Source organism: Fringilla coelebs, assembly GCF_963513975.1.
Source record: "Fringilla coelebs genome assembly, chromosome: 17".
Classification (NCBI taxonomy): domain Eukaryota; kingdom Metazoa; phylum Chordata; class Aves; order Passeriformes; family Fringillidae; genus Fringilla; species Fringilla coelebs.
In genome coordinates, this window is record NC_140043.1 from 4,691,778 (window position 1) to 4,834,595 (window position 142,818).

General features: G+C 45.0%; 4 protein-coding genes across 7 annotated transcripts; 1 reads left to right on the plus strand and 3 right to left on the minus strand.

Moving 5' to 3' along the window:
• The first annotated feature begins 4,036 nt into the window (after positions 1–4,036).
• Positions 4,037–60,684, plus strand: SPPL3 (signal peptide peptidase like 3). The gene is made up of 11 exons (XM_084217160.1): positions 4,037–4,329; positions 36,662–36,739; positions 42,328–42,416; positions 45,202–45,321; positions 48,446–48,524; positions 49,242–49,354; positions 54,612–54,718; positions 55,691–55,854; positions 57,043–57,242; positions 58,290–58,399; positions 59,118–60,684. The coding sequence occupies exons 1-11, from the start codon at positions 4,307–4,309 to the stop codon at positions 59,187–59,189; spliced, it is 1,155 nt and encodes a 384-aa protein (XP_084073286.1). The 5' UTR covers positions 4,037–4,306; the 3' UTR covers positions 59,190–60,684.
• Positions 60,685–63,435: 2,751 nt separating this feature from the next.
• On the minus strand, positions 63,436–77,536 carry ACADS (acyl-CoA dehydrogenase short chain). Of its 2 annotated transcripts, XM_084217581.1 has the most exons (13): positions 77,315–77,536; positions 76,708–76,821; positions 76,083–76,194; positions 75,706–75,878; positions 70,300–70,460; positions 68,692–68,841; positions 68,432–68,543; positions 67,924–68,075; positions 67,481–67,651; positions 66,170–66,307; positions 65,818–65,913; positions 65,427–65,483; positions 63,436–64,773 (listed from the first exon to the last, which is right to left on the minus strand). In XM_084217581.1, the coding sequence occupies exons 1-13, from the start codon at positions 77,520–77,522 to the stop codon at positions 64,621–64,623; spliced, it is 1,797 nt and encodes a 598-aa protein (XP_084073707.1). In that variant the 5' UTR covers positions 77,523–77,536; the 3' UTR covers positions 63,436–64,620. The 2 variants fall into 2 exon arrangements, with proteins under 2 accessions (XP_084073707.1, XP_084073706.1); XM_084217580.1 differs by lacking the exons at positions 75,706–75,878; positions 76,083–76,194; positions 76,708–76,821; positions 77,315–77,536 and adding an exon at positions 70,768–70,878 and having other exon boundaries at positions 63,438–64,773.
• A 2,477-nt stretch (positions 77,537–80,013) lies between these two features.
• On the minus strand, positions 80,014–91,339 carry MLEC (malectin). 2 transcript variants are annotated; one of them, XM_084216994.1, is made up of 5 exons: positions 91,136–91,339; positions 87,657–87,835; positions 86,143–86,319; positions 85,929–85,986; positions 84,420–84,753 (listed from the first exon to the last, which is right to left on the minus strand). In XM_084216994.1, the coding sequence occupies exons 1-5, from the start codon at positions 91,323–91,325 to the stop codon at positions 84,524–84,526; spliced, it is 834 nt and encodes a 277-aa protein (XP_084073120.1). In that variant the 5' UTR covers positions 91,326–91,339; the 3' UTR covers positions 84,420–84,523. The 2 variants fall into 2 exon arrangements, with proteins under 2 accessions (XP_084073121.1, XP_084073120.1); XM_084216995.1 differs by lacking the exons at positions 85,929–85,986; positions 86,143–86,319 and having other exon boundaries at positions 80,014–84,753.
• Positions 91,340–96,674: 5,335 nt separating this feature from the next.
• CABP1 (calcium binding protein 1) lies at positions 96,675–109,005 on the minus strand (the record flags this gene model as incomplete). 2 transcript variants are annotated; one of them, XM_084217436.1, is made up of 7 exons in its annotated part: positions 96,675–96,700; positions 98,404–98,551; positions 98,960–99,069; positions 100,339–100,482; positions 101,147–101,177; positions 104,740–104,916; positions 108,961–109,005. In XM_084217436.1, 7 exons carry the CDS (start codon positions 109,003–109,005, stop codon positions 96,675–96,677), a joined length of 681 nt encoding a protein of 226 aa, XP_084073562.1. The 2 variants fall into 2 exon arrangements, with proteins under 2 accessions (XP_084073562.1, XP_084073563.1); XM_084217437.1 differs by lacking the exon at positions 104,740–104,916.
• Between the last annotated feature and the right edge of the window lie 33,813 nt (positions 109,006–142,818).

Sequence of the window (142,818 nt, forward strand, 5' to 3'; positions counted from 1 at the left end):
TTATTGGGGGGAAAAAAACTACATGAGTACCAAAACTGATTATTATTTGTGCTTTGGGAGCTTAGTCCCAAAAGGCACACAGGAGTGTGAAAAATCTGAGATAATTGTCATTTATACTTTGTTTTCCCAGGGTTGGATTTCAGCTATTTGTGCAAACCCCAAGTATCTCAGTGGGGAAGGACTTGCTTGAGTACATGTTTTAATGATTCCAATATATACCCATTTAGGTTCTAATGTAGTAGTCTTTGGTGTAAATATGTGATTATAATTGGAAAATGTGATTTTACTGAGAAGGAAGCTGGGTTTTTTCATCAGTGGGCTGGGCTGGATGCAGAGCTTGGAGTTGTGGTAAATCCATGGGGTAAATTGGTTTAAATCACAAACTTTCTCTACACATTGCTCTGCCTGGATGTGGAAACAGGACCGTGCCCTCCTTCCCAGTCATCTTCATTTTCTCCCCCCACTTATTCCCTGTTTCTACCACCAGGCTGAGGGTGAGGGTGGAGTCAGGAGCAGCTCTGGAGTTGGGTCATGAAGGAGTTTCCCACTAGGTGGTAGTGAAGAGAATCGTGTCACACATGGTCACTGCACGTTGTAATTAGGTTTGTGAAGGGGAATCCCTCAAGGATCTTACAAGCAAATAGCCTAGTTTAGCTCCCAGCTGTACGGTCAGAAGTGGATCTCTTGATTTTTGGTTTTTTCCTTCCTTTTCTACTCCTGTCCATGCTATTTGTTCCTTCCTGAACAAAGCAAGGTTGACAACTCTACCTGTCATGTCCTTTCCTGAAGGGTGAAGTGTCTACATGAGGCTCCTCTGGTTCTTTCCACCTCCATTACAGCAGAATCAAGACATGGTTAGCTAAATGTCATCTGCTGACATTTAAACAACTTGGAGGTGAGGACTCTTTGTAGCCAGTACTTTCATCTGATTTTTCTCTACCAAGTTTGCCTCTGGGAGCTGCCCTTCCAAATATAGAAATAATTTTTAAAATGGTTTTGTTTGCTGCTAGTTCTGAAATACCTTGACAGGTCTAAGTAAAGCATCAGTCTGCATCAAAGGTTCCAGGCAGAACAGGTACTTTGGGAGGACTTTGTAATGTCAGAGTAAACTGTCACTGAAATTCAGACTAAAGCTCTCTTGTAGGTCCAAAGAGAGAGTGTACAAAAGATACACCGAGAAAATTATCTGAGGAATGCAAGCAGTGCTCCAGTTTGCAGCTGAGAGTAGATGCTGGGTCTGCAGGGAGGAATAAATTTCTCCTGTGAATTCATCCCACTGCTATCCTGTAATGATAGAGCAAGCTTGCAAAATCATTTAATAGTCTAGTCACAAAGCCTGAGACGCTGGAAAGAAATTATACTTTAATTGCTCATCAGCTATAAATCATTTGTGCCAAATTAATGTCCTGGAAATTTTGCAAGACTGAGAAACTGGAAGCTATTTCAATATGAACACAAAGCAGGGATATTGTTTCATAGATACCAATATCAGTTTTACATCCTTCTTCTCAGCAAAAAGAAAATTAGGAAAGGCTCTTTAGTACCAAGACAAGGCTGAAGACTGATTTATCTTTCCCTGCATTGATTTAAAAGGACTGAGAAGTTATTTTTTTCTTCTTACATTTACTCTGTTATCATCAATGAAAAGGGTAGCACCAACAGGCATTGCAGGCATTCAGGTTTGCACCACAGTAGAGTGAGGATTCAAAATTATTTATTTATTATCTAAGCATTTCTGCAGGTCTTTCTGCTGTGCTGAGGAGAACAAAAGCAAGGAGCTTATCCATTGTGCAAATCTTACCCAAAGCCTGAGATTTTTGGTTTTTTAGACAGGGGATATGTGTATGTGGGAACACCAGCTCCCCCCAGACTCACAGGATGGGCTGTGACCCCTCTGTTCCAGCCCTGAGCACGACTCCTCCCTTCTCCTCTCCTGTCCCCCAAAGCTCACCGATCTACCAAGATGGGCACCAGCACTGCACGAGCCGAGGGCAGAGAGCAAACAGGGCAGGAAGCTTCTCCAGCTAGGCCAGCCTGAACTGGATGGAAGTTCAGCATTCCTCACTCTCTGATCCTTGCAGCACCCCCAGCTGCCAGGCTGAGCCCAGCAGGGATCTGTGACCCAGTCAGGCACGGCACTTGGAGCGTTTCCACCTCACAGCTGACAAATCCGATTCTCCAGCAGATTTAGGAAGTGGGTAAAGTGCTGATTATGTTGGGAGCTCTAAGGTCATTCCTGTCCACAAGGCCAAAGGGCTGTGAAAAACATTGAGGATTTGGATGCTGAAGTGACACAACCTACATCACTTGTTTTGAAAGCATAAAGATACAGGGGGAGAAACCCTCAGAGTCCAGCAGCATCTTAATAAAAGCCTTGTTTAACTGGAGCACAGGAGTCCCAGGCCCTCCTCCACCAAAACCAAGTAAACCTGTATTGCAGGTGCATCATCTTCCTGCTGCAGCTCCCCAAAACTTCAGGTGGCTGCAACACTTTGCAGTTTCCTCTGTATTGACTGATGAGCCGAGCCAGCAGGGATGAAGTGATTACACAGCAACTGGTGACACAACTAAGATGAACAGAGACATTCCTTACTTTTAATCCTCTGTCATGACCACACACCAACTAAGGTTTTCCCACTTGAGAGAAAAAATGAGATGGACAACATGAAAATATTTTATTCAATCTACTAACAGAAACAAACTAAAATGAGCTCCAAATTTCAGAGGCATCTGGCATCTCTGTAGATGCAATGAAAATGTCCCAATGTCCCATTATTTTTTGGAAGATTTTAACAAAATTCTATCGAGGCATAGAATTTCTTTGTACTTGTTTTTAAAACAAATACCCATTTTTAGCAGTCCCTGGCATTTGTTCTTCTATTTATATTTGATGCAGTTACATCACCCCTAGCTGTATGTTCAAACTGGCTGTTCTCCCTCCCACACTGAAAGGGACAATGAGCAGGAATACACGGCTGGACTGGAACAACTGATCCGAGCTCTGCAAAGCCCCACTTGCACAAAATTGTTGCAAGTGAACTCCCAGGAGGTGAGGATTACTCACGTGAGCAAAAAACACTGGTCCTGCATTTGGCAGGAACACGATGAAGGGCTGAGGATTCTGGCAGCAGAAACCAGACCAGTATCAACGCAGCAGTTTCTCTGCCTGAGGCTCGCACAGGTTTAATATCAGGCTGGTGGTAAAATGAAGCACATGATTTTTCTTTGGTCAAAGTATCTGGAATGCTATTTTCCTTCCCTAAAAAAAAAATCCCAAACCAACATTTGAGCACTTAATCCTATTGATATTACTTGGTTTCAAAGACTCAAAAATGCAGCACTCTGTAGGAACACCTGTGCATGGGATGAATTAACAGGGCAGTCAGGAGTTATTGTACCCGAACGGTGCCTTCCCCGCGCCACAGCGACCTCCGGGGCGGGCAGGGGCTGCTGCGGGATGGGGCGGCAGCGCCGTGCCGGGGCAGGGGGAGCGGCCCCGGGGTCACCGCCCGGCCCGCAGCGCCCGCCCGGCCCGGCAGCTCGCACGCCGGGGGAGCTGCCCCGCTGCGGGAAAGGAAGCGCCGGCTCGGGATTCCCCTCGGGAACCGCGGCTGCTCGCCGGAAGCCCCCAGCCCCAAAACCCAGCCGCAGCTGGCGCTGCTTTTCTGCCGGAGGAAGCTCCATCCGTCCCCTCTCTCCCGGCCCCCCGAGCGGCGAGGCTCACACGGGGTGCCCGCGGCGAACTCGCCCGCCCGGGGGCCGACCCCGAGCAGCGGCGCGGCCGGGCCCGACAACCAGCACCGCCCGCCGCCTCCCCGCGCCCCACAGCGCCTGCGCGCGGCCGGCGGCGGCGGCACGTGAAGGTGTTGTGGGCACGTGACCCCGCGCGCCGCTCGGGCCCCGCCCCTCGGCGCGGCTCCGCCCCCGCCGTGCGCGAGCGCGGGCACGCGGCGCGGCCTGGCCCGGCCGCCCGGTGCCGCCGCCTCCCGCCCCCGCCCCGCGCCGCCGTCGCCGCCGCCGCCGCCGCCCCGCCGGCCATGAGGCCCCGCCGGCGCCCTAGCGCGGCCCCGCGTCGCGGCTGCTGAGCCTCCGCCCGCCCCGCCGCCACCATCGGCCTTCCCGCCCGCGCGGGGACCCCCCTTCGGCTCCCCTCCCTCCTCACAGCCGCCGCCATGTTGGGCCGGGAGCCGCAGCGGGGCCGCCACTGAGCCCCGGAGCCTGCGAGGAGGAGGCGGAGGAGGAGGCGGAGGAGGAGCCCGGGCCCGGCCGCTCCGCAGAGCCCAGCGCCGGCCGCCCAGCCGCAGCCATGGCGGAGCAGACCTACTCCTGGTGAGCCGCGGGGCCGAGGCCGCGGGGGGTTCCGAGCCCGCCGGGCCGCGCCGGGCGCAGCCCCACGCGGGGACGGTGTCCCGGGCGGGGGGGGACCGGCGGGGGGGCTGCGGCGGGGGCCGGGGCGTGAAGGAGCACGCTGGTGGAGGGGCTGCGGGCTGGGGGTTCGGCGCTGCTGAGGAGGAGGGATTAGGGGGAAAGGAGGAGGGACGGGGCGGCCGGGCTGCGCGGATCCCCCCCGCCGGCAGCCCGGCAGCAGGAGAGGATCGCCGGGAGCATTGGCGTGGCTGTCAGCCCCTGTCCCGGAGGGCTCCCCGTGAGCTGATCTCTGCACGGCCGGCGCTGCGATCCGCCGGGCCTGGAGAGGGACGGGAGCTCGTTCACGGCTGCGAGGCTGCAGGTCACCTCTGCCTGAAGGGAGATTTGTGCCAGCACAGGCTGGTAAGTCGGTGGCATGTGTGTGTGTTTTCACCTAGCGACAATAGGCTTGGTCCGTGTACAGGAAATAGAACGACGAGGAAGAGACCAGTTCCTGTGGAAAGACATAAAGTATAGCAAATGAGAGGGCATTTTTTTCTGTGTCCTGACACTGTCTCGGGCCTAGCTGGCAGTGGATAAAGGAGACCAGGTGCAGTTTCTTCCTATAAATTTAGGGGTTTTGTTCTGTTGTGGATCACAGCCAAAATACCTCAGATAATTTACCTGCGCATCATCTCTATTGACCTGACCACTGCAGCAATTTACTGTGATATTCTCACTGCATTTAAAATCCAGTGATGTCATCCAGAGTGGTTTCTTAGATTTTTTTTAAAAAAAGTTACTTCTTTTGAAATAAGTTCCTTATTAAAAAACAAATTAAATCTTAGTTTTTGACCTTGGTGTGTGCTGAATGTGGAGAAGGGCTTGAGCATGAAACAAACATCCCTGTTCTGCATGGTCCTATTACTTTTCAAAACTTGGAACCCAGTGGGGATTTCTGTTCTGCCACATGTTGAGACTTTGGCAGCCCCTTCTTCCCTCTCCTGTCTCTTGTCTGTCAAGAACCAACATTTGTATCGGTCTTCTGCTTTTTAGATGTTATTTTGTTTCACAAGCTCAGTTCAGGCAGTGGTCTGGTCTGCTTTAAAACAGTAGAAAAAAGACAACTCTTTTGACTTAAAAGATCATTTACAAATGAGTATTGGTACAGATTTAGGCAGTTTAATGTAGTTCAGTTAAATGTGTCTTAGTGTGTTTTAATTTCAGATTGAAATGATAAATTCATAAACTCTTGGATTTCTCAGCTTTCTGGAAGGGAGTAAATGAAACAAAATGTCAGTTATACATTATTTTAATCTAAGCTCATTTGCAGTTTTGAATGAGTGTTTTTGCCATAGTAATAGTCTAAAGGGAGGATTTTTAACAGAGGCTGAGAGAAGGATTTGCTCTTCTGTAGGTTGTGTATTTTAGGGAAATGAAATTTTCATTTAAGGTCTTCACTGTGCCAGGTGGATCTGAAGAATGGAAGTTCTTTCTTACAGTACTGAGGTTGTAGCAGAATGAGGCCATGATGTGTCTTAAAACCCTATAATTTTAGGTCTGTGTTCTCTATGGTGTCCTCATGGGCCTGAGGTTTTTGTCACTTTGCATTTTTACCTGTGCTCAGCCTTGCCTGGGAGCTATGGGAGCAGTGGACAGAGCAAAAATCCAATTTCAGTCATGCTCTCTTCTCTGTGGGCATCTCATTACTTACACTTCTAACAACAGTCTTACCTTGGTTTATTTACAGTTGTGATGATGCAGCTCAGAGTTGGCCAGTGCTTTAGCACTTGTGGGAAAATGGTGCATTTTGTCACCTGGGGAGGCTGGTGCTGGTGTGCAGCTGAGCTGTGCCCAGGAGCTGGTGCAGGAGCTCTCTCTGGAAGTTGGCTGATCCCATCCTGTCCATTTGCCAGACCTGGGCCTTTCTCTGTGTTGCAAAGGCAGCTTTCCAAGAACAGGTGTGTTGTGTGGTGCAGTGTCCAGCTGCCGTGCACATACCTTATTTCACACCTGAAAATGCCTCGTCTGGCATTCAGAACAATCCTTTTGTGCCCCTGTCTCTGTAAATTGGTTCCCAGCTGCAGTAGCACTTCCCTTTTGTCCAGGTGCACAAGGCTTGGTTTCATCTTTTTGTCCCTACCTGTTTGCATGCGTTGTTGAGCCTCTGTAGCTTCATAAGGTATGATAAAAGCTTATTGTGGGTTTGATTTTTTGAAGAAAAAAAAAAAAAGTCTCAGTTGGGTTAAAAATCCTTGGAAAAAAGGTACTTGCCAGCTGTGATTAGTGGACATGAGCATTGGCAAACATGAAAAACAGGGCTTATTTTAGTGACTGACAGTCCTGTTAATGATGTTATTTTCAAGAGATGAGAACTAATTCTCGTATTGCTTTATTTATTGGTTTGTAAATAGGAATCTGAGATTTTAAGGTAGGTTTATATATTTATTTTAAATTCCATGTGAACTGAATGCAATTACTTTCTTTTATTAAGATACTATAAGAACGAGGCACTTACACTTTTTCCCCATCTCTTTTATAGTTTTAAATACATGAGTTATCTTTGACACTGTTCCTGTAAGGCATTTCTTCTGACAACTTATTTATTTCTTCAGTAGTGCCCACATCTATAACCATATGTACTTTTATTTAACTTTTTTGGTATCTTAAGTCATCTTGCTGAGCCAGTATTTCAGATAGAGGTGTCTTATCCTGAAAGGAGGCTCTGCTGAGAATTTTGCTGGTGAAGAAGAATACTGTCATCCTGGAAAAACTAATTTTCATGTGAAATGTGGGATAAGTCCCAGATGGAAATACTCTTTCAAAGAATATGGACTTTTTAAAAAGAAAGGGTATTCAAATCAAATGCTTGTCAGCAGTGAGTAGAGAAACTTTTTTTTTGTCAAATTCCTGCAATAATAAAAGGAAAGGAGAGCTGTGTACAGTACTGCTGCCTGGCAAGGTTGCTCATGATTTTGTAGATTAAATAAGAGCTAAAATTAGTTTTCTGCAAGTGGAATAGAATGGGAGAGGAAAGAGGTTGTTGAATACCCATTTTCCCCTTGCTTCCTGTCTGTGCTCCAGCAAGGAAATGGAACAGGGTAGTGACAAAAGTTTCTGCTGCAGCAGAGGAGGGAATAAGCATGGGCAGAGCAGTATATATATATGTGTATATATGTATGTATGTGTGTGTGTGTGTAAGAGATTGGTAAATACTAGGAAATGTATCTTCTGGCACCAAGCTGTTGGAAGTGTGACAGCAGATGAGTATGGAAGCAGCAGGACCTAGATGGTTGCTTTGTGAAATACTTGGTCTGTCCTTAATTTCTAGCATTTTGTGGTGATTTTTTTGTGCTGGAGCCTATTGAGAAGGCACAGCACCATTCCTATCTTGTTTATCTTCAGTTAGTAGGTGTTTAGTGTTTTTCAAGGCCTGATGTAACACCCCCTCCCTTTTTACTGCTGCCCAGTCTGGCAATAGAGATTGCTTTGTTCTTTTTTTTTTTTTTTTCCTTTCAATGCACAAAAGATTTTCACAGCTTCCTTCATTGGTGAAGAGCAAAAATGGGGATTTCTACACCAAAATCGAATGTGTTTTTAGTATTTCCTTTCCAAGATTGTTGTATAAGGGTAATGTGGATTGCCATGTGTGTGTGCCCTCTCAGGGTGGTGAGCAGGAGACAGACTGGGAGGGCAAGCTAAGAACAAAAAAAGAAGCCACTGTATTGAGTCACTAATCTTAAGAACAACTGAACTCCCTCTTAAATGTTATAATCAGTGGGATGATTCTTGTATTAGCCATCAAATGTTTCATGAGTGAAATGGTGATATATTTAGAAGCTTCTCTTCATAATGCAAAGGGTGTGGAAATTAAATCTAATGATGTGTCAGAGTAATCAATAAAACTACTGGGTTTTGGAATAAGTGTAAATGTACAGTGCTGTCTTTGCTCCTGGGAGAATTCAAATTGGTTGGTGTTAGAAGTCTTTCTGGATTCAGAGGTCTGAGAATTTGCTTTGATTGCAATTAAGCATTTAGCATGCTGCTGCCATGAATTAAAATGCAGTTTCTTCCAAGAAGACTCAGGTGGTGCTTTCAAGTCTTAGTTGGCTGGATTAGACGTGTATGTGGGAGGGCAGGGAGTAAGAGGAGCTGCAGCTTGTTGACAGAACTTGTCAAATACTAGTAAAATAATTTTTTGCATTCAAGATCTTTTCCTTGTTTGCTCAGTTTAGGTTGGGAGACCTTAACTGACTAATTAAGGCGTTTTGAGGATGGGAGTCAGTTAACAACAGAAACCAAATAATTCACCTGAATTTTTAAAATACTACACTTGATAGGCAACAGATTGCAAAGCACATAGATGAAATTCTGTTGTGCTGCTGTCAAAAATCTGTCATGAAATCCTGGCATGCAAATGTGGAGTTTGGCCCTTAATCCTGCATTTTTCAGGAACTGAAATGACCGGCCACATTCCATGTTAAGGATTGTTAGGAGCCTCCTGAGAACAAGGATGTCATTGTATGAATGGGCATGAGTATCTAGCATGAGAAAAGTGACTTAAACCTCAGTAAATTTGAGAATATCAGGTTTAGAGTTCATATGTTTGTCTTTCAGGACTAGTCTCCCTTCACTTGTTTGTTACCCTCCCTGGAGCTTTTGCTATCTCGGGCTGTGTATCATGTAGACAGGGCACTGTCTGCAGCACTGGGCTGAAAGACAAATAAAGCAAGGAGCATGGGATAAGTAGAAGTTTACAGTAACTTGAATGTACATGTGTATAGTGACTGATAAGCACAAGGAGAAAAATTCTCCTGTCAGTGTTTCCTAATTGTAAGGCTATATTTACTAATATATTAATAATTCTTGAAGAAAAAAATTGAAGTGAAGAACAGAAATCAATAGTCTCTTGGTGCTGGTGTGCAGTACCTCTTTTAATTAAGATTTCTGTCACCTATTTTAATTAAGATTTCTATCAGTTCTGCATTTAACCTTTTCAGGGTACTGTGGTAATAAAAGTTAATGGTTCCTTTAGTTTTACCCAGTGACTGGAGATCTGGGCTAGGATGCAGGAGATCAGTTCCATCCCCCAGGGTTTCTGGCCTTGCTTCTCTCACCTTCTAGGAGAGCGTTCTCATCACCAAACTATGTGTTATTGGAGGTTGAGCTTTGTGTGTCCACTTAAATCTCTTTCACTTCATATAAAATACTGTAAATATTTGCTGGGCCAAGAGGCAGGCATGCCTTTCTGTCTGGGATTGGCAGAGACCTGGATTCCCTACCTGGAAAAAAACCTGCTTTGGAGGACTGAAGGGTCTGTAGTTCGTGGGGATAGTTCAGGCTGCTTTTCTAGGGATGAAAGGTTGAATTTCCATGAACAGATGACGACCTGAATATGATCTCTTATCACAGGTAAATGAGTGCTTAGGTGTGTGGATCCACCAATATCAATACTTATTGTGTGGTTTGTGTGAGGTTTGATAGACCCAAGAACATATCTCTCTTCTGCTGAAATGTAGGAGCCAATAAATTGCTTATTTGGTGCACTTTGGGATTTTGGTATGAGTTAAGCAACCTGATGCTGTTGGAATTTGAGGAATTTTATGGTGACCACCAGACAAATTAATTGAGGATATTGAGTTGAGATAAGTTGTGTTTTGGTGAATACCACCATTTTTAATACTAGATTCAGTTGCTGACAACTCAGTCATTTGTCACTGAAACACAGTGCCAAAAAATGGGTATTTAGGAAAATTTCCTACAAAAGTGCTTTGAAAAATGTGACATGCTTTTTAAAATACAGTGATTTTTAGTTCCTGAAATTTGAAAGGAGAGCAGACTCTGGTCTTTTTCAATAACTCAGCTATTTCATATCATTATTTTGTTAATGTGATGTGTCAACATCTGTGGTATAGGTGCCATTGTCTTTATTGTCCTTTGACATTTTATGATGACTGTAAGCATTGTACTATACTCTAAAAGCAAATAATTGGCACAAATTGTTTAGTCAAAACAATCTAATTTGTTTCTGATGGCATATGAGGGAAGTTTCCACGAAGAACCAAATGTGTAGAAGCAAGTTGTGCGCATTTTCTTTGTGCTGCTCCATGGCTGCAGTGGCAGTGATGAGGATTGAAGTGTGCAGCGAGTCAGGCAGTGCTGGGCGCTGTGTGGAGGGAAGCAGGAGCTGCTGCGCAGCTGGACGGGATCCAGGCAGTCAGAGCTACTCTGCAAGGTGATGATTTAATAAGATTAATGGAGCATATGTGTCATTGCAACACTTGCTGATTCCCTTTCTCTTTAATTCTTCCAAGGGTGCTTGTGTTGATGATCTCTTCTTTTAAATCTTTTGGTGTCTGTGCCTGAAATACTCAGATCTGCCAGACCAGGTTCTCCCTCCCCTCATGTGCCTCCCGAGAGCAGCTCAGCTCTCATGATACATTAAGTGTCTCCCTGTCTGCTAGAACCACCATGATGACATTATCCCAGAGCTCATTAATTGTGTAGTTGTGTTGCTGTCATCTTCATTATTAGATTCTGTTGAATATTTCTTTTTAGGGCCAGACCCATGCCTCAGGTCTCAGATTCCCTTGGATAGCCTCCATATCTGTGTGTCACATTAAGTGGTGCAGTATAGACGGCGCTGTCAGAAAGTCAGAATGTTCTGCTGGCTCTTTGGAGGGATACTTTGTAACTGATAGCTAACCGAGTAAACATTGTTAATATCCTACAACAAGGATTCAAAATAATGTATGAATAAAGGCTGAAGTGACTTTTTTTTTTCAGAATGTCAGAAAGGAGGTACTTTAAAACCATCACAGCCAGTGTCATAAAGTAGAGAGAATGCACTAAGGAGATGATTCTCTGCTGTACAGTGTTATGTTTAAGATTCCATTACTGAAGTTGACAGTGTAGAAGTTGAAGAGATAAAATAATCTCTCATAGTTTTATATGGTAGCATTTTCCCTGAACAGTGGGATTGAAAGGAAAATTACACTGACTCTCAATTTTTCCTAGTGTGACTCCAGGTTTGGATGTTCTTCCTTTACTTCCTGTAGCTCGTTCATAGACTTTTGACCCAAAAAGTGATTTTCCCATGCAGGTGGGTATGTAGCCAAAGACTGGGAAAAAATTCTCTTCCATTTTAATGCCATAACCTTGTTCCTGCAGGCACTTCCACAGTGAAGGTTGTGTGGGGGAAGCAGGAGGAGACCCAGGGGGTTCCACCCTCTGTTTATACACAGTCTTTAACTTTAGCCAGGAGTTGGCAAGCTTACCTTACTTACTCAAGAAATAGGCTTGATTTCAGTTCATCTAAAAGGAAAAAATAGTTCTGTGCAGTGTTAACTACTGACTGTTAAAGGTAAGCATCCTGCAGTCCTCTTAGCTGTACTCAGTGCTTCTCTGCTTGCTCAATTTGGAAGTCCAAATTTCCTTCTTCATTCCTATGTACTCCGCTCTTTTTTGGAAAGAAGTATCTTTAAAAAAAGTCCTTTTGTTCATCTGATAACTAGCCAGCAGGTGACTTCTCGTAAATTTGTAATGATACATAATTTTAAGTATATTTCAAACTATTTCAGAAGTTTAGAGATCAACAGAAATGTTAAGAATTGATAGTGTTTGACTGAATCACAGAAGTCTGGGAGCTCTGCTTGCACCATTTTCTCATGACAGTAGTACTGCAAATAGCAGCTTCATGTTAGAATGGCAAAAACTTGTACGTGTGGATTCATGGTGCAGTGTGGTTTCAGGTGGTAGAAAAAATCAAGTGATCTCAATATGTTAATTTGGTGCACGTTTCTCTACGGCACAGACGGTTTTGCAGAGGGGTTCTCTACATGGGTTAAGCTAGTAGCAAGTGTATATCCTCAGGATTTATTTTAATTTCAGTCATTACTGGAATAATAAGCCCGGCTGACTCCAGTTGAGATAGCACAGCTTGGACAAGAACCAGCATTACAAAATGTTTGAGCTCTGCAGTAGCGCAATTAGCAGGACAGAGGTGAACGCAGCAGCTGAATTATGGCTCCACTCACTTCTGGTGTCTGTGGCTCCTGGCCATCTGACATTCCTTCTGGTCAGATAGACAACCCAGGCTTAAAACTTGATTTAAATTTATCTGGAAACTTTAGTAGTGAGTAGAAATGCAACAGTGAATTCTGAGTAATTATTGTAGTTCGTATCAGCCAGCTGTTGATACAGATCTATTGGCTGTATAAGACCAAAGCTCAATGGTGAGTTGTTACACATGCTGGATGTGTAAGACAGAAGCTCAGTGGTGAGTTGTTACACAAAGTGATTTTACTACTGCCACTTTCAGGTTACAGTTGTGATTTATCTCACCATCATCTCTGTCAGACCCATTTGGCAAGATAAAACAGGTGTAGTGTGACTTAGACTTATTTAGTCAATGGGAAGTCCCTTCTCTAGGTCACTGTTAGCTAAAGGTGAGGTAGGTGAAGTAGCAGGAGGCAGAGGAGCAAACAGAGCTGGCTTGTATGGATTTCTGTAGCTTGTGCTGCAGGCTGTGAGGTGAGGTGCGTCTGTCTTGCTTTCTAGGTTTGATGGTGCAAGGTCATTCTGGTCCTTTTCAGAAGTTCAGATTGATGGCTGTGTGCTGGAGGGGAGATTATCTGCTCACTGAACTCTCCTTGAGGTGGCTGATCCTACACCTTCACTTGAATAGCTGCTTGGAACAGTTACCACAAAGGGCTAAAAGCTCTCATGGGGAACATTATGATCTCTGCAGGGTTTTGAAGATGAAGAGTAGAATCTAATTAAGCTTTATGGTGAAAATAGTTTAAAGAGTGCTTTTTTCCTCAAGAAAAGGAAACTTTAAAGCTAAATAGTGAAGAGCTGAACTTTTTTTTCTTTAATTTTCTGCTAAGTTGACTACTTCTAAAGCAGATGCAGCTGTAAGCAGTTACAGATGGTACAGAACAGAAAGACAGTCTTTATCATACTTAAGTGCCTTAGAAGAACCCCAGTGTTAGTATTCCAACTAGTTATCTTTCTCTTTATTTTTTATATTTTTGCAGATAAAAAAAGCATGCTACCTTAGAGCTGAATCAAAAGATGAAAAGAGTCTGTCTTAAACCAAAAATATTTCTCTGCAGGGGGCTTTACTGGAAAAAGTTTCATAAGATTTCCAAAACACCTCTTTTAAGAATGTTCCTACTTTTTGTTGTCACAAAGCTTCTTAGCTATTTGGGCAAGAATTTGTTGAAAAGAGTCTCTGTCTATTCTGCTACCTGTTTTTTGCAGCTGGAACTGACTCAGCTGCCATAACCCTGGCACTTGGGTGTGTGAATGTTCTGTGCTTCTGCACACAGTTTGTGAGGCAGCAATCAGCCCGTGGCCAGTTGAGCTCAGGACAACTCAGGACCCTTTTTTTTTTTTTTTTTTTTGAGTTTTCCTCTCAGTAGAAGGTGGCAAAAGCAGGGTGCCTGTTTTGATGGTCAGTATTCTGTATTTTCATGCCAGCTGAATCCCCTTGTGACTTGGTGCAGTTGTGAATAGTCAAGTTCATTTCAGAAACTCACCAGCCATCATCTGACAACATGAATTTGTCTTAATACAGGGCCAGCATGATTAAAGCTGCTTAAATCTGGCTAGACAGACTGGTTACTCTACAGCTTTGACTGACACAGGAGTGTACTTTTACCACTGCCACTGAAGAGTCATGGTTGGGTGCTGATGATGTTAACTCATTCTTTTATGGAATGCTGATAAAATAATGTTTCATTCTACCCAGGCAGTGATAAAGTATGTAATCCTGTCCTGTGTGAGTAAAGCAACTCGTCAGTAGCATTCAGAGCTGCTCTTTCTGACAAGGTCATATTGGTCAATTTGACTTTGGCTTCTTGATTGTAAGACATGACTGTTAAATGCTTTGATTAAACTATTAGTTGCTAGTTTTATTTTTTTATCTGACTTCTGAATACATTGCTAAAAAGACTTTGGATTTCTAAGCACACAATCAATAAATACCAGTCTCAGTGTCAGAGGTATGAGGTGTGGTTTTGGATTGGCTTTTTAAGTCAACAGTTGAGTCAATGTAAGTGAGAAAACATCATGTTTTCTGATTTCTGTGATAAAAACAACCAACCTTTTTCATACTAGAAAGCCCAGTACATCTTGATAGCTTAAAAAAGATTAGTATCATGGTATTCTGCATATTTTAAACTTAAGTACAGGAATTGCTGTGGAAATGAAACCTCCAAATAAGACTTTTTAATATATATTGGGATGGAAGGATGGGTTTTGTCTAGGAAGAAATGTAGTGTTCAGATCAATGTCCTCCCTGCCTGAGGGGACTCTGTTATGTCTTTGTACACTAAGTTTTGGGTGAATGTTCTTCCATCAGTTAGGCCAGCTGCTTTTTTTAACCTGTGTAATCTACCAAGTGATGATTCCTAGTTTGGGGAAAAGGTAGAGACCCTGGAGTCTTTGCTATGGCATCTTCTGTTCTAGGTGTTAACCCAGTAGTGCCTGCATATATGTATGTATGTGTTAACCTTTTGTCACATTGATTGCCAAAACCACCTGTATCTCACAGATAAACCAGCTGTGTGGTTCTAGTACAAGTTTTCCTGCTCTTTCTTGCTCTGAACCACTGTTTTTCTTCAGCTGTTGCATTTGCTTTATGAGGAGGCAGTGACTTAGCAAGGAGATGGGATTTGCAGCGCATTCTGCTGTCAGAGTTCTGCTCTGCATGACCAACTCTGTCACTTACAAAAGAAATGTTATGAATGTGAATAAACCCTTCTTCTATTAGTCCTTCACTGCAGTGACTATTGTACTCCAGGTGGTTAGAACAAAGTTAGATGGAAGAATTTCTCTACTGCTGGTATGTTGAGAGTGACCAAGTCCAGAATTGGGCATGGCCTTTGTGGTGGCCTGGGACAGGTTGATCTCCTGCAGTGCAGCTCTGATTAGAACCCTGGGATGCCTGTGCAAGATGAGGAGCAGGGCTGCAGTTAAGAGCCTGGGGATAAGGGATGGAGCTGGTAAAGGTAAAGAAGTCAAGCAGGAATTTGCACAGACTGTCTTTAGGTAATACTTTGAGAGCAAGTTAGGCCACTCAAGTATCATCTGTGTGGCTTGGGTGAAACTGTACACATCAGAATGGACCAACTTCATCCTCTGGTTTTGGCTTCTGGATAAGTGCAAGTGATCAGTTAAGGTGTCAAGTGGGTGTATTCCTCTGTGTGCTTGTTAGGAAACCTGCTGTACTTTTTGTGTGTGTTCTTTCTGTGTTGCTTCAGATGGAGATACATCCTTTGGTCTGAACTTTTTTGGTTTAGTCTGTTACCCACCTCTCTGCATCCCATAAGAAGTAAAGTTACAGATTTAGTAAAATTTTTGTCATAAATACTTAAGTAGTCCTTTTGCACAGTGTGTTGTTCCCTGTCCAAGCAAAGCTGCCAAAACTATTGCACATTTGTCTTACAGAGCATTACAAAAAGATTTTCAAGGTGAAGTTGTTCATGAGGTTCTCAGAGGTGACACAGCCTGTCCTGTCTGTGCTGGGTTATTTGTGCTGCTCAGCTGGGGCAGTGGCAGCTCTTGGATGGAGCAGTGAGCTCAGCTCACACCTTGGCAGGTGTCAGACTGAGTGTGCAGAGTCTGTGCTGCTCTGCCTGGGCTCAGGGACAGTCTGAGCACAGCATTGCTGTGGGGCTCTTGGCAGAGCAGTGCAGGCCAACAAGAATTGCCCTGTATATCCTGAGAGTCCTCCCTTTCTGCCACATAATAATCTGTTTTCTTTCGTATTTTTTGACTGCTTGCTGGCACCGTGACAACCATAACATTCTGTGTATGATGGAACATTGTCAATAAATATGCCCGGGATGATGCGCCTGCCTCAGCTGCACTTTACATGAACTTAGCCCTGGATCTGCAGCACGTTCTGACTCTTGGGTAATGTGGCTGTTAGAGGAACAAGGGAAGGGTGGAGTTGGGCAATTAATTGTGTAGAGTTTTTAGGTTGAACAACCTTATTCAGAAAAATGGCACTTCTGGACTTGGATGGCTGACAATGTCTGGGATGAGGCTGAATTGCATTAACGGAAGACAGGCTATGTTTTCTTATGTTAAAGACTCAATTATCTGGAACCTGCTTCAAATAACTTACTGCTCCAGTTCTGGAAGACACTAATACAGTTCCCTTTCATTAGGGTTACAGTGTGAAAATTTGTTATCCCTTGTTGCTAATAGAAGCCCTTATTTTGCTTATTGTAGTTCAGCTATTGGAAGTTTCTGTCATGGAGTTTTTCAGTGCTGTTAGGCAACTGGCTGCTGAATGTTCTGTATCTTGGTACTGCATAGGAAATGGATAGCTCTGGAGGAGCAGGATTCTAGAACTCCATGACAATCTATTTATAGTGTCTATATGACTAATTTGGAAAGGCTGCAGTGCTATAGTCTTACCAAATTTGTTGAAGTGAGATCACAGAACCTCCTGACCCCTCTGGACCCTGAATAATGCCCCAAATCATCCAGAGAGATCCAACTTCTCCTTCATTTCTGTGGCTGTTAATTCTTTTGATGACAGTTTGTAAAGAGAGAGGAACAAAGGAAATAATTTAAAAATAGTTGTAGGAATGATGTGAATTCATGGATCTCAGCTAGTGTGGCCCCTTATCAGGGGAGTGATGTCCTTTATTTTTTCTGTGCAAGCACTGTAGAAATGAAGCAAGTATTTAGATTTTCTTGTAGTTGTAGACACCTGAGGATAGCAACTCTGCAGAATGTCCAACAAATAGAATTCATAGTACTCTTGTTTTGGAAACAAAAGTTGCTTTGAGTAGTAGATGTTTTGTAACTAAAAGTGTCTTGGGTATATACACATTGAGGTATTTTTAGTAATCAATGCTGAGTGGATGTTTTCTTGATGATAGCATGTTGTAACTAGGCCTTTTCTTTAAAAAAAAATCTTACTAAACTTAAGGATATGCTACCCATCCATTTCTGATACAAGGCAGGTGGGCTAAGACCAAATGGTGATAAAAATCCTGCACAACTCTAATGCCATTTGCAATTTTCTTCACAAAAGTAATCATCTTTCTAGTTGCTTTGTAAGATTTAAATGTATCAGAAATTGCTTTTGATTTTGCAACTTGGGAATTTACCAAATTGAATTGGGCTCCATTCTTTCCAAGGGGCCAGCTCCCATGAATATGAAGGTGTGCTGGGTAAGGCTGAAGGAAGGTGGTGTGTTTTGGTTGCTGTGTGGTTGTGGTGTGGTTCTGAGTTCCTCCTGAAGTGTTGCTCTGGTTGAGATCAGTGACAGACCCTCCTTGCTGCCAGCCAAACTGTGCTTTTCCTGCTGGAAAGGTAGGAAAACTCTGAAGCAGAAAATGTAAAGAGAATGGCTGAGAAACCCTTTCTGTCACTGTGTTGAGTGGATTTAAGATCTGTGTTGTTTTCATGACAGTAAGAGAGAATTGGAAGTGCATGCTATCAGCAGAGTTTAGTGACTGGGTAATCAGTTACCTGCTTTGCTTATTAACAAGTGTTGGGTTCTGTACCAGGTGGAATTTCCACACTGAGGCACATTCCATGCAGTCACGCTGGAAATGAGGAGCTGGTGTTCGGTTGGTTGGTTGGTGGAATGGTTTCTGTACTTCAGGGCATTTGTTTGGGCTGGGGGATTTTTGTTGTGTTTCCTTCTTTCTTTTAGTGATTGATAATTGTTTAACCCCTTAAAAGAAAACAATTGCTACTGAATGGCTTATGCTATGGCATCAGAAGCCTGTAATCAACTGCTACAGACACTGCTGTTTCGCCACAATTTGCCTGTGACAATTGTCTGAACATTGTTAGGAGCTAGCTCAGTTGTGCTTGGACTTTTCCAGGCTTAGTTATATTTCTCATAGCTCACCATGAGAAGCATCACAGCATTCATGTACCTGTATTGTATTTTGAAAAGAAATTTTTCACTTGTGCCATAGTCTGGCTTTGGATGGGGTAGAGATGCTTATCTTTTTATTTGCATTTTCCTAATAATGTCTCAGGAGGTGCATCTCCAGCCAATGTCTTGTTTGAACTTTCAGGGAAATTATCATTCTGTGCTTTGAAAATCTCCCTATTACCATGGCAAATAATTCATGCTGCTAATTAAGACACTGCTAGAATTGCACAGAAAGATGGGCAGGGAAGGAATACAGCTTACTTATGCTCACAATTTATCTGTCTTATAAGTTTATAGGACAGCTACTGCCAAGGTGGCTCAGGGTTTACCAATAAGGCCTGATTCATGGTATTTCTCCTGAAGGGAGGACCAAAGAGCCAGACATGTTTTGTCTGGTGCATATGGAGGCACGGGGTTAGGAGCAGCACGGTGCCCCAGCTAGATTTGTGTTCCACAAGAGAGGAACACATTGAGAGAGACCCTTCTGCTCAGAACTGGGGCCTTAAAGCTGGGAAGGCCATGAGCTCCCTGTAGAACTGATGACTGGCAGTTTCATGCTGAGCAGAGTTTCTTACACAGGTCTTGCAAACCCCAAGGAGACTCTTTTGTAACTGTGAAATGAATGGGAAGCCATTGCACAATCTGGCAAAGGAGTAATAAATCCAGCAGACTATTTTGGTGTTGGCTGGAGTTAGAAAGAGAAATTAGACCTGATTAAGGTATGTGTTAAACACCAGGGAAGTATCAATGCTGAAGAAAGCTGATGGCAGTGTCTTTGTTGTCCATGTGTAATAGTGGAGACTCTAAAACTAATAATTCTGTGCTATGTTGTGACTGTGTACCTTAAGCCAGATACTATTTTTGCTTTTTTTTCTTTTCCTGTTGTTGTCAGTAAGATGAGTTAAATTTCAACTTGTCTGAAATTTGGTGGGTAATTTGTATACTTTCTCCTCTCTTTGGAAACAGTTATTACTAAATCTTGTTTGATAGAAAAATAGGAAAATCATCAGCTTTACCAGTGGCATTGGGGTAGTTCATACTGCACCTTGTCTGGAACTGAGTTGCACTGCCATTGCACGCTTACTGCAGAAAATCAAATGCCTAATATTGAAAAAGAATGTTTTTCTAGTCTTCTCAATAAAAGATAATGTTTTCCTTTGTAAGGGCCTATGTGATTAGATGTTTATCCTCTTTCTCAGGAGAGCAGACATTGTGGTTCATATTTTCTGTTTTGTGAAACAAGATTTCATATAGCTGACTACATCTCTGGAATCTATGTCATTCTCCCCCTAAAATGAACTGAAAGCAAATTGGCTTTCTAAAACATGAAAGAAGCCTAGAGCAAACTCTTTGTCATCACATTCCTGGTCAAATCCAGCATTTGCCTTCCACTGAGTTTCTAATATTTAGTAATGTCTGTGGTTTCCCATGGGGTTGCTTAGGTGAACATAATAAGTGAGAGCTGTTGAAAGAGAGAAGAATGAAGACTTCATCATGAGCTGAATTGAGCAAAAGCTCTTGGGGATTGCATGCATGTTTTGCATGTAGTTCTTTCAAATCATGCTACTTTTAATCCAGTGTTTCATTCCTTCCCAATTATTGATCAGGGACAGAAAATACCACCTATTATACAAAACCTATGTAGACTAATTGAAGTCTTGCTGGTATATACCAGAAACATATCAGAAATTATGGGGTGATTATTCACATCAACTAAATTTTAAACTTCAGCTCCGGGACTGCATAAATACCTGAAGGGAAAGGGGAGAGCAGAGGACACTTGTCAGCCCTGGGCAGAAATGTGTCCTTCACTGACTGCATGAGGAGCTGGTCTTGGAAGTGAAGGGCTTCAGGTGCCCCCAGAAGAGGGACTTGAATAACCTGTGTCCATTTGACTGAACATGACACATTTATGGCTAGCATGGCATTTCCAAAAAAAGGGAACTGTTCCCATCTACCTGCTGAGGTGCCAGCAGATGCTGGCTGCTGACTGAGAACTGCAATCTCAACATGTCCTGCAGCATTACTAATAAATGTGAGCCCTTGCCTTAAGAGGTGCATGGTTCTGTATGTGCTTGGTATTTTTGGAACTGGTTTGGGGTTGAAAATGTGTTTTCCAAGAGTTATACTGTTACATTTAAAAGAAATTTTGGGAGATATTAGAGAAAAATCTGGACAAACCAGTTTTCAGTCTTGAGTAAAAAAAGTTCACTTTGAAGTAAGTTCTCTTCATTTTTTCATCTACAAATCGTATCTGTCACCTTTTTGTCACATTTTTCTCTCTTTCTGGTCTTAAAATGTTGCCCAACTTTGTTAATTTTGCATAATTATATGTCTTTCCTTGCATTTTAAATACTTTTATTTAGAACTGTCTTAAAATATAGACAACAAAACAAGTGGGGAAAATGTCTGAAACTTTGAGCTGTTGTGATTTTTGTTGTTCTGCTTAATCCTGTGCAGCACAAATTGCAGTTGCTCATGCATAAAATCTTAACTTAAAAGGTCTCCCCAGTGCAAACAGTGATGAGAGAGTATTTTAAAAACAGCTTAAAATTTGTGTTAGCTACATCGTCACGGTGCTTTACTTCTTAGACAAAAGTAGTTTTCAAATAAAACATAAAGGATGATTAAGGGATATTTTAAAATTTTTCGTTTTACTTTGTTCACTCTGTACAATCAAATCTGAATGATGTTATGAAAGTGAAATAGCATTTTAATATTATTTTGGTCTCAAAATAGCATATTGTTTTTAGGTGCAGGAATCAATGCATGTGGCAAACTCACTGTGAATTGTGTCTAAATTTAGTAGGCATCTTCAACAATCCACCAAAAATTCTAATGTTCAAGTCAGCTTTGTCATCTTGCTACTACATTTTCCTTAGTTTAGCTTTTATTGGAGTGAGTCTGTGTTCTAGTTCTGATGTGACTGCTTTTGCCTAAAGGGTGCTCTGCAATTGTGCTGTTTCAAGGGTGAACTTGATTATTTTTAGGAAGGTTAAACATCTGGATGTTCACTACAGAATCTTTCCCAAAAAAGCATTTTGTTTCTGAGCAAGAAATATCAGCAGAAATATAGATACAGCACAACAGAGTGTAATCTCTGCCTTCCCAGGGCACTTGGGTATTTTCAGACTAGTCTGTTGCTTAAAGTACCTCTGGGATTACAGAAGGATATTGGGAGGATTTAGCTCTGTAGTATTTTTGTAGGTGGCTTGGAGACTTTGGAATCCAGAGCTGGGATGAAACCAAGCAGAGGTGCCAAATTAGGAATGGTTATGGGGGACACAAGGATTATATTTGAAATGTTTCTAAGACTCCAGGTGTTTGCATTCTGGCTGGAAAAAAAAAGATTGAGATCAGTTGATTGGAGAAAATTGTTCCCTATGAGTATTCAACAGTTTTCTGAATTCAGAAATTTGAAAAATGGTACAGGCACCATATAGGATTTGGAGTAGAAAATTGAAGTAGTATGTAATGATTTTAAGTCTTTCCCATATATGTTGTATGTGTATGGGAAAAAACCCTTGAGGTAAATTGTGCAAGTTAAATGAATTAAAACTGAAATGACTTCAAAAAGAGGCTGACTTCTCTTTTATGAGCTGTCTTACACCCTTGATTATGCACAATACTGCTTTTAGAATGGATCCTGCCTGCCTAGTTTGAATGGCTAGATCAAAAGTCTTATGAAAATATGCTGATGTGTTATGAAAATATTGATTGCTGAAACATTGCATTTCCAGCTCAGGGTAATTTTTCTCCCATGGCAGTTTCCAGGTGCTGCTTAAGAGAACTGTGACAACCCCTTTCTATTTTCTCAGTACATTTTGAATGTCCTTAGCTCTATACCCTTTATTTCCTTAAGCAGGAAAACTTCAGATTTGCAAATGTTGGTTGCTATTCTAGTAAATGGTAAAGCTGCTTCTGGTGGGAGGCAATTTTTAAAACTAATGATACATAGGTGTTTTATGTACCCTTTGAGGATATCAAAGCTCTGGTGTGTACATGCTGAAAGGTTTCTGTCTCTCCAGCTGTGTATTTGCTGGTGTGATAAGAGATTGCTCCTCCCCACAAATACAGTTTGATTTCACTTATTTGAATGTTGAAAGTGGGAGACTGTTGCCAAGCTGAAAAGACTGTTTTGTTTATTTGAAGTGTTTAAATCTGGTCACTCACTTTGATTTGTGTTTTGTTACTCGCTCCATACATTACATGAAAATGTGAATTGAAACAGATGGTGAAGGATCAGCATTTAGGCTTCCAGCATGTAAAATTTCCTGGAAAGCTGAGTCTTCTACTATGGCATCAGCAGCCTGTGTTCAAAACCACATCATGTTTGTTTTATAGCTCCTGGATGCCAGGCATATATTAAGTTGTTCTGAGCCTGCTGCTGTATGGACATCCCCATTGAGCCCAGCAGTTCTGTGTTTTTCCTAAAAGAATTGAGCTGTTAATTCCCTAATCCTTGGGGAAATGATTTTAAGTTAATGTCAAAATTGGAGGCCATTGCTTTTGGGGGTTTAGAATTTGTACTAAAGTGTCTGTTCACTCTTTTCAAAGCAATCCTGTTAAAGATGGAAAGAATAGAAGGTAACCTGGCTTGCCTTTCTGTGTTTTCCTTTCTATCCATGTGGTTGGAAGTGTCATGATTTTTACCAACTCCTGAAAAATCTGATGTGGCTGCTCCTGTCGGGGCTGGACTGGCGTTTTGTCTGGGTTCAGTTTATGCTGGTAAAGATGTAATCTGATTCTGCTGTGACATTTAATGAATACTGAGGGAAAAACTTCATTTTACAAGTGGATCTCTGCTCTGCTGTGTTGCAGTTTCTCTAGCCTAAAACACCCATTAAAGGAGTACAGTTTGAATTAATGAAATGTGTATTTAGAATGACTGCTGCAAATTAGTGGATGACCTGAAACAGGAGAGAACTCACTTTCCTGTGTAGTGTTACCTCAATGCCTTTACCTAGAAATTAGCTTTTAAAAGGCAAACATTTTGTCCAGTAAAAACAGGATTTTGGTTTTGTTTGGAATTTCTGGTAGTTTTTCAAGCGTGGCTATCCCTGGGTTTGCAGAATATTACAGACTCACCCTGTGTGCTGTCTGATGCTGCATCTGGGGTGTGCATTTCAGTTCTGTGTTTGTAGAAGGGGAATGATACATGATGAAATGACAATATCTCTCTGATGAAACGAGTTCAGTTTTCAAGTGGCTGTAATTTGATGTGGTCAAATGGAGATTTCATTTTGTCCTGTACATGAAGACTCCTGTACTTCAGTTTGTCCAAAAGGTTTTTGTGGTGCAATATTGAAGACATGACAGCTGCTGTTGAGAAAATTTGCTGTTAATAAGCATTTCAGCATTTGGAAGTCGAGCTCAGCATGTGAGATGCCTCTAATAATCTCTGAACATTATCATTTAATTAAACCTCTACTGTTGAGAATAAGCGAGTACAAAAGAGCAGTAGGACATGTTCTCCTTCTTTTTCTTGTTTCTCAAGACTGAAAAGAACATACTGGGTAATACATTTGGAACTGGTCCACTTGGTTTTTGTGTTCTTTGGGTTTTGGTGTCCCCTCCCCCAAAAAAGCACAGTGGGTGAAACTTGGAAGAACTGCCACTTCTTGTGTTGTCACTAGTGTTCCTGTGACTATGGAGATGTTAATTGGAAAAAGAAATTGGATTTGAGGGGGAAATTGGATCAGTTTGCAGTTTGGTGTTGGGAAAGAGTGTAGGTTCCCCTGTTGTGAGTAACACAATTTTAAGTCGTTTTAATCTCATAGTTCTTCCACTTAGTGTTTCCTTTTGGCTGTGGGTTTCTCCCCTTACTGTGTATTTTTCTAGACTAAATAAACTCAGTTCCTATCTCTCCTAGTCATCTTAGAAACTCTTCTCTGCACTCATCCCAGTGACAGGCTAATAATTCTGCTCACACTGAAACTAAATTCATACCCGAGCCTGCCTTCCCCCTCACTGTGCCGGATGGATTGTGTGCTCTTACACCACATGACTCAAAAAAATGAAAATTGAGAGAACACCTCAGGAAAAAAAAAATACTGGCATTAATAGGTTCACTAGTATGGGGAAATCATAATGCTCATAATATAAAACCCTAACTGAATTCTCTAGTAAATCATATGCAGTTTTATCAAGGTGATTGCATTAGAGTCTGTTTATGAGTGTTTAGTGCCATGCTAACGATTGAAGCTAAAGTTCTGTTTCCTGCTTCATGATACCCTGAGTCACCCAGCCTTTGGCACAGATACCTGCATTGCTTGACTGTATTTGTGTGTAGTCTCATCTTGGTGCTTTATGCTCAGAAATTTTCTTCCTCGAATAAACACATTTGCTTGTTTGGGTTGTCCTTCTGTGCTAAGCAAAATAGTAATTTCTTCCCATTGATTAAGAGACTGTGGAGTGTGTCCTGTGCTTGAAGGTGTGAGTTGCATCAGAACAGGAGGAAATTCCCAGTTTTAAACTTAATTTTCCCCTTCGTACTGCCTCGGTTGTAACTGAACTAAGCATGGCAATTGTGGTGTGTTCAAATAGGCCTTTGTGCATTCTCTCTGGGTGGGATCCATTCAGTAGTGAAAAGCTGCTCTTTGACATATTGGTAGTGTAGGCCCTAATTTATTTCCTGTTTAAAGGAGTTTAGTATTTGTAAAGAAGTTGCCTTGCATTTGCTATTCAAAAAGCAAATTATATTGCTTTTTAAATTTAGAATTTTATTTCTGGTTTTGTGAATAGCAGTGCGTTATTCTTAAGAAATGAAGTACTGGAACTATGAAGTATTATCATTACAATATTACAGGTGTGAGATTTTATTTCAGTCTTTTTGTTCTAGCTCCGTGGAAGTTTTGGTTTTTTTGCTTTTGTTGTTGTTTTGTTTGTTTTTCTTTTTAACTCCTTGGCTTTTCACTTACATAGCAAAGTAGTGGGCATGTTTCAGTCAGTGCTGCTGCTTCAAGGAGGAAAGGAAACATACCTTACATCTTCTGGATTCATTGCTGGTAGTTTCTTCACCCACTTGAAGCTCATTTTTGCCCCATCAGCACTTTTTTATCATGTTTGTATGTTTGGAAGATGGACTTGTTCAACTTAGTTTGACTTCTGTGCCTGTGTCTGCCAAAGTAACCTGATACTCTTACAGAGCTTTGGGTCTATTACAGGCCCAAGTTGCTTCTTGGAGTTCTTGACATGAGCAAGTGTATAGCTGAAGTCTTACTATCCCTCTTTTCTAAATTTAGAAAAAGTTAAAGTCCAAGTGTCATGGTTGGAAAATACTCAAAAGTAAGGCTAAGTACAGTTTTATGAGCTTGTTTTGATGTGCTCTGACTATTTGAGAGAGGTTAGATTTGGTTCTGTTTGTTTATTTTTCCTTAAGTGAAAATGTAATGTATTGTGCCTGTAGACAGTGTTACAGAACACACTGTCAGAGGTGGTACGTTAACTGTTTGGCAATAACTTGCAAAGTAAATATGAATCTCTTAATTGTGAGGCAGATAGGAGATATTTGCTCACCCCTGTCTTCCAGGTCCAGATGGAGCAGCACTGAGGACTGGGACAAATATTTAATTCCAAATTACAGAAACTCCCATGTTTTATCAGCTTACAGCCCAGGGTCCTCTGAGATCTGCTGGCTGAGTGTAGAATTGTGGTGTGGCAGCTGTGTTAACAGCGTTGAGTCATGAGAGAAATTGCTTGTCAGCATTGGCACTGCAGAGCCAGCGCCCCTGAGCCCGGCTGGGAGAGCTGTGCCCGAGCTGGGGCTGGCAGCAGCACCTCCTGGGGCACTTCAGGGGCTGGGTGAGAGAGGCTGGGACTCCTTCTGCAAGGGAAATGTGTTTTATTGTAAACTGGATGTAGGGAGCACCCTCCTATATTATATGATTACAGTCATTCTAATGCACTTTTCTGTTAAGTGTAAAAATTACAGAGATCAAAACATAGATAGGAGCCTCGGGTAAAGATTTGAGGGAAGTTTTTATTTTTTTCCTGTAATTAGAATAAGTGCCATAAAATGAAACCCAGCACTGAGCAATGTTCTGTGTAATGCAGAGCTTTACCACCAAGTGATTGAAAACTCCAGGTTGCATATATGACTGGGATGTAAATTGATACCTTTATAATCCAAAGAGGTCTTAGCCATCAAAATTGCAGCAAACTTTCCTGTGCCAAGGATAACCACTGATGTTTCCAAATGGCCCTTTCTGAAGCACGATGTTATTTGGATCATGATTAGGCTGTCGAGCATAAAACTGTAGACAGCTTGCACAGTGGTACTTTGTAGACTTTAATTACAGTAACCACACCCTTGATTTGCCTTTTTTCCTAATGTAAAAAGGGCTATTTTTTGAAAAGTCATACAGTTGAAGGTGGTAATTTAGATAAAAGAGCTGTTTCAGCAAATCTTCAGAGTAGGCTAAATATTGGACTGACCTTTGCAGAGTTCATTGGTGTGTTGGAATCTGAAAATTTACATAAAGAAATATACTTGTGGCTCTGGCAAGAGAGGATTGTGTGTAACAGATCTTGATTTGACCTCCTCTCTTCCGCCTCCTTAAATCCTCCTCTTAATTATTTGTGGAGGTGGAAACAGTTTTCTCCGTGAGGAAATTCTCCTCCCTGTGTGGTCAGTTCTTTCTTGCAGCTAAGCTGCAGCTCTCGTGCTTTGTCAGATGTCTGATACATATATTTATGTGCATTGTCATAGTTATATATTTACATCTTGTTCTGATATTTGCTGATTTTAATTCTTCCACAGAAACATTGTATTCATACTACTGTTTGGCAATTTTTATGGTACTACAGCACAGTTTGAATCTACCCTCTGCATTGAACTGAAGTCTTTTGTAAAGCGATAAACTATGAAGATAGTTAAGGACAATACAGTTTCTTTAATTAGTTTAGCAAATTGGTTTGCTTTTTTTTTCCTCATCCTCAAACATCTTTTAAACAAGCTGATAGTTTGTCCCTTGCAAGTGCAGTATGGCTACTTCTTGCACCTCACTGAATAATACCCTGTCTGTTGTTGATGCTGGGGTTTATTGTCAGTGAATGGTGCCTCGAGGTGTTGTACTGTGCTGGAGCTGTGCTGCTGGAGCAAAGTTGGCTGCAGTTTACTAGTGAAAACCAAATCTGAAAGGACTGAAATAGCACACAATATTACAAAATGTTATATGTTGCAGCAACTACAGTACTAAAGGTCTGTTTTGAAAATTAACTTAATTAAAGCAGTGCTTACCTTCTGCGTGGAGGGATGGTTACAGGAAGATAGGAAGGTTAGTTTTGTTTAATTTATGTTAGCTCCAGCAAAGCTTGGATTACAGGTGTGTGTATTACAATGTGCTAAGTAAGATCTAACTGTAAGCTGTTCCCAAAAGGATTTTAGTCCCACCTTGTTCATGGCCACATCTTGTCTTCTTTTCTCTTTGTGTCACACCTGCTGATTGAGCAGCTGCTGGCCTGAATCAAAACTTGCTTCACAAAAACAGGGCTTCGATGGTTTTTTCTACTTCTTTCTGATTCTGCTGTCCATGAATAAGTTTTAGTATCAAAACCCAAGCTAATTGCAGTGGCAAGTATTTGAAAAAGCAGGTTTTGTTTGGAAAACTCTTAATGCCACTGAATCAGAGGCGAGCAAACTGAAGTTGATACAATTTGCTGTGGAGCCTGTTAGGCTTTCCTTGCCTCAAGCTTTCGATTTTCAAACACACGTGGGTAAATCCTATCATAAACTGGAGTCCTTGAGATTTAATTGTCAGGAAGGTATAAAAGTAACAATAGTGTCAGGAAACAGACCCAGGGCTGTGCCTTGGCTCAGCAGTTTGCTGGGGCTGGTGTGCAGTAGGGTGCCAGTGTTGTAGACGAAGTTGCCTGATCTGGTACAGCTCAATTAAAACAAACGTGACACAATTAAAATATAAAATCAGGTAAAACATTTGCTACTAACAAGCTCTGTATCTTGATATCAAATGTGTTTTTTCACATATTCTTGTTCAGTTTAACTTGTTGAAATTATACTCCTTCTTCAGTGGTGGTCCCCTATTGCAGACATCATTGTATAGATGTATTTTTCACATTTTCAAAATCCTGGTGATACAATTTCAAAATCTTGCTCCTGGAGAGGATTCCTTGGCTGGTGGTCACATATATTTGGCAGCAAAAGCATGCTCTGCTTTTCATGACTGCTTGTTTTTTCTTTCTTTGAGAAAAAAAGGAGGGAAGGTTCCCAGATCCTTTTGCATTTATCAAGTTTAGGGCAAAGCTCTCAACCCAGTCTAAATCAACCAACCAGTCCTCCTCAGTAACATAAGGAATGTCAAAAAAGTATTTTATGTGTGTATTTAGGTAAGAGATAAAAATTAGGTATCCAGGCTGCCATTCCAGTGTGGAATAAAAAAGGCAGTGTTTTCTGTGACAGCTGTGTCAAAGACAATCCATATGATTTTTGGATCTATATTTTAGTTCAGGCTACTTCATACTCAGATATGTGTGTCCAGTACAACTTATTTGAAGCTGTACTGGTTAATTTTTCTCCATTTATCACTGACTGCAAATTTTGCTCCCAAATATGCTGTTGACTCTGTTTCCACTGGAGCTCTGGGGACATCAGGAGCTGAAAATATTTTTGAGGTAGGTGGGTACTATCCTGTGTTGGTTTGGAATAATGCTCCTTTGGACGACTGTGGTATTGTTATGCTTCCATGCAGGGACTGGAAGTTGTGCTCCCATTCTTGCAAGGAAATGAGTGCTCCAAGCTGAATGTGAAATCTGGAAATCTTCCAGTGGCTGTAATTCCAAAAAACTGTGAAACATGTTATTCTTTGTTCTGTTGGCAAACAGTCGGGTGAGCCAAAGGAGTAGCTCGGAGAATGTTTTTAACAGAAAATATTTTTTTTCAAGACTGTGTCTCCTGATGCTTTATTGGATACTTCAATTTCCTCTCAAAGTGAGCTCAGAGGAGTGTTTGCTCTTAGCAATTTAGTTGGGAGCTTAGAATTTGGTTTTGCAGAGATAATTTAGGAAAACAGCTTTTTGGAAAGAATAGAAGAGGTGCTTGGGGTTTAAAATTGTATGGGTAGAAAAAAAAAATATGTATGGTATTCAATAGGGTGAAAATGTTGTTCTGGGACCTCTGCCTGGTAAACAGCAGAATTGTTCTCTGGTTACAGTTTGGAATGCCTGTCTGAGCCCTAACAGAGTCTGTGTAGGAAAGTCTGGTTTTAGTGGGACATTTCATATTTCTCTTTTCTCTTTGTTTTGTTTTGTTTCACTTTAGACTTGTTTTATTTTCTGACATAACCCTTGTTTCCATTAATTACTCATACTTAGCATGACAATCAGATCTGCATGTGACAATGGGATGAAATTGTAAACTTACTTTAGAAAACAAGCTATTCCTTTAACAGAAGCAAATCCATAGCAATTTGCTTGCTTTTCCTATGAATCACACTAAAGAGTGGAAGAGTGTTGAGATATGTTTACAGCTGTGGGTGCCATGACTTCACACTTAAAATTATACCTTTAACTGTTACACTCAGATTTAACTTTGGTTTGGCAGCAAGCCTAATGGAGGCTCTCAAATATGTATATATCTTACACACATAAGGCAGCTGAAAGAGGCTCTTTAGTCATACCCTTGACCTAGAATCCAGCAAAGGAAAAAAGCAGTATTGCTTTTACCTATGGAGTGAGTCCACCCCCCAGCCAAAATGAGTACTTGTGCAATTAACTGTAATTGATCTTCATGTCCATGGCAGTGCTCCTCTTTCATGTGCCCTAGGTCTGTGCTCTGGAGTCCTTGAGTTTGATTTGTGCTCTTAATAAATAATTCTACAGTGGCAGCTCACAAATGCCAGGTACATGAGCATCAGAAATGAATTGCTCTTTGCAATAAATTGCCCTAATCACTGAGTTTCCACACACTCTTTTTGAGGAATAAAATAGTAGAATGTTTTAAAAGCTTACAAAGCAGGTAGATTCAGGAAAGTCTTTTCCTCCTGAGTGGCACATTCTTGCATGATCTAAAAAAGCCACAGTCACCGGGTCATTGCAGCAGTGTGAGGGTCAGTGTTGTTTTCTGTGTGGAGTTAATAGCTGTAAAAACCTGGTGTGGGGCACAGGAAGTGCAGAAATACTCTTCAACTTCCTTCAAGTTTACCAACTGCTATTTCTTGGCTTTCTGTTTTTCTGTTGCTAAGACAATCAGTGATGGAATAAACACACTAAAAATGCTTTGAAATACATGAAACCCTTAGGGGGAGGGGAGTGGAAATTTTCTCCATCCTTGATTTTGACATTGAACACCCGATTTCAAGCAGAAGCTGATTGTTCTGATTTGGTTTAGTGGGTTTTTTTTTGTTATATTGAGGGTTTTTCTGTTTCCCTGTGAAAGAGTTGCCCATCAGCTGAGATGGGACCCTCACACAGATTGTGTGCCCTCAGCAAGTTCTGGGAATGAGTGATGGGTACAGAGCAGGGAGGGAGAGGCACAGGGAGGTGCCCTATCATCACTCTTCCAGTGCTGGTACCTACCTATGAGGAATTTCCTTTTGAAGAGAGTTGGGCTGCATGTGTGTTGGGTGTGGATTAGTGTCACTTACCTTGTGAGGAGACAGTGGACATTTGGTTTTAAGGGTGGTATTTGAAATGCAAATGAAGAGTACCATATTGATTGGGTAAATAATCATGGATTTAATGTGGGCTGAGAAATATTTGAAGTTTTGTGTGGTCACTTCTCAAGCAGCCACATCCTTCAGAAACTGAAATATGCGAGTGGAAATATCCATTCATGTTTGGATCCACTTCTCCCCAGATGTGGCCAGTATGAAAAGATCTCCATGAGTTTTGTAAAGGACTTTTCAAAGGAGAAAAATTGTGGACAAAAATTGTAGTCAGAAGGACTTGCATTACATGTCAAGGAAGTCCCTTAATTTTTCACCAATTAGTTTTTTAACAACAGATGAGGTAAGCACCTGTCATGACTGTCTCTCCCCAGAGTAAGATCAGTGAATTAAATTATCTCCTTCGTTCCCAGTGTGAATTTGTGATTCTGTGATGTCTGCAAGTTGTAAATTTGGTCCCATTAAACACAGAAAAACTTTTCTATTTTAATCCATTTGTGCTCAAACCTATCTAGCATGCTCACCATCCTTTTAATAGTCTTGTTTTCCACAGTCTTGTGAACTCTTGGATGTTTTGATCACTGATTAAAAAATAAAACCACGATGAAATGCAGTCTCTCTTCATGTGAGCTTTAGTGAACTTAGTTCATCTGCTGCACTTTCCAAGTCATTGTGATTTATTTGTTGCTCTACTATTTGCATTCTTGTATAGGTACAGTAAGTATGCAGGGAAGGTTTGTCTTGCTGCTGTTACAGCAGCTTTTGTATGAGAATGATTCATGTCCAAGGCCTTTAGTGTGCATTGCTATGGAAACCTCAGGGCACGGGCCTCTCACTGCCCCCTTGGCAGAATTCTTCACAGTAATTTCTCTTGTACCTGGGAGTCAGGAGTGATATTTACTCATCAGTGGGCTGAATTTTTATAATTATACATTTAGTAGGCATCTTGTGCAAACAGAAAGGGGTTTTTATTCCAAATACATAAAATTTCTCTAATATCTTGAGCAGTAATTTTGGGGTACTTAATCTAATGCTGCCACTGAAAAGTCTTTTCTCTTTGATTTTATGTCCAGAGATGGGCCAGATCAGGAGTCTGAATCACTTGACAAACTTTCCCATTTGTTCTTCATTATTATTCAGGGAGACAGGTTCCTCAGTCTGGTTTTGTGTGTGATTTTGCAGATGGTTATGCAGAGATGAGATGAAGAACAGGGTGATTGGAAAAGGTGAGAAGTTGCTTTTGTGATGGCTGTGTTGGCTTGTGGTCAGGTGGGTTTTGTAGAGGGGAGCGCTCTGCGCTGTCATCTGGAGACACCTTTGGTTCCTAGTTTGGGCCTTCATTGAACAAAAGGAGTTGCAGATTCTTACTGCTCAATACAGAGGGCAGAAAGAATCACCAGACTCTGCTTGAGGTTTCCTTCTGGAGGTTTGGAAGGACTGTTATCCAGAAACTGCCTGTCTTCTGGTCGTAAGGAAGAGCTAAAACATGAAAACCAGTGCTTATATTGACTGGGTGATTTTCTTGAGTGGAAGTACAAAAGAAAAACCCCAGAAGGTACAATAGGAAAACAGTAGGCACATGGCAGAGATTTTGTGGGATGAATGTCCACAGATAAGTGAGCTTGGACCTAGAGGGACAGGGGCAAAGAGCTTGACCTGCAGCTGCTGCTTCAAAGAAAAGAGCTTCCAAGTGTCTTCAGTGGGGTGCCATTACTGTTGTTGTGACAACTTTGATTAGCTGGTTACCATCTTCCCTGGCTGGGAATGAAGTGGGTCTCTGTTCCCTTGGGAATACAGAAGTTATTCATGTTTTCCCAGAAGAGGGGAGAGTGCTGCTTGGAACGCCAGCTCTCAGTGCTGTGGTATTTTGCATGGATACTGCTTGGGAGTGGTGCTGTGTCCCAGTGGCTGGGCATCCCTGGAATTGTTCTGTAGGTAAAGGTCTATGGAGCAGTCTGTGCCAGGCTGGACAGCTCTGCTGGGATTGTTGTCTGGACAATGCTCTCACTGTGAGCTCTGGGGCGGACACACAGAATATGTTATGGAACAGTGCTTGCTGTGTCTCTGCCTTGGCTGGCCTTAGCAGGCTCTGTGTTGTGAGCATTTGCCCATGAAGCTGCCAGAAATAGATGCCTAATGGCAGAGAATTTGTGAAAATTGATCTCAGCCATGTAAAAATGGAGGTTCAGAGTGAGAGCTCAGGTTATAGAGGAAGCAATTGGGAAGTCACCTCTCAGTAGCTAGCTGAGAAAATGGTCTTAAGGCACTTGAGTGCTTGGTTTTATTAAGTACTAGGGTGTAATAATTAGTTACTTGTTACTTAACTAAGCAAGAATCTGATAGCTTTGTTAATAGTAATTCTTAAACCAGCTTCCTTATATGGATGTTGAATTTCAGGTGTGGTAGTGCGTGAATCCTGAAAAATGTATTTCCTTGGGAAAACCCGTGTTGTCTTTGTATTTTGAGCAGTGCTCTGCACATATGCTAGAGTTTGGAAATGAGCTGGGAGTTGTTCTTGTAACATGAGACACAGGTGAACTGCACTGAAGTCAGTCTTCAAAAGAGCCTTTAACATGGCCTTAGCCAGTATTAATTTTCAGATTGAGAATGAAGAATATTTTCTTTGTACATTGTCACATTGTAAGTACTGAGAATTGCATTTAAAATCTGTACTTAAGTCAAAGGATAACTGTGCACAGGTTTGTTACAGGCATTTTCTGTGCATAAGTTTCCATTGCTTGTTCCAAGATTGAAGAGTTTTGCAGAAATACCTTGTTAGAAGGAAGCTGGTTGCATTCTTATATGTGCAGTGGAAGGCTGCTTAAATGTGACTGCAGCTTCTGAAAACTGTCATTGGTGTGGGTTCTGGCTTTGGCTGATGCTGTTTGAGAGGAACATGGCACTGATGCTCTTTGGCTGTGAGAGCATATGAACTTGCATACTTGAAATATGCCTATAGGGGAATTCTGGTATGTGCATTTGGAATCTGTTGGGCTTGTAGAAGGTTATTTAAATTTCAGTTAAAATTACAAATTGGTTTGCAAGACACTGGAATTTTGAATAATATTAAAAACTTGGAAGTAATCTTACTTTTTGATTCTTTCATTTGATAGTCATTTGTTTATTACCTCTAACCTAGATTAATGTGTTAGGAAGTATTTTTTTGGGATCAAGGATTTTTAGTCTCTTAACAAACTGTCCATCCAGTCAGTGGTTAGGATTTTAGGAAGCAGTTCTCGTTTCAGCTCTTGTGCAATACCTTAAATAATGTAGGGAAATTTAATGTTGAAAAGATGTGAGGTTTTATTACAATGAGATTCACTTTGGCATTGTAAAATTATCCTTCAAGTTTGCTTGTGGGTTACTTGTGTTGGAAACTTTGGATGGAATCTGGACGTGCCAGAGCTGCTCTCTTGGTTCAGCCTGTCACACTCTGTGTGTTTTGCCTTGTTTTTTTCCAGCTGCCTGAGGAAGAAGGAAAGTGTGACTGTATCTCCCTGGCCCTGTTTGCTGGAATATCGGTGAATCTGAATTTCCTCAGACCCTTATCCTGGTAGCAACACTGAGCTTTTGGGTTGTCCTGTTAAAAGATCTCTACAGGGGGTGGTCAGGAAACATCCCTGGTCTGTGATGAGTTTCTGATTACTCTGTTGCACTTCACTTGTGCAGCATGGAAGGACTTCAGTTCTCATTTCTGCCTTGCCCAGAATCAACAGGTTGCAGTCCTGAGCACCAGTGCAGCCTGTCAGCAGGGCTGGCTTGTGTTGGATCATTGTTTTACATGGGTTTGCATTTCTTCAGTTTCTTCATCAAACTAGAGGCCTCTCAGTTTTAATACAAAGCTGATGGGTTATGCACAGGGCTGATCCATGGTCCATGTATCATCTCTATTTTATCTGTTTTATGAATCTTTTTAGCATTTACAGTGTTGTGACTAACATTTAAAATGATGACAAAATGGCATTTTAATTATCATAGCCTCCAGTGTTGTTACTGGATGAAGAATTTTGTAGAAAACACTGTTCGTCTCAAAAGTATTTGCTGATTTGTGAAGATAAAAATTTATGAACATAAGTTAATACAATTTAGTGCATAATAACCCTGGCCATGTTTAATCCATTCTGAAATTCCATTAATTTTGTTTTTCTCATAAATGTGGAGTTTCTGAGTATTCTTTTAATAGAGGAGTTCCACTATTTATTCTCAAATCCAAACAATGCAAAGCTTTCCTTTCCGTTTGTGCCAGGCTGGATGAGGGGATGCTTCCCTCTGAAATCAGAGCTAGAAACAGGACATAAACCCAGTGTGATTGTCCTCAGGCTGTCTCCTTTGGTGTGAGTTGAGCTGTGACCATGGCATGAAAATAATGTGCTGTGAACTGCATTGTGTATAAGCAGAACATTTCTGTGTGCACTGGTTCTAAGTGCTGAGTTATTATGTTGCATGTATTTGCAATTCACTATATTGATCTTGGTGGATGCTTTTTAGGGCTCTGTTTCACAGCCTGGTAACCAAAGGTCATGCATACAAAGAAAATATAGTACTTAAAGCTTAAGATTGTCTTTATGTGTTGGCCAACATTATGAGCAAATAAGATACCTGTTTTTCACTTTTAGTGTGGAGATATGTGGAAGTTATTAATGGTAATTAAGCAAAGCAGTTTCTAATTTCTTAAAAGCTTATTGCACAAGTATATAATTCCATTTAGAAGAGGCAGTCTGTCAGTGATGTTTAATATTGAGTTTCTGTAGTAGCAGATTCACATTTGTGTTTATATATTAAACAAAAGTATTTTAAATTGTGGTTCTAGTGGTTTGGTAATTATCCCTAAATTGCTTTTGAATTGGGAATGGGATGAGTGTTTCTTTAACTGTCTCGTATCTTCAGTTTTTATTTGCTCAGTGGTACTTAATTTGGAGCAATCATGTAATTCAATTATCTTTGTTCCATATCCATAGTCTTGCTGAAATTAGGCTTTTTGGTTGGTTTCAGAAATATTCAGTTATGTCTTTTGTAGGATAAGACTAATGCAATTAATATAGAGTATTATTCTTGTTGTTTTTCATTACTTTAGTACAAGTTATGGAAAACCTGTTGGGAGTTGCAGAGGGACTCCCAGAGCCTCTCCTTGCCTGCTGTGCTCCTGTCAGCACAGTGGCCTCTGCTGCATTAATGTTCATATTTCCATGCTTTAAACACAGTGTGTTACATTAGGAAGTCAGTCAGGTAAAGCTGGGTTTGAAACGTCCATCAGTAATCCTGCACCGAGTGATCTGCAAGGTGGAATAGAGAGGTGATTGTGTGTGGTTTGATAAATGCATGTTGCTGCTTGTTGGGAGGTTTGGGGGGGTTTCTTTTATTTGTTTGGGGATTTTCCTCCAGCTAAGTGAGCCTTAACTGCCATATTGCCACTCTGAAGATGTAAGAAGTGTTATGGAAAACAGGTTACTGTTATTGATGTGCAGGTTTTGCAGTAGCCGCAATTGAAGTAATTTTAATGAGTTTGAGGAAAAACCCCTGAATCTATTGAATTCAGAATAAATTACCACAAAGCTTTTGAGTTGTCCTTTGGTGGCTGTGCAGGTTTTTCATGCTGCAGCCTTGAATATAATGAGTTAATTCACAAGCTACAGGTTTTGTGTTCTGCATGGGACAAGAACTTCAGTGGGAGCTGCCATGATTTGTCATCCAGTTCTGTATTTGTATTAAAATAAGAAAAAGAGTTAGCAAATGGACACTCAAAATGACAAACCTGCCTTCTTTTTCCTAATTCCAGGGCATATTCCCTTGTGGATTCCAGTCAAGTGTCTACCTTCCTGATTTCTATTCTCCTCATAGTCTACGGCAGTTTCAGGTAAGATTTTCTTTTTAAGGTTCTGCAGAGTTTTTATTTTTCAAATAAAATAGTACAAGTGACTGAATACATTTTATGCGTTTTTGTTTCATTGTATCTTTGTCAGACGTAGCCAACATAAAAATTATTTGCTTCTGAGAAGGAAATGGAAAAGGAAGAAACAATAGCAAGCTGGGGTTTCTGGAAGATGTAATTGTCATGGTACAAGCATATATAACTTAAAAGTCAGTCCTTGAGGACAGCTCTGTAAAATCATATTTTAGAGAGTAGAAAATGATTGTTGAGACAGATAGAAGGTAATGTTCTGGATGGCAGAGTTTTCTATCCATTAGCCAGTGGTGGTAGATTGTGAATGCTCTCCTGGGATTCCCAACCTGTCCTGTGGAACAGCAATTCCTGGGTCCCACTGCTGTGTGCTCAAGTGTCAGTAACAGCTTCATGGAAAAGTGGGAAACACTGCCAGTGTTGAATTCCAGCAAAGCATCTGAGAACTGCTGCAGGATGAGTTTGAGTCTTCAAAAATCAAATTTGCCTCATTTTAGGAGACTTGAGTATAGTTTAGAGAAAACTCAATTATCCTTTTAGACTTGCATGCTGTATTATACAGTTTGTGTTACTGTAATGGCACCTAAGGAAGGAGGCTCATACTGACATATTGAAACAATATAGTCACAATATGAAAGTTGTTTTTTTTTTAACTGAAATACAGCCTGGTTTTCTTTCTGCTTCTTGAAGAACATTGCTTCATTTCACAGCTCTGTGCTAAAAGGCCTTATACTCACTACAGAGTCTCTGAACTGCTATGAGTATTCCTGAAATAGATGATAGCTGTGCTCATCCATATGATGTAAGCTGCAGCTGTTTTAGGATAAGAGGTTTTATATCACTACTGTAAGTTAATAAAGTCATATAATGAAAGAGCCAATTTTTTTGCAAGAGCTGTCTGTTGTTGTTAGCAAGTGTTAGGTAACAGCACTGCTGGTGAAATTAAAATAGAAGGCTTTAGGAAAACAAAATCCAGAGATGATCAGAATAAAAAAGTAATCAAAGGTTGGATTTGTTTAGTTTTTTCTTCAAGTTTTGAGTCAGATTAGCATATAGTTGAGGAGCTAATTAAATTTTTAACTATTTGAATTTATGCTTTTGTGTAAAAAGGAACTATGCATCTGGCTGCAAGAAGCAATAGCATTTATTAAAATTCATTTATGAAAACAGTGCAATATAAAACAGCAGGGGTGTGTGAACTTCAATTGCTTGTCTTTCTTGGACCTCCTTGCCCTTCAAAACTTTCCCCTGCTGTTTGCCAACCTCTTCCTGTTGGTACCTACACATGCTCTTAGCATTTTGTCCTATCCTTTACATTTAAAACTACTCCCCTAGCAAGGACTGTGGACTCCAGAGCAGTCTGACTCACTGATGGAGCAGTGGGAGGGTGATGGATACAAACCCTTGAGGAAATGTCCTGTTTCAGTCTTTTGCCTTCGCGTGTGTCCTGAAGACACCACGATGTGAGTTAGAGACCAAAGCAGGGTCCCAGAGTTTTAAAATTACATTCCTGCTTCATCTCCTCTATGTGGTTTCTTTAGCAGGTGTCTGAGCTGAAACCCAGTTACACTGGGGACTTGGACAAACTCTGATTCTCTTTGATCAGTGAGTGAGGTCAAAAGCAGTTTTTTACAGGAAATTGTGCAGTGTTGTTAACAAACAGGTCTGAAATACAATTAAGTTATTTAAGAAATTGAACGTGGTAGTAAGTTTCAAAGTTATATTCATCTGGAAATTCTTAAAGTAGTAAAATGAAAACTTCTCATAAAGTGGATGAATTTTCTTAGAAAACTGATGTGCTGGAAAGATAAAAGTTACAGCTTAGGGTGCTCATTCTCATCTGTCAGCAGTGGTGTGTTCATCTGGATTTGAGTGCTCGTTTCCTGCAGAGCTGTTGTAAGACAAAAAGAAAATAGCACTCCTCAGTTAACCTTTGTGCTGCAGAAGGTGGGTTTGCTTTCTGATTTTCCACTGAAAAGAAGCAGGTTGTAATATTCCTGGCAAGTGGCTGAAACAGAAGTGCAGTAATAGGATCAGAAAGAATTGGGTGGGTGAGTCATTAGGATAAAATCCATGTGTGTGGTGGATCTAATCTAAGGCAGGCAGTGTCAGGGGAACAAAGGAAAGCCTTGGTCCACTGTCCTTATTAATAGAAGCATTTGTCCAAAACAAATGAAAAAATCCCAAACCTCCAGTATACTCAGAAGAATGTCTAATAAATTGTGGGTAAAGCCCAGAACAGAACAAAGTGCAGCAGTAGAGCTGGGTTCCCCTTCTCTGACTGTGCATGAACGAGCATTTCCTGCCTACATTTGTGTTGGGTCAGGAGTTTTTGCCTCCAGCCTTCTGAATGTCTCTCTCATGTACATTCTGACTGCTCTCAGTGCTTGAACTTGACATACTTTTATTACTGGCTGCCAAAGGGGCAAGTTTAATCCTTTAAACCGTTACAAGCTGTAAACTGGAGCATGCAGGTAGATGTGTTAGTTGTGGATTTTCAAAGAGGTGAGCTCAGCTTGAGACAGGTTGTCTCTGAGGACAAGACAGCCACCTTCTTGGCCAAATGCTTCTCTGTGACTTTGATGTTGGAGTTACTTTGCAAGTAGAAGCTAAATCTTTTTCTATCCTATCACATCCCCAGACAGGGGCTCTCAGCTTATGTAAAGCCAGATTTAACCCAGAATGTACCTGTTCAAGTACCTGCTTTTGAGCCAAACTGAGAAGCATGGGGTGACCCTGGGGCCTTCTGTCTCCAGGCTTTGAGTATCCCAAGTGTGGGTGTGAATAGAAAGCAGCTCACATGGTGAACCCAGAGTGTCATGTGAAGGTGCTGTGCTGAGGGGTGGCTTTCCAGCGTGGCTTTCCCATGCTCCCAGAGCTCTCAGGTGGGTGGCTGTCCTCACTGGTAGAGCAAGAAGGCACTTCTCAATAAGTTGCATCTGCAGGTGCCCCTACAGATAAATCCTTGCATTCCTATTTTCACCATTGTTTGATAAGAATATCTCCTGCAGGGCTTCCCTGAGGCATTTCTGCAGTGGAGTGATCCATGGTTGAATCTGAACTTTGCAGGCAGTGCTGTGCCAGCAGCTTACTCATTCCTTTGGCCTCAGTGTAACCCTCCCCAGGGGCTCCCTGTGAGAGGGTGACTGCTTGCTTTGAAACCCTGTGCTGGAAATGCAACCAGCTGGAGCTCTGAGGACCCACAGAAGAAACAATGGAGCAGCTCAGTGCCCCAGGGGAGATGCTGACTCAACATTCCCTTGGGAGCCCAGGAGAAACTTGAACAAAACAGCTGATGTTTCCCAGCTTGCCATTTCTCTACAGCCCAGTAGTTCTGAGTTTACCTTGTTTTACAGTATGATTTTTAACTTTCTTGGAAGGTGTTTTAGTGATTGCTTCTTAGGTTTTTTTTGTTATGTTAGTGATAATTTGTAGCAGAGGGAAGAGCCAAATCATAAAACACGTGGAGATTATTCAGAGGTTGGCTTGGAAGAGCAGCTGTGTTGTTAAGTGAAAGTAATTTCCTAATTTATGCTTATTTTGGAGGCAGGGATATTTATAGGTAATAATAATTGCTGACACAATGGCAATGAAAAGAGAGGGGCTGAGGTTGTTTATGAGCAGTAGGTCTGATAGGTTTTATTTCCAGTTTTGTCTGCTGATAGAAATCCCTTAAGTTATGAGCTGCCCAATGCCACAGGGAGAATGATGGTGTGAGGTTCTTGCTAAACTGTGCTAATTCAGAGGGGAAGAAAACACTGCACTGAGAAAAGAATTCTCTTGTTTGTCTGAATCTTGGACCAAGTCCTGGAGGGCTGTCAGCCTCCTCCCAGATTTTTATAGCTTGAGAGGAAAACTATAAAGCTACAATGCATAATGGGGAAAAGGAGTGCAAGTGAATGATGGAGGCACTCCAAACAAAGGGCAGAGCAAAGAGATCTTTAAAAGAACAAGCTAAGAACAACAGATTAATTTGTTAGAATTTTAGTGTTCTCCATTGGCTCTTTGTATTTTCCATAACTCTTTAGCTGATGATCCATGATCTCTGTAGAAGCACTGTGGGTCTGAGGTGGAAGCTTCCTCATGTTTTGCCTGAGACCAAAAGCTGCTTTAATCTCATAACACTGTTGGGGAGCATTTGCTTAATAGAAGCAAAGGAAACAAACCAGTTCTGTGCTAGAAGAGCCTTTTTCTTGTTTTGCTTTATGGAGTGAAGCTGCTCAACCCCTCTGTCTTTAATACACCACATGTGTCTTGATCCTGTAGACCTGGTTGTGCCTAATTCCAGATTCTGGGACTGCAGCACAGACTTGCTCACCTGTGCATTGCAGCACATGATCAATGCACTGCAATAAAATATCTGTGACACCTCTAGAGTAGTTTAGAAGACCATGGTATTTGTTACTGCTCTGAATAAATGCATAGAATTTGTTTACTTTGTGTAACTCAGTTAAGCTAAACTTGAAAAGCAGTTTAATTTCTGTTGACCTGGAAGTTCTGTTGAAATACTTGGATGCTGCTGTAAGCTTCAGACAGGAGCTGTACAGTGGGAGATGCACAGTGCTTCTGGTGGGTCTCTGTAGCTTGTTTGAATAAATCAATATGCAGCTAAATTGTGGATACCACACATACATCAATGAGAAACTGTCATGATAAACTTGATTGCTGGTATTTTTTGTTAAAAAGCACATCAAATTTAACAATAGAATTTATTGCTGGTCAAAACAGACTTTAAGTGAAATTCCCCCTTTTCAGAAAGTTATGCCAAATGTGTTAGAACATAACTTGGAAGTTGTATCAAAGTGAATGACTGTGGCAAAAGGGGTAGAATACTGCTCTAAATTGAAACTTTTAATAAGTGTTTATATCAACAGGAAAAGATGAATCAATAGCAGCTGAGCTGGCTGCTCAGGGGAGTGTTGTCAGCTCCTATGGATTAATAAAAGTGTATTAATTTGTACTATTTATTCAGACCTTCCTCTAATCATCTATTCTGTGTGCATGTAAAATATATATCTGATTTTTTTGTAGGCTTTGCTGAAATTTTTTCAGTGAAGGAAGTCTGTACATTAAGCAGACACTTAAAAGCTAGTTTGGGTCATTCATGAGAACATTTCAAGGAAGGAAATATTATTGTCTTAAAAATGAAACCTGATAGTCAAATTTGAAAGAAAAGGAACAAAAATAAGAACTTGGAAAGAGTTCAAATTCACAAGAGAATTGAAATGTTTATTGCACTTCCATCATGTTCTACACTTCCCAGAAGTCAGGTAACAACAAACAGCAGCAGAGATTTTCAGTGCTCCCCAGTGTAGACACCGGTGCCTGATCTCACTGTCAGAATCTGGGATGTGGGGCCTCATTTGGAACTGAGAACTTCAGTTATTTTAATTTCCCACTGTGTCTGGTGTTGTTTCTAATAACCAGCATGACAGGGCTTTTCCAGGGGCAGGGTGCTGTGGCAGTGGGAATGAGACTGCAGCTGATGAGTCTAAAAGCAGGAGTTTAGAACTCATCTGTCCCATTTGCTTTGTTCCCTGCAGGTCTCTGAACATGGACTTTGAGAATCAAGACAAAGAGAAAGACAACAGCAGCGCCGCTGGGTCCTTTAATGGCAACAGCACCAATAACAGTAAGGGTCAGCTTTACTCCTTACCCTTGGGCTTCACCTCAGTGCTGCACCTCCTGCTTCACCTGTGGGTGTGTCTGAGCTGCTGCATTGCAGATTCACCAGGTCCCAGGTGCTGTCTGGGCACTCCCCACCTCGCTGTGCTCTGACACTGCTGTCCACGGCTGGGTCATGCCCGTGGAAGCTGAAGTTGAAACATCAACATAATCCATAATGCATAAAAACTGCATGTGGCACAATTTGTCAGGTTTGACTGGAAATGGAAAAGCTTTACTTTGAAAAAAGCCACCCCACAGTCAGGAGAAGGGAGTATAATTCCTTTTTGGCTGGAGCTCGTTGCATGGCATGCTGGCCAGTCTGTGAACAGGGAGGGATTGCAGGGTGCACTGACAAATCCCTAAGGAGGATTCACCTTCTCAGTAGAGAAACTGAAGTATAGAGTTCACATGGCTCTGGACAACTCATTTATAATGGACAACAAAGTATGTGTCTGCACACTGTCTATTCAGAGTGGGATTAACATGTCAGCTCCTGCATGGTGACTGTCCCTTCTGTGATCTATAAATAGATTGCAGGCAGCTTGGCCATCTGACATGCACAGTTTTGCAGGTAAAAATATGGAGCTGATCAGTTAGAGTGGAACACAGTGTGCACAGTGTGTTGTAAATTCATACTTGAGTTTAACTGAAGGCAATTTATGTTGCCATATTTTGAGAAAAGGCAATGTTCACTCTACAGTCAAATAGTTTCCCAGAGTGTAGAAGGCAGGAGTGAGAAGCCCTGTGCATGAAACCCTCAATGCTAAGCTTGTTTTGTTTAAAGCAAGAAGCATAGCTTTAAAATGATGAATGAAATAATATATGTTGTATGTGTCTCTTGCTGGTTTGGTCTTTTCTAATGCAGACTCTTGGAATTTAAATAGTTGTCACAGCAATGCTTCTGTTGGCAGCACAGAGCAAAGAGGTTGCTGTGCTTGGTGATACAGCAATGAGCAGTTGAGGCTTTTGGCATCTGGGAAGGAAGAGAAGACAGTCTGGGACTAGGGAATAAGCACATTTAAGGGGATTAGCTGTCAAAATGATCAGAAATTAAATGAAGAACTCTGACATTTAATGCTGCAGGCACTAATTCCCAGATGCCAAGGTGGTGAGTAGTGTCATTTCTGGGTTTTTGTTTTGTTTGTTTTTTCCCTTGGGAAGTGGAAGGACGTGAATAAATGTGCTTTCTCAGAGCAGGAGGAATCAGATCTAAGTCACAGATTAGAATTTTTGTGTCTTCACACTGTCATCACTGGACTATCTGCATTGCACTTTACCTTAATGTGCGACATCTCAGCAATGTAGAAATCCCAAGTGACTGAGTTCTTCTGCTTTTTATTTTTAAAATTTATTGTGCTACTTATGTTTAAGAGTAACAGATCATGACATGAACTAATAAATGACATGACCATGTGCAATTGTCATGACTTCCATGCTTTTGGTTCAGCTTTTCTTTTATGAAAATGGTTGAATATTTATAACAGATTATAGTGAATGTATTTCATGTGTGTTTGAGGTTTTTCCATGTACTCAGCTACATTGGTAACTGAGTTGTACAGGTGACCTGTTATTTATATGACTTGCCACTCTTGACAGGAAAAAATAAAATAAGATACATTCTTACACAGAAACACAGACATACAGTCTGTGTATATATTTACTTGACTGTGTATGTTTCACAACCCTAAAGGCTTACCTAAGATTGGTAAAACCCCCTTCATACAATAGTGTTTAATTATTTTAGGATAACACAGTTGATGTCAAGCTGGTTTTGCATCTCCTCTAGGTCTTGTATTATTTTCTGTTGGTCACTTACCAAGTGATTCCTTCAGATGTTCCCTGTTGTTACTTTAGTGCTGTACAAGTAGAAGTGTGTCTTGTATTTTTAATTGGGTTGCTGCTTATGGCTTCTTTCCTGCCCAGGAATCAAATGTAAAAATAGCTACAGAGACTGGTTAAGTCTTGGAATTTGTGGGGGTTAGGTGAACTTCTCAGTTTTGCTGGTAATTCTGAAAACTCAGAAATACAGTAAAAGTTGTCCTTTCCCATGATTAACATCCCTGGTAGTCGCACTGCACTGGGTGAGGTGAGGGAAATATTAAGAAGAAAATAATTCAGTATCTCTGCCCTGTTTAAAATTACTGCCGGCTATGAAATGTGAGCCTGAATTTGTGTTGGTTTTCAGCAAAAAGGCAATTACAGTGCACTTCACTGGTCGGGTGGTTTCATAAACAGCTAAATGACTTGGGTGTTTTTTGAAAACTGCCCATTATTGTTAGGCTTGATATTATCTCATGGTTGCACCTGTCATGGAATTTAAGAGCTTGGTGGCCTTCACCCAAGTGGAATTTGAAGCTGTGGCACCGTTTGCATGAGCTGGGTCAGCCTAACACTGGTCAGGCTTTTCACCTTGTGCTCAGAGATTAAGTAAACCTCACATATGCTCTGTTCAACACATTTATGTGTCTCAGTGCAAAGTGATTCTAATCCCTAAATAATGTTAATTTTCATAGCTTGTCATTCATTCTGCCTGTGGCAGGAGATCAGACTGAGCTCTCAGTTCCCGGGTTCTGCAGCGCGGGGCTGTTGCAGTGCACGCTCAGCTGGAGCCTCCTGCACAGGCAGCTGTGCTGGGCTCAGAGAGCACCAAGCCAGTGCAGGAGCTGCTGTCAGAGCCCTGCCCTGTGCTGGCCAGGGCTGTGTCCCTGTGTGGCACCAAACACGAGCTCAGTGCCCCCTCTCTCCTGCAGGTATTCAAACCATCGATTCCACCCAGGCGCTCTTCCTGCCCATCGGAGCCTCCGTGTCTCTCCTCGTTATGTTCTTCTTCTTCGACTCAGTTCAAGTTGTCTTCACAATATGCACAGCAGGTGACTAAGTTTTCTTCTCTTTATAAGACTTGGAATAGAACAGAAAGTATTGATATAATTAAATATTGTTGGTAAGAATTATAATACACGTCACAGTACATTAAAAAAAAAGAATCATCGGGTTTCACAGTTGTATTTTCATGTCTGTGTAGCTATAAATAGGCAAGTATTATTTGAGAAGTATTTTCCACTTAGAGATGTGCTAAACCTACTGAACTATAAATTGCCAGAGATCTAAACAGGCCCAGATGTTATTTTGCATGAAGTTCACTTGTTTATAAATTGGTGCTCAGAACTGTACATGGTACTTCATAATTGAAGTACTTCATGGGAAATAACTTTGAGGATCCTGTCCAGAGACTTCTTTCCTACTTTAATTTGGTTTTGCTTTAATGCAATTTTTCTCTTTCTGGTCTCACTAACATTTGAATATTAGTCTTTTGCACTGTTTGAATTTAGAACAAAATTGAAATTTACCTGCAAATAAGTTGCAGATCCTCCAGTCCTGTTTAGCATTTACATTTTTGTGTTTTAAATAAATGCCAGGGCATTCCTTTTTGGAAAATTTTGGCCTATTGATCTTCTTGCAATTCTTCAAGAGACCAGCTGCTGTTGAGAGTAGCAAGATTCTTCCTACTGCTCCAGATACACAGCAGCTTCTAAAAATTGCACTCAGTGCACTTACTGAGTCTGTGAAGATTTTTAAACTCCTAAATACCTCTCATCCTCTCCTGCTTCACTGCAGGTTTTGCCCTTATGGTTTAACTCCTGAGCTGTGCCAGCCTCTTAAACAGGGCTGATGTGGATGGGTGAAATTTAAATCTCTAGTCTTGGGGCTCCTGTCTAATTCTGCCTCCTGTAGAGGCCTGTTGAATTCTGCTTTTATAACTTTGACCTATGACACATATGTTCTTTCCTATTAAAAAAATACTTCAGATAGATTCTACTCTATGCTAGATATGAGGGAAATATATACAAACAAATATATAAGATGTTACAAGTAAAGATTTATGTCAAAAGAGGAATTAATTTGTTGGGGTTATCGGTCGATTTATTTTTAAAATGACTTTGGGATTTGTAACTTTGTTTGTAACACTTCTGTGTGTAAGTAGAGGATCTTGTGTCCCTTGGGGCTTGTTGTAGGTCTCAGGGGACTGGGAGTCACTGCTCTTGGGTATCTTTATTCTCAAACCTGCTTTTATGGTATGTTCATGCTCTTCCTTGGGCTTTAGAGGCTCTCATGAAGACCAGAACCTCTGAAATGCAAAGCTTCCTCAGAGGCTGTGCTGCAGGATGGGAGGGACCCTGCTGGGGTTGTGAACCTGGGGCTGTGGAACTTGGTCCCTCTGTCCCTTGAGAGGGGACAGACCAAGCTCAGGTTGCTATTTTGCATCCTCTGTAGCTAGTAGGGGCTGATGTCTGGATTCTCTCAAATCTCCTCTCACAGAGATTTGCCTTTCAGGGCAGAGTCAGGAGCGAGCGTAGGTGCAGCGAGCAGCCAAGGCCAGGAGCCAGTGCTGGCAGAGGGCAGAGCCCAGGCTGGCATTGCCTGCGGGCAGGAGTTAAGCCAAGGGACTCCGAGTGAAGGTCGGGCTTGAGGCTGGAGGGGACGGAGCCTTGGGGCTGGAGGTGGAAGCCTGGGCAGTCAGAGCACCTGGGAGTGGCTCCTCCTCCTGGTGGCAGTTGAACTCCCCTCTGAAGGAGCCCAGCGTGGGGACACTTGAGCAGGAGCTGCAGGGCTGCCTGCTGGGCAGAGCTGGGGATGGGGAAAGGGGAGGGGAGATTCCAAGGGCAGAGAGGATTGAGCCTGTGCTGGGGAGGGCAGAGCAGGACTCAGGGCAGCAGGGGCACAGGGGTTCCTGGGCAGTGTTCTCTGGCAGGCACCTCCAAAGAGGTTCTTAGTTCAGTTTGGGCAGGGATGCCACGCTGTTCGTTCTTTCCCTGCTGCTTCTGGTTTTCTCCCCCCCTCTGAAATACTGAGGGAACTGTGAGTTTTCATAGTGCTGTTTGTATGCAGACACTTTTGAAATTCTATTTTTAGATTATTCGAGTTCTCCTTTTTTTGTTTTGTTTCGTTTCAAATCTTCCTCCCACCAGAAGGGAAAAATGTGGTTTGACCAAGTTGACCAAACGAATTTTTCTCTGGTTGGCTTCCACTGTGTAGAGAATGGCTTAAACTGTAAGACAATGTTTGATTCTTTCCCATCATTTTCATTTGAGAAGAGAACAAAAATCCCTTTTAAAAACCAGCAACAAAAATTTTTAAAGGAATAAATAGAGGACAGCACAAAGATCTCAATTGCAGCATGGAAAAAGTTCCAAGACTGTGATTTTCATGGCAGTCTATTCTTGCTGCACAGTTTTGTATGTGTGCTGCTGACATGTCTGTGTCTCCACGCCCTCATGCTCCATCCTTTTAAACAGTCCTTAAAAAAAAAAGGAAGGGAAAATGATTATAAATACCAGCAGTTACTAAATGTTTTTACAAATGTGTGGGTGGGATAAGTATGCTGCTTGAAAAAGAAAATGTTTATGGAAATAGTGTGTTTGGATATTTATGTATTTTTATAATTCTCTTTTCAAAAACCTAAAGCACTTTGTATTTTAAAAAAGTGAGGTTGCCAGCTACTGGCTGGAAGTTACTTAGAGCTGTACTGTGTTTTAGTGATGAATAAATAGTTTTGAGTGAGATGGAGGAAAGAATTACTATCCAAGTTAAAAAGTGGAAAAAAAATCCCTCTATTCTGCTGAGTTAGTCTGTGTCATATGTTGAAAAATTGTAAGGAAATCTCACAACCAGTTTGTAGTAGATTTTTTTTTTTAAACTCAGAATATGTGAAAACTGTTTTTCTTGCTGACATGATAATGAATAAATTTAAGAGTTTTTTTCCTAGGGTTTGGGGATGGGGCATAGCATTCCTTTGAGAGCTTTTGTTTTATTTCAGTCTGAAGGCTCACTGTTGTGCAGAAAACCTCAGAGCTTTGAGCTGCTCATGCTGGAATAATGCTGAGCATATGATAATAGGACATTGTTGCAAGAGCTTTTTCAAATTGGAGAAGCATGTTTGTGTACTGTAGAAATTAGGTCTGAATGTCCTAATATTACCTTTTCTTCTTTCCATAGTCCTTGCAACAATAGCTTTTGCTTTCCTTCTGCTCCCGATGTGCCAGTACTTAACACGGCCTTGCTCACCTCAAAACAAGTAAGGACTTGAGCAATCCTTTGCTCCTCTTCTTGTGTGTTGTATTTCTTTCTTTTAATGAGAATTCTTTAATAAGCATTAACCTCAGGGCTGATGTTTGTGCCTGTTTCTTTGTGCCAACATCATGTTTCCACTTTGAAAGTAGGAAGCACAATTTCTGCAAGTCACTCACACTTGCCAGCCTGGGAAATGCAATACCATTACAGGGGACTAGATTTTCCAACAGTGATTTTTAATAAGTTTGGCTTCTTTTGGCTGAGATTTTAGAGTTTGGGATTTGGCATTGGATTTTAATGTTAACATTGGACTCTGGATTTTAATGCTGGCTCTTTTGAAGACTGTAATTAAACCAGTGGAAATTACAGTTGGTAATTCCATGTTTTGAAACCAATTTCATTTTTTAACCTTGTGATTGGAGTTCATGTTGCTAAAAACACTATCTTAGGTGGTGCTAGGAATGTTGGTGATTTCAAGAGAGGTGCCAAGATTTACAGGATTTTTTCCATCTCTGCAGTTCGTGCTTTACACATAGTATTTGAATGTGGGGAAAGCTTTTATTTTGTTGCTGTTTTGGTACCTATTTGTGGCAAAGGAACTTCCCTTCAGTTGTTCTTGGCATCTTTCATCAGCAGTTGAGCCATGTTCCAACAGTGTCCATTTTCTGTTCTTTAAATGGAAACATGAAGTCTTCCAGCTGATGTTTGTGTGTTGTTCTAGGATTTCCTTTGGCTGCTGTGGGCGTTTCACTGCTGCTGAGTTGCTCTCGTTTTCTCTGTCTGTGATGCTTGTCCTTATCTGGGTCCTAACTGGCCACTGGCTCCTAATGGATGGTGAGTATGTGAATTAAGGGGTTTTACTACTGGTTTGTGCCTCTTCTGACACACCATTTGCCTGGTGATGATGGGTGAAATTTGCTAATATTAATGGCTTGGCAGCTGAGCTGTGTGGCAGACTCCCTGAAGAGCCACTGCCAGGAACATGCCAGGGGAGTGCTTGGAACACCTGTTTTTCTGGTTTGTGAAAGCTTCCAGGGAAGTGCCAGAACACTCATGAAAGATACTCTGTACCTGTGTGGTGTAGGGTGAATGGCCAGATTGAGTTAAAGATGTGTGGAGACAGTGGTTGTTAATGATTCATAGCTTGATTCTAAAAATCTGGTTAATTTTTGGTGTGCATCTTGTTGTTTATTGGTTCTGATGCTGAAATAATTTGTTTTGAGGCAGCTCACAGTAGCTGGTTGGCTTTGATCTCTGCAATGCTTGCCTTGTGTGGTGAGATGGGTGAAACTGGCAGTCAGCCAGCTGGCTTGAGGGTGTGATTTATTCGGTTTTTTTCATGGTGGTTGACCTGAATTCACAGCTTACTGTTCCAAAAAGGAGCCTTCATCCTTCCCTCCTGCCTTCCAGATCTCTTGTGCTAGCTCTGGCACTTAGTTAATCACATGGTAAACTGATCCAGCTCACTAGAATGGCAGCAGACTTGGGTTTTACCAGCCTATTTTGCTGCTGCTGCAGTGAGATGAATTGAATTATTGTGTAGTCAGGTATGTGCTAAATTTGGCAGAAGGTAAGTGGCAGCATGATGGGATCTGAGGGGATGGAGTGGATATAATAGCAAAGACATGAAGGAGTAGCCAGGAGCAGGACCTCTGCTTCTCAGCAGTGTCAGGCAGCTAAATTGGCTTAGGACATGGTGTAATGGCATGCTGAGGTCGTGCTTGCTTGAGGAAAAATTGCTGCAACAACATTACCTGCCCTTGAAATTGTTTGTTACGATAGAAAACCTTCATCCCATCAGCTTCCAGCTCCTCCTAAATGAGGTAGCAGCAGCACATCCTTAACACTGAAACCTCTCATGGCACCATCATTCTTTCTTTTATTGTGGGCACTATGCTTCATTCATGGTTTGAACTGCTTTAAAAGTCCCACCTGTTGTATGAAAGGGAAATAGCTTTTAAAATACCAGATGGTAAATGAAAAAATGCAGACAAAGCCTGTTTTGTGATAAGCAGAGTAGCCCACCATGAAATCAAGGGTGACACTTGATCTGCAGTAGCTGCAAAGCTAAAAGGAATGTCAAGTGTGGATTTTGGCAGAATCTGAAGAGTTGTCTACACCGAGATATCAACAGAAGCATTTAGTTAAAAATAGTTATTTTTGTGAGTGCTTCAGTCTGACATGGTGGACTTTGCAGTAATTCATCTACAGAGCTCTGAGCTGCTGGTGCGGAGTGGTGTCTGGCTTCTATTTCTCTTAGAGGCTTTTTATGATTTACTGAATTGTGTTGCTGCTGTCTCGCTTTGAATTATTTTATGCGGTTTATTAAGGGAACTTGAGCTGTATAGGTGATCCTCCTGTCATTTGTTCAAATCCAATTAAATCAGTGTTTGCCAGTGACACTAAACAGGGAACAGCTTTTATTGGCCTTGGTCAGGGAAACAGACTGGACCTTTAGACCTCATCCTGTGCTGCTGCACGTGGGATCCCATCATCTCTGCCTTCTCTGGGACTGAGCCCTGGAGCCGCCGGGGGCTCCTGTGCGGAGGGCAGCGCTGGCAGCTGCTGGCTGTGCCCGGCCCGGGAGGATCCCCTCTTTGGCAGAAAATGAGCCAGGTGTTGTGGACGTGCTGCTCGTGGCCCGGGCGGGGCAGGAGGAGGAGCTGGAGGAACGGGGCGGGTGCTCCTGAGCAGCAGCACGTGGAGAGCCCTGGCTGTTCGCTGGGGGCTGTGCACTTGATTCTGTCAGTGTGAAAGAGCTCTGCTGCTCCAGAGCTGAGGAGAACACGGGAAATACTTCTTGGTAATTGCCAGTCCTTACGAAATCGAGGTGTGGCAGTTCTTGCTGGAGCCCAAATCCTTCAGTGCCCAAATCCTACCCTGCCCCTGCCCTCACTGCCTTTGGCTGAAGCGGTTCTAAAGGCAGGGATGTGTTACTGGGCAGAGCGAGCCCGTGCTGGCTCCAGGGGGTTGTTCTGGCATGTGATGATGCACCTTTATAGGTACTGAAATGCTCATTTCTCAGAGCAGATTGTTGGATGACAGAATCACCAAGGATGGTCACTGTTCCCTGGTAAAGCCGGGTAAAATGAAAGCTTTCCTAAATAGTGGACAGAGGTGGAGATGTAGAACTGGGATGCTGCAGATGTGTGGAATATCTGTAGCTACAGAGTGAACGCCATGGTCACAGATGCCCCAGGAGCTGCTGCAGCAATTGGGTCTTACTCCTTTCTTTCAAAATACACTTTCATCAGATCAGAGCTTCACCTGGTGGCCTGTGGGGGAAGTTAAAGCCTCCCCAGCTTACACAGTGCTTTGTAAACCAGACTCCTCAGCAGCAGCATCTTGGAGCTTTCACTGGCTCTGGATGCAGGAGAGCTGGCAACCTGCCAGAGAGTCTGATCACATATGCAGGAATATTCTTATCTTCAGAATATCCCTGTTCCATAAGGAGTGTGTTTGCAGGGACTCTGGAGTTCATTTGTTCTGTTAATTGATAGTTAACTCCTCCGGTGCTTTCTTACTCAGCCTTGTTAACCCATTGCCAGCACTTCCAAACCAGAGCTGCTGCTTGTGTGGCTGCTCTGCCTCTTTTTTTGTCTTTCTCTCATCTTTGGCTATTTTTTAAAAATGATTTGAAGTATATTTCAGTGAAGATCTGCCTTATATCATTTATCAACACTATGCAGGAGCTTGGATAGGGCAGCTGGCTTCCATTTAAAGAAGTCCATTGATTGCACTTTGGCCCATATTACTTGTACTTGCTCTCGGGCATTCCTGCTTGTTTTTTAAATTTACCAGTGTTTGTTAAAGCATTTACAAAACTGTGTAATTATTAGCATGTGTGTTCACTCTCAGCTGAAGGATTTTTTCCATCTTCTTTTCTACCCAGTATTCACTTAGTTTGATGCCTTGTGCATGTGGCTGTGTTCATTTCAGTGAGAGAGAAATGCAGTGTGTGAACAAGAGATAAAACTCATACTGGTTACAGTATTTCCATTTCTCATTAATTATAACCTGGAAATCCTCTCCTAAATATAGGCTTGCTTGAGCTATTATTAACACTGGCTTTAGAGAAACCTCTTTGATTTAAACAGTCTGTTCCCTTGTATTTGCTCTTCTGCTGAGGAAGTCTGTAACTCAGGGCTATACTGAATTACTGAATGCAATTCTTTTTCCTGCTACTTTGCTGTGTCAAATTCTTTACACCTCAGTAATTTGCTCACATTTTGTAGCTAGTTACAGTTGTGCAGCGTGACTCAGAGTACATTTTATGTCAGTGACCCCGCTGCTTTGTCAAAACTTGCTGCTGTAACACTTGGGGTTGTGCTGAGGTTGCCAGTTCTCAGGAGATAAGGTGGGCTTGGCAGATTTGCTGGGATGCAGCCCCTGGGCACTGCAGGCAGCCAGGCTGGCAGGAGGCCCAGGGCATGTTTATCCCTTGAATGTGTATGGATGTGTTTCCCTGGTGAGTGGATCGAAGATCTCCCCAACTTTCAGGTGAAATACAAGTGGTAGGTGGCTTCACAGCCCTGTAATTACAGCCTGAGCATCCAGAGGTTAATGTGTCCAGTTTGGCTGAGTCCAGCTGTCACACTGGTGGGCATGTGCATAATGGAATTGGCGTCCCCTGCAGTTCCAGCTGGCAAAAATGGGATTGTAACTTCTTAAAAATTCCCTGTCATGTTAGACAAAGACATTTTGTTGACAAATATCTGTGTGATTGTCTGTAATCTGATCCCAGCAGGGCTCCATTATTCCTTGCAAATAGACTGATAGCATAGGTGAAAGCTGATTTGCTTTTTAAGATTTTTTTAGAATTTGTTTTATTGTAAGTATTTCTTTGAGGATTTACTTGTAACCAGTGGAAATACATTCAGTTGTCAGTTGAGTATTTGGTGACCTTATCACTCTCTACAACTTCCTGAAGGGTGGCTGTGGTGAGCTGGGGGTCGATCTCTTTCTCCAGGTAACAACAGATAGAACAAGGGGACACAGTCTCAAGCTGCACCAAGGGAGATACAGGCTAGAATTAAGGAGGAAGTTTTTCACAGAAAGAGTGGTCAAATACTGGAATCAGCTGCCCAGGGAGGTGGTGGATTCACCATCTCTGGATGTGTTTAAAAAAAGACTGGATGTGGCACTTGGTGGATGTGGCACACAGTTGAGGTGTTAGAACATGGGTTGGACTCAATGATCTTAGAGGTCTCTCCCAACCTAAAAATTCTGTGATTCTGTATCCTTGGTAGATGAGGCTGGGCTCAAAGAAGCAGGCAATGACACAAATGTGAAGACTGGGTTTTTGTTTAAAATCTTACCTTCTGTCCTACCCTAACAAAACTCCCCTTGGTACAGAGTAAAAATCTGTATTGTTGTTTAGCTCGTTGATCTGGCTGAAAACTCCCTCTTAGGAGGGATTAGGAAAAAACTTACCCATATTTTTTCCCCTAAACTTTCACACACATTTTGGTTATTGGGAAATCCCAGATATCTAAATGATGAGGTTTCATGGTATTCAGGCAGTCTTGCACAGTCTTGCCCAAGCAGAAGTTTGGTTTGAGTGGGTTTTTGTCAGACCAAGTTCTAACAAGTCATGTAACCGTGCCCTTTCTGAATTAAGAATCAAGGATCTTATTTATTTTATACATTTCTTTAAAAAAGCAATAGAGGAAAAGTAGAGGTTTGTGTTTGGGGCACAGAGAATTCAAAGCTGTTTTGTTGCCTCTGTTTTAAAGTGGGTACTCAGGGTTGTGCAGGGGAGATGGAGTCTCTAGGACGGAGGACATGGAAACATTTCTTTGTGGTGGGCGGTGGAAGTTGAGTGGAACAGGCGGTTGTGCCTGGGGAGGGATCTCTGTGTGCAAGGGGACGTGTGTGCAGTTGGCTGCTGAACGTATTTGACTTTGCTTAACCCTGGTAAGAAGAATGTCACTGTCTGGAAATGGTAGACAGTCATCTAGTGCATGCAGAGCTGCACAGGTGCAAACAGAGGCTTCTTTGGGGTCCTGGAGGGGAGATCCTGCTTTGGGATTGGTGTTTTTCTGTTTGTTCTGCTATTTTTAATGAACTAATGATGTCTTGCATTTTGTAGCTCTGGCCATGGGCCTGTGTGTTGCAATGATAGCCTTTGTCCGGCTGCCGAGCCTGAAGGTTTCCTGCTTGCTGCTCTCTGGGTTATTAATTTATGATGTCTTTTGGGTAAGTGTTTGGTTTGGTTTTGCTAAAACTGTTTTTATGCTTTGGATTTGTAATTGGCCTTGGGCCAATTTTTTTTACATGAATTCTACTGGTATGATTTGAGAAAGTTTGGCAAAGCCAGAAAATCGGCTCCACCACTCTATTCTGAGATGCTGAATTCTACAACAGGATACAGAATTATTTCCTTGCTAATTATTTGAAATAAAGCATAAATAAGATTAGAATATTTTGACTTCTGCATATTATTAAAAAAACCCCAAAATTTGGACCTCAGATTTTGAAAGCTGGCTGGAGATGAGAACAAGCACTTCCCACACACACAGAGCTGTGTCCACACTGGCACAGGGCACACGTGCTGACCTCTGATTAGCATTGAAATCTGCAGAACAGGAATGCCAATGCACTTACAGCCAGAAAGTTGGCATAAAATCTTGGTGCACTTCTACAAGAAACCTGACAGAATATGTTCTGTAATAGCAAGAAGGGTTTGTTTGGTTTGTTTTACCTTTGCATGACACCAAGCACTGATCCAGGGCGGCACCCACTGACTGCTCTGGCAAACAGAGATTCCAGTGGCATGGGCTGTAGCATAAAAGCCTGTTGGTGACAAGGGCTGCCTCATCCCATTTATGAGTGAGCACCATGCTCAGTTCTTCTCTGTTCTGCAGAGTCCTTCCATTTTCATGGTGCTGTTATCTGCATTTGTCATCCCACACTATCTGCTTGTTGTCCAGACAGATTCTTTGCCAAAGGCTCTGAGGATATTAATCAAATCTTTATATCAAAAAGTATATTCCAGTTATTCTTGAGGATTAATAGTGTAAAAAGCTCTATCTGAATTTTTGAAATACATTTTGCCTTTTATCATCATGGAAAATAGCCTTTTTTTTCTTGAGTAGCAAAGCAAAAATACATTCAGCTTGAGTTGCCATGTAATTGCAGTTTGTAACTTCTGATTACCTCGCTCTGTAGGTCTTTTTTTCTGCCTACATCTTCAACAGCAACGTGATGGTGAAAGTGGCCACACAACCAGCTGACAACCCCCTGGATGTGTTATCCCGGAAGCTTCACCTGGGACCAAATGTGGGCAGGGATGTTCCCCGTCTGTCGCTGCCTGGCAAACTTGTATTCCCAAGGTAAAAGCTTCTGGTACTGTAGCACATGAGAAATGTTCTCCCTGCATATACTTAGTAGCACTAATTCTGTTGGGAAATCCCTGTTTAGTCATTCCCTCTTCTTGCTAAAGAGGAATATGATGAGCAGTGAGGGGACTGGACACTGCTGATTGATGGAGAAAGGATCCTGACTGGGGTAAAAGGTGCCCTGTTCAGAGCAGGATGCACTTCTCAACATTTGTGAGAGTTCTGCAGCCTGATGATTGCTAGTGTGACCTCACACTTAAAAGCAAAAGAGATGAGGTTTATTATAACATCAGAGCAGTCTGAATTACTGTGTAATTGCAGATGACAGGGAAGGGGTTGGAAACTGATCTAAGCAAGGGTGGCTTGCCAAGCAAGCACAGTGCAGAAGGGAGATTATCCCACATGTCCCTGCTCCAGGAGTTCCCTGGTGGCTCACATCTGTTAGCAGACTCGCCCGGGGCCTGGTGGGGCAGTAAGCTGAGTGCAGCAGCAGGCAGGCAGTAAGTTTTCTTGGGGTATTACTCTGGTCTTGTTTCTTTAGATGTTGGGATGGTGAAATTACAGAGATTAGAAATTGATTGTCTGCAGTGATAAAACCAAAATTGTTCACTTTGTCAACTTTATGATACGAAATCACAGTTGACAAAGTGAACAATTTTCCATGAAAAATATCTTAGATTTAAGATAATGGATGGTTTTAGTTCTTAATCTTTTTCACAATTGGCTCTTTTCTGGGAATCTGGCAAGACTAGTTTTCTGTTTTGTCTGAATGTCCAGAGTGGGTGTACTGCCTTGTTTTAGATCTGCATGCACAGGGATGAAGATGCACTTCAGTGGTAATCAACAGTCAGATCAAAGGGACAGCTGGTCTCTCCCATCAGCACTGAGGAGGGAGAGGAATGAAATACTGGGTCAATGGATCTGTTTCATTGAGTGATTTAAGGGCAAAAGCAGCTTAAACACTACTGGGAGAAGGAAACTGGTTTGGAGCAATGTCATCTCTGCCCAGATGGGTTTGTGTGAAGCTGAGGTGGTGAAGAAATCACAGAGGAACACCTCATTAGCCAGCACTGGGGTCATGTGCAAGAGGGCTGTGCCAAATGAAGCTCAAAACCACAGTGGAGGAGTCTAGAGCTTGTCACCTTTTGTTTGGCCATGAACCCAATTCCAGTTCCTCTTCAGTTCCACAGGCAGCCACTTCTCCATGCTGGGGATTGGAGATATTGTGATGCCAGGGCTTCTGCTCTGCTTTGTCCTACGTTACGATAACTACAAAAAACAAGCCAACAGTGATTCCTGCGGCGCCCCAGGACCAGGGAACATCTCTGGGCGGATGCAGAAGGTCTCTTACTTTCACTGCACACTTATTGGCTATTTTGTAGGTGAGTAATTAGTTCAATATTAAGAGCTGCCTATGTGAGCAGATGTGGGATTATTGTAGTAGGTTTAAAAGATGATGAAAGCAAATGTAAAGAGGCTTTGAGAGGATGCTTGGTTATGTTCTTTTTAATCCTCTTCTCTTGGCATTTATTGGCATGGTCTAGGGAGAAAAGCCCTTCTATAGTCCCCAAGATTTTTTTTTGTAGTTGTTTTATTTTATTTAGAGGATGAAAGAGAATATCAGTGTGCTTCTGTTAGCACTTGCACTTAGCTTCACTGGCATAAAAAGTGTCATAGCTAATACCTGAGTGATGGGAAAAATATGGAACTTTCCAGATAAATTATGCTGTGCATAGTCCATATCAAAATTTAAGCAATTCACCTAGGCAATTCCTGTATTTTTTATTCTGATCCTGACTTAGTAGTACATAGAGAAAATCATCAATAGTTACAACTGGAATGCTGTTTATAATTTGCTGTAGCCAGCTCTTTCCTGCTTAATATAAAATAGGCTTTTCCCTCCAGTCAGGGCATGCATGTGCATATCCTGACCTCCCACGGCCCTTCTGAGGCTGAAAAAGAAAGATAATTTCCTGCCAATAGCCTTCCTTTCCCCCACACCTTGATCTTTACCCCTACATTCCCTTCTGGCCACTGTCCCAGGAAAGTCATTGCTGATGTGTACAGCCCTTCCTCTGAGCCCGACTGCTCGGGCCAGGGGCCACAGACCAACAGTCTCAAGAGCAGCATTTCAGTGCAATACCATCAGCTTCCCCACTTCACCTTTTGTTGTATTTTGTCTGAATTATTCTTGCCTTAGTCTGAGATTCAGAACTGGACCAAGTGGCTCAACATAGCCTAATACTAAAATAGAATAACTTTTCACTGTTTTGTTTGTTTCAACTGCATTCATGGAAAGCAAAGCACAGAGAAGTAACTTTTCCTCACCTGTCTCTCAGAATGGGGGTGAAGGGAGCCTCAATGGATGAAATGCTGAGAACATCCACCTGCAACCTGAAGATATTTATAGTGACTTTCTTGTCTTACAGGTTTGTTAACTGCAACAGTAGCTTCTCGTATTCACCGGGCAGCCCAGCCTGCCCTGCTCTATTTGGTACCATTCACTTTATTGCCACTCCTCACCATGGCCTATTTAAAGGTAAGAGGGGAGGACACGTGGGCAGCTCTGGGCCAGCTGGCAGCAGGGTCAGTGTCCTTGCACTGGGCAGCAGCTCTCAGGGGGATGATGTGTGTCCCTGGCAGTCCTGGCCCAGCACAGAGTAACCACTGCTGTCGGGTCAGTCTTCATTTCAGAGGACTGAGCAACTGAGAGATGAGTTCCTGAAATAGAAGATCATTAATGCACATAAAGTACCAGTAGTTCTAATCTAAATAAATTCTGAAATATTAAATTTTCTTTTAATTAAATATGTGAATTTGTTCTTGTCCAGTTGGTCATGAAATACCACATGTACAAAGTTTGAACAGTGATTGGAGAGGCAGAACCTTGCTTGCCTCATCCCAGTCACCTGTTCTGAACAGAAATTGTAAAATTTACCTTTCCTGTTCTGAGGTGTTGTTGAAGCACACATCAAGCACTCTGCAGAGCAGAACATAAGAAAGGGCAGGATTTTCAACCTAAGTAATTATTTCCTTCCCATCAGAAACCTATTTGGAGTATATCTGCTCTAAAAGTAAGACATTCTGGCCTGAGGGAAAGGATTTATTTTTACTGTCTTTATTGTAATTTGTAAAACAGCTGAAGAATAGATGTGCTCTAAGATGTGTTTGCAATTCTGTGTGCATTTTAAAAAGTGAATTCTAAGCAGAGTTGAGCATTTCTGAGGGCACGGTGCTTGTGCTGTTTCCCTGCCTAGGGCGATCTACGTCGCATGTGGTCTGAGCCTTTCCACTCCAAGTCCAGCAGCTCCCGTTTCCTGGAAGTATGATGGAACGGACAGGAAGTGACCTGAACTTCTGCCTTGGTCCTTTTCACTTTAACTTGTGGCTTTGTTGTCTCCTAAGCTGGACTGGCTGGTACTTGGGAAGGTACCAGCGATGGGACACATATGAAAGGACTTTGTATTAAAGGAGGGAAAGAAAGAAAAGCTAAAATCCCAGAGCTCCGTGTGACTCCGTATCTCCCTGCAGATGTGGAATTGGGGACCCTTTGTGCAACTGCAGCCACTTTCCTCTTTTCCTCACTCGGATGGATTAGTACCAGACTATTACCTTTGTGAGAGAGGAAGAGACAGACTTGAAACTAAAAACGGCTTGAAGTCGTTCAAAAACTTGTGAACACTAAACGCAAGAACAGTTAAGCAAACTGAGGCTTCTTCAGAGAACCCCTCGTGGACATTGGGACCAGTTTCCTGTGGGACTTCGGTTTTGAAAAGAACTGAGACAGAAGGTCTTCTGTCACAATATTGGGTTTTTTTGATTTATTAAATATTTCCTGTGGTGTGAGGTTACTTATTAAATCCACAGACATTGAGTGACTTCTTGCAGTATACATATAAAATTTGTTGTAACAAGTTACATTTCCACCCAGATGTCATATTGCAGTGAAAAAGGGCACGATTTTTATACATATATATATACACACATATAGATATATATATGAATAAATAAAAAGGAAAACCTGCTAAGATCATGCTGTGTAGCAGACAGGGGCTTGCTGTAATTTTTAGCATGTAGCGCAGTTACTCTGGCTTTATGTATATGGATCTACAATGAGCTGCTGTTTTTCCCCCCTCCTACAACTGAACCTGCAGTTTAAAACCAAGTGTAGTATTTGTACTGGTTGTACCATGGACTTTAGGGGATATTTGATTTGATCAATGTAGCAAACTAGGGAAGAAAAAAGTTCAAATCCAGCCCTGTGTGTCTGAGGGGGGAGGAGGTGGGGGTGTCTTTTTTCTTTTTTTTCCCCCTCCTTTTTTTGATATTTTTTTTTTTACAAACAGCTCCCTTGCAGGTTTTTAGTAGTTCCTTCTTGACCAGTGCATGTATTATAGCAGCAATTGTCTTTGTGCTTTCTGATCATAGTAATGTATCACTTGTAAATACATTTTTTCTATTTTCTATTTTTTTGTATTTTTTGCATTTTGTTTCATTAGTGTGCTGTATTTTTCCATGCCCCTGCCCCTCAAAGAAAAAAAAAAAGAAAAAATTGTCCTTTACTGTTGTGACTGGTTGGAATTTGTGTGTTGACTGCTTTCTACCTGTAGCCTGTTAAAATGTGGATTTTATTCTTTCTTTTTTAAAACCAGCAGTTCCAGTTGTTATTTTATTGACTGAAAGGTTTCCCTGAGGTAACTAAACTTTCTTCCTTTCAAGTCTGTGCCAAGCGGGGTTTGGGGAGTTCTCCTGAGAGCTCACAGCTCTTGTTAGGTGACAGATGCTGGAAGTGTTAGTGGCCTGGGAGAAGGAGGAATGTTGGAGACTGACTCTGTCTGAGCACTGAGGTGACTTTGGGACTGGTTTTGTTCCAGGTAAGGGAGGGCTTGGTCACACACCTGAAGCTCTCAGCACTGTCAGGTGATGCAAGAAGAGCATATTGGACATGGCCAGAAATTCTGTCCAGCCACATGTGTGCTGTGTCATTAATGTCATTAATGAACCCCTTCCTCTGTTCTCAGGCAGGTCTGGCACAGGTGCAGAGGGCCTGATGCCTCTGAGCTGGCTGGGATGCACCTCCAAGACAGCTGGAATGTCCCAGGATAAACAGTAAGACACAGCTCAGCCTTTGCTGGAGGGGCGGGGGTGCTGAGATTTAGCAAATGTGGGTGGCTGTGGCAGGGGGGATGTTGGGACTTTCTCACACACCCCCTGAGTTCCTTTCTTTCCCTTAGCTGAAAGCATTCCCTCTACCATGTGCCTGCAGTGCTCATCCTCAGGTAACTGTCACTTTTTAATGAAATTAATAGTTCTTCATTGAGAATCTGCTTTTTCTGTTCATGCAAAGCTTTGTCCCTCCGCTCTCCCTCCTCAAACCATTCAGGGGGATTGGAAATGGATCCTACCTGGCTGCTCAGCTGTGGGCCCTCCCTGCACAGATGGACCTCTGGTCCTTGTCTTTCCAGGCTGATGTGTCTCCTCTGCTTGAGGATCAAGCTGTACAGGGTGCTTTGGGCCCTCTGGATTTTGGGTGACTGTGCAGGACCTGGGTTCCTGTCCCCATTGGGTCTGGTACAGTTGCTGATGCCTTCTTTGTTGAACTCCTTAATAAACTGGACACAAAGTCCTGCAATGAGATTGCCCAACTGCCTGCCCCTTCTTCTGGAGAGTTGTCAAAAATAACTATTTTAATAATTGACTAATATAAACCTTCTTGCAAGAGGTAAAATGCTGGCAAAAAAGTGATAGACCTGGATGTGCTTACAGCACATTTGTCAGGACATGGACCAGAACTGTAGTGTGCAAATCTGCTGACAGGTCTGGTTCTCTGCTGCATCTGTGAGAACAGTCAGCTCAGAAGTGGTACTGTTTGTATGCTGGTATTTCCCTAAGGTCAGACTTCACCTTACAAACATGATGAGTTCCAAAATCTGAGTTTGAAATTAGCTTTTTCATTCGAGTTACAGCACTGTCACATTTTCTTGTGTGGCTGTTGACAAGTCTTTGTTGATAGTGAGGGCTCTCAACTTAGGTGAAACAAAGATCTAAAATCAGAATAAATTTGTCCTTTTTTTCAGAACAGCTGGTCTCCCTTTAGTCTGTAGGGAACTCAGGAGGAAGAGTCTGAGCTACATGATATAAAAGCTATCAGGTCTAGGGTGCAGCAGGAAGTTACTCCTAGTTACTGTAACTATGTTTTCTAAGAAAGGATTCTAGTTCAGGCTCCACCTGCTTCAGGCCTCATAACCAGTTTCATGTACTCTTAGAGCATTGTGGGGCAAAGCCAGAGTCTTTGAGAGGTGTAGCTTTTGTTCTTGGAAAGTGACTTATCTCCTTCCCCCCTTGTTTCTAATTCATGTATAACCTGGTTTTCCCATCTCTCTGCCCCAGCTTTGCAATGTTGGCTGAGTTTGTCGACTCAGAGAAAGTTGTGCCTTCATGTGTGAACAGACCCTTTTCTCCAAGGAGAGCCTGGCCCTGCCCACACCTGGGTTTGTGTGAGGGTGGCTTGCTAAGAGCTGCTGATTTAATGCTGCCAAACTCGTTTGTGTTTTCCCCTCTCAGCAGTTCCTCTGCAACAGCCCTGAGGAGCAGACACACTCATCACACAAAGTTCTCTCATCCAGCAGCAGCGAGGAGTAAGCTTGAAGTATCCTGCTCCAAGCAAAGCCATTGCTTTGCTCTGGGAGCTCTGGGCCTTTGTGTGTAACCATGCTGTTTTACCCCCAGAGCAGCAGTGCAGTGTCACAGGACACTGAGCTCTCTCGCTGAACCTGTGGAAGCAAAGAAAAGGGGAAAAACACCTTTTTTTTTTTTTTTTCTCTTTTTTTTCCTACCTCAAGGTTGTAGGTTCTCTCTCCTCTGTCAGCTGAGGTGATCACAGCCAGCAAGGTGGGTAACAGGGATGGTTTCATTCTGCTCTGGAGAGAAGCTGCAGCAAATTAGAGCTGGTAATGAGGGAGGCTGAAGGTGAAGAGGGGCAGTCAGCAAGCACTGACAGCACAGCACATCTAAGAGAAGCAGCTGGACGAGAGGGGAAATGGGCTGGCAGAAGTGTCACTGGCTGTGCTGGCCCACTGGGGATTCAGCTGGAGCACAGCATAACAGGAACTCTGCATTGCTGAAGTCCTCACATCCCTTACAGCTCCTGTTCTACCCAAGTGGCTGCAAGGAGAAGTTAGTGTAAAATAGTATCCCACATCTTCGGGTACCATCATTGAAGTGAGCCTGCAGCAATCAAAGAGGTGATAGAGGCTGAACTCAAGCTTCATCCAGAGAAGCCCTCCATAATTTTCAGCACATTCAAGATCATTGGAATGATTTTCCACTAAGAATGCTCCTGTTGAATGCAGTACCTGGCAAGTTCTGTCAATCCTTAGGCATAGTAGAACAAGGAGAAACTGAGCACTTGAGGCCGTTGCCCCAACATGCTGTTGCCCTCCAGCGCCCTGCACAGGGATGACTGACAGCACTGAGAACTGGTCTCACTGGTACATGCAGGCCGTACTGGTTTCTGCTCCTGCATCTTGGGATGGGAAGAAACTATTCTAAATTAATTCACATCTGCATTAAAAAAAAAGGTGAGGGAGTAGTGGTCCTTTAAAATCAGGTTTTATTTGTCTTCTCTGCTCTGTCGCATAACAGAATCCTGCTCTTCTTCTCTGCACACAAGTCTAAATAAATGGCACCACAGGAAAATACCCACTTCCCTCTAGTGTACTTGTTTGGACAAGGAGGCGGACCGGACCATACAGGCTCTAGTCTTAAACCTCTCCCTCTTCTCCTGAGTTTAGAGCTTTTCCTTGGGCTGTTGATGCTCCTGAAGTTAATGTCTTACCAAGGATCACTGATTGAGGATGTGCTACTGCTAAAGCTTCCTGGTGAGCTTTGCATGTCATCTCTTCATTTCCTCGTTGCCCAAAACATGTCAAGATTAAAAGCTGTTACTGCCCTATCAGGCACTTCCTTTCCTGCTGATATTGCAGAAGCAGATGTGGGAGCAGAAGGGGCTTTTTGTTTGTGTTGGCTTTTTTACAGAGTCATCCTAGGCACTACAGCTTTGCTGTCCTTTGCTTCTATCCCTACAGGCTGAGCAGCTGAGTGAGTAGGTGCTGGGCCCTGCTGGCCCAGATCGAGGAATTGTTTTTCAAATCTATGCAGACAGCAACTACAGTCTCTGCTCAGATTCCTCTGTGTGTGGGTTGTCCCTGCATGTCCTCCTGTCTGGCTCCTCTCCTCCTGGAAGTGAGAAGGGCCCTGGTGCAGGGATTACCTCAGCACGGGCTGCCCCATTAAGAGCTCACACACAGCTGCATCCCACACCTGAACTCCATTGAATCTGATCTGACCAGCAGCCTGAAGCAGGGCACAGGGGTCACAGCTCTCAGCATCTCTAACTCTGGCACTGGTTATCCAGTGCCATGTAGTGACAAATTTAGCAAAACAGGCAGTGGCTGGCAAGTGTTGTCATTTTGCCACTACCAAGCCATTCCAACAGTCCCATTTAGCAAAAGCCCCAGGCTGCCCTATGAACACAGGTTGCCTCCTCCCTCCGGCACTCACAGCCATCACTCACAAACCTCAGTCCAGCCTCAGTGCACCATACTTTGTCCAAAGAAGAATCAGCACATTTTAACTAGAGGGTCAGTTACTCATTGGTGAGGAAAACCTCCATCAACCACCTCATTCAAGAGGGTCAAACTCCGTCACTGTGCACCATTACGATGCACCTGGGGCAGTGTGCCGCTCCAGGCAGCTTCCTCAGCCTCGGTAGGCCTTCAGCAGCTGGCCTGCAATCACCAGTCTCTGGATCTCACTGGTCCCCTCGTAGATCTCGGTGATCCGAGCGTCGCGGTAGTGCCGTTCCGCTGGCATCTCTGTCACATAGCCCATCCCACCCAGGATCTGGATAGCCTGAAACAAAGGCAGCAGCTTAGAAAGAAAGTGGGGTCAAGAAATCTTTTCTACAGAATGCACATGCACACAAACAGCCATTTTGAGAAGAACTGAGCCCACTGCAAACATAATGGGGAGGGTGGGACACACGGGGATGACTGCAGTTCATTTGTGATGATAGGAATACACAGGATTGATCTGGGTTAAGAAAAATATGGATATTCCAGATGGGCAGTTCATTGCTTCAGAGGTATCTGTTAGAATATGGATCACTAAAATGCTTTTATAAAACACAGGGAACACTAAACCAAGGAAGAGAGGATCTCATCCAGGTGCAGTAATGATGACTAGTGGCCCCATGCTCTCCCACACTGCTGCTCTTAAAACTGCCACTGCCCTGGACAGCAGCAGGCAGAGCCACTTTAATAATACAGCTGCCAGTATAACCAGGCCATTATAGGCCAGTATAAACCCCTGCCATCCTCCTACTTCCCCATAAGCTGTGGAGATGGTTGTGCTAAACAGCTTCAGCCATAGGGTTGGTTGCTTGCTTTGGTTGGTGTGTTTCAAATATAAATCAGTGAATTCCATCCCACCTTCCCAAAGCACTTGTGAGACATCCACAGTCCCTTCCCATATGACATATGTCAGAATTGTCAATTGACAGTTACCTGATGAGCAATGGATGTTGCAGCTTCTGATGCAGCCAGTTTGGCCATTGCCGCTTCCTTTGGGGAAGGAAAACATCACTGAGAGTGCAGCTGTCACAAAAAGGAACCCCTCACCTGCACAAGGAGGTTGAACACTCACAGAGCAGCTGTGCAGAGAGACAGGCCTGATGATGGTGCCAGCTGAGAGCAGCCCCCCCTTTCCCATTGGCTACAACCAGTGCTGAGCTCAGGGGGCTGCCCAAGGGTGGGCAGCAAGCCCAGGACCTGCTGGGGGTTACAACCCAGCAGCACTGGCTGGGCAGGGGCTGAGCAGAGCAATGCTCTATGGAGTGGGGCTCTCTGGCTTTGAGCCTGTGCTGTGGCTGCTGGACAAAAGCAGGGTTGGAAGTACCTTAGTGAAGGGCTTCCCATTGTCCTTCAGCATAGCAGCTCTCCAGGTCAGCAGGCGCGCACCCTCCAAGGCCACAGCCATGTCTGCCAGCTTGAACTGCAACAACAAACAGTGCCTTTGGTCCAGGGCCTCTGCCTGCACAGGGGGACAGCTGAATTCTTCCACCCTTGGGGCTATCTAAGGAAAAGGAGCCTCTGTCCCAACAATTAGTTTTAACAGCATTTGAAAACAGAATTATCACCCTGTTTACCCCAGACAGTACAAAGTGCACTGTGTGCCTGATACCACGCCCACACGGACTTTCCACCAGCCCCAGCAGCCTGTGGAACTGCCCCATGTGCCCTGCTTGTACCTGCACTGCCTGAAGCTTCGTGATGGGTGACCCAAAGGCCATTCTCTTCTCAGCATAATCCACAGCACAGTCCAGAGCTGCCTGTGCTATTCCAAGTGCCTGTGAGGCAATACCAATCCTTCCTCCATCCAGAGTTTGCTGAAAGAGACACGAAATACATCTAGGTCAAGTCATACCTTAGCAAGAATAGTACACACACATTTCTGATGGTGCTGAAAAGCTGCTGTAGCCTTAAAATCCTCTGGTCAGAGACCTCCTTGATTCACAGTGTTCCCAGTTATGCAGGAATAGAGAGCTGTAACAAGCACTTCCACTGCAGAGAGAAGGCACGAGTTCAACAACAGAAGGAGAAAGAAGAAGGATTGCTTATTAGCTGGGAGAAGAACAGAGGGAGCAAAATAAGGGAAGCAGCACAACAAGGATCTGCTCTGGAAGGGGCCAGAAAGAACTCCTCAGGCAGACCCAACACACTGCAGCTGATTTAACTTTGGAAATCTGGTCAGTTTTCCTTTTTTACTCTCATTGTTTGGACACACATGGGAAAGAATTTCTCAAACTTGTTAGTGAACGCAGTCAATTACCTGACTTAGCTCAAACATCTACTCTGCCCCTCTGTGCACAGGAAGAAATTGCAGCACAGGGAGAAAAGGCTTTATCTTCTCCACCCTACACTACTTTTAGTTCTGGACATAATGGAATGGGCTCTGCTCCAGGGAGCTCGACCTAAAATGTCAGGCCAACAAAGGGTGTTTTGCCCCTCCAGAGAGAGCAATGACCATTCTAAAAGGTGTGGTTATTGCTTCACTGCAGGAAACAAAGCTGTTCCCAGCTGCCCTGCTCCTCTTCAGAAGTCACATGCATACCATAACTCAGCTGTCATTCACCTTTAGACACTGCAGAAGTTGTCATGGGCCTCCAGGACAACATTCCTCTGCCATAGTACTCACATGGGGAAATGCCATGTTTTCCCTTTATCTATGGGTACAACTGGAGGAACAGAGGATTGGGAAAGAAGAAAAATTAAAATATACTGCCCCTATTGACACAGAACCTCAGCAGTATCAGAATTGCTCCAGCTGAGAACTGCCACAATAAAAGTGCTGTCAAAGATCTGTGTAAATTAAATATTCATCAAGCTCTGGGAATGATTCCTCCCATGTTGGCAGGAAGGGTCAACAGCTTAACACGACACAGAACAGCTTATGCAAGCAGTCCTCACTGAAGTGACTGCCTCTGGAAATGGTTTACAAAACAACAAGCTTGGGAGCTATGGCTGTACACCCCCACAGCTGCACCCCATCCCTCTCTTACCATGGCGATTTTGAAGCCCATTCCTGGCTCCCCGAGGAGGTTTGCCTTGGGTATCCGGCAGTCCTCAAATATCAGGTTAGCAGTGGAAGAGGCTCGGATTCCCAGTTTGTCTTCTTTCTTCCCCAGTGACAGCCCAGCTGTTGGCATGGGAACCAGGAATGCACTAATGCCCTGCAATGAGACCCAAACTCTTAGCAATGGTGTCTTCTTACCTTCCCACTTCCTTGGCTATCAACAGGCTCCCTCCACTTTACATAAGAGCCACATGTCCAGGTAACCAGGAGGAGGGAGAGGAGAGCTGAGACAGAACAAAACCAGCACGCATCAGCCCCTCCTCTGGTCAATGCCTGCGCGGCTCTAAAAACAGAGTCCCAGCCGTGGCAAGTGCTTCTCCTCAGCTCCTTCACTCCCACCCTTTTCCTGACTGATACAAACTATCTCACCCTGTGCTTCAGGGATTTATCTGTAGTAGCAAACACCACGGTGGCCGAGGCGTCCCAGGCGTTGGTGATCCAGGCCTTGGTACCATTCAGAACCCACTCGTCCCCATCCAGGCGGGCCACAGTGGAGGCTGCACCCGCATCGCTGCCGTTTCCTGAGCAAAGCAGCAGCAAACAAACCTCAGGTGATCAGTGACACACTGGGGGCAAACCCCCCACCACCTGCACCCCATCTGATCTATACACCTCTTGAAGTGTGGCAGTGTCACACCACTGTCCCTCCCACAGAACAGGGAAAGGCCCATGTGTGCAAGATGTGTCTAGAGCTCTGCTCACATGGAATGAATATTTTCAGCAGGGACCAGAGTTCATGCCTTGGATACTGAGACTTCACTCACACAGAACTACTATAAACCACCCTTCTACAAACTGTTCCAGTTTCAAAGACCTAAAGCCCATCCTAGACCTGAAGCTACACCACTTGCAACAGGGATGGTAACAGTCACATCACCTGGTTCACTGAGGGCAAAACATCCAATTTTCTCTCCACTGGTGAAGGGAGCAATCCACTGGTGCTTCTGCTCTTCAGAGCCAAACTTGAGTATTGGCCCTAAATACAGGGACTTCAAGAATTTAGTGCTGTTAGTGCCTCTTGAAGATACAACCAATCGAGTAGCTCTCTAATGTGCTCTCCAACACACCAGAGAACCCAGCACAGGAACAGATGCACTTCTCCCAAACACCCCTGTGCCATGCCAGCCTCACACTCACGTTATTGACGCTGACGATGACGCCCGTGGACGCGCAGCCCCTGCTGATCTCCTCCACAGCAATGGAATAGGCCAGGTAGTCGAGGCCTGCTCCTTTGTACTTCTCTGGCACGTCCATAGCCAGCAGCCCCAAGGCACCCATCTTCTTCACCTGCACACAGGGAATGGACAGGTCCCATCCTCTGCAGCACCAGTGTGCCAGCAAAGACAGACACATGGAGAGCAAGACACGTCATGAGAGGGCTACACCCAGAGGAAAAGATGCACACAGCTCCTGGTGAAATGGGAATCTCAACAAACTGCTAAGTGTCCCCAGATCCCAGTGACTTCAGCAGGAGCTGCACACAGTCACTGTTGTTTAGGCTCTTGCTTGTTTAAAGAACTTTCCTCAGTACTGGGAAGGGGGGAGCCTTCTGAAGGTGAAATATGGAGACAGAACTCCACCAGCATCTCCTCAGCCTCCCACCAAAGCTCTACCCTTGCATGTCTCCTGTCAGTAGAAATGGGAAATCTAGCTGATAAAAATCATCAGAACTTTACCTTTGAGCCTGCTGAGCTTCAGCCTAGGACTGCACAAAGGAAGAATTTTACAGAATGAATGACTGCAGAAAACAGTGGTGCAAGGTGATTTTTTTCATTCCCAATAAAGCCAGATCTTGCTTCCCAGAGAATTTTTTTGTTAGTTACATTGCAATCAATCCACCCCAAGTTCCCCAGCTAGACCACTTGCTTTGCAACCATAAGCCTCTGCTTGCTTTTAGAGGAGCCAGGGAGAAATTTTAGATCTGTAATTTCCCTCCTATGTGGGCACCCAAAACACCAATCCTCCACATTAAATACAGAAGATGAACAAGACAGCCACTGGTTCTATGTATGTTGCTTCATCTTATTGAACACCTGTTCGCATTTTGAATTTTCCCCTACACATTCAAGTCAACAGACTCAGAATCAAATGTAAATTCTCAGACGAAAACAGTAAGGAGTTAAGTTATTTTCTTCCTTAGGTTCCTGGCTACCATCCTTATACCTTAATAGAAAAAGGAATTGACAAAACTCTCATGCCTTTGACAGTGTTTGCCTGGAGTCTCTTGGCTAACAGGATCTATTTTGCTGGAGCTTTGTATTTCATTGCTTAACATGCACACTGGTGTGTCTTTCCACATGAAAAATCACTAGTTTGGCTGAAATTTCGATTTATTCACAGCCCCAGAGGATGAGCAGCATGTACCTCCTGACCGCTTTTTTCCACCATCTGAAATGCATTAATGTCATCTGTGATTCCTAACCATAAACCATTATGTGCAGTCTGCAAAAGTACTTGATTAATTTTATAAATCACTTTTATAATTTTTATTACAGCCCACAGATAAGTCAGTAAGAGAACTAAAAACTCAGTGGTACTAAAGTCAGATACAGAGAAACACAAATAAAAGAGCTCAAAATGCCCTGTGGGAATTAAAACGTCCACATTCACAGCAACGAACTGGTCTAAACTTCAATTTTCTGCTGAACCGGATCTGGATGTACATTCTGCCTCAGCCCCAGTGGTCCTGCCCCAGGGCACTAGGAAAGGGATCTCTGGCTGTGCCTTCCCACCCCTGGCACCCACCTGCTCGGCCGGAAAGCGGTGCTCCTTGTCCAGCTGCCCTGCAAGCGGCATCAGCTCCTTCTCTGCGAAGTCCCGGACCGTCTGCCGCAGCATCTGGTGTGTCTCGGGCAGCTCCGCGCTCTGGTACACGGTGTGCAGCCGGCGGCACCGCAGGGCCAGCGCTGGAAGCGGGGAGGGGACTCAGCGCCGCCGCCGCCCTTCACACCGGCCCAGGGGTGGGCGCCGGCCCGTGAGGGGCGCTGAGGATCCCCCCACCCCGGCCACCTTCCCGCGGCCCCGCGGCCGCAGCTGCGGCCCGGCTGAAGGGCGGCGCCACTCCCGCGCCTGAGGGGACTCGCCTCAGGCAGGCCCTGAAGGGCACCGGGACGCCAGCTCCCGCGCAGGCCGCGACCCCTTCCCGCCCCTCCCGGGTGCCCCGCAGCCCCCCCGAGCAGCCGCAGCAGAGGGAAGCCGCTCCGCCGCCCTCACCCCGGGGGGCTCCGCCGTAGCGGGACACGACCGCCGCCATCGCCGCCGCCGCCATGGCGCCGCCTGAGGGAGCGCGGGGCCAGGAGCGCACGCGCCGCCCCCTAGCGGAGCGGCCCCTCCCGCCCCGCCCCGCCCCCGCCGGGCCGCCCGCGCCGCGAGCAGAGGGAGGGAGGGAGGGAAGGGAAGGAAGGTCCTTTATTCCGACTGCTGGTGACAAAACCACGGGTGTACAAATACAGCGGCACCGCGGGGACACCACGGCCACCAGGACAGCCCCGCGGCGCTGCCAGGGCCACGGGAGCAGGGTCCGAAGGGACAGCACAGAGGAGTCCACACGCCAGCAGCCCCAAGGCCACCCTGTGAGAGATATAAATACGTGTCCTGTAACAGCGCTGGGATCCAGGCAGGCAGAGAGGGCGTTTGCTGGTGTTCATTGTCCTGCTGCTGCTGAAGAGGAAGAGGTGCTGACTTCACCAAGCTGCCATCACTCAGCCTTGTCCTCGGCACAGGGCAGCAGGGCAGAAGACGGAAAACAGCTGAAGATGATGTGATGAAACACAGAGCTGAGAAGTAGAGTTGCTACATTTGGACCTTACTGCTTCATGACCACCTTCCTCCTTCATTTCTGACTAATAAACACTTGTTTTATTCTTCCTGAACCCTCAGATAATGGAATAAGCATCCCCAAGCACCAGAGAAGAGGCTGCTGCTCCTCTGCAAAAGAGACATTGAAAATCCTCAAGTACACACACAAGACATTTCCTACCAAAAACAGAGAACAAGAACAGAAGTACCCAGTCCATACAACAAAAGATGACCTTCCTTCACAAGGTGCAGTATGTATTCCACACTCAAGGCATGAAAATAGCTCTCCAGGAAGTTTGCTGGCATGGATTCAAAGCCCTTGCCTCAAAAATGTGAAAAAGAGGTCCTGGTAATAAGAGGAAAAATACTGGAAAAAACATACTATGAGTCTGTGGGTTTGGTCCCTTTCTTTTTGCAGCCAAACTCAGTATGGTCCCAACTTTTTTTCTTTTTTCAACTCAGTACAAAACCTGAGAGTAGTCTTTGACACCTTTTTCCTTGCTCAAACTCCAACTGACACTGAAAGTATCTCCTTTGCAGCACCAGGTTACAACTGACCATTCATGTGTCAAGGATGTGATCCCAGTGGCATTTCTTCCAAGCTCACTGGCATGAGTAGCTTTGACCCATCATTAAAACACCAGAGCACACAATCCAGAAGGAAGCTGGTCTGCTAAACCATATTTACCAAAGAAATCATCCCTGCCACAAGAGGCTTCATAGAAAGTACCTATGAAAAAAGGAATCCTAGGAAAGCTACTAAAGTGGGAACAGGAGTTTGGAAATCCCTGACTTTCTGGATTACAATCAACTTTTTCAGTGCTGGGTTGCCCTCTTGTAGGGACTTTCTTTTTCCTGCAGCATGCTTTTAGGGCAAAGACCATCTGATTTGGCAAAGCAAACAAACTCAGCTAAAAACCGCAGGGTGCTACTGCTGCCTGCGAGTGTCCCGGTTTTCCTCCACTTCTCCCTTTTATTGCTGAATAGCTAACACATTCACCAGTGTGAAAGCAACCGCTTCCGTGCCGTTTCCTCCTCTCTGCTGCTGGCCAAGGACAGGAATTCCCTTTTCCTACCGGGACCCGACACCGGCAGCGCGCTCCCGCCGCCAGCAGATGGCGCGCGCGCGCCGTGCGCGCCCCCGCCGGTGCCCGCCCGCCCTGGGGACGAGCCCATCGCCTTTGAGGGACCTTTACAGCGACAAGAGAAACAGGGAATCGTCACACTCCTAAGAAAAGCGACAGATTGCTTCGTGTACAAAGTGTGATAAAAGAAACGTTTAAAGGCACCTGGATTTATACTACATACAAAATTCAGTTCAATATGCTAAAATTTGCCAGGGAATAACAAGTAGGCTCTTCAGACACTATTTCTGAACACTTCAGGATGAAAAGCACACTTCCAGGCAGTTCTGCTTTGTTGTGAAGGCTGTGGAAGGTGTTCACTGTAAGAGGCATCTCAAGGTCCACCTCAACAGCAGCTTTAACTAATCCTGAAGATCCTAAACAAGATTGCATTAGTGCCTGTGGAGATGCTGGAGGGGATCGAAGGTGGCAGAATAGTTTATCTTTCCATCAGGCAGAACCTGCCCCTCCACATTCCCAAGACATTTGTTGTGGCTGCTTATGATTAATGCTCCACCCAGAACAAGTCATTTGTTGTGGTTAATCACAATTAAGTATCTTCCTAAGAGCTGGAGATTCATTCATGGCTGCCACCCCACACACTCTCACTGCTTACTCTGATGCCAGCTGATGTTCCACACCAAAGTTACTTTCACTAATCTGGAAATAAAGGCAGTGGTTTCCTATTGCTGTCTGCATTAACAGGCTCTAGGCTCTGATGTCCACCCCACTCGACCCTGCTAAAACACCAACTACACTGAATCCCTCTTAACACAACAGGTAACCATTGAAGAGTTAGATTTTAACTGTCTCAAGAACAAATGGAACTAGTATTAGGAAAGGTCTCCAGTCTAGACACAGCCTAACTCCCCTAACAAGAGACACAACTGACCAGCCCAGCATGGGGACAGGAAAAGTACCAGTCTTGAGAGCCAGCAAAACTAGCAAAAAAGGTTTTGATAGCTGAGATTTTGCACATTTGGGAGCCTGCCCCAGCACAGCTACTGGCAAGACACAGGTCTTCTTCCCACTGCATGATGCTATCTCCTATTGCCAGATCCCAAACACAGCTGTGGTATCAACCTTGGCAGCATGACTTCCTAAACCATAAATAAGCAGCTGAGCAGGCAGAGCAGTGATGGGAACAATGAAAAAGAGAACCACGTACATTCTCACTTTCCTAGAATCCCACTCCATAAGAGAGTGATCTGACCTGGGAAGCTTTTAGCTACTAATATCCCCACTGCAACAAAGAAAATGAGCTGGTGCTGCTCACAGCAACTCTGACAGACCAGTCAGGGTTACAAGTACAGACTGAAGCCTAGGAAGCTCTGCTTCCTACTCATTTTTCAAGTGATTTTCCACATTCTCCATTTTTCGTCTAAGCCCCACTAGAGTGACACCTTCACCCCAGCCAGGCTGACAATGTGCTGTCCACCTAAAAAGCAATAGATTTTGTACCAAGGGCCAAAAATTCCTACAAAGGGAAGAAGAAATGGTAAATATAGTGAGATCAACGTCAGCCCTAAGGTTGACCCCTGAGCTCCAAAATTCAACAGTTTGCTCACAAAAGCTCAAACAGAAATGCTATCAGAGGGATAATCCCCTTTTTTCCCTATCTCACATCTCTAGTGAAATCTCTGGCAAAACAGAGCTTAAATGTTCTTAGGGGCAGCTCAGGCCCCTAGAGGGAAATGGAAAATTCCTGCACTGCTTAGAAGCTGAATTAGTCTCTTTCCCACTGGAGAATATTGGGATGCACCCTAAAAAACCATGTCAGCAATGCCACAAACAAAACCACTGCCACTGAAGAGATGATCTATCCAACTGAACAAAAGATCTGCTCTTCAAGCATCGCTGGCTACTTGAAGGGGTTAAGATTTTCCTGCTAAGAAATAGCTAAACACAAACACAATCTGACCTGTTGAAAAAGGATATTCACCCAAGAGGTGAAACATCAGAAGCACTAAAGGTGCAAACTAACTAGAAAGGCTAAGAGCAAGAATTGTCTAAGAGTCCCTCTGATCACTGACCTAACCAAGGTTATCAGAAGATAGCCAGGAACAGAGAAGGAGAGGCAGGAAACGCTGAGTCCCAGAGAGAGAGAGGTGTTGCAGGGAGATTTCCTTTCAGGAGCCATCGTCTTTGCTTCATGTTCTCAGCCTCACGCACAGAGAAAAAGTTTGGCAAGAAGCCTTGTTGCACGAGACAGCAACTCCAGTCCACTCCTGCACATCTGGAATGGTTAAGGGCATCACAGCATCCAGCAGACAGAATGATTATTGTCCTCCATTGTAAGCATAGTCGGCCTTGTTGTGCATAATCAACTTGTTGTCCACAAAGTAAAAGCTGTCCGAGCGCGTCTCGTACGGGTTCTCCACCATCAGACGGACTGTGAAAGAGAGAGCTCCGTTACCTTCAACAGCCAGCCACAGTCAGGATAAAAAGCCCTCTGCCACTCCACTGGCTTTACTAGGCCGATGCTCTGCCCTACCCAAGGAAGAGAGGCAAACTGCTCTTCTGAGCTTACTTCAAAGGCTGCAAGGACAAGTGCTGTCAAAAGCAAACAGAGGGGGAATGAAGTAACCTCACTCAAAACAAGCTTAGAAACTGCCAGAGCCATGAATGGAGCCAAGCAGCCATCACATCTGTAAGCAGAAGGAGCTCGTTCGTGGCACTCCCCACACGTACACGGGGAGAATGAAAACCCCAAACCTTCCCCACAGCCAGGCAGCCCCAGAAGGGCCCCTGTGCCTCTGCTCCATCCACCCCCTAAGGTCAAACATACCCTGTGCAATCTGTATTTGCAGAGATCTTAGCAGGCTTAAAAACAGACCTCAGGGAAGAACCAGTTCTGTTCCAAAGCAGGAGGCTCTAGCCCTAACAAGCAAGTGCCAAAAACAGATGGGTGGCTATAAAAAGAACCCTTTCTTTGGTTTTTTGTTTTCTTCTGGGCTACACTACAAGGCATCAGGCATGTCAGCCCTGTGACTCTGATCAGTTCTTGCAGCCTGTGACTTAGCACAGGTTGTCTTAGGCTTTCATTTTCAAAGGAAGAGACTTTGCAGCACAAATCTCTGATTCAGAGAAGATTACACGTTGCTAAACTGGGAACCTGTATCTGTTTGTTCCTGTCCCCTCAGTCCCAGTCACAACTTCTTTCACAAGCAGAGGGAGAGAATGCACATACAAACAAAACACCACTCAGTGTGGCAAAGGAGGCACTTACTGAGGTCTTCTGAGAGCTGAGGGAATTCATAAATGTGTTCACATGTGTTCCTGCTACTGGGGATGCAAAAGCCAAAATCAAAATCAAAGTTCTTCAGCAAGCGATCTCGGAAGTAATGCCTCTCAATCATTCGGAAGTTTGACACTGGCTTTTCTCCCACTGTGAATTCCACTCTGCATAGAAGAATCAGGAAAAAAACAGTTGTTAGGAAGAACAGAGACTTGGGCATGAGGCTGCACAAGAGTTCTCTACAGAGAGTTCGATATTTGTAGTCTAAGATGGGCTCTCTCGAGTCTTCAATCCAATTTTGTTATAAACTGTCAAGTAACACTTGGTAAACATCCAATTCTCCCTTCTTTCCATGAACTCATACTCACGTTGCACCAACAGTCCGAAGACGGAGAAACGCTGGGGTGAACTGGTACCGAACAAAGCGACCTGCACTTGCATCCAGCTCACTGCTGTCATCCTCATCCTCCTCAGCGTGCTCTAGAAAACACACCAGCCTGGAGTTACTCTGCTCGGAGTGCACACCTGAGGTGACACTGGCTAGTGGGTGTATCAGGACAAGCTGCCTACTGCTTAGGTACTGAATGTAAACACATTTAATAATTGGTCTGAGACTTATACTGGCATGAAATAAAAAAGACTTGCCATGACAGTTGGCCCAGCCATGGTGGCTCCAGAACTGGAGCCACCCCTCCCCTCAATTTCACAGGATATCCCCCCTCACAACTGCCAATGCACATGAACTAATCTCTTTTATAACCAGCCCAAAAAAGGAAGATTGCCAGTTGATAGTTCTCTCCCATGCAACAACAATCACATTTTTATCACAAGTTTCTCAGCATAAAGAAACTCAGTCCTATGCTTAAGGGAGAGGAATTTAGTCATCAGGACATATACCAAAGGACCCTTCTGCTTGGTTTGCACTGGTCTTGCAATGCAACCTCGCAGCTCTCTGATTCTCTCTATTCTCCCTGCAACCTTTTTATGCTGTACCTGAAGCAGACGGCTTGGCAATTTCAAAAAGTACTGTTCCAGTTTCAAGGTCCCGGATCTTAAACCTGGTGAAGTCAATGTTGTAAATGTTGTCCTCAGGTTTGCATAAATAATCTAGAAGAGAGAGAAAATATATAGTAATGTTTCAAAACACCTGTGACCACTTATCAAATGAATTTCCCTTTTTGCTAGCCCCAGCCTGATAAGATAAGTACTGCTCGTTGTTTTGCAGAAGCTTCATGAAAGCAGGACAAAAATTAAGGACGTGAGAAACAAAGGCATGGTAAGTGCCAGGTAGCAGAGCAAGAATGAGATGCGATCGGGACAGAAAAACAGATCAGCAGCCCAGAGGAAAAACAAAAAACCAAAAAGCCTCAAACAAATCAAAACCCACAACCAACACAAAAGCCCCCAAACTTTCTGGAAGTTGTACGGGAGCTGCAGGCGGGCGCACCCCGATCCGCCGCGGCCAGCGCGCCCGAGCCGCCGCGTCCCCCATCGGCGGCGCCGGGCCGGGCCCCGCCGCTCCCCACACCGAAGGCCCGGCCCGGCCCCGGCGGCCCGGCCGGCAGAGCCCCCGCCGCTCCGGGGACCGGCCCGCACTCACTCTCCGTCACCCGGCACAGCCCCAGGACGTGCTCGGGCCGGACGGTCTCCAGCGCCAGCAACTCGGACTCGGTCCAGGGCTGCCGTGGCGGCGCATCGGCCGATCCGCGTCGGCCCCGCAGACGGCTGAGCGGCCCCGCGGACCCCGGCGGCAGCTTCTTGTCCGGCCCCGGCGCCGCCGCCGCTGCCCGCGCCCTGGAGCCGCTCATGGCCGCTGCCAAGATGGCCGCCGCCCGCCTCGGTAGCTATGGGAGCGCGGGGCGGGGCGGGAGCCGTTGCCAGGCAACGCCGCGCCCGAAGCTCAGCAGGGCCCGCCGCGGTCGCGCCCGGATGGGTGACCCGAGAGCCCGGCACGGGCACCGCCGGCGCGGCAGCCGCTCCGTCCGGGGACGCAGCGCGACAGGGCGGTTCGGAAGGCCGGGTTACCTGAGGGAAAACAACACAACGAACAAACAAAACCGGCCCCACTCCCGCTGCTCCCGGCCGGGGCCAGCCCGCGTCCCGCTCCCGCCGCACCGCCCGGTCGTCACCCCTGGCTGGCCACCTGGGCTCCCGGCTCTGAAGGCACGGCCTGAGCCCGCAGCGCAGCCGGTAACACCGAGGGCAGGTGTCCCCCGAGAGCCCCGCTCTGTTCAGGGCACGGTCAGGAGCATTTTCGGGAAGGGGCAGAGTGAGCAGGAGGATGCCATGGAGGGCACACCACGCTCCTGCCCGGGGACACCCCAGCTGCTGTCCCTGGGGAGCGGGACAGCCACCGGGCCGTGTGCCCCCGGCTCAGGCAGTTTCACGGCCACACACCGGAGGCGGCAGGGGCAGAGATCGGACGAGTCTCCCCAGCCCGGTGGGAAAAACCGGGCAGGACGTACTTGAAGGGACTCAAAGCATCAACACAAGGAGGAAAGAATGTGTTTCTTCCCAAAGAGGGGCGGCCCACCAGGCCACAGCAGGCACGCAAGAGCTGCCAAGAGTCACCTCCAGCCCTCTGGGGAACTGGGGCAAGAACAAGAAACATCTGCATCCTCTGTTCGGACTTCAGTCAACACTGAACATGCTCATGATGACTTGAAATAGATTTCAAGCAGTGATTTGTGACGTTTGCTGTGGCTTGTGAGTAGCACACTCCTGCTACTGCCGGCCAAATGCTATTAAAAAAAAAAAACTGCCTGCACCAGTGCTCCTAAATCCTCCCCGCTGCAAGGGCTTGGTGCCTCTATCCCTAAGGAAGGACAGACCCAGGCTTTCCAGAAAAGCACCTTCTCTGCATGGGACCATGTCCCCAAGAGCAGGCACCTGGAGCACAAGGCTGCTGCTTTCTCTCTGCTCCAGCTCCAGCCCCGGCTGCCTCTGACACAGTTTCAAGCTGAAAGGGGGGCAGCTGGCAAAGCCCAGAAAGCAGATTACATCTCTCTGGTGCTCCGGCTCTGAGCAGGAAGCAACAACCACATCAGCACTTTTAAGAGGATGTTGTACCACTCGATTTGCACTTTATCACTCAAAACAATGGGCAAGAGATCACCAGGGCTGTACTGGAGGCAGCAGCACGTTGCTACCCAGCAGTCAGCCAGGCTCAGCCTCCCTCACGTGGGTGTAAACCAGAGGGGGCTCCTCTGCCCCCACCACCAGAAAAGAGGAACCATCTCATCCAAGTGACAATATAATTTTGTTTATTTTCCTTTAGCACACTGCTGGTTAAACAGCCAGACAGTAGATTTCAGAACATTCCCTCAGCCAAACATCCTGGGAAAATTAAAAAATAAAACTGCTACCGTGTACCAAAAATAAAATAACCCACCCCCATGCCCATCTCCCCCAAACTAGTCCCTGCAAAGCCAATGCAATCAGAAATAGGTATCTGTGCTTTTCACCTAGGGCCCAAGCTTGCTGCAAAACCAACTAAAAAATGTCACTGCAAGTTGTTATAACACAAAGCAATGGGCAGTAAAATAAAAAATCCTCCTCAAAAACCCTTTGTACTGGTGACATGTACAGATGGAGATTTCTCCTCACACTGCTTCAGCCTTTACAGACAATGCAGCTTTAAGTAGTTTGTGCTGTGTCCTTAATGCCAGTCCCTAATGCCTCTGCTCTCACAGGCTCTGGGGCTCCTTTACCAACCCAGCTGCTTCTCAAGTGGGAAAGCCCTGAATGCACAAAGCCCCCGAGGAAACCACAAAAAATTCAAGGCCTCCACTTGCCAGCCAGTTTCCAGCCACTGCTTTGCTCCAGAACACCAGCTCAGGAACTGCCACAGTGTGATAGAACAGCCATGGTAGCACAGGAGAGAACATCCCCATTAAGTGTGACAGGGGACAACTGCAGGGCAGAGATCCTGCATTTCCTGGATTCACACTCTTCCCAGCTAAACTGGTTCAAGCTGTACTTTGCCCCTTGCCTTCAAATCTCCATCACACAAACTCTTCAGCAGAAACCTTTGATGTTTGCAAAAGATTATTCACATTTTCTAATCAGCCAGCACAGCTTCTAGGAGGGTGGAAAGCACTTGTTCTGTTGACTTTTTTTTTAAATAAAGCACTTTTTGGGGAAAAAAAAATCAAAACCTATCAATAACCTGTAGTAGCATCCCACCAATCAGACTGGGGACAGCATTGTCACATCCCTCCCCACCCTCATCTTCCCCTCAATCTCCAAAAATAGTATTTAATATACAGCAATAAACTCTGAGCAAGCCAGAGTCCCGGAAGACATGGACCTGCTTTCACCTCTCCCACCCATCCCAGCACCTTTCAATGCTACAATACTCCTGGGTCAAATCCATTTGGATCCAAGGTGAATGCATGTGCCCCAGACCTGCTGGGCAGCACGAAGCAGGGGTGCAGCACAGGAGGCCCATCCGTGGGATCACGTTTCTGAGCCTTCCCAGCTCCAGCCTGGCGTGTTTGTGCCGTTGAGAATACTTCTGTGAGCCTCTCTGGGACCAGCCTGTGGAGACAGACTGGTGGAACCAGGCCGACGTTAAAATAGCATCCTTGAATTGTATTAGGCTTTGGCATTTATTGTGGAGATGCAGAAGTGCCAGTAGGTAAATCAGCTCAGTGCTGGCCCAGTTCCCATTTCCCTTGGATTCTCAGCAAGGATATTTCCCTCCCCATCATACGTGCAAGAAGCAGACGGATCTCTCCCACATTGAGCACCAAACAGAGCCTGAAGCACTTGGTACTTCGCAGCTGCTCAGAGTCTGTCTCATATCAAGGGCTGAAGCTGCTCTCATGGCTCTCTCCCTCCTGCTGTTTTCTATCAGCAACAGGCTTGTTCAGCCCAGAGTTCCTGTAGCAAGACACTTCCCTGGCTGCTGCAATCCCATTTCAACCTAAAGGCCAAGGAACTAGGCACAGGTCCTTGCTCTGTTCAGACCTAAGCAGCATGGGGCAAGCCCTCAGTGAGTAAATTAGGGGTGCAGGACCCCCCAAACCCCACTCTGCACCCAGAAGCTGAAAGTGCCAAACAGCTACCAGGACCCAGTGTGACTCACTCAGCTCTGAACTGCACAGACACCCAGGCACCAGACTGTCTGGAAGTTCTCCATCCTGCCTTCAGGCGATTTCTGGGGCAGACCAGACCTGAAGGAGCTCTTCCAGTTCTTCTATCCTCTGCTAGACTTTTCTTCCACTGACTTTAAGGGCTGAAAATAAAGATATTTGCTCACAGTTCTCTACTTCAGCTGTGACCTCCAGAGCTGGCATCTGGGGACAGGTAAGACAGTCCCCATCTGATCTCAAGGGCAGGGAATGCCTGTCCCTTGAAGAAAAAGAAAAAACTCAGAAGCTCCTTAAAAAAAAAGAAGCTCCATCAAATAGACTTTTATTCAAAGCCTGAGACAAAGGCACCAAAAAGAGAAGGGAATTCATTTGGCTTTCTGTTCACTGCCACCTGGGACACTCAAAAGGGTCAGAGATGTTTAGTCAGACACACAGAAGACTTCAATAGCCTGGCTTAAAGGAGGGGCTGATGGGACAATTAAAATAAGCTTTGAAACCATTATGCTGAGGCTGGATCCAGGCCTGAAACATCATAGACAGTGATTTTCCCTTTATTATGTGGAAGCTTTACTAAAATTGCCATATCTGCCCCTCTCTACAAAACATGAATCAAGGCAGGGTCTGTTCTGATCCAGCTTGCCACACTGCTGCACTCCATCTGCCTGCTGCTGGCAGAGGAATCAGCACAAACAGGCTTGTCTCTGACCTGTCTCAGTTAAACAATGTCTTGGATATTCCCTCAAACACCAATTCTGGAAAGCTACAGCCAGCCCAAACATTTTCTTTCCCTGGTCAGGACCAGGTACCTCATTACACCCCTGAGTCCGGCTTGCAGATACTGGACAGAGATGGCCAGGGGAGCTGGAGTACTCCATTTCCAGAAAGGTGCTGACTGGCCAGCCCCCACCATCCTTGGTGCTCCCACATGCTTTGTTTGAAGGCTCCTCCCAAAGCAAACCTGTCAGGAGGGGATGGGCCAGGAAGGGAACTGCTTAAAGGACCTTAACAGGGTCAGGAACCCCCCAGAAACCAGCTTTGTAGTGAGAAAGATGCACAAAACCAGAGTCAAAACAACTAAATTGAAGCCATGAAGGATGAACTGCTTCTCTTCCCTATTCTTATTCAAATAAGACAAATTCATTTGAACTGAGCAACTAGAACAAACTAGATCACACCCTGTACAGCTCTGCCTTGGGGCACCAAATGGGTGCCCTGGCTGCTAGGAGAGGCCAGGATAAACTATCCTAAAAGACTTGTCTCCAACTTCTGCACATCTAAACACACACCCTTTCTGCCATGGCAGGCAAAGTGCTGAGATTACTGGGTGAGCCACAAGAAGCAGAGTGATTCTTGCTTCAAGGATACTCAAATAAAATGCACCCTAAAAGGCCTGGAGGAGAGCAGCTCCTAAGAGAGATGCTTGCTTTCAACCCCAGGTTCTTTGCTTAACAAATCAGCACAGTTCATGATTCTCAAAACTGATAAAGCTCTAAATGTGTCTTCAATCCAGTTAGAGCAATCCCAAAAATTCTGGAGAATTTCTGCAGGCACTGTCACTGAACAAATCGGAGCTCATAATTTATAAAAGTTTTGTAAGTATTAGGATTTTAACAGTAGCTAGAAGATGAAGCAGACAACTTCAAACTTACCAACTTTCATCCTAAGGTTTGTTCTTCAAGATCTGCTCTCTCTAAAGCCTGGATTCTCCTTTAACTGGGGCAGAGACTCTCTTCCTTCTGTCCCAAACTACCCCTTGTGCAGTTAGAGAGAAGATAATTAAGGTCCTGCTTGTTTTTCAGCTCACAGATACAGAATTAGGGTCAGGCCTGTAGCAGTGATGTGATCAGAAAGGCAAGGCTCAGCAGCACTGATGCAGAGAGCAGCATTTTGTCACCTGCCCCAGTTTCCACTCTGGAGACCCTGAGCTGACAGGTCCCAGGGTTCACAGCTTGAGGGATAAGAGGAAGTGAAGGCTTCAGCTGTCTGGGCCCAGCAGAACAGAACAGGCTGCTCATCCAGTTCCCTGGCCAGAAACTTGGTAGTTCTGCTGACCCTGCTCAGCTCAAAGAAAGGCTGAGCCACTGCAGGGGATCAAACTCAGAAACAACTGCTAGGAAAACACAGGCCCAAAGAGGCAGAGCAGCAGAGGTCACTGCTCAGTGCCACTGCTCTAGGGAAACACTTCTGAGGACAACGGGGAGAGCATGAGGTAAAGCACTCTGTGAGCCCAGAGCTCAGCAGCAACAAAGCTGATCCACAAAAACCCAACCCTGCCTGGGATGGATCCTGCTCCAGCACAGAACATCTGCCTCCTGGTCAGCCAGAAATGCTCAACATGTTGGAGGCCAAGGCTGTGGGAAGGCAGTTCCTCAGGGCCTGCAGCTCTGGACCAGAAGGCACAGCAGTGGCTTTTGCTCTGTTCAGCCTCTGCCAAGCAGGCACAGGCTCTGCATGTGGAAAGAGAAGCTTCTTGCAGAAATATCCCTGGGGGAAGCAGGTGACCTTGTCTCCAGTGCACTGCTCACTTCCAGATCTCTGGATAGCAACAAACCACCTTGCTCTGCAGGACTGAAAAGTTGGACATCTGCCCCTTCACTACAGGGCCTGGATATGCAAAAGGCCAAACTCACTCACTGCAAACACTGACCAGTTCCACTTCTCACTGCCACAGGCAGGGCTGGTCACTACAGAGGGAATGAGAGACCACAGGGAGCATCCACCACGTTGCTCTGCTGTCTGTCCTACAGCACAGGCTGTTTAGAGTTACAGAGAGGGGAGCTCACCATTAGGAAGCTCAAGGAACAAGTCCTGAACCTCCTCTCTAGTTCACCTGATTCTCAGCTTCTTCCAAAGTAGAGGTCACTTGCTAGGAAAAGCAAAACAAGGAACTGGGCTTAAAACAAAACCTTTGAAAATAAAAGGATATTAAAGGAAACAAAAGCCATAATCAATACAGAAAACAAGTGCATCTGATCAGACGCTAACAACGTCAGCCTCTCGCAGGCTACAGCAGAGTCCCTCTGCGATGGAACAAACATTGCAATTGCCAGACTAGGAAAGTCTCTCCCAACTGGTGCAGCAAATCAGGCCAGATAAATCCCTCTGCTCCTGGCACAGCTTGCAGTCCTAGGAGGGAACCGTCTCCACGGAGGCTGGTCTGGAGCCTTGGTATCTTTATGCAGGCGAGTACCATACATTGTGTTGCACGTGTTCAGGGAGATGCTGAGCCAGGCTCTGTCCTCTGCAGTCGCTTGACACTCAACAGCACCACAACACTTCCACACTCCTGGACAAAATGTGTACCCCAGCCTTGTTTTAAGAATTGCTTTCCTGCTTAAGGAACCGTTTTCCACCCAGTAAAGGCAGAGATCCTACAGCACATGGCTTTCTCTCAGTGTGGGACATGGCCCAGGACTGGTAGCCTCAGCTTTCATGGCCCAATACACATCCAGCCAGGACTCAGTTCACTCTTGGATGCCCCAGGGAGAATCAGAGGCTGCACATGGTGCGAAGGGGAAGGCGAGGGCCTTGCTGCTTGCTGGCAGGGGGAAGGTAAGCTCCCTCTTACCTGGACCTGCTATTCATTCCAAATGAATCATCTTTTTTTTTTTTTTTCCTTAAATTATGAACAATATGGAGAAATTGAAAGCAACCATATTTGGTCCAACTCCTTCCCTCCCAGCCCCTGGGCTGATGCACTGTGGGGCTTGCTCTCACAATCGGCAGAGGCAGAAGAGGGTAGGAATGAAGACACCAAAGGCCACCAGTATAGGAAACATGAGGCTGCTGTTGTCCGAGGCATAGGGGTTTGGTGTGCGTGGGCCTGACTGAACCCGGTTCTTATTTGCCTGTTTTTTGACACTGGAGCCATCATCATAGTCATCTTCATCATCATCTTCTTCTTTTTTCTCCAGGCCTGGGTGTGGCTGCAGCTTTGGAACATCTGTTGAACAAGACAAAAGGTTGCAAGCAGGCAGGATGTGAATTGGGAGTTCCCTCGAGACACTTCCTTCCCCTCTCCCCAATCACACGTGAACATCAGCCAGAGGGCACCTGAGACCCCACCAGAACCACAACCAGAACACTCCAGAAGAGAGGAGTATCTTCTACCACATCACTATTTCTTTTCTTTGCAAGATAAGAGCATCCAAGGATCCAGCCTGCAGAAAAACTTCATCCTTCTACACCATCAACATGTCACATGGACAAGTTAATTCACAAAAGCACACTTAGAGCACACATTCAGATACTGCAGCTGCTCAGAAAGATCTAGTCAAGAACAAGCACCTGCTGCCTGCAGGACCAGCAGATACAGGTGCAAACAGGAACAGGAACAGGAACAACCTTTTCCATAAACAGTCCTACTCCACATCACTGCACCCCTCAAAGCTAGAGCTCTGAGAGCAGCATGGCCAAGCCCCACTCAAATCCAGCCTTCTGAGCCTTGGGCCTGAGCTGCAGGTGCCACCTGGCCACAAGGCTCTTACCAAATCTTCAGCAGCACTTGACCATCTCTGACCATCCCAAAGTAAAGCAAATTGATGTTTTGGTCAGAGAGGGAACCTAAACCTTCCTAGTACAGGAGCTAGAGGGGCTCCAATTCCAGCTCACTTATAAAGAGGGTGATAAAAGAACAAGGACCTTTCCAGCTCTCCCCGGAGCTATCCAGAGGAATTGGTATCTGGGAAAAAAATACTGCCTTGTCCTAAAGCTGAAAAGGCAAAACAAAGCTCCAGGTAAGAAATATTTAAGCACTAGCTAAAATAGCTGCAAATTATCTGTCTGCAGGGTTGCTGCTGACATCCAAGGCCAGAGGGTATTTATCTGTAGCTATAAGCTGAGACTGACCAGACATGTTCCCTTCTCCTCTACCCCATATACAGGAAATTCCAAAACAATTTGATTTTTCTCACTCCAAAATGACACAAGCTTTTTGACTTAAAGGAGAATGAGGACAGTACACACCTACTTCACTCTGCAACTGCACTCTGTGGGAACTCAGTGAAAGAGAAACAATTTTGGCAGATGTGGGTCAGAAAAGCTATGATCTCATAGTCTGAGAAGCAACAGGCTGCTCTCCAAGGGGGAAGAGCCTTCTGGCTCAGAAACTGTGCTTACCTTCCACTGTTCCTTGCAGTATGTATAGGGCACAGATTTTTGGATTGTCATAGTAGCCCTAGAAAAAGCAAAAGCAGCAGTCAGTGCTGCAGCTCTGAGAAAAGGAATGGTCTCCCCACCTCCAACATCTCTCCTCCTCCAACACAGCTGCACCACATGACTGGGTAGGAAGGGGAAAGGGAAGATCAAGGCTCTGCCCTGAAAAGCTTATTACCTTTACAAACTCAATGTGGAGCTTTCCTGTGAATGTTGAAACCTCTCCCTGGACACTCAGTTTCCCCTTTCTGATACTCATGGGAATGATCTCATCGTGAGCTGTGCTGTGTCCAACTCTGTCAAAAATGTCCAAGTCTTTCACCACCACGTGGCCATTCAAGCGAACATCAAATACCTTCAGGGTGGAAGAAATGACAGAGAGTCAGAGCAGATTCAGGCACGTGACAGTTGAAATGGGAACAGAACAGGAAAGGTCTCCGCTTTTTATGCACCCAGAGCCAGAAAGCATTGTAACATGTCCTGGCCCACTCCTTTGGGAAGGATTCAAAGCCCAGAACCAGCCAGGTAAAGACACTAAAGCATTAACAATGCTTCCAAATACCCTGAAATCTGCCTCCTCCTATTAAAACAGCCCCTACATCTACTGTTCAGACCTGAGAACAGCGTATTTTTATTCTAGTTTATTCATGCTTCTCTTTCACAACTTTTCTCCTGTCTGAAGACCTGCTCCTACCACCCTGGGATGGCTGTGACACACCACACCCTAGGGAAAGAAGCCATTTCTAATTAACAGCCTGCAGCAGAACAGAGAAGAGGAAACAAGCTGGTGAAGAACACAGGGTTTGAAGGAGGTAAAATGTTTAACTGCTAACCACATCTGTGAACTCAGAGTGAAAGTCCTCCTCAGGGCTGTAATGACTCAAACTTCACGCAGCACCTGGGGAATCCCAGCAGAACCACATGAAGGAAGAGAAACCAAAGATACCTCAGCCCTTCAGTTTAATCTGAGGCTGCTTTTTGCATCCGTTCTGTAAGCTAGCCCCACCAGTTCTGCTCCCTGAAATACTTCTCTGGCAGGAAGGCAGCACAGTGCTTAAGGAGATCAGCCCTAAAGAAGCTGATGGAATCAGAGGAAAGCCAGAATAAACCCCAAACCAGTCCTACCCCAATTTATCACTGGGCTTTGAGTTTTGCTTGCTTCTGTTTCCACTTCTGTACATGAGGGATTTCAAAAGTGGACAAGGATTATTCTTCTCTAAAAAGCAAAAAGCAGATGAATTTAACTCTGCTTTCACGATCAGACTGAACCAGTATCAAGTCTTACTACATTTGTAAAAATTGTTTTGAGTAGGCTATTTAACCCAGACCACCTCCCTGCTTCAATCTATGCAATACTTCCTCCAGCATAACTATGCTGTCAAGTGAGAAGCAAGTGCTCAAGAGAAAGGAAAAAAACTTCTCAAAGCCAGTACAGCCGAAACAGTTTGTAAAACTCTATCGCTAGTTATGTTCAGTTGCACATGTTTGTTTGAATACTTTGAAATTAAATTTTCCAGTCCAATTGTATAGCTAAAATGTGGAAAGAGCTCTAAAGGTTCAGACCCTGGCAGAGGTTGGGACCTCAGTTAACTTACTCCTTTCCTCCAGCATGCAAAGCAGCAGAGGTAACCTGAGCACACACAGTCCTAGCCAGGAACTCACATCAGAGACACACAAGGAGCTATTGCTTACCTTCTGTTGAGACTGTGCAAAATAGACCTCTGCAAACTTCAACACCAGCACATAGTCACCCTCCTCTTTGATGGGAACTTCGTAGCCAAAGGTTTCCTCATTGTAGCGCTCCGTCTGGTACAGAATCTGGTCTTCTGCGTTGGAGCGCAGGATTGGCAGCTTCATACCATAGTCAGAGGCTGGGTTTTGAGCACAAAGGAGGGAGAGGAAGGGTTACAGTTACATTCTGAGGAAGAAACACTTTATATATTTTTGAAGCGCTCAACTCCAGAAGAGGCATTAGCACTTAGAACTCATCAGAGCCATCTCCCCTGCTTGCTCTGACCAGGTGGCAGCACTACCAGAGCAGAAGCACAAGAAGCCAAAGCCCCAAGATCCAGGAAATGTAAGCAAACAGGTCTGGAGACCTGCTGCAGTCCAAGACACAGTAAGCTCCCTTCCACCATTGCAGAAAGAAAAGCCTGTTTAGAAAAAACATTACACAAAGCCAAAAGACATGGCCACTGGCTCTTGCTTTAAAGACTGAAAACACCTAGAATACTTTTACAATATTTTCAAATTTCAGACTCCAAGTACAAAACTAAAATAGCTGGCATAGGACTGACTCGACTCATTGACGCAACAGATTTGAAGTTAGCAGTTGATAGCACTGGGTTTTAGAGACTCATCCCCCTCAACAAAGAACTGGAGAATGGCAGAAGGGTGAAAAGCATTAAGCATCTTACAAAGCCATTTCTTCTCACCACAGGCCCACAATACCTGTCAGCACGAAGATGGGATGAAGGAAGCAAAAAAGATACACAAGCATTTCAAGAGCACCAGCAGCTCCATCAGCTAATGTTCTCAGAGCCACCCAGCTGAAATGGGTGCTGTCTGCAGGCATGCAAAGAGCCCCTGAGAAGGGCCCAAACACCATACCCAAACAGGATAACAACTGACAAAATAAGAGAAATCACAAAATTTGCCTCTCTTCAGTGTTTCACCACCTCTACAGCAGCCCCCAACAACTTAAACCCCACTTGGTTTGCTACTCTATCAGGGTTCCTGTATAAATGCAAACTGATGCAATGCCTCCAGGGCTGCACATCAAACAGTTCCCCAGCAAAGCACAGGCAGGAGGGAATACTGTGGACACCATCCATCTACTGGCACTTCAAGAAGAAGTGGATCCAGAGGAAGTTCTCTGCTGACACTTACCTCTCCCAGCCCCATTTCCATGGGAACAGACACTGCATTGGCCAAGACTAAGCAAGAGCTACTAACCCAGCACACGTTGCCAAAGACAGAGCCAATGCAAACGAGTGAGAGGAAATTAATGCCAGTTCTTCTTCTCCTGTTTCACACAGAGCTACTCACGCAATCTTCCACTTCTCTTTACCACTCGAACTTGGGCATAAAGACTGAGGACTCTAGCCACCAGAAATACAGAGGGTGAAAAGTTTAACCTGTCCTCCCACACAGATATTTCTGGCCAGCTACAGATTACAGTGATAGCAAACCAAGGACTCCACAGAAGGCAGCTCTATTAAAGGAAAGCCTGCACAGGAAGAAAGTCCTTTAATAGCCAAGAAGGTAACTGGAGAGGAAGACCTGTCACCTGCATGTCAGAGCTCTGTTGGCAGAGCTGTGGAAGCAAGATGGATTTTACAGCACGCTGGGTGCTCACGGGGAGCAGGCAGTACACACCAAGCTTTAACTCAACTATGTTTGGCACCTGTCTATTCTGTAATTGCCATCAGCACAGTCAGTCCTTTAGGGCACAGCAGCTGAATGGAGGCTTGAAAAAAAAAGGTTTTCAACTGCCCAGAGGCAGTACAGCTCAGAATTATTATCCCTAGGTCATTTCCTCCCAGTCAGCCATACATTTCTGCTAGAGCCCTTACATGTCTATCAACACAGAGAGGAGCCCAGAGTAAACGAACAATGGTGCAATAAAAAGCCATTGAGGGAAAGGCAGCTGAGAGCTCAAAGGGGTAAAGTCTCCACTGTGCCTGGCACCACTGGCTGATGCAGGATTACTGTAACAGCCTGCTGCTCAGAGGAAACACCAAGGGCTTTCCACAAAGGAAGTGCATGTCACAATGTACTCGAAAAAGACCCTTTTTTCTCTTCAACTCAGAAATAAATAGTTCAAGTGCACAAGGACATTCAAGTCACACATGTGAGAGGTCTATGAAGGGAAGCTGACCTATAGTGATCAGGGCACCCTGTGTGACTGGAGCAGCAGCTTCCATGGGTGTGAAAAACCATATTAGAATTTAAATGTGACCTCCACTGTATCCAGTGTGCCCAAAAGGCTCTCCATTTGGGATGGCACTCATGCAGGACAAGCAATAATAGTTCCAGCTGTATAGAACAGGAAAATCCTCATCATCCTACACGGAAACAGCAAAGGTTAGACTCAAAACTGAACAGAGAGCTCATCTTCACATTCCACTACTCACCTGTAACTGATAGCAGAGCAGCTAAGCACAGCTAGCTTTTCAATATATTAGGAAATCGACTAAGTTTTGGTACATCAGTTATCAGAAACATGCACAATTCAAACTGTGGTGGTCTTGGGGGAAGTAGGAAAAGGTAATCCAAGTGCAATTAGTTTTCCATCCTGTCCTATATAGTAGGCTGAAGATTTTACTGACTTGGTAGTTAGAGCAGCCGATGATTTCCCATCTGCCTCTACTTCTGCTCGTGTCCCTGCCCTTGAACACCCAGCCACGGACTGGGGCATGGAGCAGACCAGCCGGCTGTACCTTCCCTCTGCGGGGCCCAGCACCAGGGCTCCAGCGAGCAGCCTGTGCTCTTCGCTGTCGGGTCCAGAATGCTGCAAGCATCAGCCCACATCGTGCGCGACCCAGATCCGGCTGCAGAGGGCTGGAAAAGCTTGTTCCTACTGCACCGAGTGCGCTGCGCACTGGGCTGTGAACCGGCGAATCCTGCTGTAGAACACGGGCTCCTCAGTGGAAAACGGAGAGAAAAAGAGACCGGCGGGCGCACGCGGCAGGGCTGGCAGCTTGACTGCTCCCGCCGCCTTTCCAGCCGAAATCCCACTCCAACCCTCGCGGAGCCACTTCCCCTCCGGCATTACACAACCCCGCAGGCCGAGGGCAGAACACCATCCCGCAGGGCTCATCCCGCCGCCTCTGGGGCCCCGGGCCCGCACCGCCACGGGGACGAGGGATGCAGCCCCAGCTGGGCCCGGCGGGAGAACAGGGGTGGCCATGGTCCCGCTGGTGACAAGTGCCGGCGCTGCCTTGACCACGACCGTCCCCGGGCGGCTGGGGGAGAGGAGCCCCCGCCGTCCTGCAGGGACACCCACAGACCCGCCGGGACTGCAGCGGGCAGGACGGCGCCGGGGGCGCGCGGGTCCCGGACGCCGCCAGCACAGCGGGACCCCGCAGCCCCGGCGGAGCGAAGGCGAGCGGGACCCCGCGGGCTGTCCCGCCGAAACCCCCCGGCCGCGGCGTGTCCCCCGCCCTCACCTCGGCCCACGCGGCCCTCGAGCGGGTCCTTGCGGAAGTGGATGCCGTTCACGTCCACATGGGCATCGCCGCCCGCGTTGACGGCCCAGACGACGCTGTCGGCGATGCCGCCCGCCGCGCCCCGCAGCAGCAGCGGCAGCAGCAGCACGGGCGGCAGCAGCGGCGCCCCGCGCGTACGAGCGCCCACCATGTCGCGCTCCCGGCGCCGCACCCGCCCCTTCCTGCCGCCGACAGGGGGCGGCTTACCCCGCTGCCGGGGCGGGACGAGCACCGGCCAATCCGCGCGCCGAAGCGAGAATATTAATTACCTGCCCGCCTGCCATTAGACGGCCGCGGGCCTGCATCTGCATATTCATAAGGCGGCGGGCCAATGACCGGCGGCGATGGGCGGGTTGGGCTGAGCGGCGCGGGGACAGCGGCGGGAGCGGCGCGGGAGCCGGGTCCCTGCGGACCGGCGTGCCCGGGGCCGGTACCGCCCGCGCTGTGAGCGGAGTGGGTATGGAACCGGCTCCCCTAGGAAGCGCGGCGGGGACGGACAAAGCTCCCCAGCGCCGTGTCCGCAGCGGGGACAGCCCAGCGAGCTGGCCCGAGCGCCGGCGGCTGGTGGGCAAAGCCCGCCCCTCCGCGCCGCCAATCGCGGTGCTCCAGCGCGGCGGAACGCGGAGCACGGCGGGGCGGCGGCGGGAAGCGCAGACGGAGGGTTGCCGCGGCAACGGGCGGCGCTGCGGCAGCGCGGACCGGAGCGCACCCGGTGCGCTCGGGGAAGGAGCTGGAAGCGGACCCAGGACAGCGGGGGCTCCACCACCGTCGGAGGCGACTCCTCGGCACGTCCCGGTAGCTCCGTGCCCGCTGTGCTCTGAACAGCGGCTGCCAAGCCCCGCTCGCTGCCTTGGCAGAACACGCTGGTTCTCCTGTTCGCCCCTGCCATGGAGTAAGGGAATAGGAAGCGGCCGGTGGCGTGCAAGCACCTTGCACCGCAATAATGTGCCGGTGAAGCAAAGCGGCCAATGAAGGGGAAGGCAGGGAGGTGACCGTGACACTGCCAGTGGGCTGATCCCTGGCTTGGACTTTATAGGAGAATGTAAAATCCTGGGTTTGTTTTCTGGAGGACCTTGGCAAGGTCTTGGGTGGTTGGAGTGAGATATCCCAGGGGAGGTCGAATGAAACTCACTCCCTACACAAAGGGGGAGCAAATAACTTAATGTTTGCCCTTCTGTCTGATCACGGTGTTCCTTGAGGCATCAGATACCGGCCAGGCCTCAGGGTTGTGCTCCTGGCACCGGCTGCATTAGCCGTGGCTGCTTCAAGTGCCAGTGATATTTTATTAATTCGAGTCTTTCGCAAAGCATTTGCTTCTATAAATAAAGACTTGGTGCTGCAGACTGAGAATTAAATGCATTTGTTGCTTTTGTAATGCACCAGTGGGCCTCTTAACCAGACACAGTCTTAGAGAAGTGAACTGTTTGGCAGAATGTAACCACCCACCCCCTGCTCCCCAGTCTGCTCTGCCCGGATTGGAGTGGATCCCAAAGCATGTTCCTGCTGCTGTGACATCAGTTCTTGGGCTCATGATATAACTGGGCCAGGACAGACATGGCACTTCTGCACTCCCACACCAGCACTGCTGCAAGGAAGGGGTTCCTGAAACTACAGGGTGCCTTAGGAAAGCACATCCAGATTAGAAGCATGAAATGTGTACGCTTAGCACCTCTCCAGATTCAGCCACCTCACGCTGATTCCTGGCAAATCATCTCAGTGTCACAGACCCCAGCCCTGACAGCATCTGATCAAATCCAGCCTAATCTCCTATATCCCTGCTATGTTTGTGACCTGTTGGGTGTCCCCCAAGTTCTGTTACCAAAGGAGTGCAAGCAGCCATGGCCAGGACAATGCTGTCCAGTTGGTGAGGCTGAGGGAGGCCTCATTAGAGCTCATTTGTGCTGATTACAAATGATCCTCCCTAATCCTACACTTTCAACTGTGATGTGTCGGTCAGGAACATAACTTTGAAGCACATAAACACTTTAAGTGTTACCAAGTGTTCCCAGGGTGAGCATTTTTCTAAAATCTAGCTTGGATGATCATTTCCCGAGAATCAATAGTGCATCACAAAGCACGAGGGATGAACTGAGCAGCAGTGAGGAGGGACGGTGGCTGTGCTCATCTGGGGCAAGAGGAGCCCTTCACTCTGGCTCACAGGCTGGTGACAGCTCCTGGCAGAGGATGGGAGAGGCTGTTTGCCCTGTGTCTGTGGTGTCCTACACTGCTGTCCCAAATCAATAGTTGCCATTACACCAGCAACTTGATGCCAGTTTGTGCCCCAGATGTCAAAGGCTCCACCCTGTTACTAATCCACTGAGCCATCAGTCAGTCCCTTGATGCAGGCTGGATTTACACCAGTAACCTACAAGTGAAAGGCTCAGGGTCATTTTCTCAATCCCTTGACCTCTCCCTGTCCCCTGGCAGCTGTGCCAAAATGACTGAATCAGTCCTGCCTGGTCTACCTAGCACCCTGATTTTCATGAGCAACGAGGGGCACATGGTTAGGGTATTAGCCATCCACTGCTGGAAAATGGGATCAGCATTTGGGATGTCCAAAAAGAGCAGCAAAAAGATGTGGGTCAGAAGCAGGCCTCGAGGCTAATGAGATATCTAAGAAATCAGTGTGAGCCAGCCCCACTGCCCCATAGGCCTCCCAAATGGCACAGTGCTACAAGGCTCAGGTGTCCACAAGGGAACAGCTGTGCCCTGCCATGTAGAGCTCCTTGGAAGCAGCTCCCTGGTACGAAATTGGAGATAAGAGCAAAAGGATTATCTCTGGAATTAGATTATTTAGATTGGATCTTTAATCTCTGCTCCCTGTCTACACAAGGAAATAGTAAAACTCCCTGGGATTATTTGGGGTTTGTTGTGAAAGTAAAATCAGACTAGCAGCAGGAGCTCAACAGCTTCTGCTGGAAGGAAAAAAAAAAAAAAAGAAAAGAAGGCTTTTGAGACCTGCCCTGTCTGACCTGTTCACTGTATCATGGTGAGACCTGGCAGAACAGAGCTATAGATGATTTGGCAGACTCAGCTTTCCTCAGAAGTAGCTTTGGTTCCAGGACTGCCTCTGCAATGACAGAAAGGTGTCCTGCAGCCAGCCTTTGCCTAGTACTCCTGGGATGACAGGCACAGCTCTGCCACACCACTAACAGGGACCTGCTTAAGCCAAAGTGGCCGTGGTTTGCAGGGAGGATGCCCAGCCACTGTGATGCTGCACTGTGGATCAGCCCACCCTCCAGACATGTGCTAACCATTTTCAATAAACACTGTCCTGCCATCTGCTGCTGCAGGCAAAAGATGTGACTGCTCAGGGCAGGATCTGGGCAGGAGCAGGCAGAAGCAGCCAGCACACTTGCAGCCTCTGACTATCCATTGAGCTCCTGCAGGCTGGCTGTGGCACAAGGCATACACCCAGCCATCCCCAGTGCCCACAGGCAGGCACAGCACTCTGCAGCACACAGGCAGCAGCACAGCTGTCCTGCTCCACATGCACAAGCAGCTCCTTCCTCAACAGGCTCCACTGTAAGTGAAGCCCAGTTGTGTACCAGCACTCCCTTTGGCAGACACAAGCCTGCACTTGGCTCCCCTTCCCCAGTATTACCCTAAACACATTTGTAACATACCAGGACTCTGGACTCTGTTCAGTTTATCACCCTCATCTCCAATATCACCCTCAATAATACAGCCACTGAGCCAATAAATGTGGAGATCTGTAAATATCCATTTTCCAATTTCTTGGCTCACACCCACATTTCCAAGATGGGACCAGCTCCATAGATAAACACACACAGTGGGCATACACCCACTTGCATACAAACTCTTCTACTGCTTCACTGCCATGCACCTATCTGCACTCCTTGCTTTTATGTGCACACACGCAAACCCTTCCTAGCGCACACCTGTGCAAACACAAGTAAACGTGCACACACACACAAATATAAGGGGAAACAGTTTTTCCATCACTGGAGCATCAGCCATCACTACAGCTATGCTGGTTGGCACAGCAACAGGAAAGCAGAAGAGAAAATCCTCCTCTGGGACATGGATCTGTGGGCCCTGAGAATGATAGAGAACCCCGGAAGTGAAAGTTTTGAGATGGAGGAAGCAGGAGGATATTGGTCCTTGACCTCCCAGTTTGAGTAAGAAGGCAACCAAGAGGAAAACAGCTCCCAATCACACCAAGAAACACAGTGATGATGGTTTTGAAGCCATTTAAAGCCAAACAGAAATTAGTCCTGGCAACTTGTGACTGAGCCTTTGCATAGAGAAGGGAAACAACTGTAGGTCTGGTAGAGTAGGGGAAGAGAGTGGTAAGTTGAGGAAAGGAGGGTAAGATCTGATGTGTCTGGAAGCAGCTGGTAGGGCCTGGAGGCTGCTGTTGTTACTGCTGCAAACATGCACAGCATTTCTGAGTGTGAAGAGGTTCGAGAGCAGGGCACTGCCACACAAGGAGGCTCCCAGCCAATCCCCAACACCACTGGAGTTACAGCTCAGCTCCCACAGCATGGCCCCACCATAAATGTGCTCACAGTTGTATTTAAAATGAACTGAAAAGGGTAAGGTTGGCTATTGCTGCCTATCCCCTTCCCACCCAGTTCCCCTCTGGGCCCTTTCTCCCATTGCTCCTTCCCACGATACTGCAGGGGCTCTCACCTGTGCCCATGCCAGTGGATGGGGAGCCTTTGCACTGCCCTCACTGTGAGGCCCCTCCATGTCCCTTGGCCATGGGGACAGCAGGAGGAGGGCAGAGTCCTGACACAGACTTAGTGGCCAGCCCTGACTCCCCTTTCTGCAGCAAGGACTTGCCTCTGGATCCTGGTGCAGACACTGGGGTGTGCATCTGCCCAAGCCCTTGTCCCCCAGCCCGGTCACCACCTCTCACAGGGACATCCAGGCTCCACATAATTTCAACGTGCATATTTATCACTTTCCCCCCACAAGACATATATTTGAATTTACTCTTGGTAAACATAACCACAGGAGATGCAAATAAGTGTTGGGGAAGCATAAATAACTCCACACAGATAGACACACACTGAGACAGCAAACACAGACACGGTTCACCAAGGGAAACCAAGAAGTGCAGAACACGCCCTGAGGCTGCCACCAGTCCCGATGGCTTTGCTCTCATCCACCAAGCCAAGAGGATTTCTCCTGCTTTTGCTTTGCAGCAGCTGGTGGGAGAATAAAGCTGGGGAGGAGGAGTCTAAAGTTGCAAATATCCCATGAAAGCATCATGGCAAGTCCTGGCTCTGCAGTTTCCTGCAATCTTCTTCAAGGAATGGTTCCAGTTGTAGGAAGTTGCAAGTCTTTCACAGTGTGAAAGGGTGGAGGGGCATGGGGACCACCATGAGGGAGGAGCAGCAGATCATCTTGCAATGTCCTAATTGCAGCCAGCCGATAAACCTTCATGTAGGAACATCGGGGCTAGATGCTCCATCTAGGTCCTCTTCTGCCCTCTCTAAGGTGCTGATTCTTCTTTAGCTGAGAATAATCTTCAACGGGACATCATGCGAACAAACTCTGCAACCAACAACACAAGACAGCCCTGAACCAGAAGGCATCCATGGTCCCCAACCCCAGCCTGGAGTCCCCAGGCTGCCAGCAAAGTCTGTGTGCTCCGAGACTGGCCCTGAGAGCTCACACAACGTGGGCTTTAATCCTTGCGTTAGATATGGCGATAAGATCCCTCTAGCAGGTCAATTCATTGCCTTGGACTCCTTCCCAGCCACCTACGGTCTTGTTTGCACAAGGAACTCTTTGTGCAACACTACAGCAAGCATTGTCTCCCCTCACTGTAACTTCAGGGAACCTTGATCTACAGTTTTGGGAACACAGTATGATTTCTTAGTAAACTCGCCACTTCACAGAGATACCAGTGTTGGGAAGCATGAGAGTTGTGCCAGTATCTATACTGGCGTTCTTGCTGAGAAAAGTTTACTTTAAGGGACTTCTTGTTTTTAAAGATACACGTTAACTGTAAGGATACCCTGAATCTATTTCTTGACTACCCTGCAGTTTGTGAAGTCAATTACAGTTGTTCAAATTGAGTGTAAATGCCATCAAATATAAATGTGTTTTCATTCTGCACTTGAATCGCTGAGGAACTAATGACTCTACAAAGAAGAGGGCAGTGGAAATTACCCCCTTGACTTCTCCTTTTCCATTGACAGAGGTGTCCTTTGACAACTAAAGTGGTAACTCACAGAGAAATTGATACTGGGATAGCATTTCATGTATTTTAGCTGTCTAATATAATTTAGCTGTGGGAAACAAGGAGAGCTACTGTCATGTAATCAGCCAGTGCACTAGAACAACTGCAGCTACCAGATACTTTCTAGGAAGATACCGGTGGTATTCTAATATTTTCAAAGCCCTCAGAGGCTTTAGTAATCCTGACGACTGAGATGCCTTGTCATGTAGGAGACCCAGGAATATTGCTGAGCCAAAAAAATGACGTCAATTTTACTTTAATTTCATAGTTCAAGTACTTCACCCTCACTGTAAAGGGACATCTGGATTTCTACCAGGGAAAAAAGCAGCCTGCCACATTCTCACACCCTTCCAGCTCTTATATCTTCTTAGCTGTCTGATATCAACTGCTTCCTCGCCTGGGCTCTATTAATATTGCTCCTGCCACAGCTAATGGCTAGGATAGTAGCCTAACCACTCTTATTTTTCAAAGTCCTTCTGGCATGAAAAGTGTGAGAAGAAATTAATTATCTCTAGGATTTAACATGACACCTAGGGATCAGATATCTGCAGTATAAGTGAGCACAGCTGGCACGTGACCATCTTCTGGCACAAAGCTACAGAAACAAATTCTCTATAAAGGCATATAAAAAAGGTGAGCCAGAGGAAATGGAAGGTGCAATGCATTCTCCAAAGCAATTCAGCCACCTCACAGCTCTTGCAATAGATTTAAAGAAAGGAAAATGACCCATAAAACAATGGCAGGCACAGCATGTGTGCACCAGGATCTGTTTCTGTATGACAGGTTCTATCTCTTACCATGGAGGCCCAATTATGGAGGCCCAATGGAAACTGAGATGCAGCAAGAAATGATACACAAATGAACAATTCATCTGACTGAAAAAATGAAGTTATTTTTTCTCCATACTTCAGAACCATGGGCCCTGAGCATGCAAGTCTTCCACTTCAGCTTCTGATCTGAAACTCTGACTCACACCAGGGGAGATGGGCAGAGAGCATTGATCCCTTCTCACCTTCAAAATCAACACGCCCATCTCCATTCAGATCCACGTCCCGGATGATCTCTTCAATATCCCGGTGACCCACCTGCTGCCCTAGAAGTTTCTTCATGGCTTCTCGCAGCTCACTGGTGCTGATCTCCCCATCTCCATTGGTGTCAAACTGCAAGCACATGAAAAATACCAGCAGGGGAAATACAGTTAATGGAAACGGATCTTGCTCTGGATTGGTTTTTGTATTGTCATGCTCCTAAGTGCTCTGTATTTTCTCCATTCTGTCCGTGTCCCTCCTTTTCCTCCTTTGAGTGTCTTTTGCATCCAGTCTGTCTTTTCTCCTCAGAAAACCCTTGCAAATGCTGTGTCTGCACCAGCTTTTCTTTTCCTTGCCTCAAGAGTTCCCTTATCTTAGCAATGTTCTCTACTCTTCCCTTATTCCATGCCTGACTGGGCTCTTTCTAGATCTTCCACTGTGCTGCTCTCTTCTCCTCCTCTTCTCTTCTCCAGTGGGTCTTCTCTCTATCCTGTCTTGTGTTGCTCACCTCTCTGGGGGCATGCAGAAGGCATCACTCACCTCTCTGAAGGCATCACGGAGTTCTTTTACACCAATCATGTCTGCAGTCTCTGCTAGAAGTTTTGGTCCCATCAGCTCCACAAAATCTTCAAAATCCACATGGCCACCCACTTGGGACAAGATGAAAGATTGTGTGTAAGAACTCCATAAGTTAGCCAAGACCAGCATTCACTTTGCATTTCTGTGTGCCCCAAGAGAGCGCTTGGCACTCCAGGAAGCAAAGCACACAAGGCGTGGAACAGTGGAAAGAAAAGGAGAGAGAGTTTCACCCTGTATTTTCTGGATTATTGGCTGGGCAGAATGAGCCCAAGTTATTCCATCCTAGGCTGCCATGGACTGTCACACCCTTATTGCATCACACAGTATGTATCAGAGGCTTGATCGTTCTAGTGCTTATAGCAACACTGCTGTGCCTGTGCCAAAGGGCACGGCAAGGGCACAGCATGATGTTCCTGCAAAGCCTGGGCAGTGCCCTGCAGCACTGGTGCAGTCCTGCGCCATTACAGCAGCTAATGTATATCCAACTGCTTATTCATTGTATTAGTTCTTTTACTTGTTAGTGCCCTGAGAGCTGTCAGCAGCACTCTCAAATTCCCAAGCACTTGTGTGCCAGGGTTACCAGCTGCTTTTGTGTGTGACTGGCTGCATATGTCACAGCTGTTCTCCTTCCCGTGACCAAGTAATTTGTCCTTTTAACATAATCCTGTGTCAGAAATAACATGCACTAAATATGCCTCTCCCCACCTGGCTGAGGGTGATACCCTGCACTGCCACAGATGAGAGCTGACAAAAATGATGGTGAAAGACAAGGGTCACAAACACAGTTACAGTGAATCAGATGCATTTGTCACATCTTTCCACGACTGCAGCAGATGCTCCCATCTGACGCTGCCAGCACAGCTCGCTCACAGCCCATCCCCAGGCACACAGCAGATACACAAAAAACCACTATAGACCAACAGCCCATCCATCACCCATCTAAATGAAGCATCCCCATCTTCCCAGGCTCACTCTTCAATCTGACACCATCTGACAACAGCTTCAATGTGACAACACACAGAACCTGTGCACTGGTGCCTGACTGCACACATTAAGGGCAGTTTTATACCTGACAGCATAAGCATGAAGGACAACCCTTCCACCCACTGTTCCCATATACAGTACAGTCCACACAGTCCCTTTGATAAGCAAAAACAAAGGCATTGACTTCTAGGGACCACAAACAAACAGGAGAGATGATAAGAAGTGAAAATCAGAACCAAAGAAGAGAGGGGGGGAAAATCCAAAGAAAAAGAGGCAGCCAGAGACCAAGAGAGCCTGAGGCAATGATGCAGGGCACAGCAGCAACAGGCAGGTACAGCTGGGTATGTATTACTCACAGTTCATGTTGATCTGCTGGGATAGCTCTATTAGCTCCATCTCAGTAGGCATGTAGCCCATGGTCCGCATGCAGTTCCCCAGGTCCCTGCAGTTAATAAACCCATCCTTGTCTTTATCAAACTCCTTAAAGGCTTCTCTTAATTCTGTGGGAAAGGAAGAACAATATTGTCAGTGACAGCTTGAAATACCTTTTCCAAGAAAACTCCCCAGAATAAACAGCACTTTATGAAGCCAGACTCTCTAAGATACTCAGTATTTTCCCACCAGATCTCCCTACATGAGGCAATGACTGGAGCAAAGTTAAGCTCTTCTGTCAGCAGTGCTGCTGGCCCCATTCCTGGCAGGAAAGCTTGCTCGGACTACAAGTGTCACAAACACTTCATTGCTAAACTGGGCTCCCTAAAGAAACTGCAGCTAGTAAATTTTTCCAACACTTACCTCTGCAGTCTATTATATACCCCTCACTGTAGGGATTAGCAGGTAAGAGAGCTTCCTTGGAGACATATTATAGTATCATGCTCCACAACACTTTCTGTGGGAGCTGGAGGGCAGCAGTTCCCTAACAACCAATATCCCATTACTTACTTATCCTCTCACCCTGAAGAATATGGAATGGATGCAAATTCCTTCACAGTCAGAACTCTTTCAGTTTTATACATTATTTCTTTTACTGGGATTATTCCAGTAATCATCTCCCTTGATTTGCCCCAAATAATTTTAACCCATGGGGGCCACCATGAAAGGTCCAGCCAATAGGTTTTCACTCGGCAGGGAGAAAGAGGACAAAGAGGGAGCAACAAATTTTACCTTCAATTTCTTCCGGACGCAGTTCTCTATCCTGCAAAAAGAGAACATATTACGTTAAAGACATTTGTTGGCCACAAAACAGTTTCAAAATAGCACTTGCTGGTACAAAGGGTTCTGGAACAAGCCAGAAAGTGAGAGAAGAAACAAGAAGGCGATGACATGTTTAATACCATCTACCTAGGAAGGCTTCCCAGCTTTCCTTCCCAAAGAGAGGGGTGTTAACCTGCTCACATTTCTCTGCAAGCCCTCTCCCTCTCATCTGGTGGACAGGGGGATGACAGGTGGTCCCTGAACAGAATAGACCTGGACCAACACAGAAAAATTTGTGGCCTCCCCACTGATGGTATTATTGGCAACTTCATGAAGCTGCTTCATCATTCCCCAGCACCAAGTTGTGGAGCAGAGACTGTCCCTGTAGCAGTTATGATCTCCTCTGGAGCTCTGATTGTATTTCTACTGCCATTCCTGCTGACACACACAGATCAAAGCAGCTGGAAGCAGTCCTTGTAACCAGCAGGTCTAGACTATCATCTGCTCAGATCACTGCTTGATCTCTGTCCTTCTGGCAGGACAGCAACAGCCATGAGGTCTCTCACAGTCAATGTCTCAGTGACATCTCCTACAATCTGTCCCCACAAAAAGGTAGTAACTTCCCCCTTCCCCCCAGCCTCAACTCCATATACAAGCATTTTGAAACCAGTCATGAAGGCAGACACACAACATATACATTATCAAGGTCATCCACAAATGAAACAGGACAAGGATTCACCATGTTCAGGAAACACTGCAACTTCAAACATCCAATTTGAATTTCTTGGAAGAAGGGGGAGGATATAAGAGTATAGGAAAGTTCCAACACTGCACCAGGAAGAAGAGATGAGCATGGAAATGCACTGCTTTCTGGTTTAAATGCCCTTTCTAATTCCTCTCATGGCTCCCAGGCAAATCCAAAACATCTGAGAATTTGGAAACACAGAAACGCGATCTCTTTTGTCGTCTCACTCTCGGCTTTTCCCCTCAACTGTGAGGAGTTTCTCCTTGCCTTCCAGGTGTCCTCCAGCCTCACCACATGTGCCTGGAGACGGTGCCTTTGATCAGTTTGAGAAGGATGATCCTTTGCTATTTAACCACAGGCTCCTCTGGAAACTCTAATGGCAGCTGCTCAGAGTGCATAGCAAACTAGGACACACACTGGTTTACGTCTGTGCAGAAGTGGGCTGTGCCAGAGAAATGACCAGCTTGCCACTCATAACCTTCCCAGAGGCATCTCTGTGCTGGATGGAACTGTTGGAGCGTGCTGGCTCTGCTGTTTCATCCTTCACAGACCTGGTATTTTCAAACATGTCATCCCATTTGTTCTGCTTTCATCAATACCAAGTAATAAAGCAATTCAATCTCCTCAGACCGGATGCAGGAGGCATAATTGCCCTCCCGCCTTAGATAAAATAACAGAAGAAAACCACCCGTGATCAGTTCCAGCACCTTGTGCATTTTATTGCAGAGACTGCAAACACTGATCCCTGGAGACAGTGGCTGGGTGCACAGCAGGTGCAGGGCTGTGAGTGCCAGCACTGCAGTGCAAAGGGTGCCATGACTCACCCTTGGTAGCTGCTGTCTTGTGACAGTGGCCAGGGTAGGACCCGGGCCCTCCTCCAGCACAGTCCTCACAAGATCATCCTCCTCCTCCTCCTCTTCCTCCTCCTCCCTCACTGAAGACCACATTGTAACTGACACTTGTCAGAAGTGGGGGGCTTCAGCACTGGCTCTAATTTTGCACACCAAAGAATTTGCATTTGCCAGATACTGCAAATGCAGAAGGGGGGGGGGGGGGGTGGGGGTTTATGTCCCTCCAAAAATCTGACTCAAGTGATAACTAACATCAGGAAGAGGTTTTCTGTTTTAAATTTGAAAGATCCCCTAAAATGATTAAGGAGTAAAATTGCTTGGGATAAAATGGGCTGAATCACTCTAAAGCTTTCGGAGAACATATGGGAAGAGGAATAAAACTATTCCAAGAGTTAAGATCCTAGATATGAGCAGAGGTGACCCACAGAGAGTCCATTATACTTAATGGTCTTACCCTCATTTATTTCTGTTCTATGCACAAGAAATCCTGTTGGCCTAGAGAGTCAGTAAAAGTAAAGCTGTGTATTAGATGCACTTATTCTACATCAGGGTACTTAGAGACATCACTAATCCTATTTTGGAGACCTCTCAGGGTACAGTGAGCTTCCATGGCCTAAGCAGGATGGACACTTGTCCAGCTGTCCACTAGGGAGCTGGACCTATCTCCTGTGACAGGTGGCTCTGAGCAGGTCAGCAAGTGTACCTGTGGAAGAGTGTGTTTCATGTTCTAGTGACCTGGCACAGGGACTGTGTGATCACTTAGTGGCAGAAGGTTAGGAAGAACAAAAGCCTTTTGATCAATAATGACACATAATTACTCTTTTTTGAGTTGTTGGTTGAAGCACAGGTTTCAGAAATAAAGACCTACATGTCTCCTGCAGCTGTAGATGACCATATCAACACACAAGTGAAGCAGAAATTTCTTACAGAGGCAATAAACCTCTGGTTCTGAGGCAATTGGGGTAAGCTTTGTTTCACCACAAGAACATGGAAGGCACTGGGTGAATATCTGACAATGCACATATTCACTTATCCATAAAAGGTGTGTTAGTCATATTAGAATGTTTGTCTTTAAATTCACATTGTTGTAGAAGTAGAATGTTTGGGGGTAAAAATATGTTTTAGTTCTTGTGAAGACACAATATTGGGGTGCATACATACAAGCACATATTTTTATTGTTTGTATATAAATGCATACATTGGATGCATATGAGCACCTATTTACAATAGGTGTGACTGAATGAATAGAAGTGGTTTTGCTATTTCTCTCTCTCCATGTGGGAGGGTAATAACATTTGGTAGCCTGGCACTATTTGCAAATATGAGGACAGCCTGATGTTCCTCAGTTTAACTGGCTGGGATTGCTGCAGTGTCAGGCTGGGTATGCCAGTGCACAAGAGATTGTGTCTGGGTATCTGTGAGGAGGCAGCTGTCTGCTTATATCTGCTGGTACTAGTGTGCTCTCTGTGAACTGATAGGAACAGTATCAAATATGGACAGCTTGTTCCCAATACAGATGCCCTGATTTGCATTTAACTGGCTATATAGGCTTTAAATGCTAATCTGAGCCTGGGAATGAGAGATGGGTGTCTTGCTGGAATACCAGCTTTGAGCTCTGGACTCTTCCTGAGTCCATATGATTATATGCAAGTCCTGAAGTCCTAAAACGTTTTCATGAATTCATACGATTATGGCTACTCGAGTGTAGGCTTGGATCTATTTTCCATAGCTGCAAGTTTAGAATCCTCCTTTCTTGGTGTTTAGGCACAAGGGTATCTGCACATCCTTCAGGTTAGACATTTGCCTGTGACTGTATCTGCACTAGGAGCTGGAGCCGGAATGCTCGAGATCCAGGGCTGGGAGTTACAGAGCTCCACGCAGACGGAGCAGGGGGGCGGCTCCGCATCCCCGACTCGCGTCCACGTGGCTTTGTGCGTGTCTCGCCCCGCTGGGTGTAACTTACGTACAGGCTGCCTGTTTTCTGCGAAGCCCTTCCTCAGGAAGATGCATGCTGGCCCCAGCAGGTTGTGCATGACGGCGCAGTTCTGGGCCAGCACCATGAGCGGACCCTGGTACTCGCCAGCCGACGACCCCTCTTCGCTCGTCTGGACAGCTTTATAGCTCGTCTTCTCGTCATGGCGGATCTTCCCAGCCAACCAGCAGCAAGCAAACAACACAACAGAGGATGTTACCTCCCCATCTCGTTCCTCTGAAGTTTTACTGAACCGCCTCGCAGAGACATAATTGCTAAATTTCTTTCATCTGGTGCACACTGCGTCCCCCCCACCGGCCTATTAGGATTCGTACAGAAGCAGTAAGTCCAGGAGTTCACTTTCAAAAGCTGAAAGAACAACCAACCACGAGAATTTCTCTTTGAAATTACATCAAACTCTCAGCACTGCTCACATCTACCCAGACACAGCCCTAAGTGCCACACTCCCACAATCATCCCCAGAGTTAACACTGCCTTGAATGAGCTGCAAAGGACAAGAACATCCCAACTTAACAGTACGTGTGCCAGCCCGTGCCCCGGGCAAACGTGCCCGGGCATCCCCAGGAGACCAGGCAGAGCCTGCACAGAGCCACTGCACAGGCTCCGCGTTACTTTGCAGCAACACAGCATCACACGCTTTAGCACGTTTTCAGAAGACCATTTACAGCATCAGGTGGCCCTGCCAACTGCGGGCTCACGCTGCCTTGTGCAACTACTAATTAGTTACATCCTCAGGGTTTGAGGCACTTACTGCCTTGGACTCTTTTAATCACTGACAGTCCCAAACTGGAGATCAGACACGGGCACAACATTTTTGAGTGTTTGCATTTGCACATTTTCTAAGTGCACACGTCCTGCTAAGCTAAGGCTCCAGAACAGAATCCAGCACTGGATTTTATAAGGAGGCGCTGCTTTCCTTTTATAGAAATGCATTTCCCTGGCTCTGCAAAAAACCTCTTATCCTGATATTCCCATGCAACTATAAAAAGCCAACACAACCCACAGGACCCTTGGTTTTACAGAATAAACATTAATCATACATTAGATTCCTCTTCAGGAATGATTCTACTTTTACAGCCAGCGTTCCCAGGGGTGATCAGAGAAGCTCTGTCACTTGTCGTTGTCTCTATTAACCCTTTCCTGAAAGCCTGAGGTAAATTTTCAGGCCAAAAGACCAGACACAAACACCCCCCATTCACACTTGTCTGACACTATTGTATCTACTTGCTGTGTCTGTCATGTGCTATTACATTGCATGCATGGTTTGTAATTTGCCTTTTTGTACACAGTCTTACACCAATCTGCTCATGTATAATGTCATGTGAATATCAAGCATCAAAACAAAAATAACTCAAAAAGCAAGCCAGGGAGAAAAGAAAATGATGAAGCAGAAAAGCGTTTTCATTGCAGTTGTGGCTGAGAAAGGAATTGGTCTCTGATTAATTCTGACACATAGGACACTTGTCCTTAAAAAACTGAAAGATGAGCATCCATCCATGAATGGCATATTACTAGCTCAGCTAAATGTCAAGACATCTGTGTTGAGCTACACAGCTTTGTGACATCAGTGCCATGTATTTTCAAAATTATCAGCTTTATTTCCTGGCACATTTTTCAGTTTAATATACCAAATAATATGAATCACCTAAATACCCCACATCGGTACTTAATTCCAGTGAAGCCACATGAAGGATGCAAAGCCCCACAGCTCCAAATGTTTGTTTGCTGACACTTCCAGTCAATAGTTTATTACCAAGCTATACAGTAGTACCTCATAATATTCATCACATTATTTTTCTGTCTTGCTAGAGGTTGCCAGTTTGACAAAACAGTTGCCAAGAGCCACTGAGGACTGTGACCAGACAAACTGCTGCAGTGCCAGAATTCACCAAGGTGAACAGCTCAGCAAGGCTCCCTGCCCTGCACTGTCACTGCAGGCAGGATTTATGGCATTCAATGTTCCCTCTGCCAGCAGTCTCAGAGGTTCTCCTGCAAATATCCACTCAAGTTCCCTTCACCATGCTCCTTCTTCATCGCAGAAGAGAGGGCAAGGAAGCTGTGATATTGGTATGGGGCAAAGAAACATCAGCCACCCCAGCTGGTGCCTGGGCATGAAAGCCAAATTCTGGGTTGAAATCATGTATTCAAGAGTTCAGACTTTCATTCAAGAGCAGCTTCCACACGTGCTGTCTGCAGTCCTCCCTCTTTCCCATTTCAGCAAAATGAGTTTGCTCAAAGTAAAATCTGAGAAAAATTACTGGGATCATATAACAGCCAAGTGAGGTTGGGCAATGTTAAGACTGATCTGCAAAGTCTCCACTATAATCATGTGTGTTGCAATGAAAAGAATGGCAGAGTACCAGGACCTGTCAGGATGAGTGCCTTATTTCATAGCTCACTAGAGTGACGCCTGAGAAATTCTCTAATTCAGCTTTGCAACTTTTTCTCTTCAGTCCTGACATCCCAGGCCTTGTAACTAGGCACAAAGTGAGTTATTAGAAGCAGCTTTTAGGAATAAAAGCATAAATTACCTCAAAGACTGACAACACAATTTACAGGTTCTTGAATCTATTTCAATTCAAGCCTGGCTACCTGTCAGACTTTAATTGCAATCGCCTTGTACAGCTGCAGCCAACTCTTTTTATTCCAAGTTGAAGTCGACCTACAAGCAACCAAGCTGGTTTTTCATATGTGCAACATTTGGGTGAACCTCAGCTACTTCTACGTCTCCCTGCAGGTCACCCTGACCCAGGACTGGTCTCAGCACTGCCTAACTGCTTGGTAATGAATTCCCTCATCAAGTATCCCAGCTTCCCCACAGCAACACTGTGCCATTACTGGCTTTGTTTACAGCAGCCAAGATAACAAGCAAATTGTGTTTCTATACAGAAGAGGCCAAAATGCAGCCAAAAGAAACTCTGTGATGGAGGTCCTCTCTCTCCCAGACAGCTCCCTTGCAGAGAAGCTTTCCCAGGTGGCAAGGTCTCCTGGATAAAGCATCTTGATTTCACTGTCATTGAGGTCTCCACAGAGGCAGCATCTCATTGCAATACTTTGGATGATCAGCATAACTTTATCATTTATGGAGAATGAACTGCATAGCTTTTTGCTGAGCTATTAGATTTGCAGCACTGCCAAGTGAGAACCATGAGGCTGACAGGTACACAGTGCTGTAAGATCTTCCTCAGTCAAAGAAGAAATGTTTCTGGGGCATGTCATTCCCATTTCAACCCAGTCCATAACAGCAGAATTATTCCTGAATCTAGTTTGTCCCAGGACCACTGCAAAACCTCAGCAGAGTAGACTGTGGGCTGAAGCCTAACAGATACATGTGGCAGCTCACAGACAAAGTCCAGCTGGGCCCAAGCATGTAGACACATGGGCCACGCTGACGTGCAACATGATGCACAAACACACAGCCCTGGCCCAGCGTATCCACTCACAGACAGATGCATGGACAAGCAGAACAGAGAGAAAAACATGCTTTTGTACCAAAACACATACCAAAACTAATTGTTTCATATGCAAGGATGGATAGATATAAAAACGTGCATGTCTACACACAGACTTCTGTGAGGACATGCACCAGCAGGTGAGCACACACAGCACCATAAAAGCAAGGGCATGTGTGTGATACACAGAAATGCCTTCTGCACTCACAGCAAACCTGCTCAGGCACTCAGGATGCCTGTGTAGAGATGTAAAGAGCTAAGGACACACACGTACCTCAGCTGGGCCCATAGGTGTGCATACTCTTACACAGCAATGGCAACATGTACAGACACGTGACGCTTCACCTATACATGCATATATGTCCCTACACCCATGACACAGTGATTACTCAAGCAGGGAACTCTCAGCTGAAGCACGAGCACAAGCTCACTCCTGCCCTGACAGGAGTGTGCCAGCACACTGTGCACATTGACAAGCACATGCTTGCACGTATCCAGAGGAGAGCTGTACACACACAGCGAGCAGGACACGAGCCTACACACACATTTATTTATATATATTATGGCTCTCAGCATCCTGGCCTCTACTGGCTGCACTTGCATGAGCAGCTCTTACAGAAAAAGTCCGGTGAAGAAGCTGCACCCTTCATACTCATCTCTGTGTTTCTCCCACCTCCCATGCTTGTCTCCCCACAATGTCACCCATCCCAAGAAGCAGGGCTGGATTGATTCAGGGAACATACCTTTTTAGAGAGGTTTCTCAGAGGAGACTTCACACAGTTGCCCATAATATGTTGAGGCTGCCTTTCCGGTGGACTTGGTTATAAAGGAACTGAAGCAATTGATCCCATTAAAGGTATTCCTTGGGAGCAAAGCAAGAAAGGCAGCACCAGGCAAATCCAAACAGCTACTGGCTGCTGGGGCTTTCCCTCTTCAGGGAGCTTTTTCTCTCTCTGCCTCTCTCTCTCCGTATTTTACTTTATGTTCACTTTCTTGAAGAGATGAAGCAGGAAGGAGAGGGAGGGGAGAGAAACAGACAGAAAGAGAGGGAGAGAGAGAGAGTGAGTGAGAAGGGGGGAGAGAGGGAGGCGGATGTATAATCTACATCAGATTAATGTTCAAATCCCTCCCACCCCCCTCAATCTCCAGGCAAGATTGTTTCACTCATAGGAGAGGGCTGTTTCAGGGAGAATTAAACCAGAGAGGCAATGCAAGAAGTGATTTCAGTGATGAGTTCTGTGAATCTAGCTAGTTTGGGTCCACACAGCCTCTGAACACTGCATCTCTACCCACCCCCCTTCTAACTCCTCTTGGCTTTTCAATCACCACAGCACTAGGCTGGCCAGAAGGCAATCCACTTAGGGGCTTGGAGCAGACCACAGCTCCTTTCAGAGCAGAAATGGACCAATTTATCTGGGTGGGACCTTTTTCAGCTTATAAATACCAGCAGACCTAGAAGTGTCTGATTTTTTTTCTGTCACGGTGGAAGCAAGCCTGGAGACAGCAGTCCTGGGACCCTACAACACTCTCGGCCCCAGGACAGTAATATTTAACCACAAGGGAGAGACGTTGAGCCAGTCTTGCAGTAAAGTTTTTCCAGCTTTCTGCAAGTAAAAATCAGTTGGCAGTTTAACCCACATAAGTCGACCAAAGACGGGCTCACGCCTGAATCTTAAATCTAAACAGCCCCAGGTTAGATAATGTGAATCAAAGAATTTTGATGTCAGATCCATCCATTTCATTTGCAAGAGCCCAAGTCCTGGAATAAATAAGAGGCACCTGAACCTAGAGCTGGCTCTAAACTTTGGACTTTATGCCTGTAGTGTAGAATAACCTCTGAAAGAAAAGGGATGAGTCCCCAGTATATTTTTTCCTGATCTCAGGCTGAGCATAAGAGCATTCAGTCTGATAAGAGACTTAAATTGAATAAAAAACACATAATCACACTCAGGCAACAGTATCTGAGCAGGACAGTGAATGCACCTTTAGCTGTGAAGGCTCCACAGCTGCAGCTCCACAGTGATAAGAAGTATGAAGAGCTACTTCCTTCAAACACCTTGGAGACCAGGACGACACTGATCTTACACCCTGTTATACAGCAGGCTGGTTGAACACTCTGGTGTTGAGCTGAAAGATTTCACATCTTTCTTTGCAAGTGTAGTTCCAAACAAAAGCTTCTACAAAGACCTGCTCCACAGGCTGAGTACTTGCACCACATGCTTTTTGTGAAGGAGCCAAGGACTCACTCTCCTGGCAGCTCTAGGGCTGTAGGACAAAGGATGAACTGTCAATGTCAAAACAAAGCAGGGATTTCTCCTTCCACCCTGATGGTGCTGTGGCAAATTAAGTATGATTCTAAGGTGACTCAACAGCTGCTTTAGAGCTTAGAGGCTTCTTCCACCTAAGGAGATGAGTCTAGGAGTCTAAGTATGACAAAAGTCTGCAACTTCTCCAGTTAGTCACAGACAGAAGTGCATGGCCATAGGGAATGGTGCTTCTTGCTCTTCCTTGTACTAACAGCTTCCCAAGACTGAAGGCAGTGGGACAGCCTCCTCTCAGATTCCCCCAATGCCTTCTTCATTAGATGATGTTGCTAGGAGCTGCACAAAGATCCACAGGCTCTCCAAAACAAAAACCAGGACATGCTGGAAGACGCTCCTTGTCTGCCCCTTGTACCCAGGGCAGACTGAGAGGGGGACAGAGGGGAAGACCTCCATAGCAGAGCCCACCCATGCTAGGGTGGAAAACAAAACTCTTCCTGAGCTGGGCCTGTCTCCTGCTGTCACAGGAGATGCTGAGGAAAAATACAGTTACTCCTTGGGGGCTGTGCCAGCCCTGGGCCTTGCAGTGGGGTCTTTGCAGGAGGATGCTGAAACTCCCAGTTGCTCTCAGGCTTCCATCTTTGGCCCTATTACTCTTTTCCCTCTTAAGGCAGCTAATGGGAGGCTGATCTACCCTCTGACAAAGTGCTAGTCATTAATAATGTCCTCTGTCAGCTGGAGCCATTCCCCAGGCTCCTTGTTTATTGACGAAGTGCTTGTCTCCCTTGAGCAGAAGCTGCCACACAGCGAGTGAGGCGCCTGGGCTCCTTCCTGAGACAAATGACTTCAATTCCAGAGCAGAGAGGAGAGAGAATTGCCTTTCTGCTGCTAATGAATCTCTCCCTGACAGGAAGCATGGAGGCCAGGAACACCCTGCAACTGAGAAGTGCCCATCTCCCACATTGTCCCAGAGAGAGGGAGGGGAAGAAAGGGAGTCAGACATCTGCCAGAAAAATCCATCACAGTTCCCAGACTACTGTGGGACAGTTTTGGAATACAGCTGTGGAGTGTGTCTTACTGAGCTCTAAAAGCCTCTCAACAAGATGGTGACCCTCTAAATACTGGTTTGTACCAGAGCATTCAGAGCCAGCCACAGCTATCACTGTGTTTGCCCACTCTCCAGCTTTTCTTCCCTACAGTTACAGGCAGTTATAGGAAATGTGCAGGGCAGAGTGAGAGGGCTGAGGCCTCCTGCCAGGCTTGGCAGGGAATTCGCAGTCCAGGAAGGGAAGAGGGAATGGGAGCCCATGTGCACCAGGTTTGCAGCACAGACACAATCCTTCAACTCTGTAAGAACTCTTGTGGAGCTGCAAGAGGCCCAAGAGATGCAATCATAAACAATTTTTTTATCTCCTTATTTACTCTGACTCTCTTAAAAGCAACTGGGCAGGACACCACAATCTAGCAGACAGCCCCTGCTGAGCTCTGAGGAGGAAAATCTCTCTACAGTGGGATCTTGTTCCCATCACCACCACGGGTAGCTTAAAGATAGGCAAGGAAAGTGGAGTTGGCAGAAAGGTCATTAGAAGATTAGGTTAGAAGGAACATATTTTCTCCCTTCCTCCAACTGATGCTGCTGTAAGAGAACAGGATGCTGAGAATAAGTGTGTCAGAAACATTTCTGTGTAGGTGCTGATCTGTGGGTATGCCTATATCTGGGGTAGTCAGTATGCATGTGGGAGGGCTGCACATGCATGTATACTGGTTTTCCCACACTGTTCTTTGTGGCAATCACACTGTTCTTTTAAGGTCTGTGTCTCTGTTGTAAACTTTCTAAAAATCTGTAAGAACTTTGTGAAATGCAAGTTCTTGCTGCTGTTCATGCATCCCTCCCTTTCTCCTGAGGTCCAAGGTGGAGAGCAGAGACCTCAAGGGATGCAGCTTGGCACAGAGCAAGGTGTCAGCTCATGGGAAAGAAGCATTTGGCACAGTGACTGACCTGAGCACATGGAAGGGAGAAGGCTGGCTGGCTTGGCATTGAACAAGGAATGATTTAGGTGGTTTAATATGTCTGGATGCTTTAAAAAGCAGTGCTGTGCTTTGGGCTGGCACCTTTGGCAGAAATGCTCATTTCATACAAAAATGTTGGAACTCCTCATAGCTAATCACTTGGCAGGTGCCAGAAGCTTTATCTAGTGGCAGCAAATATCCAACAGACACAACAGAAAAAACAAAATCAAACCAAAACATGGGATTGTTTATCAAACTGTAGCTTTGCTTGGCAAAAATTTTCAGTGGAAGTATGGATCTGTATGGGGACTGTTCAGATGCTAGGCCTGTTTCAGTCCACAGTCCTTCTTGTGCTGACATTACATTATTGTTCTCAACACAACACAAATACTGCTACAGGGCAATGTCAGCAGGTAATGGGTATTGTATAGTAAAGCAGGGGAAACTCTTTCCTAGTACCTTTTCTCTGAAGTCCATAGTTCTACCAAGAGCCCATGAAATGCTGCAAACATTTAGTATATTAAAATACATCCCCTTACTTTATTTATCCTAACAGGGCAGGAATTTTTGTTGAACTTTTTCCTACCCCAGAGTGGACAGTCCACACATGGATTAGTAGCTTTCAAATCTGTTTCCAATAATCCTTTATCTGGTGGCTACAGATCTGTATTTTACAGGAAACATATAGTTTTACAGAAACTGTCTTGTCTACTGAGTGACCTCAGATGAGCCTAACCATTTGGAGCAGGCAACATCCTCCTGTTGCCAGTTCTGTCAAGGACCTCATTTTGAAGCTCCCAACTACTGGAACATGCACTGGCACTCTGAACTTCTGTGACTGATTTCTGTTTCTTCTTCTGCATCAGCTCTCAAGTGCTTTTGCTGCACATTGAGTTGTGTCTTCTAACCTGAAATGAACCTTGGATGATTCCATATGCCAGTCAGACAAGTACAGGTCCATCTCAAGGGGAGGCACAAGCAGGTACTGGTGGATGCAGTCCAGATTCTCATCTAGGGAAAGGAATTCTGCAGAGAGTTTGGGAACTTTCTTTGCTGTCAGTTGTTCCAGAAGGAAAATGTTGCTGACTCATGCTGTGCATAATATTCTCCTCCATTAGAGCAATTGGATCATAATCAATCACAAACAACAGAATGTTTATTAAAAAGACCAAGGATATTTTCTATTCCTCACAAGGTAACAAAGCCTGGACTGCCTGTCAACTTCTGTTTAGAACAGCTCTGTCTGTAAATAGCTGGCTTCATTTTGCATCAGATGAAAATAGATGGGAACGTGCTTTCTCCTGACACCTTCCCTGCAGATCTGATCCAAGTATTTTGCATTAGCCCAACTTCCAAGTACCTACGCAGGAGATGCGTTGGCCAGACCACAATGTACTGTGGATATTTGCTGATGATGATCCTAAAGATCATCAATGGGCTACAAAAAGACAAGTAGAAACTTGACAGCTCAGAAGCTGCTGTGAGGATTTGTCACATATATGGAGCACAGAGGTTGTTTAAAATAAACCTTATGTGGTTCCTTGTCTTTGCTCCAGAATATGGGAATTTTGTTGCAATCTGTCCAACTGTGACTACGGCAAAAGCAGCAAATTCTGCCTGGCTCTCTCACCTCTTTGGAAATAAGAGGGACAGGGGGTCACTGTTTAGCTGGCACACTGAGGTGCTACTGGAAACATGGCTGATCATCAGATGAGCAGAGGCCTGGAAACCAATATCAACAAAATAGTCCAAACCAACCCTGCAGCATTATGTGAGATTTGCCACCCTAAAACAGAGATCTGCCTCACTTCTAATTTGAATAAGGATCTGACAGCACCTTTAAAAGGGCCAAACTGTGTATCCCAGGTCTCTGACTATACCTCAACACAACTGGTCCCAAAGTATCTAAACCCTTTGTGTCTCATTTCAGCAGAACACATTGAGGTTGCTGGTGTTTTTCTGCTTCCTGCCTTTAGCTGTTGTGACATGCTTCCCAATGTTACACCATTGCCTGTTTCCTTCCAAATGCAGAGAATGTATTTTGCCTGAGTGGGATGAAACAATGCTGTGTATTCCTTCCAAAGATGGTTGCAAGATGTAAAGTACTCTAGGGGAGGAATGGGTGGAAGAAAGATTAGAATATTGCTAATGTCTTCATTCATGGACAGCACTGAGTTCATGGTCTTATGCTGGTGAAGAAAGGTACTAAAAATCTAAATATGACCATAGCTAGGACAGTTCTTTCTCTTTATTTTTAAGTGGGGCATTTTTCTGAAGGATTACTCAGGTTCATGGACAATTCTGCTGCTCTCTAAGGTCACAGGAATGTCAGAGGATTATTGAAACGGAGCCCAAAGTTAGCTAGACATCTTTTACTGAATGCACACCATATAGCTGCTTGCTATTGGAAATCAATACCACTCATGGACGCATCAGGGAAAAACAGTTACTGAAACTGGAATGCTACAAAGAATCACAGCTAATTCAGCTGACAACCTGCAGCCCAGCCACTACATCTAAAGCTAAACTTCCCTGACATTGTGTTGAAACCCAGGATTGCATGAAACAAAAATCAAGGCAGTAAAGCTTAACAAAATGGACAGTGGACTTATATAAATGATGATTAATTTATTACTGAAAGCTTTTTTTTCCTCTCCAAAGATAAACTGAATCTAACCAGAAGGTTTGTGTATTTCAGTGCATTAGATCATGCTGTTGTATATTTCATGAATAGAATATTTAATGAATGTTCTTTTAGCTTGGTTTTATTTTGATGTCTTTCTATAGCCTTTTAAAACAGATTTGTTTAAAAAGTAAATCACTGACAAAGATTAATGTTTGCTGGCAGACCTACTGTAGGCAGGAGGCTTATCCATTGCCCCTTAGTGATTCTGTACGTCTGGCTCACATCCCTCAAGCTCTTTACAAGCAATAAATGTGATGAACTTTTCTCCAAGCTGAGCAAAGGGGGAACTGAGTGGATATGCTCAAGTGGAACAATGTTTCTCTGTGTCTGGGTTCATTACATATAAAAACATGAGACGTACCTTGGAAGGTGTGGCAGGTGTCAGCAGGCAGGCGTGCACACAAACGCCGAGCGATGTTTTAAGCACAGGAATGCATAAGCGTGTACAGAGGTGGTTGTGTAGCCACACAGAAGATTTAGCAGAAGCTGCACGAGCAGGCTGTGTGTACATAGACAAGACATGTATATGAAGGCTTTTAAGGTCAATCTACATGCATGGACATGGGCTGTGGCAACTCATGCAGGGATGGAAGCACGCAAGCTGTACGGGCCCCACGCAGGTATCCGGACCGCTGTGAACACGCAGTTGGGAGCGGCTCTCGCCTACTTCACAACAGCGGGGCTCTCCCCGGGTCTGACACGCTCACCGGGCGGCCCAGGGACAGAGCATGCCCCCGGGAAGCCAGAGCGCGGCGGGTCCGTGTCAAGGCGGCTCCTCCGGGCGGGGAAGGGCCCCGGGCCGAACCGGCCGGGCCGCGCGGGGGCGCGCCGGGGCCGCCGGAGCCCGGGTCGGGGCCGCCGCAGCCCCGCTGTCCCGGAGCCCCGCGGCGGAGCGCGTGCGGGACAGGCCGCCCGCAGCGCCGATCCCGGGAGCCCGGCGGGATGGGCAGCAGCAGCGGGAATACTGACTGCTGTCCGCGGGACTGTCCCCTGCGGCCGCGGGGACCGCCTGCCCTCTCCGCCCGCGCCCCCAGGCACCCTTTCGGGGCCGGTATAAGCCTTCAGAGGCGCCATAAAACACGGAGGAAAAGTCGGTGCAGGATACGGCATTTCTCCGGGTTTTCTCTGCCTCCTAATCTGTGCGCCCCGCGCTCCATACTGCACGCGAGCCAAGACCGTGCCACGGGACCAGCACCACTTCGGCGGTCAGTTTGCTAAGCCAGAAGTCTGTTCGCCCCAAATTACTGTGCCGATTTAACAGTGTTGATGAGCAGTTTAGTTAGAGACTGTCTCAGCTTGTCAGGAGCCCTGACGTGCCGCTGCTTCACCTCCCCTACAGACACAACACAGCACGTGAGCACCTGGAAACCCAGACCTTCCACATTTACCTCGCCACCCCACAGCGTGACACATGAAAGTTTCCATTGCAGCCTCCCTCGCTAAAACACAAGGCCAGCTGAAAACTTCCATTACTAAGTCAGGAGCCACTCTACCCTGGCAGGACTGGCCAGGGCTTCCTGCTTCTCCACGGATGGATCTCCAAGAATGGTCCTGATGCAGTGACTGCTCTTGGGCAAAACGCCTGTTAGAATCAGCTGAAGCCAAAGACATTGGAGGGAACAAAGTTATCTGGCAGATGAGAAGACCAGAAAGGTGAGAGGCTGGACAAGGCACGTTTTCCCTACATGCTCTCGGCTGGTTAGAGGATGTTCTTGACATGCTTTCAACACAGACAGCCTGGGGTCACCTCCTGTCCCAAAATGGGGCCACTTCTGTCATCCCGGTTTGCTATAAGGTCCATTAAAACCTGTTAAGAACTAAAGCTCAAGAATAAAGGGGGATGGAGCAGGAAAATAAAAGGAAAATTTCACAGGAAATGCAGAAAGATTCCTTCCCTATTTTAATGGTAATGTGGACACTGACATTAAAGCAGGAATGGGAGATGGTGCAGGAGAGGCTTTAAACTCCCTGTACAAAAAGAAATACAAAAGCCCCTTTGGCCACAGTGCTAACAGCAGAACCCTGTAAATATTTCATGATTCTCTACGGCAATTGTTTGACCCCTTTGATCCCCATGCTACCAGAGGCAATTGACAGAAAACTGTTGGGGAATCACTTCACTGAAAAATTTAACAGTCAGGTAGGGTGTGAAAGCTAAACGGCTCTGAAAACGTTCAGGTCTCACATGGCAGGATCGCTTACAAATTAATATTGCATAGCAAATGCCCGGAAAAAGCTGTCCGTGAAATGCCAGCTAGGCCAGCACTGAGGCACAGGAGGAATGAAGCGATGAGAACCGGTGACTGTCTGTGCCGCAGTCCCTGTACAGAGCCGTGGTGAGCCAGGTGCCACGGTGCGGGCACTGCAGCCACATCTCCGCTGCCCCAGGAATGCCACAAAACTTGCACTGCGGTCCTGCTGCTACCGCACTGCTGTCCCGGTCTCTGTGCTGCTGTTGCTACTGTTGTCACATTAATAAACTGTGTCCTGCTGCCAGGCTGCCACCTCACCGCCATCCCAGCTGCTGAGGGGTCACCACTCCTCTTCTGTTGCTGAACTGTGATCTGTAGCCACACTGGAGACACTACAGGACTCTCATGCTCTTCTGCTCTGCAGAGGTAATATGCATGCTCCCTTATGCTTCACAACACACTTTTGCCACTTGGCCACTCCAACACTATCCTATCAGGCCAAAATCATATGAAACATCTTCCTCATGCTCCCTTTTCTTGCCATTTTCCCGCTTTGCTGCATTATCATACACACATCCCTTGCCAGCTACACCCGTAATCACAGCACTGCTCTCGCACTGCACTGAGCTTCTGCCACTGCAGGGCCACTTTAAAACACTGCTGTCCCACTGTCCCACATAAAACCAGCCCATACTCACACTGCAATGTCACCAGGTAAGTTTGTGGTGTTGTCCTCTTGCTAACTCAGCTGTGCTTCCAAAACTGTGGCATGGTGGTAATACTTCACTTGCTGCCTTCCGCTACAGCGGGATGGTGCTGTCAGATTAGCCCAGCCCTTTGCAAATATCACACCAGAAGTGATCACTGCTGTACAGAATGGCTCTTGTCTGGAATATTGTCTTACTACATCAGCAGACTGCTAAACTCTTCTGTCAGGCTACAACACTCCACAATTATCACACCCGTGCACTGCCAAACTCCTACCACATGGCACCAGTATCACATCTCTGCCGTGCCCAGGATTGGGTTACCACACCACTGCATTGTCAGTGCCGTGCTCTCCAGACGCTCGGAGCTGCACGCACTGCATCCCAGCCCAGCAGAAAGTCCACGGCAGAGTGCTCTTTCTGCAACTGCTGCACCGAGCTGGTGTGCAAACATGTCATTAGGCTAAGATGACATCCTGGCTTATACTTAATGCATCATTACACCACCCTACTTTTGTTAATTCATGTACCACTCAATTACAAAATAGTAAAATATCCTAAAAGAGTATTACTGCTTAATGGTATTAGAACATCACTGCACCAATATAGCATAAGCCTAATTAATAAAATATCACTGCATCCTGTATCCTGGCAGTATCTTAGCATTCTCCTGGAGTACACACCCACAGTGCACTATATTGCTGTGCTGGTTATATAAACACGGCGCTTCTTCCTTCACTCTGTCTTTTTTTCTGCACAGCTACAAATCTGTCTCCCTCAGACACAACCCTCTAGTCCTGAACTGCTCCTTTTTGCTGTTACTGCAATAACGACATTCTCCATGGAGTCATCCCTGCAATCTTTTCTGTGTATCTGATTGTACCACTGTAGTGTCTGCATCTGCGACCACATCACTGCACCACCATGGAACAGGGTGATGATGTTCCACATCTGTAGAGCTGGAAGGAGATATAGTGGTGCTGCTGGCCCACAGTGCTCTGCTGCTGCGATATGCATCACTGTGCTTCTCTCCTATGTACTGCAAAATTACTGTTTTAACTGTTTCACACTGGGCTGTGGGGGCTAGAAGGAAGTTTTCATATTAAATTAATTATCTGCTGAGCTGTTGCTGTCTTATAATCACAATGTGGAGCAGACTGGTGTTACAGCACCTGCAGCCTCAGACTGCAACCCTGGACATGTCTGCACCTATGACCCTGGTGTAAGTCCTTGCCTGTTTCAAACCTTCACACACATTTTTATACAATGCTGGGCATTTATTTCTTCATTCACAGAAACAAAATTTGTATCATTCTGTGCCGTGACAGAATTTCCATACATCTTACGCCTGGGCCTTTATTCATCCCAGGATTTTGAAATCACTACCAAAAAAAAAAAAAAAAAAAGTTTAATGTATCTCATGTAACTAGCTCTTTGTGTGTCCTAAATTATAAAAAATTATAGCTCCCCATCTTGCCGCTGTACAAGGGGATCTACTACAGCCCAGTCCTAAAAGTCAGTCCTAAAATCTCCACTAAATTTTCATTCTGTCACAGTTACTTCAAAGAAAAAAAGAGAGAGATGAATACAGAGAGAAAATTGAATAAAAAACTGCACTCCAAAAGAAAGATGCTGGTGTGTGTGTGTAAGTACTGGTGCAATGTACTCAGTGAAAAAGTGAAAATTAGAATTGTATCTCTCTCATTTCAGTAAAGGGCATTGCGGAACACCACAGGTAAATTTTGCTACATTTACAGCTTTCAGAACTGTCTTTGATACTGGAATGTGAGCAGCAGAGCAGGTAAAATAAAGGTGCTGTTCAGGTAAGGACTAAGCTCAAAACCAGAGGGGCTTCCATGAGTGGGAGACCTGACATGAATTTGTTTGTATTTCTGATGCTTTGGGGACATACAGCTCCATAGACTTAAAATCTTTTCTTGGATACATGTTCACTTCTCTCAGAACTACAGTGTAAATCAGAGCCAAGACCACGCATTTCAAAGCCTGGTGCTGTATTATGGCTTTTTGTAACCTGGTTGAGCATCAATCTGCGGACCAGGCTCTTCCTTATTGTCACAACAAAATTTTAATCTAGACTCCGGATGCACCATTGGCACAGGGAGGGTAATACTTGTTTTAAGTTAAACACAACTGTAAAATTCCTAAACAGCAGACTGTCAGTGAGGATGGAAAAGTGTTGTGCTTTGGAGAGAACAGATGTGCTTTGATCTTTATCTGGAGAAGTCAAGATGAACAGAAGTAGACAACACTCTAACACGGGTGTATCACCTGTGTTTCACCTCCTTCCATCCAATTACAAAAATTTTTCTAATTCTTTCCATAATCTCAGTCTGAAGGGGCTCCCTGCGAAGCCTCCCAAACATGCATTAAAAAAAGGGAAAAAAAAAAAGACAAGAAAGAAAGAAAAGACTCAACAATAACAAACTACAGAAATCATAACTCTGGTTTAATCACTCATTTCCAGGGCTGGATGGAACTTAGCCACCCAGGCTACTGGCTTATGCTTATAATTGTGCTTCTGGAAGATTGCAGTTACATTAATCTTCCCAGAGATTACATTTTCCAGTAACATCCCTAGATGTCTCTAAAAGAAAATTTCAAGCTAGTCTCCCTCTGCCTTTTCATTTTTAGAGGGTAACGGTGTTGGGTAATTTCACTACCAAAAGCAGCTAAAAGCGACAGCTTTGTACCAAAAGAGCTTGCAAACACCAAAAGCATCTGTTCCATTCTAACATAGTGACTGGGAAGGCTTCGGAATTGGGTCAGGATTTTTTTTTTGTCGTCCTCCCCACTACCTTCTCCTGACAGCTTCTGCCATCAGAAATGATTCATATGCTGATTGTACAGAAATGTACCATAAGGAGATGTAAACAAATACAGCAAAGCAAGGCGGGGAGCCAGAGAGAGGGGATCTAATAAGTAAATAGCTTTTAAAAATCTGCTTCTCTGACTCTCACCCTCAGCAGGCAGAGCCGCAACTTCCCCCGGTGACAGGGAAAGCACCGGCACTTCCCCCGTCAGCACCACCGAGAGCGCCCTCCGCAGCGCCCGGCGGGGCCGGCGGGCGCCGGGGGTTCTGACCCGCGCCCCGTCCCCGGCGCGGAGCCCTCCTCGGGGCCGACCCCGCAGCGCCCCCGGCCGTGCCGCAGCGCCGGGAGAAGTTCGGCAGGGGCGGCCAGGAAGCAGTGCATTTACAGCTGCGGGCTGTGCCCGGGGCCGCGGGGGACTCCGGAGCGAGGAGCCGAAGGTCCGTGAGCCGTAGGAGGAGGGGGCGCGGAGGGAAAGCGGGTGGGAAGAGAGGGAGGGGTGGGTGGCGAGGGGCGCTTTGCCCCTTACCTGGCCAAAGACCGAGCTGAGCATGGGATGCAGCTGCTGGATGAGGGGATCCGCTTCCACTGACCGATCGCTGCCGCTGGACTTGGTGGAGCACTTGCTGCTGGATTTGGACAGAGGTGAAGCGCCTTCCGAGAGCTTCAGGGACTCTCTGCTGGACCTCTGCCTGTGACTGAAGAAAAAGTCCTCCTCTGCCTCCTCCCCATCCCTGTCTGAGAGCTGATGCTGGTCCTGGGGGTGACCGTGGCTGGCGTGCGGCGGGAGGTGGTGATGCTGCCTGGATGTCCGCACCGGTTCCTTGCCGCTGCCTCTCCTTGGACCTCCTTCCGCCGGCTCGGGCTGACTCTCCCCCCGTCCATGTGACAGCTTCCCCGCGCCCCTCGCTCCGTCCTCCCGGGCGCCTGGGTGGCAGAGCGGCCTGCGGGCACTGGGCTCCCCGGGGAGCTGCTCCTGGCTCAGCTCCCTCCCCATCTGCCCGCCTTGTCCTTTGCCGTCCCGGACGCGGCTGCCGCGGGGCTGGGGTTGGCCGCCCGCCGCCCGCCGGCTCCCCGCCGTCTTCAGCAGCGAAGTGCGGGACTCGCTCTTCGCCATGGAGGAGCCGCTCATCGCGGGGCCGCTAGAGCCGCATCCCCGGCCGGGCGGAGCGCTGCCGCTGCGGGCAGGGCTGCGGCGCGCCGCTCACGGCATGTCCTGCGGAGACCCGCTTAAATCCCGCACCGCGGCCCATGTGACAGCGCAGACAAAGGCCGCGGCAGGGGCGCTCCGGCGGGGGCTGGCGGGCACCGTCTCCCCCTCCGGGGCTCTGCCCCCCCCCACCCTCCGCGCCGCCGCCTCTCCAGGTGAGCCGGGGCCTCCCCCCGCCGGGGGCCGGCTCGGGCCGGGGCGCGCCGCAGGCGAAGCGGCGCCGCCGAGGGGTGCGGGCGGCGGCGGGCGGCGCTCCCGCAGCGCGGCGGGCGTGCAGGGCCCGGCAGCCCCGGGCACGGCGGTGGGGGCCGCCGGGCCGCAGCCCCCCGGCGCGGCGGCGGGCGGGAGTATCGCCCCCGGCGGCGCGGACGGCAAGGTTGGCGGCGTCCCGGGGGCGACGGTGGGGGAGGCCTGACTCCCGAGGCTCCCAGGGAAGGAGCTCAGTGCCTCCGAGGGCAGAGCCGGGAAGGTGAGCACCCCTGCCCCGCGGGGTGACCCTCCTCTTCACACGCGTGCCCCTCGGACAGTTCCTTCGCACCGCAACCAGGACCCAGCACGGTTTGGGGGTCATGGCCCACCTGAGTGCAGCACCTGTGTGCTCAGCCTACCTACACGGGGCCGCGGTGGACACTGCCCCATAGGTCGGCACCTATAGGTCTGATCACTATAACAGAGAGGATTTAAAATCTTGATCCAGATTTCACAAAGTTCAGGAGTGGAGGCTGGGCTGCTGTGTCCCTGACATAGCTCACAGGAGAAGTTTTAATGCAGCTTTTGAAATGGACATAAAAGCTTTGCTAGGGGACATAATGCAAGGATATAAAAATGAAGGAGTTTGTACCTAAAAAGCCAATTACTTAACATCTTTGTAATCAAACACAGGTAATTAAGTGGCAACAGGTGGTTCAATAACGATGTTCTGTTTAAAAACAGAAAGAGATAATGGCATCAAATCCGACATGTTTCCAATGGGGAAAGGTCCCAGTTGCTTCTTGCTCATCCTCAGACAGTGATTGTGCCTCGCTGCCAGACTTGGATACCTCAGCAGTTTATCTACCCAGAAAGATGAAGGTGTGATTATCGCATAATAAGCTTACTCATGCTCACTCTGCTCTTGCTGGCACATGCACAGCAGTTACTATGTGATGACAGTCTTTTCTGCAACAACACAAGTGCAACTTCTCTGCAGCTTGGGGTCCCATTGCAGCCTGTGCTGCTGTGCCCCCACCACTACAGATACATGTGCTGGTCAGGGCAAAGCTGCCATGGAAAAAGGAAGATGCTGCAGCCTGGCTCAGCATTGCTCGCTGGCTGTGCTATCAGCACCAGATGCGCAGCAGCCATGTGCCATTCCTACCCAAGGTGCCCTCCATCCATTCCATGGATGGCAGAGAGCAGAAGAGGCTGGCCCCTCTGCCGCTTTCCCGCTTAGGACGATTGGCAGTAGCTGTTGTGGTCGCTAAATGGGCTGTTGAAGGGGTTCATGACAGGGACGTTTGTCAAGCACCAACTTTCCACTCAAACCTGCAGCGTCATTTCAGCTCCTAATTATAGCCAAGGTACCTTTTGGAGTTTTGTTGTGGGCTGGTTTTTATTTCAGAACAGGCTGCTCCTGTTTGTTGTCAGCAGTGCAGAATCACTACTCGTGGCTGGATGAATATGACTCCTGGCTTTCCCTACTGCACCTGCATTGCTGGAGCCATGGCTGCTACAGGGGTCCTTCTGCCAGGAATCTCAGAGGTAGCAGGAGGCTGAAAGGAGTATTTCTCACTAGCTCCATGTCTTGGGGAGTTAATTTCATCAGGATGTAACATTGCTTCTAGAGAAGCTGCTGTTTTTGGAGTTACAGCTGGTGCTGATGAGGCATTGTTGTGAGGAAGTCCCACAGATAAGACTGCTCGCTGGTTTGACTAACACTGCCCTCACCCTCCTTGGGGTCTTTTGAGCTATTCCTGAGGACAGCAGCGCCATTTCTGTCTACAGGTGGGTTGTAGCTCCTTGCCTCAATCAACTGAGCACTGCAGAATTTGGAGCATATGTCTCATTAGTGAGAAGGGACTCACTAGTGCAGGTGTGATTCATCACTTTGGAGATCACGTCAGGGATCAGGGCATGAAACGGCTTGACTAACAGAGGCAATAACAATGCAGACAGGGGCCATGTTACAGAATCGAGTAACAAAACAGCAGCAGCAGCTGAAAAAACTGTCATGGGACAGAGTAAGAGCACAAAGCAGAAACCTGGCTGTCCACAACACCTGTATCTGGGTTTCAGCTGGGAACAAACCATAGCTGTTGAGAGAATCTGGAGTACATCCTCCCACAAATTCCTTTTGGAGGTTCTTCATGTATCTCTTTTTCTAGACAAATTAATCTTGGGATCCCAGTGGCTGCATAGCATCCACTGCATACTAAAGAGCTAGTTATTCTGGAGCCAAATGCCAGGGAACAACAGTGCCCCGCTGCAGAGAGAAGCACATTAATTCCAGCACAGCTGAGCAGCGAGATGTGCAGGGACATCTCTCCAGAGAGAGCGTGGCTCCTCTTCCATCTGGCAGCACAAAAGAGGACAGGCCTGAATCCTCAAGACATGAAGATTATATTATGTAACATGCACGCTCGCTGCTTCCCGAGACAGAGCTAAGTTAAACTATCCGTGTGATTCAGTCCAAGGCCAAGCCAGAGAGGAGCTGTGCTTCCCTCCTGAACCTGGGGGATTCTGGAGCGAGTGAGTAGCCTGAGGCTGGCGGGGGAAGGTAGATCCAATTCCAGCGTGCAGTGACAAACAGCACTGCCTGCAAGTGTAAAATCGTGGCTTTCTGTAAGAGTGCTTATCAAAAAGCAAGGCCGTGAGCAAATGCATGAGCATTTTTGGGGGAAGGGTTTGGTCAATTCTTTTTGGCTTCACTTGTGCATAGAGAAAATTTTTGACAAAAATGGGAATACTGTTAAAACAAACAAGGGCTGCATTGCCTGCCCTGAATTCCATTTCAGTTAAAGGCCTAGAAAAGGAGTTTAAGAGTAAAATAGATGAGCACTGCCCATTAAAAAAAGTCTCCAGCAAGCTGTTGATGGGAAGGCACAAAATGTCTGTGATGTTTTTTTTAGTCTTCATTATTTCTCTCACCTGCATTTTCCAGAATATAATCATCTAGGGTAAGTATGATGTCATACAAAAATTTGCAAACTAAATTTGCAAACTAAAATCTAAACTGGCCTGGGCTGAGAATCAGGATGCTAATCAGGAATCTCTCCTGTAACAGAAGATGAGCTGCCTAGCCCCCATTTAAGGCCTTTCCCTTTCCCCTCCATTGCTTTCAGAGGATTTTAGAAACACATCATGTTTCAATAGTCATATAGATGCCAAGTGTTGGTCTTCAGGCATATTGTATTTAGACAGGCATGTGTCTCCTCCAGAGGAAGCAAAAGCACTGACAGCTGGAGATTCTGTTTGCTTGAAGACTGGGTTTTCTCTTCAAGTTTTTCTCCACAGGAGAGGAATAATCCTGACAGTATTACAAAGGCATTATTGTTCCAGCTGTAATCCCTGTGCTCAAATCCATCCTTCAGGTTACTTCCATCCTGATTGCAAAGAGAGAACTTCCCTTTGTATTTGTCAGGACAGTGGCAGATAGATTGGATGTCACTGTTTTCTATGGTCAAATAGCATAGAAGGTGGAAAGGCTGCAGTGTGAACCTGTAATAAGCCTACAGGAATGGGAAAGGAGGATGAAGGGCAATGGAACAAAAATAACAGTCCACAAGAGAAGTGGATGAATGACAGGAAAAACACAATTGTAGAAAAGCCAGGTGACAGAGAGATAACAGGCAGAAGAAGTGTGTAGGGACAAAGGTGAAGCTCCCAATCCATTATAATGTAAATATACAGGACTGGCCAGAGGGCCAGGCTGTGCCCACAAAGCTTGCAGGGGGAAAAACAGGTAAGTGCAATCATGAGTGTGGAAGAGGGGAATTGTTTCCAAAGAGAAGCAACAAACCTTTTCACTGTGATTCTTTGTGAGGGCACAGATCTGGGCTTGCCTCTACAGCTTCATGTTGCTGGCACATGAGAGGCCAGTCAGAGAAGGAGACCATATTTCACACAGAGATGATGCCCCAACCCTTTCTTAGCTTGTAAAAACAAATAACAGGAGAGATGATGTAACAGAAATTCTGCTTTTCAATGGAACAGATACAGCTGGGCTCCCTGAGCTATCATGGGTGGCCTAACTATAGCCAGACTCCTATGAAGGGATCTAACCTTCCCTACTCCAGGAATGTAACAAAAGTAAATAATTTTCCTAGAATTACTCCTCACCCTACCTCCTTCCTACACACCCTTTTTGAGTCTCAGTCTCAGTTCATACAGCTAGGAATGCAATTAATTAAGCTGATATAGCTGCCTCAGCTTTGCAGTTGTAGAGCCCACGGCTGGCAAATGTCACCTCTTTCATATCAGACATCTCTGTTGCCAAACTGCAGTCAACTTCACAGTCACATCTCTGTAGAAAGCACTGCTGTGCAAGTGGAGGTGAACTACAAGGCAGGCAGGAAGCACATTAAAGGTCTGAGTACAGGTTCCAGGAGAAAAACCCCAAACCTCTGAAAATCACTGAAGCAAAACTGATGTGGTTTGAACAGTGGCAGTGGTCTGTCTCTCCATTTGACACAATGTGGAGGCATAAAACAATAATATGACAAATAGTAAATAACAAAGGGATGCTCAATTGGTCAGCTTGTCTTCAGTTTACACTGAGAGCAACACTTAACTTAGGAGGGAGAAAATTAACTCAATTCATCATTTTCCACTTTTCAGAAGACCTGAGCAAAGCTCTTTAGTAAGAGCAAAGCTTTTCACAAGCTCATGCAGATGTTTTACAAGCACAATAAACTACATATGTGATGGAGTCATCTCTTTCTAAATTGTGATCTGGACTTCAGGTTTATGGCTGCTTTTCAGAGAGACAGGTGGACTCTTCAGGTGCATTTAAAAGGATTCCAGATTATCAGGTAAAAAGACTGCCTTTTTTAAAATTATTTTTATTTTCTTTTTTTCAACTAGGAACATTTAATCTTTGCCAGTTTAAAATAAAAAAGAAAAAAGGTTATTTATCAACTGCCTAAAGAATTAGTTCAGGGAATGGAAAGAGAGCAGCACTGAAGGCCAGATACTTGCAATTTGGGTTGGAAGTAGTTTAGGGACAAAGCTGAATAAATTGCTATTGCTTGCTCATTGTCTAGCAGCCAAATCTCAGGCCAGTCTCCTGGCAAAGAAGACCTCATTTATTTTGGGAGAGATATTTTCCAGTGGGAAGAGTATTAAGGTGTATCAAGATTATCATACCTCAGTCCTCATATTTTATTCTGTCACTTTTGATGCACCTGGGAAATCAGAATAAAAGTAGGCACTGCTTTCATCCTTTGACTCTTTCAACACCAACAACTAAACTATGAGCTGAACAACTAAATGTGTCATGGAACAACTCCATTATACAATGTGAACTCAGTTATACAACAAACAGGCAAGGGTATGAAATAACTACAGTGAGTTGAAATTCATTTGGGATCAACTGGAGTGAATCACTTATTATCTCCAGGGCAGCTGTTCTCTCTCCATAGAGCTGCTCTCTCTCAAATTTTTTATTTAATGAACATTAATAGTGGTACATAACCAGCACAGTTATAAGTAGAATATAGCTCCAGGGAGAGACAGGGTTTGGCACATCTGGTTTATAACCAGAAAGAAAAGCTGTTACAAAGGAAGCAGAGTTACAAAATGTGGTCAGGTTTGTTAGCAGCCAGTAGTGCCTTTCAGATGACAAACAGCCCTAGGATGGCAGTGAGGAAGGACACCTTGTTTGAGCATCAGCTGAAACAGCTCCTGTGCACGCATGCCCACCTCCCTGCTGAGCCAGCAGGCTCGTAGAGAGAGAGGGACAAGATGCTGCTACCAGTGTCACTGGCACAGGAAACTAGACAAAGGCACTGAGAATTCCTTATCTTTAAGGATCTAATTTTTTTTCAATAATTAAACAGAAGACCTGATGTCCTGAACAAAATTACAGCTTAGGTAGTATCACCCTGCCTAAATTACCTTTCAATTTCAGATAAAGTATTTTGTCAACTGTACAAATAGGTTTGTTGCAAAATGCTTTGTATTCCTCATTTCAGAGGGCTGCTATGTTTTGGTAGTGGATTTAACAACATCCCATTAGTACGATTATCAAGTTATATTAAATAATGTAGGTTTTTAGTAATTTCCAATAATTCCTTTAAACATCTAGAGAAGCATTTCTATAACTCTTAATAATTATTAAAGGATCAAATTAACTCATACAGAATAAGTAGTTTTATCTGTGCAGTGGCAAAAATCAGCTTTGCAGTTTTCTGGCAGTCAACATACACCAGTGTGTAAGCAGGGAACTGCTGTCACAAGATGAGTTCATGACCACCCTTACTGCCCATAATTTTGCTTGAAGCACAAAATGATAAATTCTGGTACTTCCCCCCAGTGAAGAGTTCCTACAGGGATTTCAGCTTTACTGCACTATGGCTTAGTTCCTTTCCATGTGAAGAACAGGAAGTAACATCTGCTTTCCAAAGGTGTTCTCAGGCTTTGGATTTAAGATTCTCTGTTCAGATTCAAAGGAGAAAGCGTTGCAGGCTTCTAAAAATCTTCCAACACAGCATGTACAGAAACTGGAGGGAACAGAAATCAGCCTCTGGGTATGACTGCTAAATGCTAACTGTGGACATGTGCTGTTATGTCCTTTGTCTTTTTAGGTGGATTTTAAGGAGATGTTAATATTTGCTGTCTGAAGCCCAAGTTTACATCTCTCTTTTATCTGCTCATTAATAACATCAAACTGTTTTAAAACTGTGTTACCTGCATTTGTTTACTGGAAGGACTCTCACTTTGAGCTATATTTACGCTTTGGGCTTTGTTCAATCTGAACAATATATGTCTGAGCTGAATCAATCCCCTGAAAACTATCTCCTTAAGTAAACATGAAGGGTTAATATTGTAAATATGCCAGTTTTAGTGTGAAGGCTCATTCCTAGTCTTTACTAAAATATATAAACATTGGGAAGAGCTGGCAATTTCCTAAAATAGCTGAATCACTGTAAGAGGAAAGTGAATGATCCTTTACAATGAATTAAAATATTAAAAACTGTAATTCAAAAATGTATTATTGATTAGCAAAAAGGTCTCTCTTTTATTACTTTTCAGTAACTTTCTGGGATATCCACTGTCAGGAAGAAGGAAGCATTTCCCAGTTTCCAGGTGTTCATGCCTGTTTACCCAGCTGAGGAAAACCTAAGGCATAGTAGGATCTTATCATCACTGGCATTTTATGAAATGTCTTAATTACCTCAATTTCCTACAGCTTCTTTCACTTTCCAGATGATTTAGAGCTGCAAACAAGGCTCCCAGAAGACTTTATAAAGACTCTGCTCATGACACCACCTAAACACGTACATGACAGCAAGTCATACTCTTTCTAATAATATCAAATATTTAAAAATATACGTTATCTGAGCTTAGACAGCTGAAACGTACTGTTAATGGGTTTGTGCATTAAAAGCGTGAGGACTAATGACAGACGAGGCAGATCAAACAGAGGTTTTTCCTGACACTCCAGCTCTGAAGAACTCAAAAGTGGATAAGACTGTTATGTAAGACAGGCTTTTGGATATCACTGAAGTGCTTTACAATTAAGACTGAATATTAATAAAAGACTTAAACTGAAAACCTCCAGCTATTAGAAGGATTAGGACTTTGCAGTGGGCTAGGGGGATGCATACAATGTCAAAGCCATTTTCTTGGTTGTGATCAAAGGCAGAAAAGGCTGTGGCAGAAACAACATCTTAGAAGAAGGGGAATAGAGCTGCAGCATCACATAACAATACTGATGATTAATAATAACAATAATAACAGCAGCAGCAGCTAGTTGTGCAGAAGAAAAAAGACAAAACTTAGGAGTGGAGCCTAGAGACTCTTGCTCAGCAATGTGCCCTCTGACAGAAGGTATCTACACAAGCAGAGAAAAGCGTCTGCTCCTTTACACCCCTGTGGCTGTACTGGCTGTCCTGGGCAGAGCATGTGAGAACAGAATTCCCACTTGGTACTTCTGTCACTCAGTGGCAATGTCAGCTCCTCACACCAGAGCAGCGGCCAAGAGAAATGAGCATGGATGTTTACAGGGCTCAATGCTACATAAACAAACTGAGGTTTATTAGATTTATTTTCTGGAGATTGATAATATTTTCCAAAAACAATACCTCAAGGAAGTGCCCTAAAGGGTATTTATTTTGAGAGCCTGGGCCATTTCTCTGTGAATCTCATGGGAACAATTGCTCTGATAGTTTCATTGTGTTCTACTGAAATATCAGGTTGCAATACGCTGTAGTCAGGCAAATAGTATTGGCTGCATTTTGAATATTTCTTACTTACAAAGTGTCCTCCTCTTGGAAGAACATGGAGACTGACCCCCTCTGCCAGTGTGTCATTCCCACACCATGACTTCTACTTCAGGGACTGCCTGTAGCATGTTCCCTCCCAAGGCACAGCCTTGGCCACTGTAACTGTGAACGGTTCAGTTGCCCAGGCTCAGGGGCAGCGACACGGCAAAAGCCTTCATTGGGTTAAGCAGAGACAGCTGGAAATGCGTCACTAATAAGGAATAACTTTGAAAGCAGTTTGGGTGCAGAGGGATTAAGGAATGCCATATGGTATCAGGAAAAAAAGAAGAAGCTACAGAGATGTTCAGAAGAGCTGAAAGTCTGGAAATACAGAAGGCAACTGGGAAAACATAAATTGCATGTGTATGTGCTATGAATCTATGTTTATTTAAAAGCCATGTATGCCAGTAAAAAGGAAGACAATCAGAAGCTTTATTTTTCTTAATACTCAGTTCTGATGCATTTGAAATGTTTAAGAGGTTCCAGTCAATTCTGGCAGTGACTCCTTACAAATCCATATACAAGATGAGATAGTGCACTTCATGTAAAAATGAAATGTTAAGTTTTATTTTCTTTAGACAAATATAAAAAAAAAAAAAAAGAAAGTGAAGCTGAAGAAATGGATGTGCCTGGCTGATTCTTACTTTTTCAAAGATTACTAAGGGGTGTCTCTCCCAAGAATTTTTCAGAAAATCCAAATTAAGGTCTGTCTTCTTCATAGGGAATTTATTCACCCTCAAAATATTCAAAACTGACAGAAGGTCAAAGAACCAGCCTCTGGCAGTCATCCAGTCCAGAATTAAGTGCAAGTCAGATCTAAATGCCATGAAAACACAAAAAACGCCACACAAGAGATCTGAGAGATGTAAGCTCAAAGATCAAATCATGGAGAACCACACATGGTCAATGATTTGGGATGGACTGAGAATATATTTGGCATGCAGAAGAAGGCAGAAATGTCATGGATCAGCTTTGCACATTTTGCCAGCAGCAGCAGAGCTTGTACAACATGGACAAGACCTCTGCAGTGCCTCCTCCAGTGAAATGTTCATAGGGGAAAGCTCAGTGTTGCAGTGGGAAATGAATATGCTATCAGCTTTAAAGGAAATAAAACATTCATTACATTGGGCAATGGCACATGAGTACCATGCTAGATGCAGTCTTACAAGCAATTAAAAAAATAAAACAATCAATACAGCAAGGAATATCCAGGTAAAATTCAGAGATGACACTGATTACTGTCACTATTAAAGGGTTATTGAGACTACATATATGAGCAAATAGGAGACTGGAAAACATTTGAGGGTAGTGGCAAGAGTATTGTTTAGTGTGCCAGAGGCACAGCAAGCCCTAGACTTGAGCCAATGGCAGCACAGGTAGGAAAGTTGGTACAGCCTGGAATGCAAAGAAAAGCTTGATACTGATTTTCCAGCTGAAAGACTCCAGTCATATCTCTCAGACTTTCTAATGATGGAAGGGTTTATTGGTCTCAGTCACCAACTAAGTAAAAAAGACAAGAGACAGAGAAAACCCAGCATGCTGCTTTCTCAGTGGTACTGACACCATATTCTGTCACTGCGGATAACTTCCAGTCTCCATTATCCTCACTTCAGTGATGTGATGGAAATCAGTATTAAAATAAGTCATCATTTATTGGCAGATCCTGTTGATAAAACTGTTGCAGTCAGATGCTAATATGTATCTAATATCAGCTAATTTGATGTGAGGCAAGTAAATCCAAATTACTCACAATGAATTCAAATTCTAATAGATCCTTAGGAAACTGTCAATTAGATTTATTTCTTTTTTGCAATCTAAAGATACACAAAATGAGACTTGCCTGTACCCTTGCTGTAACAATTAGCTGAAGCACTCAGGCCAGTATTATCTATTGGTTCATAAATTACTGCGCTCTTCCACCTAACAGACTTTGCATCATTTTATTAATGAAGTTCTAAAGTTCATTACCACTTCAATTTATTATGCCTGGCTTGAAATCTTGAGGCTTATTGACAAAGTTGAAATAAAAACACAATTACAGGCAAGACTATATTAACTAGATAAATAATTCTTGAAGTACTATTAGTATATTTACAACTAAAATTTGAACACATACTCTATGTATAATTTTGAGCATTTATAATGCAAAATAATAGTCTCTGATGCAACATCTTAGAAAACTATGCCAATAAAATAGGGCTTCTCACCTGTAGACAATGTATTTAACAAAATAAAAAATGAGAACACATACTGATAAAGACTGAAGTTAGAAGAGGAACTGGGCGTTTGAAATAATATAAAGAGAGAGATAAACAGGAACAAACTCTCAAGTTACACCTTGTAGTCCCCAGATCCACCAGCTTTACAATCATGACACAACAGGGATCATCATTTATCGTGATCAGTAACTAAACAAATACCTACAGGAGGCTGTGAACAGAGGAGGCTGTCCTAGAAGATAGGCATATGCTGTAGAGAAACACAGAATAACGTTTCCAACTCCAGGAACATTGACTGACAATGTGACAGCTTGGGAGCAGTTATAATAAGTTGAAACAATCTAGATATGGTATCACCAAGTGGGCTCAGCACATCCTAACAACAGTAGTTTTATACATAGTCAGACATCATCAACTTTATGCCACACTCTAAATTCTTCAGAGAATAATGAGGATATTTAGCTTTTATTATTTATAAATCTTTATTAGAGCTGTGTATCACAGAGTGATTGTTTTGTAAATTTTGATGGCAATGATCTGGTTTGAACAGAAGGGTGAGATACTGAGCATTTAAATAGTTTAGACTCCCAGACACAGGAACTCTGTGGAAGAAGCCCAGCAGAAACACATGGTCATTGAGCAGCTGAAATTCTGACTGATTACTGAATGTTATGCAAGCAGAGCCCCTGCACAGCTCCCTGCAGCGATTTCTGCTGGCAAGGGAGCCTGGAAATTAATTAAAAATTAATAAAATTAAATAAAATTAATATTAATTAAATAAAATTAAGAAAAATTTAAAAGTATTAAAAAGCAACACTTGTCCATTACAATGGCAGTAGGGTGAATTGTACACATGTCCAAACAAGATGTCATTGCTAAGCACTACTGATTACCCAGATAATGCTTTAGTCACTAACCCCATCCCTCAGCCTGTGGTGCTGGCTCAGTCGCAGTGAGAGCTGGGGAGGATGAAAGTTTTCCCACAGTTATTCCCCCCAGTCCAGTGCTACTCCTGGAAGCACAGTATGGGTCATATTATCTGAATCCCCACTTGCTGCAGAAACACTGATCTGGAACATTGCATGCTGTACCCCTCGGAACAGCAAATGTTTTACAGGTCCTCCTGTGACCCAAGAGCCAGGAGGAGAGCATGGGAGGAACCGTCAGCAAGAAAGCCCTTAATGAAGAAATGAAATAGCTCTCCCTTGGAGAGGAGGCTTATTGGAGTGTAACGAAAACAAGCCCCATCCCTCCTCCCCTGTGTGCACATACACACACCCTAGAGGCTTTTGCAAAGCCACAGGAACGGAAATAATTTTGTTTGAATCCATCAAGCATTAAAATCCGTTCGCTGAGGGATTGAAGTGAAAAATGAGCCGGGGACAGGAATTAGAAGCTCACCGCCTGGGCTGTCAAAAGGGATTTTCCCCAGATAGAAAACAAGCAATTGGAAATGCAGGGAAGTAAATCCTTTCAGGCTCTGACATGTATGAACACTCTTGGTTTCCCTTCCCAGCCCTCTTGGTTCTGGGTTCATAAAGTCAAGCCTGGACACATCTCCTTGTGCACTCTCTGGTCAAACTGACCATCCTTGGGATCCCCTTCCAGGGCTCTGCTCAAGAATGTTGCAAGCCTCAGGCCAAGTGGAGTGATGAGACACCCAGGGGAGCCAGATGCACTTCCATACTCATGGCTACCCAAAGTGCCAAAGGGAAGACAGGGCAGCTGCTAAAAGGATAAACCGACGGCTCTAAGAACCATTTTATCTACTTTTGCTGAAGACAAGGAGCAAAGTTGACATTCTAATTATAATCACCTATGAGTTATAATCACCTCAGTTTACCCCTCAATAAAACCCCAAAAAACACTGCACCTCATGTCACTGAAATATGGTCTCTTTTTCTCAAGACTAGTACAAATATCTCTGCACCAGTTACATTTTGTTGATGTTTCAGAGGTTTATTTGCAACCATAATAGCCAAATGTCTGCTTTTCCCAAAATGAAACAGACATTACAGAAAATAATGTGGCAGCTAGGAAGAGTTTGGTCCACTGTGCAGGGGCAACCTCCAGTCCAGGTCATGAGGTGCATGTCAATTCACATATCTCTGCAGTCTTATAGCTGGACTTTGAGAAATAAATTATCATTGCAGCACTCTTTGGTTTATGCAAGGTAGACTTCCCCTTTCGCTCATTGCCAAAGCTGAAGGCAAGAACTATTTATAGCAAAGCTTCTGTATGAGGATAATCAACACAACCCACTGTAAAAAGGCTACTGTAGCATTGGGTCCACAGCACAGGGATGCAGGGCAGCCAAGAGAGACCACCAAGGAAACCCATATGGATCTACCAAATGGCCTTAACACACACTTTACACTGATCAAACTGTGCAACAGCTGCACACTGCTGAGCCAATTGTCTACTGAATGAAGAACAGAGAGGAAGAAAGAAGTAAAGATGAGAAAAAAAGAGAAGATGAAGGGCCAGATATGCAGGATTGAAACTATGGGAAGAATCAACAGACTGGAGACAAAGAGCCATCTAACCCCAGCCCAGTTCCAGACATGCAGGCAAACTGGTTTAAGAATAGGACAGAGGCAGAAAAAGAACAAGGTAGGCATTTATACAACAGGACCCCTGGTGCTTTGCGGCTTTGAATTCAAAACCCAGTTAAGAGAACAGACAACTCAAAGAAGTTTAATTTGACATAAAATTTTTATGTGTGCTAATATGCTTCAAGATAAAGTCCACAGTTACCTAGATACAAAGACTTACGTGTTAGTAGCAAATATTTTCTTTAACACATGCTGTCCTCTCCTGTTGTATAAAATGCTTTCCTACTGTACTGTGACTCTGATAACAACACTACTACTTAGGTGGTGTTTCATCACTATAGATCCCACTGTGCTTAACCCGGGGGGTATCATTATCTCTGTTTCACATGTGGAGTCATGGAGGCACCTGAAGATGAAGTGAGTCCATAGCAAGATCAGGAAACCAAATGCAGTTTTATAGCGTTAGCTTGTATAGAAGAGAAGCCCTCAGGAGTTTTAAATGGGATTTGCTGGCAGCAGAAAGCCTGTCTGAAAACACCCATGACGAGTTCATCTTAATCGTGAGCCAGGGATAAACATGGACAAAGAAAAGATAGAGGTGATAATGCTATGGCCATGAGTCAGAAAGAATCAGCAAGTGTCAGCTTCGAAGCTGCAGTAGAAAGAGTTTGTGTTTTGTTCACACTAATGACATTCACAGCTGTCTCCCTGCTCTTTGAGAAGCTGATGAGTTATCACCAGAATCTTGCAATAGGACCACAGCACCCAGACAGCTAAGCAAAAGACTTGGAAAAGATGCTGCTGAAGTCAGCTAGTGGCTGTGTGGCTCTAGGGACAATATTGGGGTGAGGGTTGATCTGTATCCGAAAAGTCTTATGTGCCATCCCCATTCTTGTCCCCTTCCTGCTGAAGATGCTGCTGCACTGAACCTGAAAGGTCTGCTGGTTATAAATAACTTTTCCCTGCAGCTCCTCAACGAGCCACTGAGGCGGAATGAGTCATCTCTGCCAGCTCCGTGGCCCCCCCAAAATGACTGCGTCAGGTTGGGAGCGTGGCTGCCAAACACAGTGGCACACACTGTTCTCTCTCAAAGGGCAGTGGCCTTGGGGGACAGGGACACTAAACAATCCAGATCTACTCATTACTCATGAGCACCCAAAAGCCAGTCGCTTTGTGAATAATGTAACATCCATCAAGAGGGCCTAGAAATGCACACTGGCACTCCAACCCCTTTGTCCACACAATTATCCACATCACCCTGGTCTTCAACTAGAGCTTCCAACCCATTATTTGGTTTGTTATGGGAATGATTGAGCAGATCTCTGAGTGTAAATCTCTCATGCTGCTTACAAAGAACTTTCTTCTGACCAAGATTTGGTGACATTGTTCAGCAATTGGGCTCAGCAACGAGCCAGTGAGCTGACAAACTCTCACCTCTAGGTGAGGTGTGCTATTAGGCGCATCTCAGTATTCCCTATGACAAAATAACATGAGAATTTTAACAAGAAAAGTCAGATTTGCTTATTCCATTGTAAGACAAATTAACCCAGCTGACAGACAGCTGTATCTCTTCTAGCTCTGTTATAGGAAAACAGTGTGATTGGTGAGATTTCCTGACCTTGCATAGGACACCAGGTGCCCAGAGTAAAGAAATTCTAATGATTATTTTTTGTTCATGTTGACTTTATTCAGAGACAGATGGAGCTCTCCTGAACATGTCCTTTCTCAAACCTAAGACTGTAAAGATAGATGTTTCATGAATTTTAGGACAAACACCTATGTAAGTACATAAGTAAAGCACAAGTCCTAGCCAAGAAAATCACACTAATTTATTGTGCTCATCAGGGACTGAAGGGGTTGGGCATGAATACTTAACAGTAGGGGAAATAAACTAATACTGGGTTAAAAGGAAGGAAAAGAATATCAGGAAAAGAACACAAGGAGGGTCCTAAAGACAGTATTACTGTTCTTAAAAAAAAAAAATTACAAAAACAGAACCACCAGAAAGCAAGATTTGGAGACAGAACATGAGGAAATCTGCTACATTTCTTTCATGTGGAGAGTTTATGACAATGTGATCAAAATTATTCCTGTATGCTTTCAATAAACTAAGTTTAATGGTTGTATCCTGTTGCTCACTCAAGCACCGTGTGAGAAAGCAAGCTCTGGACAACAGCACACACAATCAACATAATTGAACAGCTCAGTTAAAGTCAAATCTCTGCACGCAGAATCTTAAAAAATAAAATTCACAAATAGCTGTTATTCGAACTGAAAACAAGTAAGGGCGATGAAAATCCACACAAACAGAATAAACAGAGCAATATATTTCAGCTCTCTCCATTTGCCAGTGTTCAGTGGTCCTGTCAAGAGCAATATTCCCCAGCCCTGTGGCCCCTGGCAGTGGTCCCCAGCACTGCACTGGTGGCGGGAGGAGGTAAGTCTGCTTTCAGGTCATGCTGGGATGCAAACAATGACAGAGCTTGGCAGACTTTTTGCTACCAGCTGAGTTATACAGTGTTGTCTGGACAGAGGCAGAGGATGATGCAGGTTTACATGAGCTGCCTCTTCATTTTCCCTCCAGTTTATAATTCATCATCAAAGCAACAAGGTATAGTCTATTAAAAGTTAATGACTTTGTCCTGATAGAGTTTTAAAACAGACCTACTCTGGAATTTTATAGGTTCATCATATGTAGCTGCATCATTTTTATATTCATGTCAGGGAATATTTTGTCTTCCATGATTTTTCTTCCTAAACAGAAGTGATTTACTCTATAGAAGAATCTAAACCTTGAAAAGATCCTAGTTCTGCCTTCTACCACCTTCTTAGCACTTAAAAGTTATTTACTGGTACCTGGCTCTCATAAAAGGACAATTCTCTTTTCTGCTATTACCTCTAACCTGTCTTCCCTTTCCTCATTATTTCCTTTTCCCTGTCTCCTAACAAGGATACAGAGAATGATACCTGTTTTCTCTTGCAATGTTCCCATATCAGCGAGCAATAACACAAGAGCCTCACTTTCCTACCTTCAGAAACTTAATGCTTTTGTCCTTTCCTGTACTGGCATATCAGAGCAAGGTATTTTATCCATAGCTGTAGTCCTGTTTCTTGCCACTTGGATGCACAGATAGCAGCCAGTACAAGATACAGGACATATCTCAATACATTTTGCTCATTTACAAAGTACAATTCCAATTACTTCCAGAGGTATGACCAGTATACTCAGAGGGAGCATCTGTCCTAACAATACCTGGGAATGCCAATGGCAGAGGCTAGAGTGACAGTTCTATGGCTAAGAGAATGGTAATTCTGATACTAGAGAAGCACAATATATAGTTTTATTAGTGAGCAAAAAAACAATTAATAAAAAGAAAACTAGGAATATGGGAGGCAAGAACCTTAGTAAGGGCCAAGATCCTGATGGAAGTGGGAAATGCTAATGAGATACAGTTTCTTGCTTTAAATATTTGTAAAGGCCAACACGTCCCAAAATACCCTGTAGGACATGAAAAAAATCCCTACAAAACAATTCCACCAACACGTGTCCTATTTGCCTCAGGACTCTGAGCCATCCTCTTCTCACACACAGCAAACTTGGAAATTAAAGGTACTGAAACCAACGGGAATGAAAGGCTCCTGCTGGAGAAGGATGAGAATTTTCAGAGAGCAGCTGAGCAATACAGCTGCTGTTGCCTGCAAGGGGCTGCCACTTGCAACCATCAGACAAGAAACAGAGTTCCTCCAGTTGAACTGGTGCTTGCAGGATCCTATCTATATTCTTTCTTACCTGAGACCAGGTACCTCTCTAACCTCCAGGTCTGTTTCATCCTCATTGATGTCATTCTTTGGCTACACTGAACAAGGGGAATTCCAGCTCCTAAATACAAAAAGTGAACAAGCAATTAGCTCAAACCTATCAGTGGGCTCTCTGTCTTTTAGACTAGGATTTTTCAAAGTTTTACACCCATTTCCTAGAAAAACAAGACTTTTTATGTCCTAGAGGCTGTCTGCCAATCTCTCCAGAAATTTATAAGACTTTCCTAAACATCCCATGGGAGGATGTTTTCTGTTATGTCTCAGCTCGTGCAGCTTCCCACAAAGAGCAAGGTGAACAGAGATAACCAGGAGTTTTTCATAAGCAATGCTCCCTTGCAATAGACAAAAATTCATGCTCATCAAGTTACAAATTGAACACTGCACTTGAAAACTGGCCAAGAAAATATTTAAACTGAAAATTTCAAGGAACAGGGGAAGCAGTTAAAAAATTCCAGCTCAGCCCACAGCAGGTTCAGGTAACAGTAATGCAGGACCCATAATTCAACTCTAATTTCATTCCTGCATTCTTTCACCTCATAATTTTTTCTCCTTTCTGATCCACTGAATCCACTTTGCTTTCCCCTCTGCTTATTCTACTGCATTGAGCAGGATGTAGTAATTATGCAACAAGATTTTTCTTAAATTGCAAGGTGGAATGATTAAAATGGGTGTATGAACAGAAGAAAAATGTTCCTGATGGAACTAAAAAGTTAAGCACAGGTAGAAAGGTGCTGATGCCCAGTGTACATCCAGTTGCTTGGCCACAGTGTACAGGAAATGCCACAGTTGAAGTGCACTGTCATCCAACTCAGCTATAGCAGGACTTCAAATAATGCCCAGGACACAGCATTTATATTTGCTGTCATTACTGTTTAACAGAAAAGTATATTCCTTTTAGCCTGTCTGGACATTTTGGTTTCTCTTAGGAGACCATTTAGAAAAGAAAAATAAAAAGCAGAAGAAACCGATTATTCTGCTGTGGGTAGGATATATGGAGGAGGTCACCATATGTGTAGGATAAATATCCTCCTATTGCAAACTTGTATCAGTCAGTCACCATCATCTGCTCTGTGGGATAAAAATGCCTCAGACACTGTGCACTCAAACATCAGAATTGCCCATCTAATTTACAGCGCTTATTGCTGTTCAGCAGGATCAGCATGAAGATTAACGTGATTTCTTGCTCTTTTGTCAATTGCCCTTTCCTTTACTTTTCTTTTTCATTTTTTCTTTTTTCTTTTTTTAATAATTGAATGTTCACCTCCTCCCTGTCCCCAATGTTAAGACTGAAGAGACACCAACAGAGTCATGGGATTCACAAAGGAAATGATTATGCTTGGGTTAGGAAATTAGATCGCTCTGCAGAATTTTCAGAGAAGCTCTCCAATACTGCTTTTATGCCCATCTTTCATTGATTTTGTTATACAGCATCAAAAGGGAACTGTAGGCCCCCATCTGAATCTAGTGCCAATGCACTGAACAAAAAGTCACTCTGTCCCAAGGGAGAAGAGAAGAAATGCATAAAGAGGAACAATGTGAGAAAGAGAAAGCAGCATAGGGAAGAAAAGAAAGACCAATAAATAGTTGGGAGGGGAAAAAAAAAAATCTTTCTTTTTACTCTGTGTACCTTCTCTTGTTTCCTTCCCATACTCGAGTCCCCCTTGTCCTCTCACCTGGGTAGTGGGTTAATCTGGTCTGCAGTATGATGGCTTTAAACTGAAACCCAGTCCAAACCTGACTTTTCAATTTCTAAAGCTCTGTAAGGGAATAGGCAGGAGGTAAGAGCATCCCAGAGGAAGCAAGGCTTCTCTGGCAGAGCTGCTGCAGCAGCAAAGCTATTAATAAATGTTTGCAATCTTTTAATCGCTCTTCTAAATTGCCATCGTGTTCTTGCAAACCCCATAGTGTGTCAGTGCAGCTGCCTCCTCCCGCCTGCCTCCCCGTGTTCGTGCATGTGAGTGAGGGGGAACATCAGGAACATGCTCAGATCCAAGGGCTGCTGCAGCATTAGAGAAAATGATTTTGACAAGTGCCTATTTAAATCTTCCCTATTCCAAAGGAAGCAGCCCTATTAGTTACATCTACGAACCATATTTGCACCTGGTTTTCCTTCTCCAGCAAGTCCCACCTTCTTGATTAAGACACTAAACTTTTTTTAATTAAAATATCACATCTGATCAGTCAGGCTTGGGACCTGCCACCAAGATGCCACATCTTGTGATGTGATGTGATAGCACTGCAGTCTCAATCACCAAGTAACCACTCTGGCTTAAGCAAAGATATTCTTGGCCACGGAATATTTTTGTACACTTTATGAGACCCACTATGAAGCCGATAGTCACCAGGGTACAACACAAACACATATTGCTCTTCAGGCTTTTCTACAGGGTCAATTAGTCAGAATGTAAGTGGACTGGAGAGCTGTGATCCTATTTATGGTAAGAGATAACATTTCAGGATGAAAAGGATTAATACTTTTAAATAAATTGTCTATTTGCCTCTTCATGTTTCTAAAGCGTATCCATTATTGTCAAAACTAGGATATAGCAGACAAAGCTACCTTCTAACGTCATGGTGGAGATCAGCTTAATCCTTTCTCTGTTCCCTCCCCCAGCTCAAACTCTCATCTTCATCCTAATTATAATAGCATTTGAAATTATCATGGTTTAAAAAAAGATGCCAGCTTATATAATATTCTTATTGCTTATTAATGATTTCAGAAGGGAGAGCAAGTTGCCTTGCATTCTGGGAATTATGCAAACCAAGGCTCAGCCATACCTTGTTGGACTCCACCAGTTTCTTATTTGGAAGCCTGATGCATGAGGATTACCATGTAATAACAGATGTTAAGGCTTTCAGTGAATGACAGGCCTGCTGCACATACTTGAACAAGAAGACATGACAGGCGTCACATTTCACAGTGATTAGCCTTGGGCACTTTTCAAAGGCAGAAGACTCGAGGCAAAGTGACTTTAACCGCCCTGCGAGTGTGATAATCCCCTGAGCACAGCCTGAGGAGTTTGATTGCTGTTCGGCATGGGAGCTTATGAATAATGATACAGAGAACAGCAGACTGCAACAGTGACACGGTTACTTGGCACTGGCAGCCACAAAGACGGTCTGCTTGCATATGAAGTTCTTAAGTCCATTACTTAATCTAAAGTTACTCATACCCTGTCCTCAAAACATCACCTCGTCTATAAAGCTGCAGTGTGTGAAAGGCACGAAAGAACTGAACTTGAGATTTAGTACCTGTCCTTCAATTTCCTGTCTTTGTCACTGTGGTAGCTTTCTGTTGGAGAATATGGGGTGGAGTAGGAGGGAACATTAATGGAAGCAGGAGCTCTGTATCCATGTTATAAACTGCTGCAATTTTATTTAAAAACGAGCTTCAATATAAGATGACACCATCCGTCTCTGATACTAAGAGACTATTAAAAGACTAATGAAGTTGCTTGCCCCCACACTTACAGAGAAAGACCTGCAACCTGCAAGTCCCAAAAATAAAAGAGCTTAGTATGTATAATTTAAGTAAATTAATTAAATAAAATCATTCTAAAATGATATTGTTACTGTCTGTGATCTGACTCACAGGTGCTGATCTTACAATTCTGAGTAACATTATAATAACAGAGAAACAACAGAGAGTATA

Coding starts and splice junctions, on each gene's coding strand:
- ACADS (XM_084217581.1), bottom strand. CDS start 77,522: ATGAGCGGCTCCAGGGCGCGGGCAGCGGCGGCGGCGCCGGGGCCGGAC. Junction 76,195..76,707: donor TGCCAAGCCGTCTGCTTCAG/GTACAGCATAAA, acceptor TGTGTTTTCTAG/AGCACGCTGAGGAGGATGAG. Junction 68,842..70,299: donor ACCGCTTTCCGGCCGAGCAG/GTGGGTGCCAGG, acceptor CCCTGTGTGCAG/GTGAAGAAGATGGGTGCCTT.
- SPPL3 (XM_084217160.1), top strand. CDS start 4,307: ATGGCGGAGCAGACCTACTCCTG. Junction 42,417..45,201: donor TGGCAACAGCACCAATAACA/GTAAGGGTCAGC, acceptor TCTCTCCTGCAG/GTATTCAAACCATCGATTCC. Junction 45,322..48,445: donor CTTCACAATATGCACAGCAG/GTGACTAAGTTT, acceptor TTCTTTCCATAG/TCCTTGCAACAATAGCTTTT.
- MLEC (XM_084216994.1), bottom strand. CDS start 91,325: ATGGTGGGCGCTCGTACGCGCGGGGCGCCGCTGCTGCCGCCCGTGCTG. Junction 87,836..91,135: donor CGAGGGCCGCGTGGGCCGAG/GTGAGGGCGGGG, acceptor CTCAAAACCCAG/CCTCTGACTATGGTATGAAG. Junction 84,754..85,928: donor ACTGCAAGGAACAGTGGAAG/GTAAGCACAGTT, acceptor CTTGTTCAACAG/ATGTTCCAAAGCTGCAGCCA.